This window comes from Dromaius novaehollandiae, chromosome 4 (genome assembly GCF_036370855.1).
Source record: "Dromaius novaehollandiae isolate bDroNov1 chromosome 4, bDroNov1.hap1, whole genome shotgun sequence".
Taxonomy (NCBI): domain Eukaryota; kingdom Metazoa; phylum Chordata; class Aves; order Casuariiformes; family Dromaiidae; genus Dromaius; species Dromaius novaehollandiae.
In genome coordinates, this window is record NC_088101.1 from 10889124 (window position 1) to 11028724 (window position 139601).

At 48.7% G+C, this 139601-nt stretch overlaps 3 protein-coding genes and 2 long non-coding RNA genes across 10 annotated transcripts in view; 3 read left to right on the forward strand and 2 right to left on the reverse strand.

Annotated features, from left to right (window-relative positions):
* The first annotated feature begins 955 nt into the window (after positions 1–955).
* LOC135328291 (maestro heat-like repeat-containing protein family member 2B) lies at positions 956–18126 on the forward strand. The gene is made up of 42 exons (XM_064511334.1): positions 956–980; positions 2250–2389; positions 2595–2717; positions 3178–3343; positions 3723–3821; positions 4285–4436; positions 4650–4793; positions 5342–5434; positions 5711–5780; positions 5873–5986; positions 6446–6516; positions 6794–6913; positions 7513–7620; positions 7810–7969; positions 8120–8160; positions 8450–8591; positions 9189–9241; positions 9515–9622; positions 9781–9900; positions 10104–10226; positions 10408–10560; positions 10805–10831; positions 11184–11306; positions 11492–11571; positions 11670–11805; positions 11933–12028; positions 12308–12412; positions 12646–12769; positions 12928–13037; positions 13324–13476; positions 13990–14144; positions 14285–14447; positions 14705–14898; positions 15274–15411; positions 15606–15717; positions 16085–16231; positions 16536–16718; positions 16984–17139; positions 17285–17407; positions 17549–17651; positions 17788–17853; positions 18003–18126. The coding sequence occupies exons 1-42, from the start codon at positions 956–958 to the stop codon at positions 18101–18103; spliced, it is 4920 nt and encodes a 1639-aa protein (XP_064367404.1). The 3' UTR covers positions 18104–18126.
* A 5262-nt stretch (positions 18127–23388) lies between these two features.
* Positions 23389–24553, reverse strand: LOC135328128 (uncharacterized). The gene is made up of 3 exons (XR_010388863.1): positions 24321–24553; positions 24000–24176; positions 23389–23888 (listed from the first exon to the last, which is right to left on the reverse strand). It is a non-coding gene; the product is annotated as an uncharacterized LOC135328128 (long non-coding RNA).
* Positions 24554–34296: 9743 nt separating this feature from the next.
* G3BP2 (G3BP stress granule assembly factor 2) lies at positions 34297–64612 on the reverse strand. 2 transcript variants are annotated; one of them, XM_064510400.1, is made up of 12 exons: positions 64397–64611; positions 53813–53931; positions 51519–51600; positions 50273–50446; positions 49281–49371; positions 48194–48296; positions 46568–46748; positions 45478–45576; positions 40582–40684; positions 38298–38426; positions 38005–38123; positions 34297–37207 (listed from the first exon to the last, which is right to left on the reverse strand). In XM_064510400.1, the coding sequence occupies exons 2-12, from the start codon at positions 53905–53907 to the stop codon at positions 36935–36937; spliced, it is 1449 nt and encodes a 482-aa protein (XP_064366470.1). In that variant the 5' UTR covers positions 53908–53931; positions 64397–64611; the 3' UTR covers positions 34297–36934. The 2 variants fall into 2 exon arrangements, with proteins under 2 accessions (XP_064366470.1, XP_064366471.1); XM_064510401.1 differs by lacking the exon at positions 45478–45576 and having other exon boundaries at positions 64397–64612.
* Positions 64613–70139: 5527 nt separating this feature from the next.
* USO1 (USO1 vesicle transport factor) lies at positions 70140–109290 on the forward strand. Of its 4 annotated transcripts, none has more exons than XM_064510396.1 (25): positions 70140–70358; positions 70944–71030; positions 71151–71215; positions 77816–77895; positions 83884–83984; positions 86067–86169; positions 86334–86389; positions 87001–87121; positions 88918–89096; positions 89892–90032; positions 91094–91182; positions 92169–92323; positions 92580–92791; positions 93921–93941; positions 97549–97659; positions 98392–98510; positions 98927–99108; positions 100105–100226; positions 100698–100836; positions 102158–102321; positions 102900–102989; positions 103852–103938; positions 105536–105634; positions 106317–106532; positions 108347–109290. In XM_064510396.1, exons 1-25 carry the CDS (start codon positions 70293–70295, stop codon positions 108422–108424), a joined length of 2883 nt encoding a protein of 960 aa, XP_064366466.1. In that variant the 5' UTR covers positions 70140–70292; the 3' UTR covers positions 108425–109290. The 4 variants fall into 4 exon arrangements, with proteins under 4 accessions (XP_064366466.1, XP_064366467.1, XP_064366468.1 ...); XM_064510397.1 differs by having other exon boundaries at positions 92586–92791; XM_064510398.1 differs by lacking the exon at positions 93921–93941.
* Positions 109291–133343: 24053 nt separating this feature from the next.
* Positions 133344–139601, forward strand: part of LOC112988289 (uncharacterized) — a 7105-nt gene continuing 847 nt past the window's right edge. Inside the window, exons 1-2 of one of the 2 annotated variants that reach the window (XR_003260494.2) lie at positions 133344–133532; positions 133914–134053. This is a non-coding gene — a long non-coding RNA (uncharacterized LOC112988289). Of the gene's footprint in view, positions 133533–133689; positions 133763–133913; positions 134054–139601 lie in introns of those variants that run through there. The other variant, XR_003260493.2, reaches the window with a different exon arrangement.

Consider the following 139601-nt stretch of genomic DNA (forward strand, 5'->3'; position numbering starts at 1 on the left):
CAGTGGAGCTACACTTTGCAGTCAGTGTGGGGTAAGAGCTTAGGCCTGGATCCAGTCAGGCCACGCCAGCAGGGAGTTTACAGTCAACCAAGTAAGTTGACTGTTGGCGTGGGGGCCTATGTGCCCAGACCCCAAGTCCTCCTGATCTGCAGGGTCTGTCTTCTGCTGAAATTTTCTCCTGCCCAATAAAGGGGAGCTTAGGTTTTCCTGTACAATATGAGCTGATAGGAGCTTTCCTTTAGGATGTGCACTGCCTCTCTCCTTCCCCTGAGCCCTGTTCTTATGGCATGTTGGAGGCTGTCACAGGCCTGAGGCCTCCAATTCTGGGTCCAGCCTTGTGCTCCTTGGAGAGGGAGTGCAAACCTTGGTGGAGGGAGCAGAGGGAAGGACACAGACAGGCGTGTACCCAGGTGACAAGCCTGCAGCAGGCTCCTTTTTGGAGAAAGGCAGGCAAAGAGGCGGAGGAGAGAAAAGGGCGAAGCAGCCCCTGGAGAGCAGTCGCCCCTGGCTGTGGGGCTGGGAGGGGCTGCTGAGGCCAGGTCGGTGCCCAGCCCCCTTGGAGGAAACCCAGGGGGTGGCAGTGATGGAGGGAGATGGGGCAGGGTTGGGGGCCTGGTGGGGTCCTTTGCCTGCTGCCCTCTCTGGCCCCCTGCCCTGAGTGGGCGTGGCCCTGGGGCAGGGCCCTTATTGGCTGGCAGCCCTTTGTGATGGGCAGGGGTGTGTGCTGGGGCAAGCCTTGATTGGCCAGCAGCCCTTTGTGATGGGCGGGGGCGTGTCCCCAAGCAGGCCCCCATTGGTCTGGGCCCTCTGTGATGTAGGCGGGCGTGTCCGGGGCAGGCCCTCATTGGCCGCAGCGCTCTGGGGCGGTGAGGGTGGCGCGCAGGAGCGGGTCCCCGCGGTCCCGCTCTGTCCTCAGGCAGGGCTGGCGCAGCAGCGCTGTCCCTGGCCCGGCGCCATGCGGAGACTCCGGGCGCTCCGAGGTGAGGGGCTGGGCCGGGGCTGGGCCGGGGCTGCAGGAGATCCCCAGCGCGAACCCCTGGTGCTCGGCACCGCTGAGCAGGGCTGGCCGTTTCTGACGCTGCGAGAGCTGCCCTGACCCTGCAACTGCACCAGCTCCCCGGGAGAAAGCCGCCTCCTCGCTCCCATGCAGCTCCCTCCAGGCTCTGGTTTCACGGGCTTTCCACCCAAGGAGCTAATGGGCCCTGGCTGCGAGGCAGATCTCTGCGGATGGAGATCCCACAGCCTCCCTGGGTGCCTCTTCCGGGGTTTGACCCCCTTCACAGAGTCACAGACTGCTGGAGGTTGGAAGGGACCTCTGCAGATCACCTAGTCCAACCCCCTGCTCAAGCAGCGTCACCTGCAGCACCTGGCCCAGGATGGTGTCCAGACAGCTTTTGAGTATCTCCAAGGATGGAGACCCAAAACCTCTCTGGGCAGCCTGTTCCGGTGCTCGGTTACCCTCGCAGTAAAGAAGTTTTTTCCTTGTGTTCAGACGGAGCTTCCTGCGTTTCAGTTGGTGCCCGTTGCCTCTCGTCCTGTCCCCGGGCGCCACTGAGAAGAGTCTGGCCCCGTCTTCTTTGCACCCTCCCTTCGGATACTGATACACATGGATAAGATTCCCCGCTCAGTCTTCTCTTCTCCAGGCTGGACAGGCCCAGCTCTCTCAGCCTTTTCTCGTAGGAGAGATGCTCCGGTCCCTTCCTCACCTTAGTAGCCCTGTGCTGGGCTCTCTCCAGTAGCTCCATGTCTCTCTTGTCCTGGGGAGCCCGGAACTGGACCCAGTCCTCCAGTGGCCTCACCAGGGCTGAGCAGGGGGAGGATGCCCTCCCTCGACCTCCGGGCAATGCTCTTCCTAGTGCAGCAAGGCACTGCTCTCCCTTCCCCTTCTCCAGGCCGCCCCAAGCCAGCTCTCTGAGCCTTCCCTCGCCTATCATGTGCTCCAGTCCCCAGCCATCCTGATGACTCTCTTCTGGACTCACTCCACTATATCACAGCATTGTAGCGTGTCTGTCTTTTACTGAGGAGCCTGGGCTGGACCAGCGTCCGGGGTGGTCTCGCTAGTGCTGCACAGAGGGGAGGAGTCCCTGCCTTTGCCCTGCTGGCTGCCCGCCTGCTGATACAGCCCTGGCTGCGGTGTTAGTGCTGGGGGAAAGGATTTCTCTGCAGGCTGAGGAGACGTTTGCCCCGAAACAGCGCAGGCAGCTGAGGCCAGCAGAGCTGGTGCTAATCCTCTGGGTCTCTCCTTGCAGGTCTCTTTGCTTGTGGAGGCTGCTGGTCCCGGCCTCCCGTTCGGGAGGATGGAGGCAGGGCGGCAGAGTCCGTCCCTGCAGCCGTCCCCACCTTTGCTGGGCGAGTGGCTTCTCTGTCAAACCGCCTGCAAGAGGAGGAGGTGAGGCGGGGGCGTCGCGCTGTGCCGGGCCTGGGTTTGCGGGTGCCCGGCAGGGCCCCTGGTTTCCCGAGGGCGCCGCCGCCCTCCTGCCACCCGCGCGTGCTGCAAACGCTGCCGCTGGCGGGGCCCGTGTCCCCGGCTCTGGGGCTCCCTGGCACTGAGGAAAGGCAAGGGCAAGCTCTTCCCTTCTGGGCCGTGTCCCCAGGGCGACAGAGCGGAGGTCTACCGAGAGCTGGAGAGAGTCCTGCAGGGCGACGACGGCCGCGTGCAGAGCGCTGTCCTGGCCAGAGTGATCGCAGCGGCCTCGAGGGACATGAGAGCGGCGCAGGTGAGCTGCTCCTCTCTGAAGGCAGCCAGAGGCGCCTGGCTAGAGCCCGGTTTGGTAAAACGTAGGAGGGCTCTGAGGACCCGTGTCTAGCACTAAGCCCCGTCAGAGGCTCCCAGACCCCTGTGACAGCTCCTTCCCTGCGGATGCGGCTCCGCGATAGAACAGGCCGTATCCAGCCCCGCTGCAGAGGGAGCGCAGAGCAGAGCAGCTGCCTGTGCCGGCGGCGCCTGCGCCCAGGGCTGGTGGCGGAGCTGGGACGTGCAGGGCCGCGATTTCTGCACCAGCAAGTGTTTCCTGGAGGCAAAGGCCTTGGGGACTCGTCGCTGCAGTGGATTTGGGGGGCGATGCCCGGGGCTGAGCGGGGAGGTGGCCGAGGCGGGAACCGAGAGCTGGAGGCAGGCGGTCGCTGCCGGCGCCTTGGGCCTTTCTCCCGCTGAGGGAGGTTCGTGGCTCTCGCCAGGGCGTGACGGAGGAGGTGCGGACGGCCGCCAGCGACGTCCTGGTGGCTCTGGCCCGCTGCCACTTCGACAGCGTCATGTGCGAGCTGCAGTGCCGCCTGAGGGCCCTGGGAGAGATCTCCGAGGACCTCGTGTTCGTCACCTTGGGCAAGCTGGCCAGCAGCTACGGTAGGGCCCCTCGGCCTCTGGCTCGGGGCTGTGGTCTGCAGTACCCGGGAGAAGGGATCCTCCCCGATCTCCCCAAAATGCTCCGTGCTGAACTGGAGGCTGCAAGGTTTCGGTGCCCCTCGCTGGCTGCTGGGGCCGGCTCTGCCCCCGCCGCCCTCCCAGGCCCCCGAAGGGCTGCCCCGCTCCCCACTCAGGGCAGGCACCAGCACCCCATCGAGTCCCGGCAAGCCGTCCCCACGCCGGGACCTGCCCCAGCCCCTGCGGCAGCTCTGGCACCCCCCTGGGCCCCCGCCGCGCTCCCCTGGGGCTCCCCCGTGCACTGCCCCGGCTCCCCGTGACGGCGGCCGCTCTCTGCGCCTCTGCCCGGCCCTCTCCGCAGCCCTGCGGTGCGTCCCCTTCGTGGGCATGACGCTCTTCGCCCTGCGCACGATGCTGAGCCAGGTGGGGAGCAGCCGGACCCTGCGCGCCGTCTGCAGCGGTGAGTGTCGGCCCCGCGGGCAGGGGCAGGGGCAGGGGCAGGGCCGGGGCAGCCTCGGCGCCTCTGCTGCGGCGCTTTGCTCCCGGTGCGACCTGCCGGGCTCCGAGCTCTGCCCCGGCTCCCTCCCGCCTGCTGCATGCAGGGCGGGCTGGTTTTGGGGGGTTTCGGGGGAGAGGGCGAGTGCTTGGGACGGCTGGGGCAGGGACGCAGGGGGAAGCGCAGGAGGGGAGCACGGCTGGGAGGAGGAGGAGGAGGAGGCGTGATGGGGAGGAGGAGAGCAACAGCGCAGCGTTTCCATCGGGGCACCTCCGAGCACCGCGCGGCTTGTGCCTGGGGCCGGAGCCGGTCTCGGATGGAGCCGCGGCGAGCGGGGGGCTGCGGCCGAGGGCAGGCTGGGGCGGCAGAGCAAGGCCTCGTCCCCGCCACGGGCTCTCCCTGACCCTTGCGCCCTCTCTCGCCGCAGTCCTGGAGCAGTGGTCGAAGGCCGTGAACAGCTACCTGGGCGCCTGGGAGCAGTGCAGCTTCCCGCGCGTGGGGCAGGCCCAGCTCTGCAGCAGCGTTTCCCCGCTCTTCGGCCACGCGGTGGGGAGCTGGCTGGGCTGCGAGGAGGAGGAGGTGAGAGCGGCTGCCGCGCCGGCCCCGCGACGCCGGGGGCCTTTGGGCAGGGCCGGATCCGGGGGGGCCGGGGTGGGGACGTGTCCTCTCCTCTGGAGCAAGGCCTTCTCCTCCAGGGGAGCAGGGCGCTGCCTCTCCGTGGGGAGGGCAGACCGTGTCGGGGGGGAAGGACCTGGGGCCCCGCTGAAGAGCGTCTCGCTGCCCTCCCTGCAGGCCAAGCAGGCCGTCCTGGGGGCGATGGCTGCCATGATGGGCCTCCTCGTGCGCGAGGAAGAGCACCGCGAGCGCGTGTGGGAGCAGCTCCCCTGGCTCCTGGGCCAGTACCAGCAGGTCCAGGACTCTTTCCGGGTGACCAAGGTGAGGCGTTGTGTGGGGCACGGTGAGGCTGTGGGGTCTGTGCGTGTGCCGCGAGGTGCTGGGGGGTCTGTGGGGTGCCTGGAGGGGCCGGGACCCCTTGAGAAGAAAGGGGGGGAGCAGGGGAGGCTTGAGGCCTGCTGGGCTTCTCGGGCAGCGCCAGAGCAGCGCAGGTGGGGCCGGGAGGGAGCTGAGCGTCCCCGGGGCCGACCTCCTCGGGAAGGGAGGCCTCGACCCCCGTCCCTGGGGCGTCGTGCGCGCGAGGGGCTCTGCTCTAATGCCTGGGCACTGTCCAGCCCCGTCTGGCGGGGAGGGGAGGTGTGAGGGGTGCGAAGTGTGGGGAAGCGTCGTCAGAGGGGCTGTGTGCAGAGGAGCGGCCCTCTAAGGCTGCTGCTGGGAGGGAAGGACACACGAGAAGCCCCGTGCAGGAGGGTCTGGGGGTTTTTTTTCCGGGGGGCTGGAATTTCATCACAGAAACGCCGGGTTTCCTTTCTTAAGACGTTGCTTTAGGTGACAGCCCCGCTCTTCTTCCCACCCCCGTTCCCTTGCAGGCTCTGAGTTATTTCCTGGAGATTTTGGGGGAAGTGCAGGTCCCCATCCCCCAGGACGAGGTTGAGGCCATCGGCACCGCTGTGCACCGCCAGGTAAGGGCAGCCCGACCCCGTACCGCTTGCGCTGGGTGCCGCAGACCTGACCCACGGGGACAGGAAGGTCCTGCTGGGCGGCCGGGCAGAGCGTCCTTGCAGCGGGACCTACCTTAAGGCCAGGTCTGTGCAGATATTTGGGAGTCACCTCCCATTGCGGTGTCCAGAGGCTGTTGTAGCCAAAGCCCCCGGGGAGGCCAGAGCGGAGGGAGCAGTTTCTTTCCAGCCCCCTCGGAGCTGGTGCTCTTCTCTCTAAAGCGCCCCTTGTTCCCACAGCTCAGTGATGGGAGCAAGCAGCACAGCGGGGAGCACCGGTCGGAGCTGTCCTCCTGCGTCCTGCTGCTGGGTGAGGGGAGGAGGCTCCGCGGGACACCGCTGTGCCCTCGCTGCTCTCTCCCAACCCTCTGGCTAACGCAGAGCACGACTCTTCCCTCGCAGCCCGAGTTTGCCCTGAGGACACGGTGGCCTTTCTGCGCTCGCAGCTGGGGAGTCGGAGCGAGGCCGCGCGCGTGGTGTCCTTGGATCTGCTCGGAGCCCTGGTGCGCCCCACAGGTCAGTGCCACGGGGCGCAGCGAGGCCGGCCAGGGGTTTGGGCTGCCGGGCTGGGGGCAGACACGGCTGCCAGTGATGCACAAACGCCCGAGACGAGCTGCAAAGCGCATGTTCCCCAGCTGAGCTGCCACGCGGCTGCAGGGACAGGGATGTGATGGGGCGGCTGTAAACGGCGACGCACCGGTGACAGCACTCGACGCTCGGTGACGGGGCAGGGACATGAGCTACTTGTGCCCATCGCATTTCTGCAGCGCTCTGTGGTGTTAAAACAGTCGGCCCCGTCACCCGGTTGTGTCTGTAAACGGAGTCGCTGGGGGACTCTGCTGCTTCCTCGGCCGTCACCGTCTTGTCCCGGGTTTTCGGTGCCGCTCGTGTGTGAGCGAGCTGGGAGCTTTGGCAGCTCCCTGCTGACCCGAGGGCTCTGCCTGAGCGCCCGCCTCTCCCCGTCTTTCCCAGCAGCAGAGAGAGGCCAGAGCCTGCCCCTGCTCGTGCAGGCGGTGCGCTGCGCGCTGGGAGACCCCAGCAGGAAGGTGAGCTGGTTGGCGCGGGGCGGCACCGCGGTGGGCGGCAGAGAAAGCTTTTGCTGGGGGCAGAGCCTGGCCAGCCCCCGGCAGGGCTGCTGCTGGGGGTCGAGCCTAGGGGAGCGTTTCCCCGTGGAAATGCTCCTGCGTGGCCGTGGCTGTGGGAGCAGAGGGGCCTCCCGCACCCCCACGGTCTCCGCGCGGGGCTCAGGGGCTGGGTGGGTGCGAAGGCGTCTGCCCCCGGGCTTTTGAGCAGAGGGGGTAACTGCAACGTGCTCCGTGGCAGGTGGCGAGGGCAGCGCTGCGCTTCACCAAGGAGCTGCTGGGCTGCAGCGTCCAGAGCTGCTCGGCCTGGGACCTGGTGGCCCACGTCTTCGCCACGTTCAGCCAGGCCTCCGGCAGACTGGTGAGGGCAGAGCGCGGCGCTTCGGCTTTGCTGTGTGCCCGGGGTGTCCGGGGAGCCCCTGCGGGCGCCCTGGCAATGGGGAGCCCCCCCAGCAGGGCTGCAGTCCCCGGTGCAGAGGGCCGAGCGGCATCCCCACCGCCGTTCCCGGGGGGATCTCGGAGGCGGCCGGGGGGTGCTTTGGCCTCCCACCAGCACGTAACAAACCCGACTGCGGCGCTGCCTGGGCCGTGACTCCGCTGGGCCGTGCGTGCTGCCGTTTCAGCGCTGTCACCGAGCGCAGCCCCGCCGCAGGGCAACCTCCTTGCACCGGCTCGGTGCCGCTGCGGCATCGCTTGGGCCCCGGAGGAGCTCGTAATCCCGACACCCCGACTGACGACGCTGGCGACCGCCCCGAGGAGCAGCGGGTCTCCCTGGTCGCAGCCTGTTTAGTGCTTCCTTCCCCTGGGATCTGGCCCCTCCCGTGGGACTTTCTGCTCTCTCCTGCCTCCGGAGATGGGGGCTCCCGGGGGAGCATCCCGGCAGCGCTGGGTGGTTCAGGCTTCACCTGCCGTCTCGGGGACAGGGGCTGATGCTGGTGCTGTCCCAACCGTGTCTTGCAGGCGCAGGGAAAGCTGTCTGAGGCAGAAGCGCAGGAAGCAGCAGATCTTCAAGCCCTGTGCTTGGACATCCTGCGCTCCCTGGACGTCTCCGTCCGGGGGATGACCAAAGTAAGTCGTCCCGCGCCCTGCTGCTGCCTCCCTGCCCCGCTCTCCCCAAAGTGCTCCCCGAGCAGCCCCTCAGGCGCACAAGGCGAGTGGAAATGCAGAGCGTCGTTTCCATCTCGGAGCTGAAACGAGCTGGAGCTGGCACGGAGGTGGGAACCGCGACGTGCTGAGTGGCCTCGTCCTTCCCTGCAGCTCCTGTGGCCGCGGCTGCTGCAGTACGTGGTGCCAGCCCAGTACACCGGCACGCTGGTGCCGCTCTGCCGGTGCCTGCGAGAGCTGGCCGAGAGCCGGGGGAGAGCAGGGGGCGAGGACGGAGAGGAGGAGCCCAACGTCGCGGCCTCCCGGCAGCGAGGTAGGAAGCCGAAACTCTCGCCGTGAGCCGTGTCGGGCTGTGCCGGGGCCGGGGCACCAGCCCGTGGGCCGCGTGGGGGCTGCCCAGCCCGGGCAGGGGCAGGGTACGGCGGGTCGCGCCGCTCTCACCGGCCTCTCTGTCTCCTCACAGCCAAGCTGCCGAGGCCGCAGGCCCTGCTGGCTCGCCTGCTGGTGAGTAGGGGCCCCGGGGAAAGCGCTTCGGGGCCTGGAGGCGGCGGGAGAGGTCGGGGCAGAGCCGCGTCGCAGGCCGGGGCCGGCAGCCCACGGGGAGGAAGCGGCGTGCGGGAGCGAGTCGGAGCCTCCCCGGCCCCGCGGGACCCTGCTGCTGCGCGGGGGAGAAGCCGGCGGCGCCGGGGAGAAGCTCCCGGCTGGGCCGGGGCCGGGCGACCGCCCTCCGTGCGGGGAGAAGCTGCGGCTCCTCCGGCCGCCCCGAGCCCGGGTCTCGCCTGCCCTCTCCCAGGTGGTGGCGGCGGCTCCTCACGCCGGCGGCGGCTGCGGCGTCGCTGCCCTGCGGCTGCTGCGGGCCCTGTCCGCAGAGATCCACGGCGCCCTGGGGATGGTGTGGGCCGTGAAGATCCCCTTCCTGCTGCAGTGCCTGGAAGGTAACGTGCCGTCGGGGAGGAGGAGGCTGGAGAGGCCGAAGGGGAGGCAGGAGAAGGCGGCGTCCAGGCGTGAGGGAGGGGAATTGGCCCTGGGTTTCTCAGCGCCGGCTCTGCAGCCGTTGCCCTTCCAGGGAGCAGCGCTGACGCCCAGGAGCAGTTCATCTGGGGGACGGGGCCTTTCTTGCCCGTCACTGCCACGAGCAGGTGTGGCAGCACCCCGGCGTCCTCGCTGCGTGGGTGTTTGGGAGGGCCGGACTCGGCGCAGCTGGGGGTGGGTGAAACGTGTCCTGGTGCAAATGTGTGTGCATGGTCCGAGCCCTCATGCGAGGGCCTGGTTTGCTCTGGAGCTGCAGTCGAGCCATGGGGACTGGGACCGGCGGGCGTGTGGCTGAGCTGAGTCCGTGCCCCTGTCCCCCGTCCCCAGGGTCCGTCAGGTGTCCTGGGCTCGGCCAAGAGTTCGGCATCAGGGCTTGAGCCTTCCTCGCGGCTTGGGCCCCTTCTGGCGTGGGAGCCGGAGGGTGTTTGAGTGCCAAGGAGCCCCCGGGCTCTTCTCTGGCGCTAAGTAACACGGAGGGTTTTCCTGCTCCGGCTTTGTAGGGCAAAGCGAGAGCTGCCTGGACTCTGCCGAGTGGGAGCAGCTTCTGCTCAAGGTACAGCGCTGCCGCGAGGGCAGCAACTACCGGTGGGGAAGGGGGAAGGTGTGGGTGGAAAGGTAACCAGGAGCAGGGGATCCCTGAGCAGGGAAATGCCGGTTTTGTTCAGAAAACAGGAAACACAGGAAAGACCCCCTGCAAAGGCCCTGGGGGTTTTGTTTTGCAAACAGCTGTGGATCCCAGAGGGTCGTGTCGTGTTGTGCCGTGTCCCGTCGTCGCACGTCGTGACCCGCTCTGCGGGGGCTTCGCTTCAACTTGTGTTTCCCCTAGTTCCTGAGGACGTCGCTGGAGACGATCGAGAGCCAGGCCTGGACCGTGGGCCTGAGCTTGGAGCTGAGCCAGCAGACGGGCAGCTACCCCCGGCCGTCCCGGGAGCAGGTGGGTCCCTGCCGAGGCCTCGTTTCTGCGGGAGCCGAGCGGAACGGCCGGGCGCCGCGGCCAGCTCAGCCGGGCCTGGTGCGGGCTGGTGCGTCGCGGCCGGCTCTGTGCCGCCAGACCGTGCGTGACCACGTCTGGGGTGGCCGCTTGTCTTTCAGGCCTTCCTGTATAAAGCTGTCGGGGTGTCCCTGGCAGCGTGTCGGCACGTCCCCTACGTCCGCCGGGAAATGAAGAAGTATCTGTTAAGGATGAATTACTTGGAGGTGTCTGAGAGAGAGGTGAGTTTCCTCTTCTCCCCCTGCTTTCCCCGGAGCCCCTCGGTATTCCCAGGGGAGCGGCGATCTCTCCGAGCAGAGCGCTCCAGGCTCTCCTCCTTTCCTTGCCGCTGCTGTTCCCGTCGGAGGATATCGCGAGTGTCGCTCGGAGCTTGCCGTGGTGAGTGTCGGCCAGAGGCCGCCTCACCCTTTCCCTTGTGTTGCAGGCGATGATTTCGGTTGTGGCCGGCTCTGCCGAGAGCCACTTCCACCTTGCCTTGGAGGTGCTGCAGGAGTTTGGGGCGTCCATGGAGGAAAGACCAGTGTCCGGGGCTTTCAAACGCCTGAAGGTAAAGGATGCCGGGCGTCCTGGCTCCTTTGTCCTCTGCTTTGTTTCCACTTGCAAACCAGCGGCAGCCCAGGGGTGGCTGCTGCGTGGAAAGCGGGGCGGCTCCTTCGCCGGGAGGCAGCGGGAGCCGGGGCCCGACGGAGGCGCCGGGCTGACGTCTCGCGGCTTCTCCCGCGGCGCAGGAATACCACCAGGGGAAGAGAGCGGGGAGGCACGCGGCCCTCGTGCTGGCCTACGGCCGGATCGCGCTCCGCGCCCCGCCGGAGCAGCTCCTGGCCCGCGTGGAGAGCGACGTCGTGGGGCGCATCCTGCGGCACTACCGCGCCAGCTGCCAGGTGGGTGCGCGGGCGCAGGGCGGCCACGCAGACGTGGGTCTTCCCCGAAGCTCCCGCGAGCGCCGACTGCCCCCAGCGCCCCGGGGGCGGTTGTGCCCTGCCCGTGCTGGCGGAGGGGGACGCGGCAGCCCTGGTTCGTCCCTGCTGCCCCGCGGGGTCTGTGCGCTCCGGGGCCGCTGCTGCGTGTCCCGCGTCTGTGCGCCTTGGTTCTCTGCCTCTCACCCCACCGCCTTTCCCCTTCCAGGTGCTGGGCTTCTCCTTCTCCACCAAGGTAAGTCCTGCCCCCCGGGGCCTTGCTCGCGGCCCTTCCCGCACCCCTTTCCCCTCGCAGGCGTGCCGGACTCGCCCTCCCGCTCCCCGGGCCGGGGGCCGGGGGTCTCCTTGCGGTGGGTAGCCGGGAAAGCTCGTGCCTCCGCGGGGGGAGCTTCTTCCCGGGAGGGGAGAGGAGGTTTCCTTCCTGCGACCCGCGTGCCGAGCCGAGGTGCCCGAGGCGCTGGGCAGACGCAGTGGCCCTTGCGCGCCGTGCTCTGGGGCTGGGCTGCCCGCCGTGCTCCTCGCTGAGCCCTCGGCGCTCTGAGGAGTTCCTCACCGGCGCCGCCGTGTTTCCCTGTGCCGGGACGCAGGACGTGCAGCTCAAGCTGGCGCTGATCCGGAGCGTCGCCGAGGTCAGCCGGGCCGTGCGGGTGGCGGGGGGCTCCCGCGGCGTGGAGCTCTGCCGCAAACGGGAGCTGCTGGACACCTTGCTGGTGAGTGCCGGGGCCGGGCCGGTGCCGCGGGGAGGTCGGGGCCGAGCCCCGAGGCCGGTCGCCCCGAGGCGCGATGCTCCGCCTTGGCCGCGCGCGACCTCTGGAGCGCCCGGAGCCTGGTGCCGGCGGGAGGGCTCTCGGCGGCCGCCCGCTGCCCACTGTGCGCGTGTCTCCGTGACCTGCAGGGCTTCGTGCAGGGGGAGCCCCGGGATCGCCTGGCGTCCCCCGTGCGCCGGGAGGCGTTTGTGGCCGTGGGGCACTTGAGGTAGGGTCTGTGCGCCGGGGCTGCGGGGGGTGTCGTCTGAGCCGCCGCTCTGGGGAGCGGGAGTGAGACGCGTGTGTGTTTCCCTCTTTCTCTGCCAGCAAACTGAAGCCATCGCTGAGCCGGGAGGAAAACCGCGACCTCCTGGATCAGTGTGTGCAGAGCGTGATGCCCCTGCCTGCCCTGGAGCCGGCGGAAGAGGAGGGGGCGACGGCGGCGGACGCCGGGCACGTGCAGGTACCTGCCGGCCCTTCTCTGCCGGCCTCTCCGGGGATCCCCCGCAGCACGCGCCGCGCTCTGCCCCTGCGGCCGAGCTGGGCGTCTCCGAGCGCGGCCCAACGCCCGTCCTTCTCCCCGCGCTCAGGGTCTGCACGCGCGGACCATGGGGGCTCTCGGCGAGCTGCTGACGGCCCTGCTGGAGGAAGACCTCAGCTCGGACTGGCTCGCGGAGATGCTGCACGTGAGTGTCCGTGGGGGGACGGGGAAGGCGTCACCAGTGCCGGCTGCGTGGGGAGAGCTGGGCTGTGGAGGCGGCGGGGTCAGCGCGAGGTGGCCGTGGGGCAGGTCTGCGCCGGTGCCCTCCGTGAGGGGCTGCTGGGGACGCAAGGGGCCGCGCCACCGGCTGCCGAGGCGGCAGCTCCTGGGCGGGACTCTGGGCGGGAGGGAGGCGTCTGGGGTGGCGGTGGGCAGGCCGGGACGGCCGGGGGGACCGGTGTGAGCCGGGTGTGCTCTTCCGCAGGTGCTGGAGTACTGGCTCACCTCGGCCAAGGAGTGGGAGCGGGAGAGGGCCCTGCAGGCCTGCGCCCAGCTGCTGGGCGCTTTCGAGGAGCGATTCGAGCTCACGGTGAGAAGGGACCCCCCACCCCCGCACGCCGTGTCCCCCCTCCCCGCTGGCTGCGGCCCCGGCAGGGAGCTCTGCCCCACGCCGGGCGCTGGGTTTTGGGTCTCCCGGGCTGTGGGGCTGCACCGCTGCCTGCCCCGATGCCCTGCCACGGCTCGGGCGCCAGCACAGCCGGGAGAGGGAGATCGGCCGCCAGGGCTGCCCGCGACCTCCTCATCGTCCTTGTGTTTCCCCAGGGAGAAACCTCTTTCGGGCCCTTTGGCTCCATGGTGGGACTGCTGGCGCCTTTCACCTGCGACTCGCTGGCCACGTCCTGCCAGCGGGCAGGGGCCTGCCTCGGCCACCTCCTCCGCATACAAGGTGAGGGCAGCCCCCTCCCGGCCTCGGCCAGCCCCCCGCTGCCCCCCGCGCCCCACGACTGCGCGGGGCCGGGCTCCGTTCTTCCTTCCTCTCGGCCCCTGGGCCAGAGGTGGGTCTCCGTCGCCATCGCCGCCCTTCTCTCCTGGTGCTCCCTGCAGGCAGGACGCTGGAGACGGGGGCCGAGGAGGACGAGGTGCAGCCCTTGTGCCAGCGGCTGAGCGCCCCAGACGCCGAGGCTCTGCGCCAGGCTTCCTCCAGACTCAGAAAGGTGCCTGGCCCCACGGCGCGGGGGGAGCCGGTGCCCGGGCTCCCGCGCGGCTCCCTGCTTCGCTGCCGGGGCCCCGCTGCGTTTTGGGAGAGCCAAGGGAGCAGCAAGCGGCTGTCGAGCGGCACAGAGCACGGCAGGCCCTGCCTGCACAGCTGCCCCGTAAAGCCCTGGCACCCTGCGGGCCCAGCGAACTGCCCCGCCGGCCGCGCGCTCGAGTCTCCTCTCCTTTCCGAAGGGCCGGAGCAGACCTGCGACGTGGCCTCTCCCGTTTCTGATGTCTCCCCAGATCGTCTGCAAACACATCCCGCCAGCGCAGGCCACGGACTTCCTCTCTGCCGCCCTGGACGGGATGCTGTCGGCCCAGTCCGCGTGTGCTCAGGCAGCGGGCAAGTGGCTGCTCACCTTCCTGGAGACGTGCGGGGGGCAGCTGCTCACGGAGGTGAGAGACGCCTTTTCCCGGGGGCTCGGGCCTTCCCGCCTCCGCCGCTGCCGGGCACCTCGTGCAGGTGCCGGGGGCCAAAGAGCCGCCCCTGGTGCGCAGCGCCGAGGGCTCTGTCGAATCCGAGTGCCGGCAGCCTCATCCCGGGGTTGTTCTTCGTCCGGTGGCACTGACCCTGCTGGGCCAAACCCTGGTGGCTCCCACGACGGAGGCAGTTAGAGCTGAGGCACCCAAAGTGCCCAGTTGCTCCCCGGTTCTCGGGCGCGATGCTCAGCCCTCCCGGCCCGAGGAGCCCGGGGTGGCTGCTCGGCGTCGCCCTCGGTGGGCAGCAGAGATGTGTCCCCGTGGCGGTCCGGCGTCCCCCCGCCGCTGCGCAGAGCCTTGGGGCTTTAGGGCTGGGTCCCGAGAACTGGTCGGGGAGCAGGAATTGCTCGTGGGCCGAGTGGCGGTGCCTGGGCCGTGCGGGAGGAGCAAGAGAGGATGGAGACGACGGCTCTTGTGGTCTGCGATCAGGTGCCAGAAATCCTGAGCATCATCTACGTCCGGATGCCGACCATGCAGCAGGACACCCTCCGGCACTTCCTCCTGGAGGCCGTGTCCCTGCTCGCCCTCTACCACCCCGGGGCCGTCATCGACAGCCTGCTGCAGAAGCAGCTGCCCATGGACAGGTACGTGCACTGCCCCGGCCCCACGGACGGGCAGGAGCCGCCACCAGCCCCGTGGAGGCCAGGAGAGCGTTTGGCGCTGCCGAGGGCGTCGCAGGTGCCAGAGCCCGGGGGCTCACGGGGGAACTTCTGCTCCCTTGCAGTGACACCGAGGAGCTGTGGAGGGTCCTGGGGGGGAAGTTCTTTGTGGACCACGTCCTGCGGGTTCTGATGGAAAAACTGAAGAACTCGGGAAGCGACCAGCCCAGGACCAGCTCTGCCAAGCCCGAGGCAGAGGAGGAGGAGGCTGCGCTGGAGCCTCTCAAGGTACGTGCACCGGCTTCGTACCTGACTGCCCAAATCACCCTTCAGCCTGAGGGAGCTCCGCGCACGCCGCGAACACCCCTGAGCCCCCTGGGCCGGTGCCGTGCCGGGCCCTGGGCAGCGCTGGCAGCCGAGAGCGTTTGCTGCTGCCGGGCTGCAGGGGAGTAAACTGCAGGCAGTGAAGGTCCCCGAGGCGGGCAGGGCACAGGTGGGAAAAGGCCTCGTTTTCACAGGCGGCTTTGGGTTGCGTTTCTCTGCAGATGACCCGGGCCATCTCTGTGGTGGTGTCAGCGCTGCAGAGCCCGGAGGCTGTGCAGCGCCTGCTCCCGGAGCTGCTGCCGGTGCTGCTGAAGCAGATCAGCGCCACAGTGGGCAAGGAGATGCCGTCTTCCGCACTCATCACCCGGGGAAAGCTGTTCCTGAAGGGCCACGCGAGCGACGACAATCCTTGCAGGTAGGAGCCGGGGGACAGAGACGCAGGGGCCGGGCTTGGGTCCCCGTAACCTTGATTCCCAGGGAGGAAGGTGCCCCAGGGAGACTTGTTTTTTCCCCTGGGCTCTATTTATTTTGGTTTGGGTTTGTCTGTTTGGTTGTAGTTCTTGTTTTATGAGCGTTGGCGTGCTGGTTGGTTTGGTCTCTGTTGGCGTGTTTGTGAGCCGACGGTCCCTGGGGTCCCTAGGCCGGGTGTCTTCGAGCTTGTCGGGCTTCAGGGTTGTGAGAGGTCATTCCAGGGGTGTTTCGCAGCACGAGCGAGCGAAGGCCTCGCGGGCGGCAGCGTTTCCTTCGCCTGTCGCCGTGACTGAGGCCTCGCTGCTCTCTCCTCGCCCAGGCTTTCCCTGGAGACCCTGGAGGCGGTGCTGCGCACGTGCCTCGACGGGAAGTGGCTGCGGCTGCTGCGGCAGCAGGGCGCCTGGGCTGCCCTGGAAGACCCCCGGGCTCACCACGACGGCGTCTGCCTGCTGACCGGGTGAGAGCCCGAGGAGGCGCCTCGCTGCTCCGGGGTGGCCGCGACCCGGGAGGGGCTGGCGGGACCCTTCCCCCGGGCCCGGGCGTCTCGGAGGGGCCGAGCGGAGCCCGCGTGGGAGCGGGGGGATTGCGGGGGCCCGAGGCCGGGTGCCGCCCTGCGTGACCGCGCGTCGCCTGCCTGTGCTCTGCGTGCAGGGTGCTGCTCCGCGCCGGGACCGTCTCGCTGCCCCTGGTGCTGGTGCTGACCCGGTGGCTGGACGCCCCCTCGGCCAACCTGCGGGTCACGGCCGCGGCTTTCTGTGCGGAGGTGAGGGAGAGGCGGGAGAGGGAGGTTTAGGAGGGCTTTTCTCAGGGTGCCAGCAAGAAGGTGCCGGCAGAAGGTGTCCCGTTCCCGGTGGGAGCAGACCCCCCCTCGTAGCAGCTCTCTCAGGAGCTGCCCTTCCCCGGCCCCTGCCCGCCCCCACCCACCCACGAGCCCCCCGGGCACAGGGCAGCGCTGCCCTCAGCCTGGCCGAAGCCGCAGCCTGGGCCGGGCCCCAAGGGAAGCTGCCGGGCGCCGGGGCGGTCGGCCGGGGCTGGCGGGGCTTCCTCGTGCGGAGCCCGGGGCGGCTGCTGCTCCCGGGCCTGGTCCGCATCCGTCTGCGGGTGCCGACGGCCGGGTTGCTGTGCTGCAGCTGATGAAGGAGCCGGCGCTGCAGGAGTGGAGGTGCCTCCAGCCCATCGCGAGGGCCTTGCTGGAGAAGCTGCGGGACTCGAGCAGCACCGTGCGGCAGATGGCAGCGCGCGGCCTGGGCAACCTGGTCAGCGGGGCGCCGGAGAAGGTGAGAGGGGCTTTGCTCCGCGCGAAACGCAGCCCTGCGCGACCGGAGAGATGCCGGCGGGGAGCTGCGGGGGATGAGAGAGAGCGGGCAGCGCAGCAGAGGCAGCTGCGAGTCTCTGCCCCGAGGGCGCTCTGTTCTGGGGCACCGGCCGGGCTGCGGAGGGGACGGAGGTGCCGACGGGCCCCTCGGGCTGCGATGTGCTCGGGGGCTGCTTCTGAGAGCTTCAGCCCCTGGAGGCGACGGGGAAGAGGGGCGGTGGGAGGCAGGGCTAGCGGGAGGCTCACGTGTGCGTCACGCTCGGCAGCTGCGAAAGCACAAGGGAGCGGTGCTGGAGGCGCTGCGGAGGGGCCTGGAGGACGCGGCCGCGGCGGAGGTGGTGGCAGAGAGCCTGCTGGCGCTGGCGAAGGTGGTGACGGAGCTGAAGGGGAAGGCTGTGGGCTCCGCCTTCAGGGACATCGCCAGGGCCACCAAGGGGTTCTTCGATGCTGTGAGTGAGCGGCGGTGCCTGGCGCCTGCGCGAAGGGTCCCTCGCGGGCGCGTCCGAGGGGGCGGCGGGGGCAGGGGCCGCTGCGGATCGGGAGGGTTCGGGGAAGACGCTTCTCCCTGGGGCGGGCGGAGGAGCTGCTGTCTGTGCCCCCCGTGGGGGTCCTTTCTCCAGGCGTCGTGCTCGACCGGCAGCGCCCGGGTGTTGCAGAAACAGCCGTACGCGGCGTCCCAGTCGCCCGCCTGAGGGCCGGGGTTTCTGGTTGCAGGAGCAGGCGTCGCTGCGCTCGGCGGCCTTCACCCTGTACGGGGTGCTGGCCGCCTCTGCCACGAGCAGGTGGAGGTCTTTCTTCACGGAGGAGCTGGGCAGCACGTGGGCCACCCTCGTCCTGCACCTCCGGGACCCCGACCCGGGCGCCTCCATGGTAAGAGCCCCGGGGGAAGGGAAACGCGAAGCCGGGCGGCAGCTGCAGGGTCTCTGCAGAGCCTCCCCGAACGCGTCCCCGCGCGGTGGCCCCTGCGCCGCCCAGGGTAGCGACTCCAGCGCCCCGGCTCACCTCTCTTTGGCAGGCGTGCCAGGGCGCCCTGCGGCTGTGCGCCCCGTTTCTGGGGCTGCGGAGGGTGCGGCAGGGCCTCGCCGTCAACACCCGGCTGAGCGCGGCCGAGCTGCTGGGCGACGTCTGCAGCCAGCTGGTGAGGAGCCGCGCGCCCGGGCGCGATGGGGCCGCGGGGCCCTCGCCGGCCCCGGGAGAGGGAGGGAGGGAGCGGGCGACGCGCCGAGGGCGGCGGGGTCGTCTTGCGGCCGAGAAGGACGGCGCGTCCCGCGTCCCCCAGGCCCAGGAGAGCCCCGAGCACCAGGAGATGCTGTACGTCGCCGCCCGGCGCCGCTTCCTGGGGAGCTGCGGGGAGCTGCAGGCTGCGGCCCTCGACGTCGCCGGTGAGTCGGGGCGGGCGCTCTCTGCGGCCGCTGCCCCCGCGCCGCCGCTGTCCCCGTCTGCCCGGGCCGGGGGTCCCGGGGGCGCTCTGATGTCGGTGCGTCGCCCTGACGTCGGTGTGTCGCTCTGCGCGCGCAGGGGTCCTCGTGGAGCACGCGGGCCTCGAGTGGCTGACGCGGGAGGAAGCGATGCCGCTCTCAGCAAGTAGGTGACGGGGCCCTGGCGCCCCGGGCCCGGGGGTTGGGGGGGGGTTGGGCCCCGGCATGGCGGCGGCCGCGGGGCAGCACGGCCCTGCCGGGGAGGCCGGGCCGGTGCCGGGTGCGGCCCTGACGCCGGTGCCGGTGCCGTTGCAGCTCTGCGGGTGCTGCGGAGCGACGGGGACCCGCGGGTGCAGCAGGCGGCCGCTCGGCTCCTCCGGGACACCGGCCTCGAGCAGCCCCCGCGGCGGCGCTGAAATAAACCTCGCCGGGAACCTGCCGCAGCAGCGGGGCGTTTCTGCGCCGGGGCCCGGGAGCCGCTTCGCCCCCCGCCGCCCCCGTTGGCCGCCGGGTCCCCGGGGCTCCGGCCGGGGCCGCTGTCCCGGGGCTGAAGGGGGCGGGGCCGGGGCCGGGGGCGGGGCCAGAGCCGCGGCTGGGGCGGGGCTGAAGGGCGGGGCGGGGCCAGACCGGGGGCGGAGCAGAACCGCGAAGTGGGCGGTGCCAGTGCTGGGGGCGGGGCAGAACCGCGAGATGGGTGGAGCCACGAGAGGGGCGGGGCCAGAGCAGTGGGTGGGGGAGATCCGGGGCGGGACGGAGCTGTGGGCGGGGCCAGGGGCGGGGCGGAGCCGGGCGGCCCCTTCCCGGCGCATGCGCGGCCGCTCCGGCCCCCAGGGCCGCGGGAGGGCGGGCAGCAGCGCTCGGTGTCCGGGGCCCCCGGGCCGCCCCCTCCCCGGCGCGGGGCTCCCGCTCGCCCCAGGTAAGCGGTGCGGGCCCGGCCGGGGCCGTGGGCGGGGCGGGGGGCTCTGCCCGGGCCCCGCGGTGGGGGGGGGGAGCAGCCGCGCTCGGCCGGGTTCGGGCTGCGGGGCCGGTGGGGGCCGGCGCGGGGCAGTGAAGCCCGAGGGGCCGGAGCCCAGCGCCCGCCCGGCCCGGGCTGCCCAGCGCCGCGGGGCTGGGCCCTGCCTGCGGGGAGCGGAGGGTCCCCCCGGCCCGGGTGCCCGGCACGGCCCGACCCGCGCGGGGCCGGGGGGCTCATCTCCCCCCCCCCCCCCCAACCCCCGCTGGGGCCGGGAGGGGAGGGCTGGTGCCTGGGGGCTGCGAAAGGGGCTCGGGGCGCTGCTGCGGGGCTGGAAACGGGGGTGGTGCAGGGCTGGGAGCTGGGGGGGGCGAAGGGGGGTTTGGGGGGCTCAGCCTCCACTTCAGAGCCCCCAAAGGAGCCCCCGGGGCCTGTCTGGGAGCACCAGAACCGCAGCGCTGGGGGGTGGAGGCTGAGTCCTGCGTGTCTGGTGCTCCCAGACAGGCCCCGGGGGCTCCTTTGGGGGCTCCGAAATGGAGGCTGGTCCTGCGGGTCTGGGGCTCAACCCAGGCTGCTGGGGCTGGTCTCAGCTCAGAAAGGGGGGGCTTAGTCCTGGGCTTTGGTGCTGGAGAACAGGTTCAGGGGGCTGTTTTGGGGCTGGAGAAGCAGGATGGGGGTCAGGTGTGGGGCTTGGAAAGGGAAGCCAAGTCCTGTGGTTTTGGGGCTCAAGGATGGGTCCAGGGGGCTGCTGTTGGGGCTCAGAGTCCATTTCTGAGCCCCTAAACAGCCCCCAGACCTGTGGTTGAGCTGCAAGAAGGCAGGGTTTAGCTTCCCTTTCTCAGTCCTGTGTTTCTGGGCCTCAGAAAGCAGGTGCTGGGGGCTTGGAGACAGAGGCCCTGGTCTGGGGGTTTTGAGCTCAAAAATGAAGACTAAGTCCTGTGTTTTTGGGGCTTGAAAACTGGTCGGGTGGGCTGTTTCGGGTCTCAAAACTAGAGGCTAAGTCCTGCGTTTTTGGAACTTGAAAGCAGAGACTCAGCCATCTGTTTTCAGCCCCAGAACCAGAGGCCAAGGGGGCCTGTTTGTGGGGGTGGGAGGGTGAGAGGGGTGGGAGGGTGGTTGGGCTGGGTGGTGGGAGGGGGGTGGGCAGGGCCTGCGGACCCTCACCGGAGGTGGGGGTCCACGCGCGGGTGCCCCGGCAGCAGGGAGGCTGGCATGCACCAGGCCGAACCTCGCGTCTGAGATAGTCTCTGGAGCGAAAGCGCTTTTTGGGGAGGAAACACGAGCAGACACCGTCTTCCAGTTCCCCTGTTTATTCCCCTTTTGTACAAGACTTGGACTCTTTATTCAGTGTGTGCATGGAGTATGTACACTGTTAATAAACTAACTGAGACACCGTCTTCCCAGTCCAGCCTTTATTCAGTGTTCACCCCGCCCTTTCACCACCAGCCAAGCAGTCAGCTTGTGGGAACTGCATCCATACTGACCCGGGAGTCAATGTCCATGCAGTATCCCCGAGCCAAACGCTCAGTTAGTTCACGCAGTGCACAGTGAGCTGACATATATGACCCCGTTAGTCAGCATTCACCCCACACGTTCAGTACTCAGTAACCGCATCCCTTACAATCCCCGGAGCCATGTTCCGTAACCCATCAGTGGCCATGGAGTCCACACCTGTAAGTCACTGGTCACCCCTGAGGGCAGGTCCCTGAGCTCCTGTCTCAGCCTTCCCTGAATCCCCCCCCCCCCGGGGTAATTAGTCCCCAGGGACCCCGCAGCCCTCAGCCGCAGCCGCAGCGCTGCACACCGGGGCAGCTGCCCTCCGCCTCCGGGCTGGGGCAGCGGCTGGTTTAGGGCCCTGCCCAAGGTCAGTCCATCAGCCGGTACCCGCGGCGTCGGGAGGAACCGGTTACCGGCAGTGCGGGTGCCGCCTGCGCAGGCTCGTCGCTCACCACCGCGTCCCTGTCCCGGGGGGGCCCGGGGACACCCTCCGCCCGGGGACAGCGGCTGGTTCCCGGCCGCGTCGCTCCCGCGGGGCCCCGCGCCCGAGCGGCCCCGGCCCGCGGCGCCAGGCAGCACCCGGTGGCTCCGGCCCCAGCGGCACCGGCGGCTCTGGCTCCGTGCGGCTCGGTCCGTCCCGGCGGCTCCGGCTCCGGCGGGAGGGAGGGAAGAGGCGCCCGGGGAGCCCTCGCAGCCCCCCGCGCCGCCCGGGGCCCCTCCAGCCCCGGCCAGGCCCGTCCGGCAGCGCCGGGGCCCGACCCAGCCCCCCGGGCAGCCCCGGCCCGGCCCGGGGGCAGCGCGGAGACCCCTCTGCCGCGGGCAGCGCCCAGGCCCGGCCCCGCCGCCGCCGCCTCGCCCGCTCCTCCGGGCCCCGCCGCGGGCCGGGCTGGGCTCCGGCTCCCTCTGCCCCGCGGACAGACCCGGGCCGCCCCGGTTCTCCCGGCGCCCCCGGCAGAGCAGGTGCCCCGGTCTCCCCCCCTCAATGGAACCCCGCTCCCCGCCGGTACCGGTACCTGCTGCTGCTCCCGCTGCCGCCGCTGCCCGGCCCGGCGCCTCCGGTTCCCGGCTCCAGTTCCGCTTCCGCCCCGCCCGGTTCCGCCCCTCAGCGCCGCTCGCCCGGCGGCCGCGGGCGGGGTCACCCCGGCGCGGGGCCCCCGGTGCGACAGGTCCCCGCGGGGGGCGTTTGTCGCCCAGAAGCGGCTCCGGCGCCGCACAGAAACGGCGCCCGCGGCCCCGAGGTGCCGCGCCGGGAAGGGCCGGGCCGGGCGCAGGGGCGCGACCGGCCCCGCTGCGCTCGGGACAGAGCCGCCGCGGAGCCCCGGGCCGCCGCCCATGTGCGGCAGACACGGAGCGACCCGCCCGGGACGCGCCCGCGCCCGCGCCCCCCCCAGACGCTCCCAGCCGGCTCCGGGCGCGGCCAGCGCCGCTCCCCGGGCGCCCCCGGGGACGCCACGGCTGCTGCGGGCGGCGCGGAGCCGCTGCGCCGCCGGGCGGGGCGGGATCGCGGGCGCGGTCGCGGGGGGGGGCGGGCAGCGCCGGGGCCGGGCACGGGCAGCCGGGAGCCGCCGGTCGCCCCGCGCTGCTGGGAGGGCGCCGAGCGCGGGAAGGCGCCGCCGAGGACGGCGCGACCGTGACACGCGGGGCGGCGGGGGCGGGGCCGGAAGCGGGGCGGGGCCGGAAGCGGGGCGTGACCGGAAGTGGGGCGGGGGGGGCGGGGTTCCGGGGCGGGGCCGGCGCCAGGGCGCGTGCGCGGGCCGCCGCGGGCGGGAGCTCAGTGCGGTGTGTGGCGGCTGCGGGGCGGCGCCTCCCGCTTTTGCTCCGTGGCTCGGCGGCGGCCCGGGCGCTGGGGGCCGGGAGGGCGGCGGCAGGTGAGGAGCGGGGGGGGCTCGGCCGCGGGGCTGGACCGGGCCGGGCGGGGGGCGCCGGAGCCGGGCCGGGGAGCGGAGGCCGGAGGACTGGAGCCCGGCGCCCCCCCCACCGGCCCCGGCCCGGTCCCTCCCCGCAGCGCTGTCCCGGCCCAGGTCCCCAGCGCGGCCCGGCCCCGCTGCCGCCGCCCCGGGCCCCGCGCACGGGCCGCTGCCGGGGCTGAACGCGCGGGCTCGTCCCGGCGTCGGGGCTCGGTGGCGGCGGGGCCGAGCGCGGCGCCGCGGGAGGGGGCGAGGTCCGGTGCTCGCGGCGGCCGAGGGGCCCCGCGCCGCGGGGAGCCCGGGAGCAGGAGGCCGCGGGCCGCGTCTGCGAGCGCCGGAGCGGGGCTGGAGCCCGGCCGCGGGGCGGGGGGGTGGGGCGGGCGGGTGGCGCTGGGGCAGCAACGGGCTCCGGGGGGGGGGGGGGGGGTTGGGGTGCAGGCGGTTCCCGGGGCGCCACCCGGGTCCTGGGGCCTCGAGCGGCGGCGGAGCCGGGTGCTGGGAGCGGAGACCAGGTCGGGTGTTTTGGGGTCCAGAAACGGAGACTCGGGTCGTGCGTTTCTGGGCCTGGGAAGCACAGGCGAGGTCGGCTGCCCCGGGGCTCCCAGCAGCGGCCAGGTGCTGCGATCGGGGGCCGCAGAGGGCAGGTTGGTCCCGTGGTCAAGCACAGGAACAGGTGGATGAGCCCTGGGTTTGGGGCTGAGAAGCCAGGCCAAGTCCTGGGTGTGGGGGCCCCCAGTGGAGGCTCACGGGGCTGAAAGCAGCAGCCAAGTGCTGCGTTTTGGGGCCACAAAGACCAGGTTAGTCCCTGTTTTCAAGCACAAGCACAAGTGGATGAGCCCTGGCTTTCGGGGACCAAAAGCAAGGCCAAGTCCTGCATTTGGGGGCCACGGGTGGAGGCTCATGGGGCTGAAAGCAGCAGCTAAGTGCTGCGTTTTGGGGGCACAAAGGGCATCTTAGTCCCTGTTTTCAAGCACAAGCCCAGGCCCATGAGCCCTGGGTTTGGGGTCAGAAAGCTGGGCCAAGTCCTGCGTTTGGGGGCACAAGTGGAGGCTCACGGGGCTGTTCCTGTGGCTGAAAACAGAGACTAAGTGCTGCGTTTTGGGGACTCGGAAACAGAGGAGAGTTCGGCTGTTTCCAGCCCCCAAACAGAAGCTGAGGGGGCCCTTGTGGGGTGGGGGGAGGCAGGGGTGGGGGCAGGGCGCGTGGACCCTCACCGGAGGTGGGGGTCCGTCCGCGAGCGCCCCGGCAGCAGGGAGGCTGGCATGCACCAGGCCGAACCTCGCGTCTGAGATAGTCTCTGGAGCGAAAGGCACTTTTTGGGGAGGAAACACGAGCAGACACCGTCTTCCAGTTCCCCTGTTTATTCCCCATTTGTACAAGACTTGGAATATTTATTCAGTATGAATAGTACGTATGTATACTGTAAATAATATTGCATACATATTGAGTTTATTATACTTGTATAATATTATATATAATGTGCACTATTAAACCATGATATTAATATGCAAGCTGTGACAGTGATTGATTTACGACCTTGTCAGTCACCACCACTGCTGTCATGAGGCCGAGCCCTAAGGAGCCGGAGCTGAGCTGCGAGGAGCCCCCGCTGTGCTCCCAGCAGGCTCCCAAGGAGGCCCAGAGCCAGGCGGGCGCAGGCAGGTCGTCCCCAGCCAGGAGCGGGGCCCCGCGCAGGGCGGGAGGGAGGCGAGCGGAGGCATCGTCCTGCTGCGAGCAGGGAGCCGGGCGGCTCCTGTCCGGGAGGAAACAAACCTCGTGGTGCTCCCGGCTTCGCTGCGGAGCGCAGAAAGGAGGCGCGAGGCCGTCGCGCGGTGTCGGCAGCCCCTGGCCAGGACACAGAGACAGGCAGCGAGGCTGGAGCTGTTACTCACCAGGGACACAACCCCCCAGGCTCCTCAGGGAGAAGGCACCGGGGGAAAACGTCCCCCGGCTCACCAGGAAGCGCCTCCGAGGTGCCCGCGGGGGTGAGAGGGGCCGGGACGCAGCCCCTGCTGCCGGACACGCTGTCCCAGGCTCTGCGCGCAGGCGGCAGCGTCCCAGAGCCGGCGCTGGGGCGACGTGGGGGCGTTGGCACTGGCCGTCCCAGGCAGCCCTGCTGGGGCTCCTCTGTCCCTGGAAATGTCAAAAGAAAATAAAAAGAGAACAAAATTAAACAAAAAAAAAACCAAAGAAATGAAGGGTGTTTCAGGAGAGGCCCAGCACCACCACAAGCCACCGCAGGCCCCACAACGGGGCCATTCCCCAGCGCAGCCTCACCCGGGCGCAGGTCGGGGCACCGCTGGAGCTGGAGCTGAGCTGTTGGGAGCCAGCGCTGCAAGGAGCCCGCGCGGTGCTCCCAGCAGGGTTTCCCGGAGCCAGGCGGGCGCAGGCAGGTCGTCCCCAGCCAGGAGTGGGGCCACGCGCGGGGCAGGAGGGAGGCGAGTGGAGTGCTGGGGTGAAGCTGCGGCATTTGCACTGGCCGTCCCAGACAGCACTGCTGGGGCTCCTCTGTCCCTGGAAAAGCAAAACAAAAAAGGGGAAAGGAAAAACAGCAAAAAAAAGGGGAAAGGAGAAACAGCAAAAAAAGGGAAAGTAGAAACAACAAAAAAAAGGGAAAGGAGAAACAGCAAAAAAAAGGGGAAAGGAGAAACAACAAAAAAAAGGGAAAGGAGAAACAGCAAAAAAAAGGGGAAAGGAGAAACAGCAAAAAAAAGGGGAAAGGAGAAACAGCAAAAAAAAAGGGGAAAGGAGAAACAACCAAAAAAAGGGAAAGGAGAAACAACCAAAAAAAGGGAAAGGAGAAACAACAAAAAAAAAGGGGAAAGGAGAAACAACAAAAAAGGGAAGGCAAAAAGGAAGGAAAAAGAACAAAAAAAGGGAAGGAAAAAGAACAAAAAAGGGAAAGGAAAAAGAAAAAAAGGGAAAGGAAAAAGAAAAAAAGGGAAAGGAAAAAGAACAAAAAAAGGGAAAGGAGAAACAACAAAAAAAAGGGAAAGGAGAAACAACAAAAAAAAAGGGGAAAGGAGAAACAACAAAAAAAAGGGAAAGGAAAACAATAAAAAAGGAAAGGAAAAACAACAAAAAAGGGAAAGGAAAAAGAACAAAAAAGGGAAAGGAAAAAGAACAAAAAAAGGGAAAGGAGAAACAACAAAAAAGGAAAGGAAAAACAAAAAAGGAAAGGAGAAACAACAAAAAAAAGGGGAAAGGAGAAACAACAACAAAAGGGGAAAGGAGAAACAGCAAAAAAAGGGAAAGGAGAAACAGCAAAAAAAGGGAAAGGAGAAACAGCAAAAAAAAGGGGAAAGGAGAAACAGCAAAAAAAAAGGGGAAAGGAGAAACAGCAAAAAAAAGGGGAAAGGAGAAACAGCAAAAAAAGGAGAAAGGAGAAACAACCAAAAAAAGGGAAAGGAGAAACAACAAAAAAAGGGAAAGGAGAAACAACAAAAAAAAAGGGGAAAGGAGAAACAACAAAAAAAGGGAAAGGAAAAACAACAAAAAAGGGAAGGAAAAACAACAAAAAAGGGAAAGAAAAACAACAAAAAAGGGAAGGAAAAAAGGAAGGAAAAAGAACAAAAAAAAGGAAGGAAAAAGAACAAAAAAGGGAAAGGAAAAAGAAAAAAAGGGAAAGGAAAAAGAAAATAGGGAAAGGAAAAAGAACAAAAAAAGGGAAAGGAAAAAGAACAAAAAAAGGGAAAGGAGAAACAACAAAAAAAAGGGAAAGAAACAACAAAAAAAAGGGAAAGGAGAAACAACAAAAAAAAGGGAAAGGAAAACAACAAAAAAGGAAAGGAAAAACAACAAAAAAGGAAAGGAAAAAAAAAGGGAAGGAAAAAGAACAAAATAGGGAAAGGAAAAAGAACAAAAAAAGGGAAAGGAGAAACAACAAAAAAAAGGGAAGGAGAAACAACAAAAAAAAGGGGAAAGGAGAAACAACAAAAAAAAGGGAAATGAAAACAATAAAAAAGGAAAGGAAAAACAACAAAAAAGGGAAGGAAAAAGAACAAAAAAGGGAAAGGAAAAAGAACAAAAAAAGGGAAAGGAGAAAGAACAAAAAAAAGGAAAGGAGAAACAACAAAAAAGGAAAGGAAAAACAAAAAAGGAAAGGAAAAACAACAAAAAAAAGGGGAAAGGAGAAACAACAACAAAAGGGGAAAGGAGAAACAACAAAAAAAAGGGAAAGGAGAAACAGCAAAAAAAAGGGGAAAGGAGAAACAGCAAAAAGAAGGGGAAAGGAGAAACAGCAAAAATAAGGGAAAGGAGAAACAGCAAAAAAAAGGGGGAAAGGAGAAACAGCAAAAAAAGGAGAAAGGAGAAACAACCAAAAAAAGGGAAAGGAGAAACAACAAAAAAAGGGAAAGGAGAAACAACAAAAAAAAAGGGGAAAGGAGAAACAACAAAAAAAAAAGGGAAAGGAGAAACAACCAAAAAAAGGGAAAGGAGAAACAACCAAAAAAGGAAAGGAAAAAGAACAAAAAAGGGAAGGAAAAAGAATAAAAAAAGGGAAAGGAAAAAGATCAAAAAGGAAATGAGAAAGAACAAAAAAAGGTAAGGAGAAAGAACAAAAGAAGGAAAGGAAAAAGAACAAAAAAAAGGGAAAGGAAAAAGAACAAAAAAAAGGGAAAGGAGAAACAACAAAAAAAAGGGAAAGGAGAAACAACAAAAAAGGAAAGGAAAAAGAACAAAAAAAGGGAAGGAAAAAGAACAAAAAAAAGGGAAAGGAGAAAAAACAAAAAAAAGGGAAAGGAGAAACAACAAAAGGGAAGGAGAAACAACAAAAAAAAGGGAAAGGAGAAACAACAAAAAAAAGGGAAAGGAGAAACAACAAAAAAAAGGGAATGGAGAAACAACAAAAAAAAGGGAAAGGAAAACAACAAAAAAGGAAAGGAAAAACAACAAAAAAGGAAAGGAAAAACAACAAAAAAGGGAAGGAAAAAGAACAAAAAAGGGAAAGGAGAAAGAACAAAAAAGGGAAAGGAGAAACAACAAAAAAGGAAAGGAGAAAGAACAAAAAAAGGAAAGGAAAAAGAACAAAAAAAGGAAAGGAAAAAGAACAAAAAAAGGAAAGGAAAAAGAACAAAAAAAAGGAAAGGAAAAAGAACAAAAAAAGGAAAGGAAAAAGAACAAAAAAAGGAAAGGAAAAAGAACAAAAAAAGGGAAAGGAGAAACAACAAAAAAAGGGAAAGGAGAAACAACAAAAAAGGAAAGGAAAAACAACAAAAAAAGGAAAGGAAAAAGAACAAAAAAAGGAAAGGAGAAACAACAAAAAAAGGGGAAAGGAGAAACAACAAAAAAAGGGGAAAGGAGAAACAACAAAAAAGGAAAGGAAAAAGAACAAAAAAAGGGAAGGAAAGAGAAAATAGGGAAAGGAAAAAGAACACAAAAAGGGAAAGGAGAAACAACAAAAAAAAGGGGAAAGGAGAAACAACAAAAAAAGGGGAAAGGAGAAACAACAAAAAAAAGGGGAAAGGAGAAACACCAAAAAAAGGGGAAAGGAGAAACACCAAAAAAAGGCGAAAGGAGAAACACCAAAAAAAGGCGAAAGGAGAAACACCAAAAAAAGGAAAGGAAAAAAGAACAAAAAAAGGGAAAGGAGAAACAACAAAAAAAGGAAGGAAAAACAACAAAAAAGGGAAGGAAAAACAACAAAAAAGGAAAGGAAAAACAACAAAGGAAAGGAGAAACAACAAAAAAAGGGAAAGGAAAAAGAACAAAAAAAGGGAAAGGAAAAAGAAGAAAAAAGGGAAAGGAGAAACAACAAAAAAAGGGGAAAGGAGAAACAACAAAAAAAGGGGAAAGGAGAAACAACAAAAAAGGAAAGGAAAAAGAACAAAAAAAGGGAAGGAAAAAGAAGAAAAAGGGAAAGGAAAAAAAAACAAAAAAAGGGAAAGGAGAAACAACAAAAAAGGGAAAGGAGAAACAACAAAAAAGGAAAGGAAAAACAACAAAAAAGGAAAGGAAAAACAACAAAGGAAAGGAGAAACAACAAAAAAAGGGAAAGGAAAAAGAACAAAAAAAGGGAAAGGAAAAAGAAGAAAAAAGGGAAAGGAGAAACAACAAAAAAAAGGGAAAGGAGAAACAACAAAAAAAAGGGAAAGGAGAAACAACAAAAAAAAGGGAAAGGAGAAACAAAAAAAAAGGGAAAGGAGAAACAACAAAAAAAAGGGAAATGAGACACAACAAAAAAAAGGGAAAGGAGACACAACAAAAAAGGAAAGGAAAAACAACAAAAAAGGAAAGGAAAAACAACAAAAAAAGGGAAAGGAAAAAGAAGAAAAAAGGGAAAGGAAAAAGAAGAAAAAAAGGGAAAGGAGAAACAACAAAAAAAGGGGAAAGGAGAAACAACAAAAAAAAAGGGAAAGGAGAAACAACAAAAAAAAGGGAAAGGAAAACAACAAAAAAGGAAAGGAAAGGAAAAAGAACAAAAAAAGGGAAAGGAAAAAGATCAAAAAGGAAAGGAGAAAGAACAAAAAAAGGTAAGGAGAAAGAACAAAAGAAGGAAAGGAAAAAGAACAAAAAAAAGGGAAAGGAGAAACAACAAAAAAAAGGGAAAGGAGAAACAACAAAAAAAAGGGAAAGGAGAAACAACAAAAAAGGAAAGGAAAAAGAACAAAAAAGGGAAGGAAAAAGAACAAAAAAAAGGGAAAGGAGAAACAACAAAAAAAAGGGAAAGGAGAAACAACAAAAGGGAAGGAGAAACAACAAAAAAAAGGGAAAGGAGAAACAACAAAAAAAAAGGGAAAGGAGAAACAACCAAAAAAAGGGAAAGGAGAAACAACCAAAAAAAGGGAAAGGAGAAACAACCAAAAAAAGGGAAAGGAAAAACAACCAAAAAAAGGGAAGGAAAAAAAGGAAGGAAAAAGAACAAAAAAAAGGGAAAGGAAAAAGAAAAAAGGGAAAGGAAAAAGAAAAAAGGGAAAGGAAAAAGAAAATAGGGAAAGGAAAAAGAACAAAAAAGGGAAAGGAAAAAGAACAAAAAAAGGGAAAGGAAAAAGAAGAAAAAGGGAAAGGAGAAAAAACAAAAAAAAGGGAAAGGAGAAACAACAACAAAAGGGGAAAGGAGAAACAACCAAAAAAAGGGGAAAGGAGAAACAACCAAAAAAAGGAAGTGCAGGGCGTTTCAGGAGAGGCCCAGCACCACCACGAGCCCCCCCAGGCACCGGCTCGGCCGTGCCCACCCCGCCGGGCGCCCCGCGGCCCCCCACGCTCAGCGCTGGGGCTGCGGCACAGACACCGCGGCCCTGCCGCAGCCTCCCCGGGCAGAGCTGCCCCGCGGGGCTCGGCCTGAGCCCGGCAGCAGCCTCGGGGAAGGCAGACGCTGCCCCGGGCGGGCGGGCGGGCGCCCCGGCCGCGTTTGGCACCGCCGAGCCCAGCGGGACCCGCGCGCCGACCCCCCTCAGACCACCCCATGCACGCGACAGCGGCCAGGAGCCACGAGGCAAAAGGGGTTTTTCCCGGCCAGCAGCCGGGCACGGGCACTCGCCGGACACCGCCTCCCTCCCGCGCCGGCGTCCCCCCATCGGGGCTGCGCTCCTCGCCGCGGCTCGGGCTGAGCCTTCCCTGCTCGGCTGCTCCCGCGTGGCATCACCTGCGCTGGCAAAGGCCCTCACGAGGGACCGGCCACAGCGAGCAGGACCCGGCTCTTGCCCGAGCAGCAGCTCCCGGCCCCGGCGCCCGGCCCGCACGTGCGGAGAGCGGGCAGGAGGAGTGTCCAATTTAGGGCCATGGTACCTGCGGCAGGGACTCTTCTCTGCGCCTCTCCACAGCGGACGAACCGGCATCCACTTGTCGTCTGACCCGTCGTTCCTGGACTGCCTGGGTTAGTGTCTGCTGCTCGTTTTGGCTGCGGTCTGTTGGGAGAAAAAGTTATTCGGGGTGGGAAAACTAGAAGCAACGAAAGCAACCACTCTGTCCTTGACAAGCTGCTCCGCTACTGTTTTCTCTCTCTTTCTTTCGTCCTCTGGCTGTGGAAGGCAGCCCCTTCCCTTTGGAGCGCGGCTCTGGCTCGTGGCTGACACCCATCCTCACCTCAGTCTCCGGGATTTGGGGCTGCTGCTGGAAAAGATTTTGTCCTTTGGCGGATGCTGCGAGTACGCGCTTGCAGCGTACCTTGTATTTCCTTGCAGGAGCATAAAACTGAAGAGGAAGACCACCCATCACATCATCTCAGCAGCTCCACTTTCTCTGCCACAGCATGAAGAGGAACACGCGTATTTTATTTTCCCCCTCCAAATGACAGCACAGCTTTAAGCCGTGTTCCTCCATGTTTGCCAAAGCGTTTCCAAGTCTTAGGCGTCTGGTTTTCCAAAGAGCAGGTGAAAAGCTTAGCTCCCAGTGAAAGGCATGAAGTCTGAAAAAGAGGTCATCTCCGAAACCTTTTACCTAACACATCTTTAAAGAAGCTATTTCTCTCCATGTCTGGCAGCACCCGTTGCCAGTCGAGACAAGAAAAGAGCACTTGTGGGAAGGGGATGCGCTGGTTCTGCTCAGCGGAGCATCCGGAGAGGAGGACAGAGTCTCTCAGGAAGAGCCTGAAGCCTTGCCGTAAGGACACGGGACACATCAAATGGTGCACAACATACAGACAGAGCCATGAATCCACCAGGTCTTCACTTTCTGACTTCTTCTGATCTAATGAAAATACTAAAAAAATGCAGGATTTGCTAGGTACTGTAAGTTCCCATAATACTAATTATTATTATAATTTTATTTTATATGTTATTCTTAATTGTAATAATAACTTCTGTGGCTCTCTGATACCCGTATATATCCCCGGGCAGAGCTGCCCCGGGGGCTCGGCCCGAGCCCGGCAGCAGCCTGGGGAAGGCGGATGCTGCCCCGGCTGCGGTTGGTGCCCGTGAGCCCAGCGGGACCCCCGGGACGCGCCGACGCTCCCCCTCCACCGCCAGAGACCTTCCCTCGGCCCCCGCGTGGCCTCCCTCCCGCCCCCGCAGCTCCCCGGGCCACCCCAGCTCCCCCGGGGGGGCTGCGAGCCAGGGCCCTGCCCGCAGAGGGTCAGGCCCCCCGTTTCCCCACCACCACCCAACTGCAGCCCTCCCCCCCCACCCCTTCCCCCAGCCCTCTCGTCGTGCCCAGCGCCCGGCAGACCTGGTCACATCTCTTGCAGCTGCTGTGAAACCCTCCGCTGCTGCCCCGAGTGCTCAGAGCCCGGCTCAGAAAACACGGCTTCCCCCGTCCCCGCCGCACCGCTGCTCCCACCGCGCATCGCTTCACCTCTTTGCGCGGAGGCGGACGGCAAGGGAGAGGCAGGCAAAGGCCAGATCAGGCGCTCGGTCCTTCCAGGGCAAACACGGCCCCCGCTCTCACCCCGTCTTGGTGCACACGCAGAACCGCACGCTTCAGCCCTGTCCAGCCTTACCTTTGCCCCCGCCGCTCCGCACGAGCCCCCATCCGCGTTGGAGCTGTGCAGGGAGGCCGGTGCAGTCTCCTCTTCTCTCTTTACTCATGGACTTCGTGGAGGGGAGCAGAGCCCGGGAGGAGACTGGGCCTTGATCCGCCGCACCGCGAGCTACTCCGCAGCCCGGAGCTCGGGCCCGTTCGGCCCCTGGGCGCTTGCGCAGTTCCGACGCTCTCTGTGTGCCCCGACGGTGAGATGGTTCGGCACCGCGGCCCGGAGCGCCTGCACAGTCTGCGTTCACCGCTGCTCCCCCAGGCCCGCCCTCATTTTCGTTTCACCACCACGAGCAGGACGGCGACTTCGTGGCCCTGAGCGGCATCGCCGTAGCTGCTCGATGCTGCGACTTGCTTCCACGCGCAGAGCTGATCCTCTTCCGTCACTGCTGTTTTACTCGTCACCAACGCCCAGAGCAGCTGATCTGTCCCTGCAAGGGCACTGCAGGCTTCCAGCACCCTTCTGCTGGTGACATTTTTCTCCTTCACCTCAAGAAGCTCCTCCAAATGTGGCTGTGGCGATGCCTAGCGATACTGCGTGATTTCGCCTTCTCGTCGCAGATTCCTCTGAGCTCTCCGTTCTCCATCTCTGCCTCAGCCGTGCGCCTCTCCGTGCAACCAAGCACCGGTGAACTCGGTGGAGAGCATCCTCTGACGCAGCCGGTGAAGACACCCGCGCGCCTCCGACCCGGGTGGAAACGTGTGCTGCAGCAGCACAGTCCCGCGTGCCCGAGCGAGAGGGGCACGGGTCCCGGGCGCCGGGCCCACCGGTTTGTACCCACGTCGGGTTTTCAGCTGCGTGCTTTACCCCTTCTGGAGCCGCCTGAGGATGTCCAGGTCACTGAGATGTTTGCAGGCAAAACTGTGCCTTCAGACGGGCGGCAAACAAGAGCATCGTGTCAGCACCTGCAAAAGCCGTCCTCGACTTTCATCTATGCACACGCGCTGTGTTTTATGCTGCTCCCACCTGTCAGAGGACACGAAAAGCACCGGAGGGCTGGTACCAGAAGCACCACCGCTGAGACCTTTCACTTCGGTTTAAGACCAAGCGATGCAGGTACGCCCGAGTCTGGAGCTGCTTTTCTTCCCTCTGCAGGAAGCCGAGCTTTAACCATGGACAAGTGGAGCTTTCCCAGGGTTTATCAGGTGACCCAGTGTCCTTTTCTATCATTTAAAACAAATCCACCTTTCCTTTTCGGACGGCCCTCGGCTGCCTGCGGGTTCCTCCCGAGACGCGTACCCACAACCCTGCTCGGGGATGCTTTTCCTTAAATTACTTTGTGGGCTTTTTTCTCCGTGAAAAGCACACACGCTATCACCGGCGGTTGTGCATCTGATATTTTTACCCTGTTCCATTTCAGCCTTACAAAGAGGAAAACCTGTACAGGCCGATCCTCACTCACCACCGCTCACAAAGTTTTAACATCGCTCTGAACCAGCGCAGCTCAGGCAATGACACAACGTGCTCTCTTGAGATTTTAAGCATCCAAGACTTAACGTTACAAGTAGAACTTGGTCCTGGCAGATCTTGTTTGTTTTTACCAGTCTCCAGATACCGTTTTCTTTGCCTTCTCTCCTCTTCCCCGGCCCCAGATAACCGCGCAGCCTGAATTGGCAGGCCTCCACGTACCTACCTTATAAAGCCCCGCAGAGGGCTGAGCGCTTCAGGAGGGCCTCGCGGGGCCTGTGTTTCGGTGCTGTCCTCTGGCGCTAACCCACCTCGGAGCAGCTGAGGCCGTTCCTCCGCGGAGGGGTTTCCGGGGACTCCAGCTCCGGGCTCTGACGCGGGATCTGCTCGTCAGCTCCAGTACTGCGGCTCGCGCAACTGTGCATCTTTCTACGAGCTTCCAAATTAATTCTGGTTCTCCCGGTTAGCAGAAAATGTTACAGCCAAAACACGCCCTTGGCACAGGACTTCAAGATACAGCAGCCAGCGATTGCCAGACGCTTCTGCAGGAATGATGCAGCTCTACGTGGACTCCATGTTTCAGACACAGTTCATCCCCAAAAGCTTTGTAAGAATCATCCTTTTACCACCGTTTTGGGCCAGCGGTGGCACTGGCACAGCCAGCAAAGGCAGGAAGGGGACAACCAGGGGTTGTGTTGCAGCATGAGAATCTGTTCCTCAGCATCATAAGTGACACCACAGCCAAGAGCAAGGGACTCCAGGTTTAAGGCACTGCTTACTTGCACCATTGACACACGCGTTTGTACATATGTTTTTTCATGTTATTACTTAACTCTTTAGCTACCACAGTTCCCGCAGCGGACTGAACTGGCTTCAGAGACTCAGTTCAAGCTTCTCCCATTCTCATCCCAGCATCCCAAAGCCGGACTCCGCAGCCCGCAGGTCTGCCAGCCGTGCTGGGTGCCCAGGAGCCCGCGTCCTCCCTGAGCCGCGCGCCCTGAGGCGAGAAGAGCCATCGATCAAGGGGGTCGACTCGCAACGGGGGCACCGTTTTGCCGGCCACGTCCAACACGGACGAACCGCGTTATCTTTTCCTGCGTTTCCGCTCTGGAGCGGGAGCAAGCCAGACCGGGACAAGCGCCAGCAGCCCTCACCAACCACCGCGAGACCAGACCGAACTGGCGGGGCTTTCTGGCCTCCCCGCTGGTTGCGTCTTTCCAAGCGAGCATCCCAGACGAGGGATTACACGACCACGGCGAACCAGAGCTTAGCGACTCTGCTGCAGTCACTTCAGCTCAAGCGTGTGACGCTGTGCTAGTACGGTTTCCCGTAGTCTGACGAGCCAGAAAAAGCTCTCTTTTAAATCCATTTTCTGTATCGTAAGGGGTGAAATAGCGCTCTGCACCAACCTACGTTCAAGAGAATTAGGGACATTGATAAATGCTGCAGACATCAGTAGTTTATTGGTATGTTTAGTCAAAACACATTCAGAATGGAAACTTAAAAGTAAAAATACTTTCCACCTGCAACAATTAAACTAGAATCTACTAGCATATAATGCTTGACACGTTACAGCAATAAAGATGGTAATCCACTGTCTTTTATACCCACTAAAGCCAAGATGGTCAGCCAAGTCTGTTGAAATAGAACCGTCATGATAAAATACTCCCACCGTCCACAAATCAGCAACTAACAGTAATGGTCAGTGAATCCCTTCCTTTGCCCTAAGAGGTACATTTACTATAAGAGGGTCAAGAACATGTAAGAGTCCACAGTACAGCAGGTGAACTATCACCATGTAAACTTCTCTGGATGACGTCCCAAGGTTTTCTCATGCCATTTGAACAAGAAGCAAGCCAGAAAGCAGAATGGCTCAGTAGCTCTTCTAATACTCCATTTTTGTTGCTGAGATTATTCCCAGTGCCATTTGCCATACCAATTAAATAGGCGGCAGCAAAACACCGTAGCACTAAAAAAAAGAAAAACAAGCTACACAAAACACACCGGTGGCAAACTGCTAACTGAAGACAGCAATTTGACCGAAGGCTTCAAACCTAAGTTCTGTTGTGTGGTGAGCAGTTCAAGTAATACAGATCTCCAAGTAACAGCTGAAAATGCAAGAGTCGAACCAAAAAACTAAAGTATGAAAATGGAAACTACAAGAAATGTGTCCCAGAAAAAAAGTGTATGACAATAGTGCAAGACTTACCATCAAAGACAGAAGACCTCGAGTTTGGGAGAAAACAGATGCTATTTCACTTTGCCTAACACATCAGAAACAAGTATGTGCAAAATCTTCCAGCTCACGAGAAAAGAGCAAATGATTGCATAATCCAGAGGCAGATTGCTATTATGCCCTCTCTGCTTTTGCTTGAAATCGCTATTCTTTTTGAGGTCTTCCATGCTTAGAAGCAGCTTTAAGTGGTCACACTTTCACACAGACTCGCACCCCCCCCCCCACCTCTTTTACTCCTGCCGCTCCAGAGCCGGGCGCTCGCTGCGCTCCCCGACATCGAGCCGAGCTGGACTGTCTGCTGCAGCTGCAGTTCACGGGAATGTGCTCCAGAACGTCATCCAGAAACAGACCTCTCCACTTGCAAAACCCACAAGTAACACCGAAGAAGAGGATGTCTCTTTCTATCCTTAAGTCCAGAGCCACAAAGGTGTCAACTCCAGCTGAGAACTATGTGCAAAACGAGTAAGAGTTTAAAAAAAAGCGCCAACTGGAAAATGCAAATACTTAGAGCTGCTCTTTTGTTCTCTGAAAATTGCAGTATCCTCATTTGATAAGCTCACCCTCGCAAAGGATGCTCAGTTCTACTGATTACAAGCTGGCAAAAACCGTTCACAATTCTTGACTGACTTCTGAAACGTCCAAGAGAGATTTCAACTCCATTACCTTTAACTTTGACAGAGATTAAAGAGAAGAGACAACCTGGAGACTACTTGGATGCCTTCTTCCTCCCTTCCCCCCCTCTGCAAAAAAACAGACGAACTTGTTAATTGAAGAGCAAGGTGAATGATAATTTTAGCAATGTTTACTGATTTAAAGATACTGCAATTTTTTTTTAATACAATTTTTCAATGATTTCTTTTAAATGCTTTGCAGCAGATTGGCTTTGCAGCACAGTAATTCATACACTATACTGTACAAAATCACCAGCAAGACTGGAATGATGTGTTCGTAGAAGGCACCATCATGCTTATTACATTACCAGAGAACTCCAATACAGTCAAGACAATTTTCACTGTACAATGCTTATTGAAGGGGAAAGGGGAAGGAGGAGTGTGTTGAGCAGCCATCCCTGTACTGAAGAGGGGCAGATAGAAAAATCTGACGTGAGCTATCAAACTCTGTTTAGTATTCAGGAGCAGGACTTTGAAACTCTGGGTGGTTTAGTTTACAACTAAATGGATTCCTTCTGGAATATACTTGTAGTCTTATTAAGGTTTGCGTGTGTACATGTGTTGGTCACAGCAAGCAGATCAGATGCCCGCATCATTTCACAAGCTATTCTGTCTGAGTAAGAGGATGAAGGGTTTTTTCCTCCGATGCCTCCTGCAGATGTCAATATAAATGAGTTCAGAGTACCCATTAGTGCATTTTGATGAGTGCGTAAACACAAGTTTGTTTGGAGCCGAGTGTTCTAAAAAGGAAAGAAAAGGCAAGCTTCTCCAATTGCACAAATTGCACTATTTGTGTTTCCAACAGTAATAGGCAGAAACCGCAACACTTGCACAAAATGTGCAGCAGAGGGTTTTTGACTGAAAGGACCTCAATTCTATTGGGCATGTCCTTTAGTTCACTTTTGTTGCAGATAGTTTAATGGTCATTTTTTTTTTCCTCAGTCCTCAATTCTCCAAGTCTACATTTATAAATTAACAGTGTGACTCCTGTTGTGAAACTGGGGAAAGAACGTCCACCTCAATTTAAACTGGAAACCAAAGGATGCTTTCACATCAAAGAAATGATCAGAAGGGCTGTGTCACATTCCAAAGCCAAAAAAAATTAACAAGAATGCAAACACGATGGACAATGTACCACTGCCAAGACTGTCTGCCCGCAGTGGAGATTTCAGCGACGCTGTCCCGTGAAACGGCCTTCCATTTGCCCGGTTCCTCGTCCAGAGCCAAGTTTCTGTGCCATGCCACCTCGCGGAGGGGGTCCTCTTCCATCACGGTCTCGCATCATGCCACCACCCACTATTCCACGGGGACCCCCGGGGCCTCTATCATTGCGCCGAATATCCCTACGGTCATCGCCTCCACCTCGGGTCTCTCTTTCACGAGCAGCTCTTGTTTTTTTCTCTTCTACGTTCAAGCGCACCTCACCCCGGAACATAATAGGCTTATAGGGAAAAGTTTTCAAGGCACATGTTAGTCATCGTTTCAAAGAGTCCATTTACACAAGGCATATGAAAACATTGCATTCACTACATGCCTCTGCCTACCTTTACTTATACGCGAAGGAGAAACACGAACTGTTAACAGTTCCCTGAGACACACAACTTCAGCCCTAGATTTCTACAGAAAATGGAACAGAGTTCTCTTTTTTTCAATTCATCTGGCAGGCAAGGATTAAAAATGTCTTTCTTAAATAAGGGCAAGGATTGCTTTTAGCCTTTTCACGTCAAGGCTAGAATCCCTGCCTGCTGGAAAAATAATTCAAGAATTGCTCCATTAGGCCTAACTCCCATATACTACAAATGAAAATTGTTCTTTCCCCCCCTCCGGTTCCTCGGGTCATAGCTGCCAATAACCATGCTCCTTTTCTGAACCCCAGGACACACAATTTAGTCATCTATGTGATGCCCTTCAAAAGCTTAGGTACCGAGTTTCCAGCTTACAAGGATCTGTAACAGGAAGGGTTCAGCTCCGCACGACGTGTGCGTGCAGAAGTACAAAACCTGGAGTCAGTATGTCACTGTTTGAGGAACCTTGGCACAGCTGATGTAAGCCACAAAACCCTCCTGACAGACCAAGTGTGCCAAAACCATGTTTTTCTTAGATCTGCTGTTTATGGCAAGAGAGCAGGAGAAGAATGAATGCCAGAAACAACAGCGACAGGAACTAGGATAGCCCGTGCTGTTTGGCTTTAAGGGCGTTCTCTCCATCCTTTGATAGCTACTCAATGCTCATACTTACTTTTGCAACTAAAATTCTCTGGACTGGCTCAGAGTCATCAAATACCACAAAACCGAAGTTAGGCAGTTTTCCTCCCACTCCTTTAGTATTTATGCGAAGTTCTACCACATTTCCAAAGCCTGGAAAGCACAAGCAAGGAGCCAAGTTATTAAAACCTACAGTGAGAGTTCCCCGACTTCTCCATTTCTTCCCAGAAAGCACCTGTCATGTTACAACATGCAAAGCTCCCCCATGTAGTCCTACAGAAAATGCTTCCGTTCTTCTTAGTCTCTGCAGCTGAAATTAATACTTACTCATGAAGAACTCCTTCAGTTCACTCTCATCGATATCGTGTGGCAAGTTCCCAACAAAGAGCTGATGGCTGTCTGGATAGCGAATTATTCGACGATTATCCGACTCGTTCTGCTCCATGTCCCCTCTCCCTGCCGTCAACAGAAAAAAGAAGGTAGAGCCATTGAGATTAGAACTTGTGTGTAGACTTGGACAAACACATCTATGAACAGCATCGAGCACGTTCGCTCGAAGCCTTCTGGGCTCTCAGGTCTTGAGCTTCTGTTTACCGTGGCCAACAGGGGAGGGAGGATACCATCTTCCTCTCTGGGTAGCTCTGGCAATTTTGCCACCTTTGAGCACCTCTCCATTACTAATTCTCTGTAATAGTAACACGAAGTATATGTTTTCTTTTCATCTAGTTTTCCTGGCTAGGTTAAATCAATCCCTGTTAGCTAATACATCTGGCATACTGGGTAAGCTTGTGTGAGAGGATCCTATTGTATCTTCTGATAATTAAACCAGTAAGTTTATACAACAAATAAAAACAAAACACTATTAAAAATTCCATTTAAAATGCCAGAAGACTTTTTCAAGGGGTAAAGGGGAAAATCCCACTACAGTCCCTGCTAAATCATACAGAAATGGAGCTTGCTACCTATTATAATGCTCTTTTCAAAAAATCTGGATTTAAGTCACCTCTCAGTTAACTCGTTAATACAACAACAATATCCTTATTTTGCACCCCTATTAAGCACAATTTTTGACAGTCGCTTCTTCTGGCTTTCATCTTCCACCATTTTGTCCCAAATAGAAGTGAAGTCCTTGATGTTCTCTCCAGCTCAGTGGAAACAGAACTATTGGTAAATTGGTCTAATTTTACCACATGTTGTCTAACAGCGTTTCTGCTCCTCACCCTACGTGCAATAAATATGCTTAGCGGCAGGCAGTATAAAATCCTGTAACTCACTAGCAAATCATTACCTACCTTGTAATGTGATCACAGCACACTGTTACCCCTTCTGTGTTTTAAGTATTGTAGTGTAGGTACGTACCCCTTTCTCCCCTCTCCTTCCCCCATGAGTCAATTTACAAAAAGCTTGCTAGGTTGTTTCAAAAGTTTCATTAAGCAGATCCAATGGCTCACAGACTTCCTTTGAAAGTAAGACCGTAGGGCAGAAGCTCCACCATTTGCTGAACTGACATTTTAGCTATTTCCCTCCTGTCCCTGCTGCCTCCTGGTTTCTTCAAAAGGAGAATTAAAAGAGTCGGGCTCTGCTACAGTTTTTCCTGTTTGGCTTATGATACGGTTTTGTTGTATCCACGTCCAAGAGTGGTGGAAATGCATTTTTGCAACTTTACTTAGCCTCAAGCGAGGAAATGCTTCCACTGATCAAAAGCAAAAGCAAAAAGCACTTAAAAACCAGGTCTGGGTCAGAAAGCTTGGGGGACGCTTACTGAGACCTCTTGTTAGAGCCAATTTTAATTAACCGGAGTTGGTAGAGAGGCTTACAGTTGCTGTGGTGTAACCACATCTGCGGGCAGTGCTTTGAGAGCCCTTGCCAAGTTTACACTAGCACTTCGGGATACTCACAAATACCGTCCTCTCCCTTACAACTCCAGACTTCTTTCCCCAGCAGATGATGAACTCGTCAGCAACTCTGGATTCGGGGCCTTTGACTAGATAGCTTTTTTCCAACACTGCACAGAGGTGCACCCAGTGACCAGGCTGGACTAACGAATACAACTCTGAAGACTTTCACCTCTCAACACCACTTCTGGCAACTGCAAAGTAACATGCAGCTTTTCTAGTGAGACTATCCCATGGATTTGGATACTCTGTACGAACAACATAAATAAAATTATTAACTGACTGAGGCAGAGCTGACACGGTAGAAAGGTTTTCGGCCAAAACAAAGAGCACTACAGGCCATAAGGACAGGCATGTAAGAGCTCTCATTCCCAGGATTCAGCAAAAGTTAGGGCTCATTCAAAAACACCAACAGATTTGAAAACTAGCTTTTCCAAACTGCATCAAGCCACCTGAAGGGTATTCAGCCATACAAGCAAGTGGCCTGACTATTAATAAACGATTCAAAAGAACAGAAGCTTAGAGATAACCCAAAACTTTTGCAACAACTCATCTCAGTGTGGACTACAAATCGTATTTCCCCATTTCCAGTTGAAGACAGTAGGGACAGACAGTTCATAATCAGCCAAGTACAGCCACAGTTACAGGCCAGACCATTTGAGGAGACCCATCTCACTAACTAGCCCCAAGCAGGGACACAAACCGATCCACGTTACCTGGTCTAGGTCCTCGGGGTGGAAAACCTGGTCTTTCCCTTGGACGCTGTTCACGTACGCGAGGAGGCTGAGACTGAGCTTCAGGTTTAGTTTCAACTCTTGGCTGAAAGAGGAGGAAAACACCCATTATTAAACACCATGTATTAAAGAAAAGCCCCAGTTAAAAACTAAAAAAAACCCAAAAATCATACAAGACAGGTAAGTGGCATGCACAAGACAAACTCGGGAAGATATGCATCCATGTCAATGTGTTTGTGTTTAGAAATATATTTTTTTCACCTCTATCAATTCCTCTGTACCAATCCAGGACTGCAGTGTTCAATTTTGTCTACTAAAAGGTGTAAAGCGAACATCTCTGAATCAGAACTTTTCCCCAAATGCATAGCTAAAGTGAACTTTCTGTGTTTGACCAGGCATTGAGACCCCCAACGCCCCATAATTCAAGAATCCCTTGAATCCCTTGACCTGGCTAAACCCCGCCATAGATCAAATAAAGCTTCCTCATGCCAAGCTCAAAGTTGAAGGATTAGCAGGGAGTCCAAGACAAACATGAAGAGATGGAGAAATCACATTTTCCATTCGAGCCTCTGAAGGATTCTTTTTCTAGAGTGCTGGAGAAGTGTAAGGCAGCTACTGAAAAGCAAGAGGAAAACCAAACAAAAGCCTTCAGAAGCGCATTTCTGATACAAAAAAGCCACCTGAAACAACAATTTCTACAGACTACCTGCTGAGATTCCTCCTCAACTTTCGTTATGTCAAGGTCACGATGTACAGAGGACAACCTGGAAATTCTCAGGAACAAGAACATCTAATGCAAACTTTTGCAAGCAAAAAATGCTTTTAAAGGTATTTTGAAGAAGAGACAGAACTTTCAAAACTATTTCCAAGCAGCCTGTTGGTTACTGAAGCAATTTCCAATCTTTCTGGAAATCCATTTTTTTGTACAACAGTCCAGCAGCTGCTGCTGTACTTGGTTCTTATCTTGGAAAGCCAAAATAATCCATAGAAGCTACAAGATGAACACTAGTTTCCGAGGAAGATTACACAAGGACTACAGTTATAAGCTCAGTCTATCAGACTGCCGCCGAAAAGCAGTTCGTGTTAAACAGCTCCCTTATTTTCCTTTGAGGACTCAAGGCAACTGACAGTTGCAACTGGAGAACCCCTGACAGGGAAAAAAGACATGAAACACCCAGGTGTTATGCACCAAATAAGTGTCTTAGTCCTCCTATCGCTTGTGCTCTATTCGGCTAGGCATTACCTTGTCTTTCAAACATTTCTAGAATCAGTATTTCAGCTCCAAGAATCAGCTGGAAAAATCATCATACCTCCTTCTGGCTCATAAGATCACCACCATCTTTTACTCTCACATCTTTACTGCATTAAAAATTACACCTCTGAAGAAAAACTCAAGACGCTTCCATCCTCCATTGCTTAGACTCTTACTGCTGTCAGGATTAAATACTCTTCCCCTGCCCCAACCAGAGCAAAAATCTGCTAAGTCACCGATGTCTCTCTTCTAGATCTTGTTATAACAGAAAACCGCTTTGCAGTCCACTGAACTTCTCACCTCCCACGTAAATACTTTCTCTGTACCTAACCAAAAAGCAGCTCATCTCATTAGTTGCTTTCTAACCAGTACCACCCCCTTTCACAGGGAAAAACTGCCTCAGTGCTCTCTGGCGCTGCTCGAATATGTGAGCACTTCTGCAAATCTCTGCTCTGCCAAAATACTGTAACCATTAGCAGCAGCACAAGGTTCCTGTAAAGAGCTGCCAGCTACAGTCCAAGCAGCAGCTAATTGCAACTTTTATTTCTCAGAGAGCACACAGAGGGGACTGGAAGTCACAGAAAAAGGATTTCCACAAAGACTAAAGGAGCGCTCAGCCCGGGAACAAGTTATGCCGCAAATCTCAACCTACCGGAGCCTTGAGAACAACTCCGGAAAAGATGACAGCGTCTCCGCTCGCTCCTAGAGCTCCACAGGAGAAGGATATGGGCCTCTTTCTGCCACTGCAATGCTACTGGTCGTGACAGCAAAAGCAGTCAGCCACAAGCCTTTCCTCAGCTTGGAACAGAATACCCTCCTCAGACAGAGGAGGACGGGCAGAAAGGGCGAGACACGAGGCGGCTCCAAAGGCTGGTACAATTCTGTTCCGGAAATCTTCAAGGTTTAAAAGCCTCTCCAGAGTGAGATGCTTGCCACACTGATGACACGTGCATGCAAAGAACCAACTAGCCAAGCAACCAACCCCACAAAACAAAGGAAAATGAAAAAAGCACATCCCCTCACCTGGATTCCAGCAGTCAGGTTAGACGCACAGCTCAGATCGCTGCCGCACTGTCTCGGAGGCAAACAGGGACCACGTAAGCACTCTCCGAAAGGCACTCGTCAGTCACTGCCACAAAGGCATCACAGACTGACACGAGCTACCGAGCCAAAAACACTAACCATCCTAAACCGAGAGAGGACGGAGCAGCTTTCAGAGCCTTCTCTTCAGCTAAACCTTGGTCCATAAAACTTAAGTCGGCCTTAAAATACCTTGGACTTCCAGCACAGTTATGTTTAATGCACAGATGCCTCCACAGAAAAAATTTAAAGTCTATTTAAAGTCTAAAGAGATTTTAGGGGGTGAGGTGAATGAAGCCTGTATAAACACCAACCTCATCTTGAACTCACCATTTCCGAGCCCAAAGGAAAGGGTCAAGGACTCAGTACCCTGCCTGCCTCCCCACCACCACCTCCAGGACAGCTACGGTATTGATGCCAGCAGAAGGTCAGGATGGCTTTCCGTTTACAGTAAAGAGCAAGACATGCAGCTAATGAGTGCAGAACGAGTAAAGGCACTCTCGCAACAGGCAAGGGCATCTCTCCCTCTTGCAGCAGGTCATTTTTTTTAAGTTCGTGGTAAAAGTCCAAGCGCCTGGTCTGCACCAGATCTCTGAGACTACTCACAAACACCAGCTGTCCTGAGGTTAAAAACTAAGTCTCTTCTTTGCTGTAAAGAGAAGGTCCAACTTATCACTGCAGGTTGTGATTAGTCAGTGACAATTTCTAATCACCCACAAAGAGAAAAAGAGCAAGGGTTACCTCAGCCAGGAATGCCGACCTGTTTAACTCCACAGCTGTCAACAGATAGGACCTGAATGGGTTTATATCTGAAACACCACACATGAAGCCATCCGAGACGTTCCGAGTTATACCACGGAGGTTTCATTTAAAACTTGATAAAAGACGGGGAAAAAAAACTGGAGCAATAGAAGGAGAGGGCTGAGACAAACAGTTTGTTGACTGTTTTGTAACATCACTGATGCTGGTTTGAGCAGCATCCCCTCCCCTCCCACCGGTGCAATCTACTATCCTTGTTTACATGTACCAGCCATTAATGAAGGCAAGAGCACGGGAACAAACTGCTGCTGCTTTGTAACCCCTTGCAGAAATAGTTTGGGTGCCTTTTCCACTAGCTTTCTGCACACCATGTCTGAAAAGCGTGCAAGAAAAGGAACTGAGAACAGACTATCCCGTCTCCAAAAGAGTTGAGAGAGTTAAAATCCTGCCTGTTCCACTCTTGTTCAAAAACTTCCGTGCAAAATTACTTGAACACGAAGTCACAGCAAACGTAACCTAAAGGCGGAAACCACAACGAGCTGCAGAGGCAACATAAAGAAGGTTCAACTGGACACCTACAGCCTATAGTCGGTTCTCTGGTCTAGAGCATTTTAAATGATTCTTCAGTCATATTACAAAAATCTATTCTCTCTATTGCAACTAAAACAGCACCGAACAACCTATTCTGGTTTTGTATAAGGAAAATCTATTCTGCCCTAAAAAAGAAGCACCGTTTTGACTGCTGAAATACCACCTGAATGCTCAAAGCCCCTTTGAAGACAATGAAAACAGACAGGCTTCCCAACTCGTTACGCAGCCATCATCTGATTTTCATGACAACCTTGTCGGACCAGAATCAATACCATACAAGGCAGATTTTTTTTTTTCAAAACATGCTTTTGGCTGAAGAGCAATCCTAGACCGGTTCCTCTCTGTCACTAAAAAATGGAGAAGAAACCACTGCAAAAACAACAGCTGCAATAACACAGCTGCTCTACTAAAAGTTGCAGTCTTTGTAAAAGGCTGGACGTGAGCTGCGCGATATACGCGCCTGTGGAATACAGCATCAGTAAAACAGATTAAAGTGCATGATTTTTTTATTTTGAGGGCTCTTTGTTTACATGGAGGCAGCTGAATTGAGAGTCTCAGGTCATCTCACACCAAGTTTTTTGGCATGTGCAGGACATGAGCTACCACCCGGTCAAACTTTCCTTCCTCCTTTCCCTCCTCCCGCAATCAGCTCAGGAATGGGAAGACAGCATCGTCCTGACAAGGAAATGTGAATCCTTCCATTCCTCACACAGTCATAAGTTGGTACAGGGTTCTGAACAAATGGATTACGGAGTCCAAAATATTTCTGTAGAGATAAGGCTTACAAGGCAAACTTGCACCTCTGAAAAATGGTGCAATCCCTTTTGGTGCTGGGGCACTTCTGCCAGCGAAATACCCCTTTTGCAAACGCATTAGGAAACTACTGTTTTGGGGGTTTTCTTGTGCTTTTTGTTGTTTTTTCTTTTTAAGCCAAACCATATCCCAAAAAGACAGGCCAAAAAAACCTTCAGTAGTGATTTCCTGATTGCACATTAACAGCTTTTAACTTTACCACCACCCAAAGTTACACCTGTTAAGTGTACGTGCCTTCAGCTGTGACAAGAAGGTGAGTGCATTAACATTTAAGACACAATTAATTTGTGAAATTTCAGCCATACAATTTGATCTGTTAATTTAAAAACTGAAGCAGTTTGCAGAAGTAATGAGACAACCCAAGGTGTTCACAGAGGGGTTACCTGTGAGACGGGTGCTTTAACATGGGGTGGAATTCCAGAGGAAGAAACAGTACCACTAGGAGGCAGGTTTTTACTGGTCACTGAAGCCCAAGAGAAAGCCTGCAGGAAATGCAACAAACCTAGGCTACTAATCATGGCAAACCACTGACATTCCTACAGGGAAACTCGTCTGCTGAAAATACACTTTTGGTTCACATCTAGCTGTTAAATCATTGTTGTGCTAGCATTACATCGACGATACAGAAGGATTTGCAGTTCTAACCATCTGCGGACTCCGACAGTATAGATCGAGTAGGTACCGTACTCACTACCACTATTTGAGTTTGCTCAGTTCCCTCAGCATCCCGAGATCACTGCTTTCCGTGATGTAACCAAACCTAGGACTGAAAACCCTGTGCTATTAAGTGTCTTCTGCAGAAAGAAAGGAAGCGGATGCCAGAAGTTAGAACTTAAAATGGAAAAGAGAAAAAGGATTGGCAAAATAGGGGAGACTGACACTGGAGCTGGAAAATGACCTCTCCAGTTTTCATTGACTCCTCCCATCTTTTTCAAACTACCTAGATGTAACCATATCAGATGACTCATGGTGTGTGCATCGTGTTTTGTAAGATGTGGCATCCTGCCTCTAAGGGAGACAGTCAAAGCCCTCATACTCATTTTAAAGCTATACTGCCAGTAACTTTGCAAGTGTCAATGCATTATTAAGTTTTTTTTTCCTTCTCTCAAGAAAGAACAGTGGTTCTTATTATCTGAGGTTTTTGTTGGTGGTGGTTTGGGGTGTTTTTTTTTTTAAACACATCTTAACTCCACATTTATAAAGGTTTACACATGCATAAAACCACACAAACACACTTTACAAGCAGAGCATTATATTTACGATAGGTGACTTGAGTAACATTTTAAAATAACATTATTTCCTTTTTGGCTAAAAAATTCACATTTTTGTAAGTTAAAAATTAAATTTTAACTGTTCATACAGCATGAGACTGAAAACAGATACCAGCTTGGCCACTCAAAAAGGCTAAGTTCAAAAGCAAATCTTTTGGTTTACCATTTTCACTGAGAAGCACAGATACGACTTTTAACTAACCTTTGGTGGTTCTTGTGGTAGTGAAACAGGTTCTACAGGAGGTGGAGATGGAGACTTTTCTTCTAGCTCTTCAAGGGTCTTCTCTTCTACTTCAGCTTTCAGCTCCTCAGTTTTTGTTTCAGATTCCAGTTCCGGCTCAGGTTCGTGAGATGGTTCTTCTAGTGGCTCCTCTATTCCATTACTACGATAATCAGAAGCATTTTATGCAGTTAATCAATTGCTTAGTATTTTCTGACTTTTTTAACAGCTATACTGTAGTAAAGATTGGTATTAAAATGATTATTCTGTGTCAAATTGCTACCATATGTTATCTATACATATGATCTTGTGAGAATTTAAGCTGTACTGCTCTGGTTGCACACAAAATCAAACTGTATTTCTGCTAAAATGAAGAAAAGTTTTGCAATTCCCTGCAGAGAATCTGAATACAACGCCGGGCACGTAAACCCTTCAAGGAACAGACGCTAAACTCAAGAAGCGCTGTTCCTACAAGACAAGGAGCACAGACCAACAGAAGATTAAGCTACACACATAAATTAGGCTGGTTTTGGAAGCATACCAGCCACTTACTTACCGAACTGCCATACAAGTACATTACCAAAGGAATTGCAAGTTTTGTTTATTGAAAGTTACGTGCAACTCATTTTCCATTCTGACTATATTCCATGCAAGGGGTCTGAAGTTCTTTACTTCTCTCTTTCAGCCACCCAAAAAGTTTATCAAATTCCAAATACTTATGTCTACGCAACTCCTGTCACAGGTGAGAGTACATGCCTAAGTGACTAACTGCTGAACCTCACATTTGCATGTTCCTTCTGAATAGCCTAATATCCCACGAATGAGACCTGACTGAACTCTCAGGCATCAAAACCTTCCTGCATGACCTTGAGCAAGTTCTGCCAGTATTCCAGCAGACTTCCCTCTTCCTTTAGAGACCTCAACAAAATCATTATTTGAACAGCATTTAGCATTCCCACTGATGCACTTAACAGACATCATGACTGATTTTGTAAATGTTTTTTTGACTGAGGAAACAAGACAGTAAGCTCTGGCCCTTAAAAGGCATTCCCATGTTTCAAAAAGTGTAATTTCTTATAAAATATATTTTTCTTATAAAAAGGTAAAGAAACTTTTTTTCTTTCATGTAGATTTGATTTTAAGACACCCAAGGCACAAACCTATTCTTTCAATGCAGCTGTAGAACAGCTTCTCCAAAATTAGTCCTTTCTTTCAGTTTCAGGTGCTACCCAAATTTAAGGAGTAGCATATCATTAACCACCCCTTTGTTAAACCATCTGTTCAATATGACTTGCATCACACCAACTCATTATTATAATTTTTTTTATAGTAGAGACTACAATAAGCGTATACATAAACGCATTTGCTACCTTCTCACTTCACACTTGAAGCCAGAAGTGAAAATAATCAACACACGTAAGAACATCCTCTACGTCCTCTCTTCATTCCAGAATCATTGCTTAGAATAATACAAGGCAACATAACATAAATCCACAGCAAATTTAGCAGAGTTTCCTAAACCCATTAAATCACATCCAGAATCCAAAAGCCAAAACGATTCCGGTTTTCTTAAAAAAGCAACTTCATTTAATAAAATCCGTTTCTTACGTTACAGGGTGATTTTCATAGTAAGCACCGCTTGCATTTTCTTGCACAGGTTCAGGTGACGGCTGCCTTTCCTCCTGCTCCTCTTCCACCTCTTCTTCAGACTCTGACACAAAAGAAAAAGTTCCTTGAACATCTCTGCAAGCGTACACAAGCCCCACTTAAAATGGAAGTATATTCAACCAGCAGCAATTTAAGGAGAGCTTCATCAGTAAGCGCTACAGTAAGAGAGGCAAGACCATTCTGCTCTTTCAGGAGGCTTTGTTTCTTACCATTTTTATAAAAGGAGGAAAAGGAGGAAATGGAGCTGCTTTGCTCTTGGAAAGCTCTGAGGAAGGTTTGGGGGTCTTTTTAAGCATCAGATGCTTTCCATATGTTGGCAGTAGGAAAGGAAGTTTAAATACCTAGCTCATAAATCACAGTACCTAAAACTAAGAAGGTTAACCTCAAATACAAGAAGGATGATTGCTCGAGATGCTTTGTTCCATGGAAGTAAGACGATGGAAATTCCAGCAGTAACCCAGTGAACATATGTACACACATTCTATCTGTACTCTTCTTTGATTTGCTTTGGCTCAATGAACAGGAAAAAAAAAAGCTTGAGAACACACTCAAGTTCGGCCTGTGAATAGAAATTAATCGCTGAAGGTGGTGATGATACGAAAGCAAACTACATCTTATAGTCAAAAAAGCCAGTTAGATTTTATTCAAATCCCTTCACCTACAAATGCAACTGACAAGAGAAATCAACTCTACCTAACAAAACTCAGTTGCAGAAAAAGTGCAATTGCTCACTTCATTGCCCTTCTCTACCCAGCCTCACTCAGCCTGCGCAAGTTCAGTCTTTCAGGGGACAAGGCGCTACAAGAAGAGCTTGGTTTTACAGAGAGTGTTTTGGACTAGCAGACAGTCACAACAACACAACCTAGGCTCTCCCTCTCTCCCTGCTTCTAAATTACCAGGCTCCACAATAACACAGCACAGTCTCTATCTTTCCATGTCCTCTAGACACTTGCAAAAACTCTAAGCCTATGGTAGAGGAGCAGGTACAAGACAAGCTCTGTTATGTCAGAAGTACAGTTCTTCTCACCTTCATCAAGTTCTCCTTCTGAATCTCCAAATACTTCATCTTCGTATCTGAAGATATCGTTATGGACATAGAACTTGTTTGGAACAGATCCCTGTAGAAGAGGGACATAAACATTTTTTGCATGTATGATATATTAGCAGTTAACGACACGGACAGATTAGAGCTATAAGCTTTGGGGAAAACACATTTTGGAATAGGACTATTTCATTAAAATCCCTTTTCAAGTGGTATCTCTTCTCTGAGCAAATAATTAAACAACAACTTCAACCCATTGGAAAGATGAAAAGTTTCAAGCAGAATAATACAGTTCTTGCTAACGCATGGTAATCATAGATCCTAACTAAACATTAAGTTTATCAGTTTCATCAAGTCACCTGTGAAATGTTCTCTATTAAAAAAAAAAAACTTACCAAAAAAACACACTGAACATTCACAGGGTGGCTGTACGCTCATACTATTGCATAACAAAACAAAGAAGAAATTCAACAAAGCTCTGAAGCACTAATAATCAATGATGCAACAGTTTTTGATGAAATGGGGGAAAAGATGTAGAAAGAATAAAAGAAACCCTTTAGCATAACAGGGCTTCACTCTTGCTAACAACTGAATTTGAGCAGTGATTTGCACTGCATCAACCAATACTCATATTTATCAGCAGACTTGAAGAAAGGATAGAACTACATTAGAGTGTTCATCTACAGGACTGGCTGTTATTTGTCTTCGTTGGTGGAAATAGCAGCTCCCAAACACAAGTTCCTATTTGCCTTGGATTACCACGCCAGAACCTCAAGTCTAACAAAATATAACAGCTCGAAACAGGTCCAATACACTCATTCTTCTGCATTCACGTACTGTGACACTTTTAATCATAGTCTTTTGGCCAAGCTCTAAAAGCCAGGTAGTATCTTTTAGCCCTCTAAGACAGATCATAGCTACAGGCCAGGCTTTCATCATCACTACTTGAAGTCAAACACAGTCTTAGATCTACTTACTTCTGGAGCAAGTACAAAAGTCTGCATGAACTTCCTCATCGGCTGCCCGTTGTTTGACAGCTCTCCCATAACCTGCACAACCACCCCGTCACTCAAAGTAGCGTGAGCATCCACATGACGAATCTTGGTGTGACATTCACTGAACTGTAATGACATCACTTTTTTGTGTATCTCCTAGAAATAAAGAGTTACATGTTAGCTACACCAAGTTTTGTACAGAGCTTTACACCTTTTAAATGCCTAAGCCTGAGCCTGAACTAATGCAAAAAAGCACCCTGCTCAAGCTCAGAAGGTAAACACAGGAATGAAACCTTGTCTTTCACCTAGAACAGCCCATCTGGGCTTAAATAATTCTGCCCTTTTCAAGTACTTTTAAGAGGAGCTAAATACATCACAACTTGCTATCCAATTTTCCAGCTGCATTACTATATATGAGCCATTTTAAGACTTCCACTTTTAAGGGGCCTTTTGAAGAGAGAGAGGATTCATCTCTGCTTATTAAAAAAATAAAAAATAAAAAAATTAAAAAAAAAAGACCCAACCAGCCAACCAAACGAAAAAAACCCCTCTCCCCAGCCACGAAGTACCAAATCTCACAGCCGTAGGCTACACCTACACTGTCACGGTTTTCCTAGCCATAAAACAGGTTCTGCTGGTGACAGGAGAAGCAGCCAAACTTGGCTGTGGCTCAAAACAATTGCCCAAAAGAAGCTACGACAGGAAGATAAGCTCGCAGGTGGCAGATGTTGTTCCAAAAAGCAGCTACAATCAAAAAGAAGCACTTATGCTTTCTGGGGTAATGCCACTTCTTCAAAAGTTATTTTCAGAGATAAATTCTCTTAAAAGAAGTCCACCCACAGAAGAATTTGGTAACATGCAGAATCCATCGCAAGTCTCAAAGATCATAGTTCCTTTGCCAAAGAATCACTTGTAACTGAAATTAGATACATCAAGAGGCCAGTCTAACAAATGTTTTGCTGCCTGTCCTAGAATTATCTTCCACACTCCAGGTGCACAGCTAACGTGAGCACCAAATATAACCCACAATAACAGCAGCAGCAATCAACTAAAAAATTCAAGCTAATAAGTAATTAAATTTGTATTGGCCTCTGAACAGCAATCAGGATCACAATCCATTATTTACGAGATAAGAAAATCAACAGAAGTATTTGATTAAAAAAATGACTGACAAATACAAGAAGTTCTGAACATTAGTGAAGGCTATACCACCAATTTTGATACGCACAGCTTGACCATACACTGCTTCTTGCGGTTTCCCACTGGCATCCAGTCCTCCATGGACATAAGAAGAGTTCCTGCCATAAAATCTGCAAAAGTAAAGAGATGTAAAGTTTATAGCTGTGAAAAAAAATAAAGCAAAACCACAACCAACAAGTGTTTCAGCCCGAAATTGTCGAGCCTTTAAAACCAAAATCTTTTTATGGCAGTAAACATGTTGCTGTTCATCAGATTAACAGCAAGATGGACTATAAGATGCCCTGTCAGAAGACCATCAGTCATACACAATGTGGGTCCAAAAAGACAAACACACATCTTCCACATCTGACTCTCAGTAGGAAGGAATAGCCAACTACGTAACAAGAAAAAAAAAGGGGGGTGGGGGGAACTAAAGATGTTTCCCACATCTAGCTCAAGAATCAGTTATGATCTCAACAGCTTGTTCAAACAAACCAGATCAAAACAGCCACTAGGTCAGTTCTGTATGGAAGTACTTAAGATGCTACTGTTAGTGACAGTTCTGCACCATTTAAAGTGAATGCAGTTGACTAACGTTAGGCAGCCCTATAATTTCATGTGGTTATGTTGTCCTTAAGAATTTTGAGAGTTCAGAGTTCAAGGGAGAGCGAGAGAGCAATCTAAAACCTTCAGGAAATAAGCTGCCCAAAGTCTTTCCTCAAGTACAGAATATCACCTGCGCCAACAGAGCTTGCCTGACAATTGTCAACCCAGATTCCTCCAACCTGAGGCAGGGCCATCCTGGGAGGCAGTTAACCAGTCAGCAACAGCACTCCCCCCCACCCTGAAAAACACACTTAAAAAATAATAATAATAAAAAAAAACCTTAATACTTTTTGCCAAGAATCCATACTGAAAACTCACTTCCCTCAATAAGGAATACTCTATGGACATTTCCCATTTCCACTCAACATACCAGGCATACAGCATAATTTGGTAAAATGCATTTCAGAGTTGTTCCAATGAAGCTCAAATTTTAGACGGTTGTGGGTAGCATCTAGTATCTCTTTTAAATTTATCTTCAACATGCTAAATGCCTTCACAGTTATCATTTTTCTCACACGTGTGCTTCTGTGAACGACATGCCACCCCAACCTGGAAAAATCAGTCCACATGTACGAGGAACACTAGTTCTTCAATGCTCCCAGAGCATGTGTTAATATTGATGAAATGGGGAGGTAATATTGCAACTCTAAGGGAAGCAGGGTGTAAAGGAAACCTGGAATAGCTAGCTGTCCTTCATTCACTCAAGCAGTCAGGTAGGAAAAATATACTAATTGCCTTTTAAACCAACCCCCCCCCCCCCCAAAATCTTGCCAAGGCTACAATCGCTGTCACTACAGGTAAATGCTCTTACGAGCAAAATCAAAGACTACTTGCAACACCAAGCTGGAGGCATGGGTAATCTACCCCAACATTCAGTCTGACTGCAATCAAAACAATCGGTTGTTTAACCAAAACTGATACCATCCATTTTCCCTTGCCTCAACGCTATGGATGAAAAGAGGCATTACTCAAAAGCTCAATTTTCAAGTAAGCTGTTTGAGACCTCTAACTTGTTATCAATCAAGCAGTCCAATTTTTCACCATTAGCCTTATGCCAAGGCCTGAGACAGAGCAACCCACATAAGTAATTGCTTTTTTGAACACTGGCAAAGCTATATTCATCTTCATTTATTGTAAGTTTGTGCTGCTCTGAGTCCAAATGTGGAAATGCAAAATCTTAAGTGATAAGCTATAGCCAATCAAAACCAGAAAAGAAAAGCAACACTTTCGGAATACAACTTAAATCATAGTTACAGATGAGTGAGACCACTTTATTTTCCACCTACCTCATCCAATTCTTGACATTTATGCTGAAATCTCCAACTGTGATCTGGATAAAACATTTCAGAGGCAATGCAAAATATGGTATCCTGAAATAGTTAGCATGCTTGCCTTAGGTACTACATGCAAGTGATTCCTCCGCAACTGTATTTTGTTTTAAAATCTATTTTGAAAAATATTCCTGTAATATGTCAATGTTACTATTTTATCAGCTGAAAAGTATCTCACTTTTCCACAGAAGAAATAACTTGATAACATGCAATACATCCCAAGGATATGATCAGACTTAATTCTAGAACTTAAAGAGTTTTCAGTAAGTTGAAATAGCCTTCAAGAGCACAAAAGTTAGTCAGAACATTCTTCTGCCACACTCGAGAATTAAAGTTTATCTAATTTCTGATGAACAGGACACACTTTCTTTCAAGAACATAAGTTACTATTGTACGGAAGCGTTACCTGTGCAAGAAGTCAGGAGCTTTATTTAGCAGAGTGTAGTACTGCCTCACAAACTCCCGCCCTACAAGCAGGGGACTTGGCTTCTCCATCACCATTTCTTTGGTACACAGTGTCAAATGCTGTAATTAAAAATATATACATTAGTTCAAAGACAAATCTATATATTCAAACTTCCTCATAAAGGGAAGAACATAACGATTTTACAATTTAAAGAATTATGGAAACAGGAGTTGTACGCTCACAGAACTACTCCATCAATGCATGCAAACCCTCCCTCCCACTCTGAGTAACTAATTCTTGCTAAGATTCTTACAGAACAGGTGCTTTCTTTCCAAAGAACACCCTTAAAAACGTCTAGAACAATTTATTTAACCTTTAGCTCTAAATTGATGAACAATTAAAATCCAAGTTAAATAGTATTGCAAAACAAACAGGAATACACTTTATTAAGTAGAAAGCCAGTAACATTCCTTTATCTCAAAGCAGATCTGCTTCAAAAGGCTACTGTGACATCTAAATACACAGAAGGCAGCACTGACATTCTGAAATTACTGTATGGGCTGGATTTGCGTTCCCTGAAGACTGGAAAGGGAAGCCATTACACCTTGGAGATCATCAAAGCCTTAGGCATTACTTGCCAGGCCAACTGCCATTCACATTTGTCACAGAATAACTTAGGTTGGACTGGAACTCTGCAAGTCATTTGGTTCAATCCCTTGCTCAAAGCATGACCAGTTTATATCAAGCTGCTCATAGGCTCATCTAAAGAAGCTCTCAGTAAGTATATTTGCTTATATCTGAACAGAACTTCTCTTTTTGCAAATGGTGTCTGTTGGCTCTCAACCTAACACTGTGCACCTTGGAGTAGTTTGGCTCCATATCCCCCCACGAGAAAGGCAGCAGTGACATCCCCCCTTGGTCTTCTGTTCTTCAGGCTGAACAAACCCCGTCCTAAGTCTCCTTGTATACATCATGTGCTTCAGTCCCCAATAACCCTGCTGATAGTACACCACACTTGTTCCAGCACATCAGTATCTTTTTTGCACTGAGTAGCTAAAATGGGGGGCAATAATACAGGTTTGGGTCTCACAGGAGCCAAATGGAAGGGAAGAATCACTTCTGCTGGCTACAATCTTGCCTACACAGCCCAGGATGCAGTTGCCGTTCTCATCACCTCAAGGGCACACTGCTGATTCAAGTTCAACTTTTCCACCAGGGCCCCAAAGTCCACTTTTGCAAAGCTGCTTCTTACCTGGTCCATTGCCAGGCTTTACTGTCTCATGGAGTTATTCCATGCAGATGCAGGACTTGGCAATTTGCCTTTATTGAACTTCATGATCTTCCTGTCAGCCCATTTTTCCAGCCTATCCCTCTGAGTATGGACCATTCCCCCTATCTGATATTATACAGAAACTTCCCGAGAGTGCACTCTGTCCCATCATCCAGGACATCAGAAAGGTGTTAAACAGCATCAATCCTAGTATTGCCCCTTGAGGAATTCTGCTAGCAACCAGTTGCCAGTTGGAATTTATACCATTGATGATATGCTGATCACAAGCTTCTGATGCTGGCTGTCCAGGCGGTTTTCCACTCACCTCATAGCCAGTCTACTCAATTTGACTACAAGGAGAGTATGGAAAACTATTTCCAAGGTCTTACTAAAATCAGTGAAAACCACATCTATTGCTCTGTCCTCACCTGCTGAGCCATTCATCTCATTACAGAAGGCAATCCAGTTCAGCAAACAGAAACTGCCCTCAGTAAATCCATGCTGGCTGTTCCCAAACACTTTCTTGTCCTTCACAGACCTGATCATTCACAGAATCACAGAATGGTTGAGGTTGGAAGGGACCTCTGCAGATCATCTAGTCCAACGCCCCTGCTCAAGCAAGGTCACCTAGAGCACCTGGCCCAGGATGGTGTCCAGACAGCTTTTGAATATCTCCAAGGAAGGAGACTCCACAACCTCTCTGGGCAACCTGTTCCAGGGCTCAGTCACCCTCCCACTAAAGAAGTTTTTCCTCATGCTCGGACAGACCTTCTTGTGTTTCAGTTGGTGCCCGTTGCCTCTCGTCCTGTCGCCAGGTGCCACTGAGAAGAGGCCGGCCCCATCTTTACAGCTGCCCTTCAGATGCTTATACACATTGATAAGATTCCCCGCTCAGTCTTCTCTTCTCCAGGCTGGGCAGGCCCAGCTCTCTCAGCCTTTTCTCGTAGGAGAGATGCTCCAGTCCCTTCCTCACCTTAGTAGCCCTGTGCTGGGCTCTCTCCAGTAGCTCCATGTCTCTCTTGTACTGGGGAGCCCAGAACTGGACCCAGTCCTCCAGATGCAGCCTCATCAGGGCTGCGTGGGGGGGGAAGATCACCTCCCTCGACCTGCTGGCAATGTTGTTCCTAATGCAGCCCCGGATACCATGGGCCTTCTTGGCCACAAGGGCACGTTGCTGGCTCACGGTCAACTTGTCCACCAGGACCACCAGAGCCTTCTCTGCAGAGCTGCATTCTAGCAGGTCAGCCCCCAGCCTGTCCTGGTGCATGGGGTTATTCCTCCCTATCACTTCCCGAAGAATTTGCTTTTTAAACCCTCTCAGGGTCCAAAGCGAGGCTAGACAACCTGTGCTTTCCAAGATCTGCCTCCTTTACCTTTCTGAAGATGGATGTGACGTTTGCCTTTTTACTGTCACCAGGAATCTCCCCTGTTCACCAGGACCAGCTAAAGATGACGGGAAGCAGCCTTGCAATGGCACTGGTGATGTGGAGATGCCCAGGATCCTTGGATACTTTTCATTTAATCCCATGGATTTCTGTATGACAGATTTGCTCAACTGGTCTCTAATTCAGTATTTTCCTAACTGGGAATAACACCTTGCTTCCTGAGACTCTGTTACCAGGCTCAAGGACACGAGAGGCCTGAGGGCAGATCCCAACAGTAGAAACCAAGGCAAATAAAGCATTTACTACCCCAGCTTTTTTCCCTATGTTCTTTGTCACTAGGTTCCCTGTCCCACTGACACGCGATCCTTTTCTTTCCTTTGCTGCCAATGTAGGAATAGAAACCGGTTTTGTTGCCCTTGACATTCCTCCTTAGTTGCAACTGCAGCTGAGCTTTGGCTTTCCCAATATCATCCACGAACACTCACATCACATCTCTGTGTCCCTCCTAAGTAGCCCGTCCTCTCTTCTAACTGCTGTGTACTTCCTTTTTCTATTCGAGCTCAGTCAGGAATTCCCTGTTCAGCCATAACGGCCTTCTGCAACACTTGTTTGACTTTCTGCATCTCTGAACTGCTGTTTGGCTTTGAAAATGTTGTCTTCGAAGATCAACCAGCTTTTTTGGGCCACTCTGCCTTCTAGGACTGTATCCATAGGACCCAGCCAAAAAGATCTGTGAACAAGTCAAAATCTGCTCTCCTCAAGTCCAGGGCTGTAATTCTGTTATTCCTCTTACTTGCTTCTCTCTGAACCTTAACCTACACTATCTCATAGTTGCTGCTGCCAAGGCTGACACTGTCGATCACTCCCTCCTGACCAGTTCTTCCTTACTTCTCTGCTCACACCTCCCCTACTTGGCTTGTAGATCTCCTGGAAATCATCTCCAGAATTCTGGAAATCTTTTTGATGTTTTCCCAGACCCGCTAGGTTGCCTTTTCAGCCAATGTCAGGGTGGTTGACGTCACCCGTGAATACCAGGGTCTGCGATCATGAGATTGCCTCCAGTTGTCTACAGAAAGCTTTTTCTGCTTTCTCTGTTTCGAAAAATAAACCTGGAGGCAAGACAGCAGGCAAAGCAGATCAAGTCAAAAACAGATATTTCAGACTTGCAGATAACCCTAAAATACGCTTTGTTTTCTTATCAAAATAACCTTGACCCAGCAATCCGAGCTAAAGGGCAATACCAAGGACGGCTCCCAATTACAGACAGCCAGGAGGAAGAGCACATAAAGCGAAATTTAGAGATTAACCTCAGCTCAGCAGAAGCCTGTAATCAAAATAAAAGGTACAAAGAAACAGCATCACCAACATGTCAGATCCTGCATCCAGAAGAAACTCCGAAGACAAAAGTCAAGTGCTTAGCTCAGGTAATTTACCCTTAATGGACTGTTAAAATAGTCTCAACCCAGCAATCCAAGCCACAGGCCAATATCAAGGGCTGTTCCCCATTACAGGTTATCAAAACTTTGATTATAACCCTCCAAGACTCTCTGAAATACAGTATTAGCTGAGAGTCCTGGGAACCCCGGTTGGAAGTCATTTTGATGATGAGACCTAAAAAACAACTGTCAAGAATACTGTGAGATATCAAGGGCTTGTGCCCTGTGCATGATCAAAGCAGGAACTTTCAAATAAATAAATAAACAAACAAACAAATAAAGCGATTTGGGGAGCTTCCTAACATGACTTACACTACAGCAAAGGCATGCGTATGAGAATTTCACTCAGACAGCAACCTTGAAAGAACAAGGACCTCGATTTCTATAGATTATTCATTTTTGGCCCTCCCCCTCACAGCAGGTGATGAACACAAAATTGATGATACAGTAATCGCTATAAGCACTTGTGCAAATACTCAAGGACAGAGCTTCATAACAAAAGACGGTCTTTACAGAACTTCTTAAAAAGCAGCTCATAGCCAGCACACGTCCTTATGAATACAGCATTAAGCAAAGTACATATGTTAACAAATTGCTGGCATACCACAAAGAACACTGAAAATGCCTTCGGATACAAAACATACTAATCAGTGACAAGTCATTACACTACATCAGATCTGTATCACATTAGATCTTTTCTTCACTGGAAGCTGTGTTATTTCAACTGAGGCCTCTGAAACCTTTCAGAAAATCTGAGAAAGGCAAGTATGGGATAATCCCGCACAGCAAATTTCTTCCCTGATGACTTTAAACAAAAGTTGGTTTACATGCTAAAACGGATGAGTATAGTCCCACCTCTGCCCACACTTCAAGGGACAGCGCTACTGATTTATATCACAGAATCATAGTATTTTACAGGATGCCTCAGTACAGCTCTTCAGCTGTCTCAGTATTATTTCCTGCCTCATCATCTCTTCAGAGATCCGTATAAAAGCAGCAGAGGCTTAATGATCTGTTCAGGTCTCCAAGTCATCACAAGATAATAAAATAAAAATGCAGGTACTCCTTTCTATCAACATGGGTGCTGTGAAATCAGGTTTTAAAAAGATTTTAAAAATTCCATGTGTCCCAATTAGTATAGCACCTCCTTAGAGCCAAAGACCCAAGTCCTGGCAAGCCTGAGGGTTTTGGAAGTGAACACAGAACTGACATTAAAGCTAAACTCCACAGCATCTCATCAACAGTTTAAATAGGCCAAACTTAAGAAGAATCTTATCTCCATGATTTGCCAGACAGTAAAGCCAGCCCCATAGCTATACATACTCCTTTAAAGATACCTTCCAGGTTTTCATAGCTGCATACTGAAGAATCAAGGAATGACAGCTAAGAAAGAAGAACCTGAGCACTCTTCTCACTTGAATAAAATGAACTACATTATCAGATAAGCCCGAGCCATTGGAAAAGTGTCTTAATGAGACCTTATCGCTCAAGGCACTAGAGCACACTGAAGCACTGAATTTGGGGTGGCAAACACTAGAAAGTAAGAAAATTTATCTGCTGGTTTCTTTACAGTGCAACTGCTGTGTTAAAGAACATCCTCCTCCCCGATCACATACACTAATAAAAGCCCAAAGTCATACAGACGAAGCAACACGAACACTCGTGCAATTGTTCCTTGTTGCACAGGTAACTGCCTCCATCAAGCCGACAAAACGACTAATCTGTACAACTCCACCCTATTCCTGCTTCCAACTCACGTGCTTCCTGGAAGGCATACTGCATTTGTACCGCATTCCCAAGGAAAACTGGCAGCCACTCAACATATTTCATACTAGACTAGCAAACTTGAAGACCCAAAGAAACATGGAAACCCTGTCTTCTCCAGACATGGTTCACCTAAGGGACAAATATGTGGCCACCCCAGGGACTGGACTCTGAAACATGCACCAGTGTGATACTTTCTGCAACTTCAATTCACATTACTCAAATTTGTAACAATTTAACAATAACCGAAGCCTACAGGCAGGACTGGATAAGCCTCTACCTTTAACTCTAACCTTTACCTCAAACAACCAAATCCATATCTTGAAAAAACTGGAGTTATTTCCCTGCTCACTCCTTTCAAGAAAACCAAAACACAGGAAAAGTTACTGCAGAAAGGAGACTCCTGTTTTTTTGCAGGCAAAGATAAGCAAATGAACAAAAACAGAAAGCATATTTTCTTCCAAGGCGCAAAACCAAGTGCAACAGCAGGGTTGTACTGAAATAATAGTAACAGTAAATTAACTTAGTGACAACATCAAAACTATACTCTGCTTGATTCCTACAGACTTTTGTTCAGCTCTGCAAACAACACCTTTCAATGGCTTGGAATAACAAATGCCAGCCATAACAAATAAAGGACCCAGTCAGCCCTTGCAAGTAAACGAAACTTTTAAGAGCTAAAAGGACCAGACCTAGCTGATGTTAGGACGATTGCGCTGGAGCATAGCAACAAAAATTTCTCAAGTCCGCGCTGAATTGTGTGAACCTGTTCAGCCTGTACTCATCTTTATAAGTAAAATTTTCATTTATTAAACTGTGTTTGTCACTTCTTCAAAGAAGCAAGCCACTAACATCCATTCTCCATGGAAACAGGAAGGCAGGGGAACCTTGTTTGATAAGTACTGAAGGCCACTAAATGCTAAGTGTCGACTAGTCAAAATGCTCACTGGCATGTATCTTGCTTGATAAGCAGCTCTAATGTTAGAGTAACCTGCTTTCCAAAACATATCTAGGCTTTCTTATTATTTCTCTGAATCTGTAGAAACAAAAGCGTGACCAGTCATCTGTGACAAGGCTTTTAAGAGCAAGTTATCCGAAATGGCAATGGAGCGACGTGTTCAAATTTAGGTATCCAGGTACTCAACGCTGGCACAACCAATTAGTTCAAATCTACTTCCATAGCATTTCAAGACAGATCTAAACTGCCTGAACGTCCCACTATTTCTAGTTCAAAAAACAGCTTTAAAATAGCCAACTGTATTCTGAAAGGGGCTCAAGAAAGCGTAATCTGAACTGAAAGTTAATCTCTATCAAGTCATGGAACACAACAAACTTTAAAGGCCTGGGAGGCGGATGCAGACTTTAGAATTTATTAGGAAACTACTATGCAGATAAAATATTTTGTTTTACTGACATGCAAGTTCCATCTTCTGAGTTCAAAGACTACAACAATTCTTCCATGACTAAAGCCACAGCGGCATTAAGGTCTCATTTCTCATAGGACTGCCACAGTGTGGTCATTCTCAAATCCACAAGTTTGCAACTTGCATCTCAGTCCATCACCAGATTTGAAAATATCACTCTAACCGAAAATAAAATTTGGCAAAGCACTCCTGAAGATCAGAAGGATGCTCCTCATACAGTAAGCACACAAAGCAAAGCATTGAAGGGACATTGTGTTGATTCTCATACCACAGGAGCCTAGGGAAAAAAAGAGAGGAAGGAGAGAACAGCTTTTTCAAACTTTGACGGATTTCTCCTAAATGCAGATTATCAAAGGTAATCCTGGGGTTTGCAGAAGGTCAAGAATCAACAATGCTTTTGAATGCATTTCCCACTGACTCTAGAGAGGAAAATAATGGCTTCAAGGGTGCGCTTGCTGCTGTGATCCATACCTGTGACTGAGATCACAGTACTGCAACACATTCTGTGAACAGCCACACATCAAATAAAGCTAAAAAGCTAAGCTGCAACTGACAGTCCAACTGGCACAACCTGGGGCATCTGTAACTAATACAGTCAAAGGCCAAAGCCTATTGCAAAGGCTGGTTTATATTCCACAGTAATGTCAAATGAGCATTGACTAAAATGAGGGGGAAAAAAAGAAAAAAAAGAAGGAAAAGAAAAATCAATTGCAAGTCCCAACCAACCCAACCAACTGAAACTATCTCCTCTTTCATGCTATGCAAGGTAAGTGCTCAAATCATCCTCCATCAGCAGTAAATGCTAGCAAACCAGTACAATCTAAGAGAATCCCTTTACTTTAGGAACTACTTTACCTAATCCAGTAAAATCTGAATTGGCTGAGCCCCAGGGCACAACATACAGTTCTTTCAAATCGAGCTCTTGTATTTTTTGTTGTTTTTGAGAGAAGCTGAAAGGCACCATATATTGTAGGCGCATGACTACTACAGGGGACCATCTTCTGGGCAGTTAAGCTGCATCATCTAAAACAGCTATCACCCACCTGAATGACAATGGCAACTGTCCTCAATGGCACCACATTCTACGGAAGCTATTGCATCTCTCTCCCTGGTTGTTACCAGCCAAAGCCAGGTTCAGTGTCTTTCTTCTGATATTTCATCAGATAGACATGTATTAGTCTGATATATTAAGTCTTTTCACATGCTCCTTAAGTTGGAATGAAATTCTTCATTTGTCTGTTACTCTCAAAAAAAATAACATTCAGTGTCACAATTGCTACAATAAAAGTGAAGAAGTTCAAAACCACGTGTTAAGGTACTGTGTTTCTTCAGCCTATTTTCAGCACTGTAAGACACTCTTTCAGTGTGACAGTAGATGTATAATACGTAATCTCAACTCCATACAGACAAACATTCTACCTATAACGACACCAGTGGATCAGCAGATTGAAAGGTCATCTCCTTCTGTTTTCTCTCTCCAGTAAGATAGCTATCATAGAAGACATTTTAATATACTTACGAAAAATTTCGTATGATACAGATCGTAATTCCCTACACGAGCCCACATCTACCAATCAGAACATTACAAGAACACTTCAAACAGGAAACAAGGATTGCGCCTCTTAAACCCAAGCTAACAGATTCTGGAACAAGTTCAGGAGAAGGATGTTTCCTAAAGAATGAGAAAGCTTTCCTGAGGCAGATATGGCCCTGCAGGCATACTTACATTCACAATGAACAGAGAATGCCTTGCTAATCACAGATTTACTCCAGAAGCAAAAGCGATACCGGTTTGTCAGTAACAACACCTTCTTGGCTAAGAATGGAAGTTGACAAACCCTTTAACTACTCACCAAGCTATGGTAACGCAACTGTGCTGCTTCCAGCAACTTGGATATCCAGAGCAGCGCTTGCCTGATACTACTTCATTTTAAGTCTGCTACACACCACTGAGTAGGATAGCGCGGCCTATACTGCAGAGTAACCATTTCTGGTAAGCTGGTCGCTGACCTTACTCTGCAAGCGCTCCCTAATTAAAACTGACGATAAAAGAAACAAACAATAAAAAAAAAGAGATACTTCAGGCAGCAGTGAGTAATTTATTAAGCTTAAGAAGTAGTCTACTTGCACAAACACTGAGCTAAGGACAAAATAATTTGTTCTGTTTCTCGAGATAAGAAAACTAGCTTTAGTATCTTTACACTTCCTGTTGTAATAAAGCAGAACACTTTTACATGGAACTTGAAATGCCTAGTATATATAGGCTATACTGAGGGCTCAAGGAATGCCAAACTCACAGGGAAAGCTACAATCAATCTCATCTTCTTTCATCCCATAGAGCGTTCTTTCTTTCATGCAGCAGTGCTTGGCACAGAGCTCAAGATCCTGAGCGTTACTCAACTAACCAGGGAAGTTAAAACACTTGTGCTAGAAGATGTTCCTATATACCCACTCTGGGACTGCAATGACCTTTACTTTACCCGTCCAAGATTAAGGGGAGCAAAGGCCAGAGAACATCATGCTCAATTCAGATGTGAAATAAGAGAAGCTCACAAAAGGGCTGCTCAGGCTACCTAGATCTGCAGAATAAAAGATGCTTGCAGCTCCAGCCATGTTGAGTGATAAAAGAGAAGCTCGGGCTGTGACTGGAGCAAGAGTGGGCAGAGAATTCCAAGGTCCACAGAGTTAGCAAGACCCGGAAAAGGTTTCGAGAGCCAGAAATACCATCCCAGACCCAAATCCTAAAAGGAAATGGGCAGCCCAGTGAGCTGAGGATAGAAAACTAAGCTTGCTCCTGCAGTAGAGATAAGGCTGAGGAAGCAGCATCCTGCACATGCCAAAGTCCAGATACCTCTCGGGGCTCAGGGAAGGCAGCGTATGAATCAAACTACGTGGAAAGGACGAAAGGGAGCAACGCTGCAGCAAGCACGAAGCCACGCAGGGCTCGGGGCGTCACGCCTGGGAGCGGCGGGCGAGGGGGCGCTTTTCCCCCTGCCTGCCGCCAGCGCCCGGGGCGAGGCGGAAGGGGGGGCGGCGGGAGGCGCCGCGCCGCCAAGGTGACGGCGAACAAAAGCCGCCCCCCGCGCCCGCGGCTGGCTCCGCCGCCCCCGCGCCGCACCGGGCGACGCCGCCGCCCGGGAGCCGCCGCCGGCCGGGCCCGGGGCCGCGCCGCGGCAGGGCGGGGCGGGGAGGGCCCCGCCGGGCGAAGCCGGGCCCCGCGGCGCCGCTCCTCGCGCGCGCCGCGACCGTTAAACGGCCGCCCTCCCAACGGCCGCGGGGCCTACCTCCCTTCGCCCGTCGCTCACCTAGGGAAAAAGTCTCGGGGCGTGGGGCGGGGGCGCGTCCCCCCCGGGACCTGATCGGTGTCCGGCGCGGCGAGCGTGTCCCCTGGCGGGTCCCGCAGCGGGGGGGAGGACGGGGCGACCGGGGCGCGGCGGCGGCGGCGGCAGCGATGTCACGGCCGGGCGGGGGAGGGGCGGCTGGGGCTCCCGTGCGCGCGTGCCTGTGCGTGCGTGCGTGCGCGCGTGCGCAGAGGGAGGGAGCAAGCGGGGGGGGGAGGCGAGCGAGAGCGCATGCGCGGCCGCTGCGCCAGCCGTATTGTCTTACCCCTGCGTTCACGAGCTGGAGCCCCCTTCTGGCTCTTTCCGCCAATCCCTGGCGTCCTTCCGCGGTGACGTCAGTGGGGGCGCCGGCTTCCCGCCGAGCCCGCGCGGCGGAACGCAGGTGGGCGGCGCGTGCCGGCCGTTAACGGACAGACGGGCGCCGGTGTGTGTGGCGCGCAGCTGCCGGCGGGAGCAACCGCCCTGCGCCTTCTTGGGCCGCAGGTGGGGCGGCGGGGCGAGCGATGGCTCCCCTCCGCCGGTGGCGGCGCTTGGTGCCCCTGTGCCCGAGTACCGCTGAGGAGGTGCCTTTTCCTCAGTTCTCGCGGCTTTGCCGACCCAAGAACTGCAGTTCTTTGTGCTCTTTGGCTCTTTTTTTCTGTTTGGCGGTAATATAACAAAGGTCTGTTTCTCTAGCAGGTACCTACTGCACTGTGGAGTGTGATGGAGTCGAGGCGGGGGTCTCTTCGGTGTCGGCACAGCTAAGCAGTGCACCGGTTTGTTGGCAGTCAGGGTCACTGTGTTCACACCAATGTTCTCACTATTTGCCCCCCCCCCCCCCCCGGCTTTTCTGGTTGGTTTCAGTTAAATGCTGCCATGTTTTGCATTTGGCAGAGCTCTCCAGCATCCTAATAAAAGGATGTAATTAAAGTTGGTCTCAAAGTGGCTCCCATGCTAAGCTTTCCCCCATTCATGGTTTGCTTAGTTAAGAATGCTTTGCTAAAATTAAGGAAGCATTTTTCAGTATGTGCATTTGAGGCATGCCAAAAAACAAAATAGCTAATGATTTTGAGGTTCTGATATAAAGTAAGGAGTTCAGTAGGCCAGCAGCAAACACAGTTACCACTGTAGTGCCTCCTTCCCAAGATAAGAAAAGCTGGACTCAAGGGTGTGTGTGCCAGGGTGCAACAAACATCTACTTCAGGAGCAAATCACCTGTCTTTCCCTGAAGCTCTATGCCCAAGGATGGAAAACTGCAATCAAGATGTCAGTGTTTTAGAAAGACATCCTGGTTTTTTGGCTCCTCTTGCCCAGCTTCAGCATTTCCGATGAGTTCTCTTTTCTGAGTGCCACTGGCCTCAAGAAGTAAATACCTTGAATCATCCTCACTGGCAAGGGCAGGAGGTGAAATTTTCTCAAGAAGTGTTATAGTCAGCACCTGTAAATTGTGTTCAACAGCCCACCTGGGAAATGGCATGGACTCTATGGAGGCCTATGTAAAGGTTGAAACAAAGAGGCATTCTAGGAAAAGAAGCCCAGCAAACCCCAGCATCTTTGCCAGGTGCAGTATTTCCTAGAATGAACTGCTGTTGTTGTAAGGTCTTATTTGCTATAATATATCATGTATATTATCTGAAATAACTAGTATTTTTTTCTTCCTTCCACTTTCATTTTTGGCCTCTTGTTTGCTTCAGGCTTTCAGCTGACCTTTGCTTTCTTAACCCTGGTGGTATCCAAGGCTTTTTTTCTTTAGAAATGCACACTTTTTTTTTTTGTTCTTTCCTCCTCCTCTTTTCCTGGTATTGGGCAATTTAGTATGAGAGAGCATCCTAGAAATTCACAAATTAGGACAGAGGCAAATGATGCAAAACCTGCCTTACGGCCCTGCTTTTAATCACAGCTGATAAAAGTTATGTTCATCTTCTTGATTCCACTTTTGGATGTAGGCAAAAAGTAAAGGCCTGCTTCTAGCCAGATTTTGCAAGGCTGAATTACAGCTAGGAAGTAGGCAAGCAGTGCTTGTAATGGCAAAGGACTTGCAGATCAGCCCCTCTCACTCCAGCGCAACCTGCAGCACAGCACTAGGTGGGAAGAGCAGAGCTAGGCCAGCATCAAAGTCTTGTTAACGCGGACCAGCCTGTTCCTGCTTTGGCCGAGGAAACTGCTGACACGGCCCTGTTTGCTGTAAAACATGCTGTTTGCTGTAAAACATGCTGCTTGGCTCTTGTTACCAGGTGAGCAGACCTCAGCAAATGATATTCCTGCTGCCCAGCAAGCTAAAAATCCTCCCCATGCCAGATGGTAGCTCTATAGGGAAAGCCAAGCTGTCTAACACTGCTTTATTTCATGTACCAGTGTAAAAGAAAATGTATGGCCAGCTTTGAGGTTTCAATATAAGCCTAGCGTCACAGCAAAGCACTCTGGAAGCTGTAGTTTCAGAGAAAGCTGGGACTTGCTAGTCCCTCAGGGAAGCTCATGCTGGGGAGAAGGCAATTGGCTAACAGAGGTGTCTTTCTCCAAGAGGGAGAGTGCAGTGCGGGTGAAAGATGAATTGCAAGTGTGTATTTGTCTAGTTGTGCTGAAAGGAGAAGCAAGTGTTCTGTGTCTTTTCTTTATTAGGTTGAGAGGTTTGCCCCATCCAAAAGCCTATGTAGCTTCTCGGGGACTGGAGGTGATTACAGCTTGCTTCTCTGTTATTACAAGAAATGCAGTTATAAATGAATAAAATTGCTTCACTGAAGCCTATTTTGGTATGAGTTTTGTGATATCGAGTCTTTTTGACAAATGTGTTGGTTTTGGTGTCTTTCTTTAGATGGGGGAGGAAGCCATATTTTAGAATATCAAAAAGCTTTATTTCGACTTGAAAAAAAATTAAGAAATATTCTGGTATCGTCTTTTCCTTTTATGTAGTAATGAGTAGAAACACTTAAAGAATAAGTCATTTCATTTGACTCGCAATGTTTAGTTTTGATTATGCATTTTAGTGTAAGTGTGTTTTGATTCTTCAGCTGATGGAGGGGGAAAAAGAACCCAAAAGCTCTCATAGTAAAATGTTGTGTAGTCCACTTCAATGTATTCAGAATTACAGCAGATATGTGGAAAACTGGTTTGCTTGTTTTGTAATGTTTTAGTATGGCTGACCTTATGCGTAACTACTTGTATCACTGAGGATCCCATCTTGGTATAATAGAAGCCAGCTGTCATAAGCATGGGACACAAGAGCAGGAGGAAATGGTCCCTAACGTGGGGACTTTATAGTCACAGACAGCTGAGTCTGAAATGTTGACAGTAGAAATAAGTTTAGAGTTTGGGATGGCAAGAGAAGACTGTACAGGCTTCCCTCTGGAAAAGAAGGGATTTTGTTCCCTGAAATGAAATGAAAAACTGTGCCATGAATTCAGTGAGTGGAAAATGAGGAAACAGTTGTATGTACTACCTTTGTTCATGGGAAAGGGCCTCTTAAAATACAGTAGAAACAACCCTTGCCTATTTACCTAGATTACCATGTTAATTGAACAGTAAGTACTTTAAAGCCTCGGTATTGAGCTAATAATTTCAGGGACTGGTAGCAGTTGTATCACACAATTACATTAGAGCTCAAAGGGACCTAACTGAGTCCTAGTCTGGAAATGTTTAGGCCACACATCTAAATAGCAAGTTGCTTTTATTCCAAGGCAATTTCAAAACAGAACCTTGAAATCAAATGTTGTAATGACAATTTTTAATCCCAAGTAAAATTGGCTGTTCCTTTCTATGTTTCTTTGCTACTGTTATAAAATTTGCAGATAAAATGCCTTGCAGATTATTGGGGGAACCTGATTTACTTGAGCACTGCTGCTTGGATATTGTTCCTCAGTATGGAATACAAAAATGGCTGTAAGAGCATCATCAAATGAAGCAAACTTCAGCACCTTAGAGATGTAACTACCTATTGCTCTTCTCTTAGACTGAACTGTCACTGGTATCTGGATAAGCTTCTGTCTCTGGCTGTGTTGATTTGCCTTCCTATAATAATAATGTAGTTTCCTGATTCGCGGTCTGACTTTTTTTTTTCCTGATTCGCGGTCTGACTTTTTTTTTTTTTTTCCTGATTTGCGGTCTGACTTTTTTTTTTTTTTTCCTGATTCGCGGTCTGACTTTTTTTTTTTTTTCCTGATTCGCGGTCTGACTTTTTTTTTTTTTTTCCTGATTCGCGGTCTGACTTTTTTTTTTTTCCCTGATTCGCGGTCTGTTCTTTTTTTTTCTGATTAAAAAAAAATACTTCTAAATTCCTAGCCTGAAGGTTAATTTCAGAATTGTTCAGGGTACATGCTTGAGGAGAAGAGCAGTCTATTACAGGGGTGCATGAGGTTTGGTTTTGAGGTAAGATAACTCCCCTGGCTGACCACAGATCTGTTGCTGGTTCTGAGCAAATGCATTGCAAAACATGCTAGGAAATGACATGGTATATAGAGCTGTTTAGTACTTTATGCTGTTTTTTGCTATTGAAAATGCAGGCAGAAATGTGCATAGGTGCAAACAATTATGGAGAAAAGCACAGCTCTTTCGAGGGCTTTTGTTTCAATTTACAATTAATGGAGAAGGAGTTGATTTGAGAAGGCACAACCTGGTATAATCCCAAAGTGAAGATTTACTTCCTCCTCATGCTTTCCCCTATTTAAAAAGCTTAAGGAGGCTGCTGATTACAGGAAGGAGGGATTTTTTTTTGGTTCTGCTAATGCCATGTGGAAGTGATGCAGCAGTAGAGGCAGCATTCTTCCAGTCGGGATGGAGCAGTTGGTGTATATGGCCGCTGCTGTGGATTTCAAAGAAATGGTAAATCAGTGAAAGCAGACAGATGGTAGAAACAGGAATATCTTGTCTTCTGCATTTGTTGCTGACCTGGTGCAGCCTCTGACATTATTTTCTAAGCCTGTGTTGCTGAAGGACTGATGGAAAAGTCATTAGTGCCAAAAGGAGTTGGAGGATTTGGGGTAAGGCCTGAAAACACCTCTTGGTTTGTCAACTGAGTTGAGCACTTGTGCAAGTCATGGGTCATGTGATGAAGTGGAATGGGCCTCTAGCCGACCCGGGAGTGTTAAACAGGGGCTGTTGCATTAAGTGCCTACAGAAGTTACTGTAGGGAGTTAGCAGTGGTGGAACCAGTAAATGATGGAACAAATGCACAGAGAGCGTTGTTCATCTTGAAGCACTCAAAACTCTGTTAGGGAGTAAAACCGCTACAGCTGACGCTTTATCTGGCAGTCAGTTTAATAGCTCCACGATAGCTTTTTGGCACATGCAACTCCTGATGACTTAGCAGAAGAGCTGGGCTCGTGTGTTTCCAAGTGATGATTTTAGAAAAAAAGTAGCTGGCACTGCTGCTTGGAGAATGGCTGGGTACGCTTCAGAGCAGCCGGTTTTCTTTAGGTTGCCGTCCAGCCAGGTCTCCGGGCGCGTACTGGTATGAAGCGTGTGAGCAGTGCAGGGAGCCGGGCGGCTGCGCTCCCTCCGCGCGGGCAGGCAGGCGAGGCTGCCTGGGTGCCGGGGCTGCAAGGTGGCGTGGGGGAGAGGGGCGTCGCACGCCATCCCCGGAGGAGGAGAGAGGAAATCGAGGGGGCCGAAGCGCCGCTGCCCGCACGTCCCCGCACCTCCGAGGCGGCGGGCCCTGCCCGTGAGCGCAGCGGCAGCGGTTCCGCGGCGCGGGGGCGTGTCCCGCGGGCGCCCCGCCCCTCGCGCCCCGCCGGCGGCCACGTCGGCGCCACGTCGCCGCGCAAGCGCGGTGGCCGCTTCCGTCGCGGGGGCGGCGGCGGGTCAGGGGCCGGGAGCGGCGGCGGCGGCGGGGCCGCGGGTGCGGGGCGAGCGGCGCCGGGCCGGGCCGTACCGGCCGCGCAGCGCCGCCATGAACTTCCTGCGGGGGGTCATGGGCGGCCCCAGCGCCGGGCCGCAGCCCTCGGGCGCCGAGACGGTGAGTCGGCGGGGGCGAGGCGCTGGCGGGCGGCTGCGGCCCGGCGGCCGTTGGGGGCCGTTGGGGCGGGGTGGAGGGGCGGCTGCCCGTGAGGCGGCTGGAAATGGCGAGCGCTGCGGGGCGCGGCCGGGCAGGCCCCCGCGGCCCTCTGGGGTAGGCCGGGCGGCGGCGGCGTCTCTCGGGGTCGCCGCCTTTGGGGAGGCGGGGACCCCCGCGGGCCGAGCCGGACGGCTCTTTGCGGGAGGGTTGCGCGCGTGGCCTCCTGTCGCTGTGTGGGAACTGCGAAGCGAGGAGCTGCTTTGGCCGGTGCGGCTGGTTGAGACAACTCTTTGCCGAAATTCCCGTCAGACTGGTCGTAGAAGTTTCTTTTCGTCTTTCAGAAGTCTTTGGGAAACCGGGCTTGTCTAGATTGCTGTACCGGTATCTTCTGTGGGCAGTGCCGTTCTGCTGAGACAAATGAATTTGGCTGGGGGAGTTAGCAGCTGTCCGATGCCGCTTCTGAAATTAGGCTGTGTTTTCCGGAGCTCTGTTACAACATTATATCCCACCGCCTCCTTAACACAAATGAGTCTTGTATGTTTCCAGATCCAGAAGCTGTGTGATCGAGTAGCTTCTTCTACGTTATTGGATGACCGGAGGGATGCCGTACGTGCTCTTAAATCGTTATCCAAGGTAAGTACCTAAATTCCTACAGATCCTTAAAGCTATATAATACTTTTGTAACGTAGTGCTTAAAAAGCTTCATTTGACATTTGGATTGGAGCATTAACTGTTAATTCTTTTTCCAAATAGAAATATCGATTGGAAGTAGGCATACAGGCCATGGAACATCTTATCCACGTTCTGCAGACAGACCGGTAAGCACCTTGCTAGCTTCTGACAGTGAGCTCCAGGTGGTGACTTCTTACTGCGCGCGCCCACTGAACTTGACCAAGATGATCTTCTCTCTGAGTTCTGTAACTTATGTAATGAGAATGTGAACTTGATTTCTAATTAGTGACTCTTCTGTTGTGTCAACCTTTTATGACGATAAAGCTTAATCAGCCCATTTCCAGAGGTGGAAGGAGCAAAAATGATGGAAACTAGGAAGGGGAGAGGGACAGGAAAAGTAGCCCTAATGTAAGGATGGTACCGAGGTGCACCTTAGTGCTTGTAAGTGGTCTGTTTCTGCTACATGTGGAACAGCTGAAACTTAAATCCAAAGTTACTAAGCTAACTCAAAAAGGTATTTGAAACACCCACATCCATGTGTTATGAGGACAATAAGTGAACTTGACACAATTAAATGAATCAAGTCAGCAAATTTGAATTTTCTGAGATGTATGTCATGAAGTGAATTGGTAGAATAGTTGTCATGAGGAATAATGCAAGCATTTTTATCGAAGGCTTGTAGTAAATACAGCTATACTCTCTTGATGTAGAAAGGCCTGTTGTCAAGACAGACTACACAAATGTAAATATATTATGTGGATTAGAAGGCAATAGTTATACAATATAGGAGTTAAACAGCTTTGCTGTCCGTATCCTTCTGGAATTGATTGCATTGCTGTACTTGATAGCTTTCAAGTTGCAACATGTGGTACTATTTGCAGAACTGGGATGAAAGCTTCACATGCTACTTATTGCTGACGCTTAGGTAGGCAAGTGTATCTTACAGTCTGGACTCGAATGTAAACCTGTGGTAAAAGCAGGGGCAGGGGTAATAAAGGCATATACAGAATACTTGCATGTGAATGCAAGTGGAGCAGGAGGGCTTGTTATAATGTTTAGTTGAACAAAAATTAGGAATACAGCAGTTGAGTATCCAGAATGAAGCCTCATGAGTCTAAGGGCAACATGTTGCTCCACATGCTTATGCAGGACAAAAAAACTCTTCAGTGACTAACTGAAGGCCCTTGCTGCCCTTGCTTCCTGGCCAATTACACCAGCTGGGAAGACGGTATGAGGCTGCTTTCTGAAAGAGTCCATTTTATTTTCATTTTACTCACTGTTAAAGCTGAATCTGTGGGCTGCGTAAAACTCGTATGATGAAAACAATCAAAAGGATGTTACAGAAGTAAGTGTTAGTCCCTCACGTGAAGGGGAAGCCCTTCATGAAATTAGGTCAAGGAGCCTGCTTTCATCCACTTATGTGTTGCTGAGGCCAGATCTGAGCTTTGAGAAGAGAGGTGGGGCTCTACTGATCTCATTTTCTTTAAGATGCTAAACTGAGCCCTTCATGTTATGATCTTAAGGGTTTTTATGGGCTCTTTGGGCTCCAGTTGCCCTGTCAGAGTTTCTGTGTGCTGGAGCTCTGCTTGGATGTGTTGTGTGTCTCAGACTGCAGCTCAACAAGCATTAAATACACCTTTGTGCTCTCTAGGTTTGGAGGGATTTTAGACTTAAAGGCTTCCAAAAAACATTGATAGCTTAATTTCCCATTGCATGTTTTATAGTGGACCAGCATATCAGCTGGCCTATATACTGCGAGCTCTGGTTAACTTGTGAGAGGTGTAGCTGTAGGCCCTGTTTCTGATCAAGTTCAGGTATGTGTTGGATGTGATGTGATTATTTGTCAGGCAGCTGTGTGGGCTATTTGGTATCAATGATTGTGGAACTAAGGCTTTAGATATTTTTCCTGTTGTGGTAAGATAAATCAATGCCAGCTCATATGAAAAGTGAGCTGATGAATGAGTCTGTCCCTGATGCCTGATGAACTGGCATATTGAGCTGTGGGAATGGTGGTCTGACCTAGGATAGTGCTGTTGTGGTGTCATCAGCATCTGAGTTTGTTCCTCTAGGTGTAATCTTTGATGGACTTTTCCATTGTCCACTCAAGGTGTCCTGAGGCTTTGTGCAGAAGTGCAAAATGCTTACCTCCTCCTATGTTCTTTTTTGCCTTGCAAGTGTTATTTTTAAGGAAACATAAACCAATTCCAGAAAAAAATGAAATCAATAAAATTGACTCATGTTGTCCTTTTACATGCCGCTGTATATATCAGAGTGACTTGGAAGAGCTGGTCCTGTATCTTGACTGCTGCTTTGAAGTCTGAGATTACAGTAAGTCTAATTTGGTTAGAAAAAATGAAAGGACCATAAAAATAGTATGTTGAGCTCAGAAGAATGAACTCTTTTTCTTGTAAGTTAGCTTTAAGAGTACTGCTTTTACAGTGATTGTTAGATTGGCCTGAAGATGGGGGACTGAGCTCTGGAGGTAAGGCTTTTTTTTGCCATGAAGCAGTTGATGGTCGTAATCTCACGGAGGTGGTGGATGGTTGGGGATGTTATGCTCCTGTCTGCCTGTTGTCCTGACCATATGCCTGTAGTTCTAGTGTTTTCTCTGCACCAGAATGTGATCATAACTCATGGGATTCCCCTCTAGGTCCCAGCTGAGTAGAAACAGGGCTTGACTGGGCTGTATCAGGTGAGGCAAGAGCAAATTGTTAGGGATGAGGCAAAAACAGGCATGGGTCACTGAATTAAGAGAGCCTGTGTGTGTGTGTAATGGAAGGCTGATCTACAAAGCACTGTAATAATGAGGGTGAGACTAGTGACAAGTGCAAACGTGTTTTGCTATTATGTATTTACAAAAAAATTAAGTAGGCCAAGATGTACAAGCGTTATGTCTCGGGTGACATTTTTTCCTGCTGGAATACGTAAGAGCAGTATGAAAAATTGAAACAACTTTGCTGGTAAGAGATGGTTACTTCCCAATACAAGCTCATTGTGAAATTGCTATTTAATCTAAAAGTCAGTTGGCTCAGACCTTCTCAACCAAGCTTAATAGCAGGGTTTTCTTTTCTGTGAATTATGTTACTTGTTATTCATGTAGCCCTTGAGCTTTAAAAAGAAAAGGGTAATGGAGCCTTTTTTCATTTCCAGTGTATCTCCTGATTTTGCTGGATCAACTGTTGCTTTCTTGGAAAGCTGATGTGATAAGGAGTACTGCATGAGCTCTGTAGTACTTTTTCTTTACTCCCATTTGCAGCCTGCTTTCTGTGATAATTACTTAGTTTCCTTGCAGTGAATTGTGGTTTTTTTTAGGTCTGTGTAAGTCACACTGGTACTTTCGTAATTCGGAAGTTGACAGTGCAAAGTGAGAGGCATTTACAGTTTCATCTTCAAACCTTGGTAGGAAAAGGGCCTGGTTTACATGATGGCTATGCTGAAATGGTCAGGGCTTCTTGTGTCTGGTTCTTATTTCTCTCCTCAGATCTTCCACAGTTGCTGCTGGCAGCTTCCATTTCTTACAGCTGCTTTTATCCTAGAGCAGAAATATGCCACTTGTCTTTTAAATACATGTGTTGTTCCACTTGTTATATGGTTTCCTTGTAGATTGCCTTAAACTCAGTCCCCTGCCTGTGTGAGATATGAGCACTTCATGTTCTTGTATAGAAAACTGATTTCTCGCAGTAGTTTTTCAGCTATGCGTATCAGCCATCCTGGAGCCTGATGACATTCCTGAGGCAGCCTGTAAATGTTGCAGATGCAAACTCTCATACAACCAGTGTTCTTTCACCATGTGTTCATTCTGTAGTATGAAGTAGGAACAGTAATCTACTGGAGAAACATTTCTTCCCTTGACTTCCTGTCTAGATATTGCCACATCCCACCAGGGATTTTAAAAATAATTTGGCATTGACTGTAAAACAGGCCAGTACCACTTAACTGTTGATATGGCAGAAGGTACCAGAATGAAAAGTGAATGTGATGTTTCTTAACATCTTGGGTTTTACTTGCTTTAATATAAGGTATTTTTCAAAAATTCAGTGTGACAGTGCTAATCATTTGAAACTTGTTAATAAAGAATTGGTGTAAAGGTAGGGTAAGAGAAATCAAATATATATTCTTTTCATAACTGCTAAGTTAATGCGCAAATCTCAGTTATTTATGTGCTGTCCTTTCCAGATGTTCAGAGTTGTGATATGCTTTTCACTAAAACTTTTGTGAGAGGTAAGATGCCTTCATCCTTATCTCCTTGGATCACTCTTTCATGACTTGAGATTTTGGGGAGAACCAAGAACATCTAGGCACACTTTCATGCTGACTTGCATGAGGAAACTTGCACTCAGTTTCCTCATGCTCTACTTGGCAGCCAAGACAAATCTTACCCCTATTCTAACAGTGAGCTGCCTTAATTTTTGAAAAGGAGGTAAAAACTTTTTGAGGCTCCTGGGCTGGGCTTGATGATACATGGATGCTTTCCCTTCCTATGATTTTGCTCTGCTATCATTTGTGAACTCGTGCAGTGCTGCCCTGACATTTTGGTGGAGTGCCACATAAAAACACAAGTAGCAGAGGGAGAGTGCCTCAGACAGCTTATGCTGGATTATTGCATTGCAGAAAGGCTGCATCTTTTGTGGATGCCTGAGAGATTACAAATCTAATTCTTGACTGATGACTTAAATTACGGAGCAAAAGCTGCACAGCTTCACTCCAAACAGAATAATTGATCAAGTAATCTTGTATGTAATTAACAGCAGATGGAAGCAAGCCAGTGAACAGCAGAAGTAGCTGTGGTGCTGCCGTGGCGCTGCCGTCCTCATCCTGTGATGTGTTCCTCTCCCTCCAAGAAAAGAAGGCCTGCTTTTTATATGTCTATATGAAATGTAGCTTATTTTTTAGCTGCTGTGATTTTCCTAGTAGAGGGAAGGGAAGGAAAGGAAAAGCTGTGCTGCAGTTTTGTTTGTTTTTAAGTCTGCAGGACTCATTTCTGTGTATTTTTCAGGTGTGTAGTTGTTGCAGTTACATGAAAATGTAGGATTTGTAGTATTGTCTTGTCCAAGGACTAAAATTACAGTAAAGGTAAAATGGAAAACATGCCACCTGGAAATTTGAGCATACCTGCTGCATGAGACCCTTTAAATAGCCTAAGGGCTTCCTTTACTTGCTTTGACTAACGGTTGGCCAGAGGAGGATTTTTTTTTTGTTGTTTCCATTACAGCCCAAATCAAAAGCAGGTGGTACAAGCTGTGAGACACATGCTGAGGATAAACTGATATGTGTGTGTCCTGAGAGGGCAACAGCAGGGCAAGTGTTGAGTTTAAAACACCAAGTGAAAGAAGAAAGTGAACTGAGATTTGACATTTCTAGCCTTGTTTAGCTTTGATTTAGTGTGCAGGTCTTAGAAAGGGAGGTCATGTGTCACTTTGAGAGCTCCCTAAAGCCCTTGCTGTAGTGATACAAGAAAAATAGGTAGGGATTCCTCCATTCTGCTCAGTGGATCACCTTGAGGGCAGTTCAGGTTTTCCTGGTTGCCACAACTGCTATAGGTGGGTCTGTCTTTAATTAGTGGTCTAGTAGAGATAGCTGGCCTCAGTTAGGGCTTGGCTTTGAAGTCTGCATGTTAGGCAAGTTGTCTTTAGACCTTTGCTGTGAACTAGCCCAGTAGGTCCTTAAAATGCAGGTTATCTTTTGTGTGAAGCCTTGCATTGTATGCCGTGGAGATGAGTGAAAGCAGAAATAGTTGCACAGAAATTTGAATGAGAGGCCCTGTTTCAGCAGTGTGCTCTTTTGATGTTTGGCTAGGACGTGACAAGCGCGGGTTTGGTTTGTCCGTTTGCACTGTGGAGGTGCCTTCCTCTGTGTGCGTGTTCGACCAGCTGTGCTTCCACAGTCATCTGGTTTATGAGGAAACCAGCAAGTGGCAAAAATGATTACAATTTTTTCCACCCCAAAAAGAGGAACTCTTCTATTGCTGCTTTGTTGTAGCTTAGGATTTACAGATTGTTCATACTTTGTAGGGTAGGAGAAACTAATGTAGAAGAAACATGTGTCCTCTGTCAAACGGAGGACTGGCTTATTAAGAAAAGTCTTGGCATAAGCAGGTGACCATGTTTTGGGGTTAGATGGGCTGCCCAGTAGCTTCTAGGTGAGGTTAGCAGTTGGAAAGCTCTTAATAGCTGGGTGTAGTCAGAGTCAGTGGCATTTAGACTGGCCTGTTCAGGAGAAGCCACAGCTGTGGTTGTTGCAATCCAGTGGAGCACCAGAATGGGGTGTGTGCTTCTGGCTGATGAGGTAGCCGGTGGGGTCTTCCCTGTGACTGGTGGGGTCTTTCCTGTGACTGTGCCAAGGTGCTGCAGCTTGTTTACAGTTTCCCTGGGTGATGTTCTGGGAATGGGGCTGAATCCCTCCCAGAGATCTCTCATATACCTGAGGAGCAGGTTGCAAGGGGTGACTCAGGAAATGCAAGACATGGCTGCAGTGAAACTTCCTGTGGTTTTTGTTGTGTGACCAAACTTTCTGGATGTTGCCACCTGAGGGAATGCACCTGGGAGAAATACTTTGACTTCATTTAGAGACCAGACAACTCATTGTTGGTAAAAACATGGTATTCCAAAATATGTCAACATCAGTCCTTCCTACTTTCTGTAATGCTGCAAAGGGAGCTGCCTGTGTGGAAAAGCGGTATTATAAAGCATAAACTGTAAGAGAAGTTGGAACTAAATAAGTCATTAAAGTGGTTCTTCTGTTCGCAGTTCAGATTCTGAAATAATTGGCTATGCTTTGGACACTCTCTACAATGTAATATCGAATGACCTTGAAGAGGAGGAACAAGGTAAGCTCTTGGTAATAACAGTTTTGTTAACTCTGGGGGTGCTTTCCTTGATGGCTTTGTTCAAATTTTAAACTAATAGTGTGTAACTTACTAATATATGTGCCTTATGATTGTTCAGCTGTTATGACAGTGCAAGAAACGGCTTCGTGTAGTTTGTGTTAAAGTAATACTGGGTCATCTTGGTCATTCATTTTCAGAAGTATGTTTTGTGAACAGCAGCCAGCTGGAATGGCATAGCTTCTTGTTTGTAAACGAAGAATCAAGTCTTTTTGCTATTTGAGAAGGACAGTTCTGGCCTATGACAGAGTGACTGAATACAAGACTGACTCTTGTTTGCTAGCCCTGCAATAGCTTTTCAGAAAATAATGCTCTTCCTTTCCTTCCCTGGATAATCAAAGGTGGAAACAGACATTTATACATCTATGTTTTAAAAATTATTTGAAGAGGCTTGTTACTCTGATACCTTAAGGGCAGCACAGAGACTAATTAGACCAAAGCTGTTAGCCAAGGCTTTCTGAAGTAGACATTGGATGATGAGAAAGGAGCCATGTCTCCCCCCTTTCCCCCCAAGCCTGGAGTTTGTTTTTGATGGCCTTTTTCAAACAGCCACTATAACTGGTCTCAAAGGCCAATGGCACAATGCTAAAGCTGTTAACAAGAACTTCTTATTTCACAGAAAGATCAACACTGTAAAGAAAACGGCAGTAGTAACCCGGATTAGGCTTGTGCAAAGAGAATGTTCTTAAAATTGAATACCTGTATCAGAGCTGTGAGTGCTCAGACTGAGGAGGAGCCAGCTGCTTCTGATGAGTAAAATAGCTGTTGATGATGATCATTTCAGGCTCCTGGAGGGTGAGTGGTGGGGAGGGCAGGACAGCCGGAGCTGCCTTGTTCTTAGCCTTGTGGGCTTGTGGAGAGAATAGGGATGGGATCTACCTGAGGGCCACGCAAGCAGCAGTTTGGGAGGAAGCTTAGAGATCAGAGACCTAAGTCTAGGGCATGCTGAGGCTCTGCACACTTGCTCCCGGGACTAGGAAACATAGAGACCAGGTATTTGTTACAGGCAACTGGCAAGGAGGTAGCCCTCCTAGAGGAGTGATTAGCTGTTAAACTGAAGCAAGCTGTGCAGTAAAGCAGACTGCAGGATTCAGTTGACTTTTTTGGCATCTTTCTTGTGCCTTGTTGCAGGTGTTATTTGAAAACCACTTCTCTTTTTATTTACAAATCAAGTCTTGGCCTGATCAGTGTTTAAACTAGAAATCTAAGCTAAAGGGCCAGAGGCATGCTTTTTAAGATTTTTAAGAGGAAAACCTCAAAGGCAAACAAAAAGGCTTGTAGCACATGCGTTCTGCTTTTAGATCAATCAACCTGAAAATCTATTACACTAGTCTGTCAAAATTAGATTGGAGGTCTTGGGCTAAGCATGAATACGGCGTGAGCAGACTACATTTTGGATAGGGAGACAGTCTGACAACAGTGTTCTCAATCTCTGGCATGCTCGTTATCTGCGAATTCGTAGCATCTTGCCTCTGGCGTGGACCTCAAGGCTTTTCCTAGTCCTTGACAGCCTTTGTGTCTTGTTCCTAGTTTGCATTGTATGTATTGGGAGTGTAAATGCTCTTGTGAAAGGGCAGAGTTTTCTCGCTTTTGCCTTCCAAACTGTGAGGTGATACTCCCTGTTGAGCTGCAGTCTCTTGCCTGAAATATTTATTCCCAAATCCTTCTTCAAAGGATGCTTAAACAAGTGATAGACTTCCTGAAGGGAAAGTAGGTGAGGGTTGTCCAGTATGTATCCATTTCTGCCAGTATGTTGGCATCACATCATGCCATATGTGCTTTCCCTGTTCCTTTGAGAATTGGTTGTCTCTCGCCATACGTTGCTGCAAGAAAGACTTGCAGGCTGAAGTCCCTCCTATGCTATGTTATTAGTTAAGTCTCTCTTAGATTCATGCTTTATTGCTTTGCTTATTTGCCCTCCTTTTTGCTGTTTATACACTTGCATGACATTGAAATAGCTTTCGAATAAGATGGGAGTTTTACAGTACTGGTGTTCACAAATAAACAGGACTGGTGAATGCAGGCTCTTGGTAGTGGCAGTGATTCAGGACTTCACAAGCATGTTATTAGCAGTTTCTTGAGAAGAGCAAAGAATTGACTGACTTGAGCTGTGTATGTGTTATCACCAATGTTGTAAAAATAAGATGTTGTTCTGCTCAATCGCTTCTATGAGAAGTACCTCAAGTAGTAATTTTTGCCCCAGAAAGCTACGATGCCTGCTTAGGAAATCTGAGCTTATGCTACTATTGATTGTGCTGTTTGGAAAGCTTGTGAACATTTCTCTTCTTTCTCTTTTTCTTTTATCTGCTTTGACAGATGATTCTGAAGGTAAAAGAACCTTTACTTATATAAATAAGGCACTTGATTTTGGTCTTAGTTGCTGTTCACACCCATAACCCTCTCTGCTGTTTACAAGGACACTGTAAAGACTTATAGTGAAGGTTAGGGAAGCTTCTTGCAATCTGCTCTGAAATATAAATTTGCTTTAGAGCTAAAATATCTTCCCAATTTCATTTGGGTTCAGTTAGGCTGTTTTCCTGCAACTTGGGCATGTTGAATGTCAGTAGATCTCTTGATATACAAGAATTTATCATTATTACCATCTCATGTCATGAAAGCGTACAGCCTTGGTGCTGGTAGGATTCCGATGGGCCAAGGGGGGGTGCACAGGGTTTCTCTTTTCAGGAAGAAGCCTTCAGGAGGTTGACACAAACAAATGCGTGCACAGAACTTAAATGTTCTTCACAGTGTCTCTTATAAGCAATGCATGTTAAGAGTGTTCACTTACACCATAAGTTTGCCACTGATGCTTTGCATATCTAACTTCTTAAACTGTTTTTATCAAAATACATATAAAATCTTGACTTAAAGATTAAATACTAGTTTGCAATGTTGGTGAATCATCGAGAGCTGATTTTAAATAGAAGTCTTTCATTTCGGCAATGTGAATATGTGGAAGTTAAGAGAGACTTCAGACAGAAGTCAGGTAGTAAGATCTGTGGTGTACCGGTATGTGAAGTAGAAGATGCACTTTCACTTTGCTGCTTTGCATTTTTGTTTCGTCTTGCTCCTCTTTATTTTTCTTTTTTCACTTTAGTAGAAGCAGAAATGCTGATAGGAAAAACGAAGAGTTAAAAAGATGTGACAACTTTAATTAGGCTCTTTTGTAGAAGAATCCAAAACATCCTGAACTAGAATCAAGCTCTTATGAAATAAGCAAAAGCCCTGGCAAGCTCCTAAGAGGCTGCGAAAGTTTGATTCACTTGGTTTTTTTTTTTGTCTTGGCACCTATAATTTGTGTAAGAGCCAAGATTGGGATCAACAGTAATCCAAAGTTGAAACACTACTTGTAAGTTGAGCTTGAATAAAGGACAAGATGTGCAGTCAGTTTGTGGCAAATTCCAAGTGAAATATTTTAACCTGGACCTTCATTTAAAAAAAGAAGTGCTTTTGGTATGCAGCAAGCTGCAGTGTGTACAGTCAGCATATGATTCCCAGCTGAGTTGCCTCTTATTTTACAGTAACAAGTTCATTTACCTTCAACAACCGAACCTCTGTGGAGTTGGCTTGCTTGTGTTTTTTTCTTTTCTATCTGTGTAAACTGGGACAAAAGACCTCGTAAGCCCCTTCAGCTTGAGAGTTCTGCATCAGTTGTACTTGGATTCTGCTAGGGACTTTACATTCCTTATGAGAACTATTTTCGTGCAGTATGTCCTCCGTTTTGTCACTTTTTCTTCATATTTTATAGTTCCTCTTGCTGTAAGTTTGCAGCAGACCTGCTTCTCTCTCTCTCTTGAAAGCTACCTACCAAAATGTCCACTTCGTGGGAAACATATAACTGCACTACGTAAGAGGAATGATAAGCTAGTGTCTGATGACTTGAAGACCAAATGAAAACCTCTTTATTGGCAGTCCTTTTAAAAAAAAAAAAGAAAAGAAAAGAAAAAAAAAGTTGTTTTAAGTTGGTGGCTGGCAGTGAATCAGCACAGCAAACAGTGGGACTTGAAAACTGGACTGGTAGAATTGAAATTGTTTTCTCGGCACCAGTGGAAGAAAATTTTTATGGTAGCGTCCTTTTATTTGTTGGTTCTGCCATACCCCTAAGAAGGTACAAAGTTTCAAGATTACTGGCGGTCTTTGACCCTATTTTTAGCTGCTCAGTTATCAAGGGTTTGTTAGTGACTCTCTGATAAGGCTGTGAATTCTGCAGTTAAAGACAAAAATCCTCTTGTGCTTTCAGTGACTCAAATCAGACCTTTGGATTTAGCTCAGAAGTTCTTTGGTTTTACCAAGTGTTCTTTTTTGCTGCAAGCTGTTCTTGTGCCTGTGGCTTTGTCAGCTAGCATGGGATGGTGTTGAAGTGCCGAATGCACATCTGGGTCATCTGTAGGGTCCTCTGATTTAGAAGAGGATGGCTGTCTTTGCAGCTCTTAGCCGAAGCCTTGCTCTGACTTTCTAACGTCCTTTGACAGGAGTAAACATAGAGTAGAGCCTGGGCACGTGATGGCTTGCTCGGTGGGACGGGTTGTTTGGGAGTGTGGGGAGAGGAAGCTTTGTAGGGAGAAGGGTGCGTAGCTGTAGCTGGATATGTGAGTGGATGTGTCCTGTGTCCCCCTTTCCTGGTGGTTAATTTGCGTGCATTTAGCCCTTTGATTTTCTCTGGTGCTGTGAAAAACCTTGTGGAAACATAACCAAGCATGGCACCAACCTGTTTTTAAACTCGAGGAGATGCTGATTCCATGTAAGTGGTCATTGGTGTCATGTAGGACTGAATTCCTGCTGCTACTGAGCAGGATTAGGTTTGAACCACTGATAATCAGTTGAAAAGCTAAAGTCTCAAACCGTAGTGAAGTTAAACAAAATGAGTTCTCTTTCTGTCAAAAATGAAAAGACAATGCAAACCCCTCTTTGATTTGCTGTCTGTTAGCAGCAGTTTTTCAGTGGACAATTCCTTGATTATCTCAACCAGTAGTACCTAAATATGATTGTTTTCCTGAAATATCTTTGTTAAAACTTTCACTCAGCCTAGAAAAATGACAGTGGTGCCTGGACACAGTTTGTGTCTGTTCTGTTGTCTTGTGGGATACCTTTGCATTTGTCTGTCTGTGCAACAGTGACACATGAAAAAATTGTTTAAAACCAAATTGATGCGTTACCTAAATTCCATACAATTAAAGAACAGATAACGGAATGAACACTTAATCTTATTTGTGAAATTAATTCAGATTGTGATACTGAGAGGTTTTGATGCTAATTGTTTCAACACTACTCTAGTTGATATTTAGGTCTCTTTACTATTCCTAAATGAAAATAAGTAAAGGAGGTGCTTGAACCATTTAGCTTAGGTTGTTTTCATGCCAAGTGGATTGGTGGGGAATGAAGTGTACTTTGGCTTTGCAGGGAGTAGTGAATGGTCCTTATGATGAACTTCTCTGCAAGTTCAGTGCAGCTGTGTGCAAACATTGAATCACTGAGGCTTTCTGCTCCTCATTTGAAAGTGAGGGTTCTCCTTTTCCCTGTCAGCTCTTTGGTCACTTCAGAGCATGCTTGGTGTAGTATCTGTAACAGGCAATTGGAGTGGTGAGAGCTGTGAATATGAACATATGAGTAATAGAAATAGTATTTTTCTAGCTTTGATAACTGAATCAGGTTTCTGTTTGGTAGATTCGTGGTTCTGTTTTTAAAATAATTTAGCTATTTGGCTGGAAATATTATCTTTATAATAACATAGGTTTTCCCTATCTGTTGTTTTGGTGTGCAGCTTGTGGCAGTGTTTGATTTGAAAAAAAGTTAAACTTACTAACATGATAACAGTGATTCTCTAAACCTTCTTTTTGTCCTCTATGGCCCTATTTTCGTGAGAATATAACCCACAACTAACTGAATTTCTTCTAATGGTATGTTGTAATGTATTGTTTTTGATTGTTACAGAAGAAAATCTAGCAAAACAAGTTGACGACTTGGGAAGTCAGTTCACAGAGATTTTCATTAAACAGCAAGAGAACGTCACCCTCTTGCTAACCCTCGTGGAGGTGAGTAACTGCATTGCATTTGGAGTACTGAAGGACATGTAGTGTTGCACGGTGAGCTTATCCTAATGGATGAAGCTATGCTTTTGCCCTTCTGGTGAAGCCTATGTCAAATGTCAAGTATTCCCAGCTTCTTTAGTGTATGTGGGGTTGGAGGTCATAGTGAAGAAGGCAACCTGCATGAAGGCCATTAGTGCTACTTTTCAAGCAGGATAACATGAAAGGGGTTTTAGGTATGTGATTAGATATAGTAAAAAGTACTGTTCCACAAAGGGCAGCTCTTGTCACTCATGCTGGGATAATTTACCAGATGATCATTAAATGCAACTGAGATGCTAATGTCTGTTGAGGTACAGCTCAAGTAGGAAGGGTGACTGCTTTCTGCAAGGCTGTTTGTAATGATATCCTGATACTTCTAACTCATCTTCCAGTGTTTTTTTCCCTCACGGACTGCCTATTTACTCTTAATTGTTTGTATTTTGTACCCAAACTGAGAATATTGTTGTACTTTTAAGGAAAAAGAGCAACGTGAATCTGTGTTTTCATTTTTTCCATCGTCTGTCTTCAGTAAAAGGAAGCTCTTCAATCCTTTCATTTTTTGTCTATAACTTGTCAGGTTTTCAGTTGTATTAAATAATTGTCAGTATATCTGACAATCCTCCCATGCTGAATTGCATCCGCAGTATATGGAGAAACAATTCAGTACAATTTTGATGACTACAATTAGTGTAAGTGCTAAATGAGATCCTAATGGTCTTCAGAATGAACTAGTCATTTGCAGCAGCTGAACCAAGAACATGAATGAATGAATTCTGTTTGTGGCTGACTGTCCTATACAAGCACATTCTGAGTAAGAAATTTTGGCTTAAAAGGTATTTCCAAGATGCATAAATGCAGTGGGCACAGTAGGAGCATCCAGGATATAGCTGACTCATGTATAAGTTAGACTAGGGTCTTACTCAGCAACTCGGTTCTGTTTTTAATGATCCAAACCTAATGATTCAAATGTAAAATTTTTTTACTTAAAAACAGTGAGGACCTGTCCTAAAGACAGGTGAAGCCTATTAGATGGACCTGTGTGGCTGTTGAAACTGGCTGAGTGTGCAGTTTCGCGCACAACTGCTGTGTGATGGAATTGCACAGCATGACTGGAGATCTGAAAGCATGCAGTATGTTTTCTAAGTCATCTATTCTTTTTCTGTCCAGAGGTTATAATTTAGCATTCTACTTGCTTGCAATAGCATGCAATTCAGGGTTTGCACTGTGCAAAAGAGTCAATTTTGGGAAAAGCTTTATAAACTCTATGCTTGAACAAACAGTCAGGAAATTGTTTAGCTGGTGCCTCTCTGTTACAGCAGTTGGTGCTAAGACTTTTTTTGGCCACTGCCCTGAGATGGGGTACTGGGTAAGAGCTGGAACACACTCAAAACTTTCCCTTGTGACTAGGAAGAGACAATTAAAATAAGACTGAATTTGTCTAAATAACTGTATTGGTGGCTTCAAGATGATGCTTTAAAAGTAACTGGATTAGAAGTACAGAAGGCTCTGAGGTGACTGAGACTTGGGTCTAGTCACCAGCTGAGTTGAAGCTGACCTGTGGAGCCTACAGTTTTCTTGTGGTTGATGAAAGCCTGTCCATGGATGTGAGCTGTTGGTTCTCATCAGCAAAATAAAACCCAGCTTTAACTGAGAAGTTGCTGTTACTGGTTGGGACTGGGAAGAAGGTAAAAAAGGGCTGGCTTTTTTTTTCTTGGATTTCTGGGTAGTCACGGTTGATCCCTGGAGGGTAGGGCTTTACTGGTTTTTAGGAAGAAGAGATAGCTAGGAAAGCTGTCCCTGTGGGAAGGCAGGAAAGCAAGCTGCTGGAGATTCATGTTACTGCTGATAAAATAGAAAGAACCCTGGAACAGGATAGTGTTTTGACTTGCTGTCTATATGCTGTAATAGGATGAGTGAGGAAAATAAATTGTACTGCAGGCATTAAGATCCCTTACCCGTTTGGTCTCTATTCTTAACTTATATCTAGAGGAGAAAGTTGAATACTGAGGAGTCGGTTACTTAATGTACTCCTCTCCATCTTTGCAGGAATTTGATTTCCATGTTCGCTGGCCTGGAGTGAAACTACTTACATCTCTTTTAAAGCAGCAAGGACCTCAGGTGCAACAGATCATTCTTGTCAGCCCTATGGGTAAGTGGTTCAGCTTATTGCTGATGAAGTCCAAATGGGAAGCTCAACAAAAAAACATTGCAGAAGGCTAAAGGAGTCTTTAGCAAGGTGTTTTAATGACTTCTGGTGTAGAAAAACTCTGCTTCTGTGCTGATTTTTTTTTTTTAATTACATGTTTCTTGCAGGTGTTTCGAGACTCATGGATTTACTAGCAGACTCTAGGGAAGTTATACGAAATGATGTAAGTACAGAATAAAGGCTATTTACCCTCTTCGTAATTAGCAACTGTCAGTTAAGTTGCTGAGTGCTTGTGCAGGGTTGGGATGAAGTTAAGTGAATGCATGTGAAGAAAGCATCATGGTTGCTAATTGGAAGTATTTCAGCCTTCACTCGAGTTTGAAACTGTTGTTGGGCATCTCTTCACAATCAGGAGAATTACAGCAAGCTGTTATTTTGTATTTGATGTAAGCATTGACGGTTGTCTAGATTACTGTCACTTGATCTTTGTCTGCCTGCTGTCAGTTCCACTTCTGTTCTTCCTCTTTACCCCAAAAATCTCAGTTTTCTGGTACAGCACTTCATCTCTTCTATTATAAGATTTTCTTTTTGTATAGTTATTTAGTGTCTTTCTTGGTAGTACTGTGCTTGCCCTCTGAAGTACACTGAGGCATGTGTATTCTGTGGTATCCATGGTGGGTTTTGTTGCCTGTGCAAAACAGCGGAGCACAGAGTTATGCCCTGTGATTCTGGCCAGCATTGCTTATGTAGCATTCTTCTGAGAGTTGTGATTTATCAAAACTAATGTTCTTGTAGTAAAACTAAGTTTAATTGCCTCTCCCCCCACCCATCCAGGGAGTCTTGTTGTTACAGCAGTTGACAAAAAGTAATGCAGCCATTCAGAAGATTGTTGCCTTTGAAAATGCCTTCGAGAGACTCCTGGATATTATAACAGAAGAAGGAAACAGTGATGGAGGTACAGAAAAGTATTTCAATGCTGCTGTAGTTGTGGGTCGCAGTACGCTAAAGCTAGAACTGCTGAAATGTTTGCTTTAATCCAAGTGTAGTCAGAGGTTTTCAGTCTTGTGTTTCTGCAGGAACTATTAAGTGACAAGGTTTGCAAGTGATGATAGTATGTGAATGGAATGAGGTGAATGGCTCAAAGGATTCAAAAACATAGCCTGATCATAAAACATGAGCAAAAGCAGACTGAGCAAGTAGGCAGTGTTTCTTTGTTTTCTGAAATCTAGTCTTGAGATACTTCGTTAGAACACCAGTTAATTTCCTGGAGCATGTGTGCATGGGTTGGTATGTTCCTGACCGGCTCATGTCTGCGAAGATAGATATTTGAATGGCAGTGTCAGGTCTGCATGTGCCGCATTTGTCACTTACCAAGCAGAGCATCTGCATTCCTCCTGCAGGATCCTCAGATGATTTGAGTGGCTGGGTGAAACAGCTCACTGTATTGTATAGCTTCAGCTTCATTACTAACTTCATTTTTCTGCTGAGCTCCTTGCCAAATCATTTACCTGTTCCAAAAAAAAAAAAAAAAAGGATAGAAGAATGAGCAGAAATGCTGCAGCTCTCAAGTGCTTTTTGCTAGTTTTTTTTCTTTTCTGACACCTTGGTTCTCTCCCAGCTGAGTTATTCCAGGTATCTTGTCATGGAAGGATCAAGCAAATCTTACTTTCAAAGAGGCTATTTTAGGCAGGTAATAATTTTAGGGGAGAAGGAAGGGCACTTGGTATGTCAGTTCTTAAGTGTTAAGAGTTATTTGCTTTCCACCCTTCTCCATTTCCGTTTCTCTTGTCTGTGGCCCAGCTGAGGACTGGATTACCAGCTGTGGCTCTCTGCAGCAAGAGTCAGAAGGGAATGCGACAGCTGCTGTGTCTTTGTTCTCCCACTCCCAAGTTAGGCATTGCCTGTGCCTAACTTTTCCTAAGCCCAAGGAATGAATCTCCGTTCTTTCTATCAAAAGTCCAGGTTTGAAAGCATCCCAGCAGTATTGGGAGCGGGCTGCCTTTTTATTCGTGTTGTCTTCTGGACAGTGCTGTCTGAGGATTTTTTTTTCTTCTCAGAGTACATAGTTCTTAAGCATATATAGTTCTTTTGCATTATAGATAATGCGAGGGTTTAAAAAAAAACAAAACAAAACAAAACCCTGTTGAAACTCCAAAGAGTTCACTGTTTGAATTGGCTTGTTGTGCAGGCTGTTTCTAAGAATTGCTTCTATTTTAATAACAGCCAGAAAAGAAACAGTAGCTTTGAAATGAGCTGACGTTTTAGCCAGTGATTAAAGATGGTGAATGTGTAATCCACTATGAATTGCTGCACTTAAATCCTGATGTTGTTGAAGAACTTCATTTTAATTCTTAAAATACAAAGAGCTGGTAGTGTAACCTGACTCTGAAGTTGGTATCCTTCAAGCCACAAAGTGTTTATGAGGCTTGCTTTGAAGTGCTTCCCATTGCTACCCAGCTAATGTACCATACAAACAGTGTGCTCTTTGCAAATACTGTTTTTGTTCTAAAATTGTGGATGAACCTTAATTACAGCTTTTTTCTAAGAAACATGCTGGATAAGCATGAATATATTTCATTTTCAGTGACCTGTGGTTGTATTTTTTCATGCATGTGCTTCACAGCTTTCAGTCAAAATTTAATGTTTTTAAGTGTGAGAAACTCAAATTGTTTTCGGTTCTGTTTATGCAGTGTAGTAATTTCTCCATGTATTGTCTTCGGTTAATCCTTCCTTTACTTTCTGTCTTCCAAGGAATCGTAGTGGAAGACTGTCTTCTCCTACTACAAAATTTATTGAAGAATAATAATTCCAATCAGAATTTCTTTAAAGAAGGTTCATACATTCAGCGTATGAAGCCTTGGTTTGAAGTTGGTGATGACAATTGTGGTTGGTCTGCACAGAAAGTAACCAATCTTCACCTAATGCTGCAGGTAAAACACTTTTTATCTAACCCGTAGTGCCAATGTCAGCCTTTTTTCCACTCTTGCGATGAAGAAAATGTGCTTTGTAACAGTTAACTGGGAATCGGTGTGTTCTCTTTAGCTCGGTGTTACCCTACCAATGTTCATGAGACACCCTACTTGAAGCTCAAACACTGTTTCAGAATTGTGAACTTGTGATGGGTGGCATATCAAATAACTTTATTTGGTGTAACTTTATATGTAACAACGATATGGGTTAAATATTTGGGTAGGGATGCTTTTTATAAAGAACCCTTGTGTACGACTTCCAGCATGGTTATGATGCTTTAACAGAGTTCCCATAGGTGTCTTTGCTGTGGATGGCTTGTCACCTTCCCTCTGCCCACCCCTTCAAAAAATGAAATAAGATTGTTTTCCTGCTCTATGGTACTTGCTATCTGTGAGTGGAAGCTGAAGATTCATGATGAAGGTAGTCTCTCATTTTCTGAGGTGTAGCTCTGATAAATTGTGAGCCAAGTAATAAACTAGATCAGAGCCTGATTTCTCATCACGTAGTTCCAACATTTGCAATGGGTTGCGATGTTTGCAGGTTCTGGAGGGGATCTCAGGTGTGAAGTTGGATTGAACTTAAAATTAAATGGACACGATACTGATGGGATGAGAATGCTATTCCTTCATCTCTTAAGTTCGTTTTTAATAGCAGTTGTATTTTGTGGCTAAATTGCAAATAGGTAAACTTATGCTGTTCTGCAGGTTCATGAGTTTTCAAGCTTTCTTTGTGCACAAATACTTCTTTTTCTCTAGCTTGTGCGGGTTCTCGTCTCTCCCACGAATCCTCCTGGTGCGACGAGCAGCTGTCAGAAGGCGATGTTTCACTGTGGTTTGTTACAGCAGCTCTGCACAATCCTTATGGCAACTGGAGTTCCAGCTGACATCCTGACAGAAGTAAGAGGGAGCAAGTACAAGTAGGGATGGGGGCAACTAAGTGGGGCAGTAACAAGAGTCTTCAGGGGTTGCCGGTTGCTGCAGGGATGAACTGAAATTATAACATTTGCCAAGAATGTATTTCAGATGCCAGACATGTCGGCTGATTCCTGTGCAGGGCATACATATTGATGATAATACTTTGCATTATATTCTGAACAACTGTAATATTCATTTTGAAACAATCAGGAAGTAGTTGGATTTGCTTGTTTTTTATGTTGGACTTAAATATATCCCAGAAAAGCCTAATTGATTCACTTTTTTTTTTTTGAGACACACTGTCAAAGTTGTTTGATATTGCAGAGTTCCAGTGATGAGAGACTTCCTGGTTCTGAAAAACCCTATTACCAGTTTAGAATGAGGTGTTTTTTCACTTGATAAAACGATGTGCTTGGACTGAATGACTATCTAGAGCTAGAAAAATTACTAGGCTCTGAGTAAACCAACCATGCTTGTTCTCTGCCCCATGGCAGCCTAGAGGCGAAAGAAACTTAATGAACAGCTTTGCATTTACAGCAGGCCCAGAGCTGGTATACAGTCAGTTGTCCAGTTGGCCTCTGGCGCCTTGTCTGACAGTGAAGCAACTGGCTGTAGACAGGCTATTCTTTGAAGATGGAAGAGCTGATAGGTCTGCCTGATACAGTCTGGCAACTTTTCTAGAAGTTACCACTATGGTTGTCCTTCTGTCTTGAAGCACACACAAAGTGGTTTGTGTTACTGCTTGGAGAATGGAGTACAGATTGGTCCTTTTGGAGGTGGCCTCCATTTCAGTGGTGTTTTATCTTAAGATGTTTTTTAGAGATACCTTTCAACTTTTTCTTGAACTTTTCCTTTGGCAAGCTTCATATTAAGCCTGTTAGTTGTTCATTTGCCTTCTGAAATCAGTTTCTTATCTAAATCTCTATTCTGGAACTTGATAATGTTTTTGTCAATACCAAGCGTATTCAGGCTGAATAACTGAGTGTTGTATGAATTAGATTATTGCTCACATTTAACTGTTTTTTTTCCTGCCATTTCTGTAGACCATTAATACTGTATCAGAGGTCATTCGAGGATGCCAGATAAATCAAGACTACTTTGCCTCTGTAAATGCACCTTCTAATCCACCAAGGTAGAGGAAGAAAAGTGTTTAACTTTGTTAGGTAATGATGTATTGGTATGGGCAATCGCAGTCTAATCCGAAGGATTGTTTAACTTTCAAGTTTGGAGTTTGAGTACATAGAAATAGCTTTGAGTTCATATTGGGGATATTGGGTGTAATGTTAAGGTGTCAGGTGTGTTTCCACAGAGACAAGGTCTAGAACTGCTCTCATTTAATGTTAGGTGGTATCTGCAAAGTGAATGAGTAGTAGTTAGAAATAGCCACGTTAGGAAGAGCTGCTGCTGTCAGAGGACAATCTACAAAAGAATGTAGAGGCTAGGAAAATAGCCAGGAAATTTATGTTTACTCATATTGGGGAATGGCAAGGTGATAGGTATTTATTTCAGAATTTGAATGTGACTAGGGTAGAAGAAGAGTATTCTGTGTCCTAAGTCACTAATGGTGTTATGAGGAATCCTCTGCAGTACTACTGGAACAAGCAGGGAGAAGCAATGGGGACTCCCTGTGAAATGACAATACAGCTGATGAACACTGGCTCATTGCAGTCATATATATCTGCTGGGTTTTTTTAAGTGGAAAACTTCCATTCTAAAATTAAAAGTTTTACTCAGTTTAAATGTTTAAAATGGCAATAGATGGAGAAGGCAAAAATGTTTTCTCCTTACTTGGAGCAAGCAACCCAAATTGTATTGGGGGGCAGGGGGGAAGGGATGTTAAATACAAATTTTAACTATGTGCATTACCATAAAAAATGATCCAAGTGTGGGATTTAGATACTTAATGTCTTGATTTGTGGATGCCCTGCGGAGGTGTGAATTTACATTGAATTATGGTTTTCGTGTTTGCTGTGTGATCAGGTCCCAGTGGTGTGTACCTTTTGCAGGTGATGCAGGTGTCATTGCATCAGGTTCTGTCACTCTCCCTGCACCTGTTGACCAGATAACTGCAGTTTTGCAACTTTGTGCTAATGCTTTTTCTCTTTCCTTTCCAAACAGACCTGCAATTGTAGTACTTCTGATGTCCATGGTAAATGAAAGGCAGCCTTTTGTGCTGCGTTGTGCTGTTCTCTATTGTTTCCAGTGCTTTTTATACAAAAACCAAAAAGGACAAGGAGAAATTGTTTCAACGCTTTTGCCATCCACTATTGACGGTACGCAGGAAGAACCTCTTTCTAGCAAGTTGTGAACTAGCCCGTGTTTTCTAATGTATCATCTGAAGTCATCTGCAAAATTTTTTATCTGCAGCTGGGTGTAAAATCCAAGCAAGATTTGGCTTATCGTTTCTTTAAACTTGAGACACGTGGCCCTCTGTTTTTCTGGGTTTCAACTGTATGTTTATGTCTTATATATTTTGCAGTTTCTGTAGCTTGTTTTAGTCTAACTCGTACATCTTGGCCATTCTGGTAGCTACAGGTAATTCTGTCTCAGCTGGTCAGCTGCTCTGTGGGGGCCTCTTCTCAACGGACTCTCTCTCAAACTGGTGTGCCGCTGTGGCCCTGGCCCACGCGTTACAAGAAAATGCGACTCTGAAAGAACAGCTCCTAAGAGTTCAGCTAGCGACGAGCATCGGCAACCCGCCGGTGTCTCTGCTGCAGCAGTGCACCAACATTCTCTCGCAGGTACGGCACTGACTGTCCTGTATCTTTGATCAACTCCGGGTTTGCAAGAAAAATGTGCTTCGCAGAAAGGTGTCTCATAAGAAGACGTTAGCATTAGTTTAGTGAGAAGGAGAATTCTCCCTCCTGCTGAAATTTTTTTAAGCCTTTCTTGAAAACATTTGGCACTTGGAGGGAGGAGGCAGCACAGCAGGAACTCTTATGGCCATCAGTGATCGCAGCTTAATGTTGCTGTCTTTCTGAAGTCAGGGTCTTAAAACTGAAAGATACTCTCTTACTCTGCCCACCTTCCCTTATTCTCATATGCATGAGATGGAAATGGACACTAATTGAAAATTTCACTTCAGTCTGAAAATAGTTTTTGTTATGGCAAGAGAACTTCACTGTGCACAACAGAAATGAAGGGAAGGTTTGGTCAATTTGGGCAGTACAGAAAGCTTTTGCGGGGCCAGTCTTAAAACCTGTATGGGTCACTGCTTTTTTGCCTTGTAAGGAGGAAACTTTTACTACTATCAGGCAGAGGATCCTAAAGCACCTAGTACTCAACCTTGGTTTAAAAGACATGGCAAATTGGTAGGACCCCCCACTCATGTAGTCCTGCAGGAAGTGCCTGATTATTATTTAATGCGTAAGTGCTAACAGAAAAATCTTGAAAATACCAGGCGCTCATGTACTGATTGTTCGTTTGGTTGTTCAAAGTTGAAAGCTTTTTTGAGGTTGTTCAGCATTGTAACACCTGGCTTTGCAAATGACAAGTGATCATACTTTACGTCATAGACGACACTTCCTTGTGACATTCACTTTTATTTGTAACATGTACTTTCCCCCAAATGATTGTAATAAGGACATAGTTAATTCTGACAGTGATTAGACATTGCTGCAATTAATAATGGCAGAATGCTATAATTTGTATTTTATTTGATGGGACTTTGTCCATCCACTCCCCTGAAAATAGACAGTCTTCTCCGTGTCCTTTTCCCCATATTTTTGGTCTGTTAAGGTGAATTTGAGTCAATGAAACTGCCTGTGGCTTTGTAGTCTTAGGTGATACAAGGGGCTCAGACTTGGGGGATGTTTCTGAAATGTGCTGTTCAACTTAAAAGTTCTCAAGTAATGCATGTGTAACTTGCAGGGTGATAAGATCGACAGACGGGTATGTATTTCTTGGCACAGCTTTGGCATTTTCTTGCCACAAGCAGGCCCTTTCTTCCTGTCTTGGGTTTTGCTTGGGGGGATTCTTTAACTGCTTTTTGATGTGTTTCCACTTACAGCTTTGTGTTGCAGTTGGGTTGGGGTATTTTCCTAGCATAACAAACTCTTTCTGTGTCTCCAGGGGATTCTCTGGGGTGCTCCAGGAAACTGTGGGATAAAGATCTTGGGTAGCATGGGTGCTTTCTTTCCAGTGGGGCATATACATCCACCAGCTGTTTACCTAACTGGATGCACTTTCTTGTCAGAAAAAATAAGACTGCTAGAAATGCTGTTTTCTCAGACTGGCCTGTAGCAATCGGCTGATACAACCTGAAGTGGGAACCTGCTGCTTATTTCCTGACTGCTAAAAGAAAAACTCTTTTAACCTGCATTCCAGCCACTTCATATGGTCTGCTTACCAGCAAAAGCTCTTGGGAGCTTTAGCTGTCGAGATGTTGGTTGTAAACGGCAGGGATCTGTTCGCTAGCCCATGAGCCCTGAAGTGACATTTGACTTTCAGGCCACATTACTTAAAGTGCTGCTGAGCTAGGCATCATCTGCAGCAAAACAGTTCTTAATATGGTGCTGTGGCATTGTCTGCTTTATTTGCCATATTTATCACAGCTGTGTTGAGCCGTGGGACTGGACTGTTTCCAGCCCCAGATTGTAGAACAGCCATGGAGAACTGTAATCTATTACAGCAGGAGTTATAACAGCAGGTCTGGAATGGAGCTGTGAATTAGTTTTTTAGAGAGGGTATTTTGGGCTTTCTGGAAATGACTGGGCTGAGTGTGTTAACCTGACCTTCGTATAGCATGCAAAGCTTCGGAAAGTGTGTGTGGTGTGTAACTGCTTTCAGAGGATAATTTGTGCTGTAAATGCCAAGTCACGCAAGCAAATGTAGCTTTGTATTTCTGAAAAGATTTTTAATAAGAGCATGCTGATGAACGTGTTACTTGGGAAGACTGCCGTATGCAAATGTGCTGTGGCTCAAGACTGCCAGTTCAAGTGGTTATTCCTAGTGAGTAGGAACAGGCTCTCTAATAGTGCGGGGACGATAAGCGCCAGTCTTTGAAATGTAAGAGAAAAGAGGTTTTTGCTTTGCTTAAAGCAAGCATCTCCCTCTTTGCTCAGTTAGAGGAGAACTGACTTGATCTTTTCAAAAATAGCAGAATATTGGTATGACTGAGACCTTTGCACAGGCCCTTTGGTAATGCATGTCATAGCCATTTTCTCAATAATTATTTAGGCTGAATTTTTACACTTAGTTGAACTCATTCTTGTCACTCCAAGTAACTTCTCTCTGTCCTAGCAAGGTGGAAGTAGTATTGCATAGACAGTTACTGTGAAATTAAATGTAGACTTCTCAGTGATTAAACCAGTGTAGTGGAAATCTATGGCATATGTAGAAACAGACCTGCTCTCAGGTTTGTTAGACGTAAGAGTGAGCACAGGGAAGGGCATAGCTGCTCTCCTCGGGAAGGAGAACTGGGGAAAAGGGATTCCTGGCAGTTCAGAGCCAGTCTGAGGTGAGGCGCACCGAATGCAAAAACAGACAAATGCACAGCTCTCTGGATCATGGTGTATGCAGGTGGGGGTACACAGGAAAGGTTTCTGCAGCAGGTGAAGTTGGTGCTGTTGTCAGTGTCATGAGGCTGTTAATGCACCTACTTTGCGAGTGATTTCTGAAAAACTGGTGCTCTTTCAGCTCCCTCGTGCTAAAGTGGCGTGCAGACTAGATGGCCTCCAGAGGTCCCTTCCAACCTAGATTACCCCATGGGTCTGTGAGATTGCAGTGAGGAAATAAACCGCCTGTGTACAGGCTCAGTACAGCAAGGAGGGTATGTGTGGTCGGAAAGTTCTTTAGCTAAGCTGACTGACGCTTGAGACAGTGCTGTTGCAGTCTGTTATACCAGTGTGGTGTGGCAGTACTGAACTTGAAAGACCTATGGCTTATGTTGCCTCGTATTTTAATTCCTGCTTCACGTGAAGATTGGAGTTTGGACACAGTTCTTTGTCTTACCTAGTTGGTAATAGTAGCAAGAGAACTCTTTGGGCATCCTATCATGCCTTTGTGGTAGACCCTGTATGGTGCTAGTGAATAGCTGTTTAACCAATGTCTTTTGTGTCATTACCAGACCACCTTGGAAATAAGTGTCTTTATGTAAGGAGAGATCAGAAAGTGTTGTAGTGCATGCAGGTTATGAATTAAATAAGGACACGGGGGTGAGGGCAATACGCAGCTCATTGAAGGTGGGAAAGCTAAGTGGGCCAGTTCTCAAGATGGGAGAAGGAAAGGTGAGAACAGAGTTCAGTGCAATTCAGGCAGCTTGGAGTGAGATCTAGGTCATTGGAAACCAGTTATGGCACGCAGCTAGAAGGCTAGCAGAGAGGAATATCATCTGTCCATTAACGCAACATCACAACAGGGTCACAGCAAAGCTGCGGACTAACCTATAGCAGAGAAAACAGCAATAGCTCGTAATGGTGCGTAGTACTTACCGTGGAAACAAAAAGGCAGTTTTGCATGCAGGGAGCTTTTTGCTTGGTTGTCTTCTCTGAGGACTGACTGTGAAAATGCATATGCCTGTCTTAATGCTACTGCGCTGGTAGTATCTGCAGCAAACACAAGGGAGACAAAATTGTGGGAAAAAAGTTCAATTCCGTAGTTCCTGAGTAGTTAGCTATTGCCATACCAATTATGCTGTCTGCTTAGTGTTAGGACCTCTAACTTATTTTTTACCCCAGTTGTTTCTTCAGATTGACATTAGACACTTGATTTCTTCAAGATATGGCAGGTTTCCTTGAGATGTGTTTTAGGTGCTGAAGTTTTGATCCATGAATTTCCACCAAAAAACCACGCTTAAAACTGCAGGTTTCTCTTTTGTAATAGAACCTATCTAATGGCTCTGCACATAAAGCTGTTGGGTGTGTTGTGTGTGAGCAAGAACCTAAAGTCACTATTCAGATGAAAACTAATTTTTCCTGGTTAAGAAAGATTCAATTACTGCAGTTAGTGTGTCTTATGTTGCTCCTCCTGGCTTATTTCCTTTGTCTAAAGAAAAAGTTACTTCAGTGTTATGTTTCTCTATTTCAGATATATTAGGAACACATAGAAATTTGTAGGCAGAAGTAAATGGAGGGAATTTAGTGATGTGCCCCTTTTTATAGGGAATCTCAGCCTGATTTAATTTACACTGACTTGTTCCTTCTTTACAGGGGTTGTGTATTTATGTTCCCTCATGTTACCCTAGTATTAATTACAAATGCAGAACTAATTTGTTATGATTTTATATAGGTGCTAATGTGCCTTGAGTCATATTTCACATCTATGTTGCTTGTTGACTTGCTCTGGAAACAGTTAAAACATGTGAATGACTTAATGTTTTTCATCAAAGCACTAAAGATGTGTTCAGTTATAACTAACAAATGGGTATTATGGAAGACGACTTGTTTTTTTTGTTTTTTAAGCTGAGTTGAGAATGGGCAAGTTGTGGATCAGTACAGTTTTTCAGATATTTTAGCCCTCCATTGTGGAAAGATAATGATGGAGTTGTTGTTCTTTCCAGGGCAGCAAAGTACAGACGAGGGTTGGATTGCTGATGTTGCTTTGTACCTGGCTAAGCAACTGCTCAATTGCTGTCACGCACTTCCTTCACAACCCAGCCAATATTCCTTTCGTATCCTTGACCTGCTTGCAGAGTAGAACCACTTGTCTAGTAATTACTTGGATTATTCATGCTAAATTTAAATGTTCACGTAGATCAGTTTGCAGGCATGCTGCGTGACATAAAGGAAAATGCATCGGGCTGAGAAATCCAGCCAGCCCCTTTTGTTGGCTGTGCCTTGAGACTGTGTATGCTGCCTGTCTGTAAGATACGTGTGTAACTTCAAGCGCAGCAGAAAGTTGTCATTTGGCGTAGGGATTCTGCTAGTTAAGTGGGTGCAAGGGTTCACTGCAGCAAGCCTGTTGATATTTTAGTATGACTTACACTTATCACTTCCAAGATATGTAAGCCTATTTCCTGATTTTATTGAAGCTTATTGTTATGCTTACTCTTCATAAGATGATCCATCTAAAGTACACTGTGCAAAACTGTCACCTTATCTAAATTAAATATCACCATAGGATAAAACTGAGCTGTTCTGGAACAACATTTTTTTAAACGTTAAGGTGACCATTACTGAGGAAGAACTTCGTGGGGACTATTGATTACTCAAGTTCCTTAAAACAGGAGCTGGTCTAGCAAGGTTTTCATCGTGTAGTTTCCTTGCTTCCTAATCCAGCTTGGTTTTACATGTGCAAATACTTTTTTAACAAGGAACTTAGAGGTAGCATATTTGTAAGGGACAAGTATGTTCTCTGCATTGTGCTTATGAAATATCTCAAATATCCTTAACGAGAGGTCTAGCTCACAGGGCAGATAGCTGAAAACCTTGGAGAAGAGGAACAACTGGTCCAAGGCCTGTGCGCGCTTTTGCTGGGCATTTCCATCTACTACAATGACAATTCCCTTGAAAATTATAGGAAGTAAGTATGATGCAGAAAAAAAGATGGCTGTAGGGAAAGACAGTGTGAAAGGTAGATGGTGGTTTAAGGGGCTTGTAACTGCTGCAGTGCAGTCTAGAATGTTTGGTTCAACTGTTTTCTATGCATGTGCCTCGAGATAGCAAGTATGTTCCTTATGGGAGACAAAGTAATTGACCCACCTTTAGCTAGGCAGAGCAGATGATTGTTTTGCATAGGTCCTTCTAACCTGTTTGTTCCTAGCCTGAGAACAGATGACAGCAGCACACTGCAAAAATTTGGATTTCAGATATTAAGCATCTAATACAGATAAGAGTTGAGACAGTTAATAAAGCTGTAACTGAAAGAAATCTTGAAGGTAGGGTGGGTTTATTTCTTCTTGGCTATTGCGTTGTGGTTAACTGTCTCTTTCTTTTTAGAGAGAAACTGAAACAGCTGATTGAGAAGAGGATTGGCAGGGAAAATTTCATTGAGAAGCTTGGCTTCATTAGCAAACATGAACTCTATTCCAGAGCTGCTCAGAAACCACAGCCTAGCTTTTCTAGCCCAGACCACATGATGTTTGATCATGAATTTACTAAGCTTGTAAAGGAATTGGAAGGTGATGTGCGTTATGCTCGTTTCTGTAGTTATTGTGATGAACTGATGACTGACCTAGTAAATGTGCTGAATTCAGTTCTATTAAAAGCAGTAAGATTATATTGAAATGGAGTATTCTGAAAAGCATGTTACAGTAACTGCTACAGCCAATAATATACCCAAGCTTGCGGTTCAGGTATTCAGCTAAAATACTCCCAGTACAAGTCCATGGTCATGGCTTGTAATAATCGGATAATTTTAAAATGTTAAGTGAAATGTTTCTTAATACATGCTGTGAATTATCAAACTGTGGATAAGAAGCTTGTTTATTTGTGTTCCTGTAGTGAGTTAAATATTAGGCCTTTAAAAAGCATAGAAGATGGTCATAGAAGCTTGATTAATGAAAGTGCACAAAGAACCTGGGTCTTTGTTGCTAACTGATTCGTTAAGAAAAATGGAGAATACTGAATTTCCTTGTTAGAAGAGAGAAGGAATTTCTCCTTTTTTAAAAAAACCTGTTACATCAATCCTTCATGAAACAGGCAGGATATATGAGCATCCTTAACACTTACTGTTTTTCTGTTTGTTAATGTTGGTCAACTTAAATCAGTCTAGAGAAGAAAAAAATAAGCAGTAACAATAAAGATGACTTTGCCAAGTCAGGTTTCATCTGCCTATCACCCTTGTCCTAAATTTTCTCCTTGTCTGCGCAACCGCTTGGGAAAGTGGTGGTAGTGTAGCCTTATTGCAAGTAAATGTGTGTTTGCTGACAGAAAGGATTCAAACATCCATTTGCTCTTCTGAAACTGTTTAAAGAAGTGTGCAAACCTTGGTATAGGGTTATGGAAAATTGCCCTTTCCTGTTTTCTTCAACCTGTTTGTGACCACTGCCTTTTTCACTTTGAAGTGCAGGTTGTGTTTCTTGTACTGTGAACATAGTTAAACTAGGCGAGGCTGTGAGACTGAGGACAGAAGAAAACATGCCAGCTGGGTTTTAGATGACAAACTCTTTTGACAGGTGTCATAAGTAAAGCTATTTACAAGTCCAGTGAAGAAGATAAAAAGGAGGAGGAGGTCAAGAAGACATTGGAACAGCATGACAATATCGTGACTCACTACAAAAAAGTCATTAGAGAGCAGGTAAGAGGGAGTTGCACCCTGAGTGTCCCTTTGAAAGTTGTTTGAACTGACTTCTGGAGACACCACAGTTTCACACCAGCTGTTCCAAACCAAACAGCAGAGAATCTAGAAATGCAGAAGCATTTCTGAAAACAGACTAAGAATTTCTGGCTTAACGTAAATATCGGCATTTAGAATGCTATTAGTGCTTAATTCTTTCCCTGGAATACGACATCTCTTCTCTGTGCTAGTGTTTCTTTTCAAACTAGTAACTGGAGAACTTGCAGCTCTTCTCAAAAAGAGGTAATTCTTACTTCTGTGCTCTCACCTTTCAAAAGGTGACAGACTAAGTGCATCTGAAGGAGGAGATGACACTGACAGCATCATTAACCAGTGATACGTTTCGGTGAAATAAAGTTTACTCTGTTTTTAGTTTCCTTGCGGTATTGTACTCAATGTGTTCTGTCGTATTTCCTTTTCTTTCTTTTACAGGACCAGGAGCTTGAAGAATTAAAACAACAAGTTAACACTTTAAAATCTCAAAATGAACAGCTGCAAGCTACAGTTACACAACAAGTGTCACAGATCCAACAGCATAAGGACCAGTATAATCTCCTTAAAGTACAGTTAGGTATGCTTCAGAAAGAACAATAAATAATCATCTCACTAATGTTCAAGAACTTGGGTAATTCATGGCAAGCTACAGAATGGCTTCAGCAAACAATCTTCTGTCATTTCAGGCATGTTGTTGATGTTCTGCAGCATATGCAAACTTCCATACAGATAAAATGCTGTGCTTTTTGTGGGTTTTTAGTTTGCTTTCTGTTTTTAAGTTGAATTTGAGCACTGCCAACAACCAGGTTTCCTGGGCATCAGATTTGCTTTGTTATCTAAAAATACTAGTTCTTGCTTGAAATGCCTTCAAACTACAAAATAATTCACAGTGAGAACTGAGAGGATAACTTGGAAGTCTGAATGTGTTGTAATTTCTTATTGATTTTGCGCTCAAGTATTTGGCCTCCTGAAATAGTTCAGTTTTCTGACATGTCTTTCGCATTCGAGTGTGTTGTTGATGCTAGGGCCTATCTGCTGTGTAGGCCTACACACTGGGAAAACAAGTACCCAAAGATGGCTGTAGACGCCATAGTTCACATAAATGCACACATTGAAGTACTGGGGTTTATAATGGCTTTTGGCCTGATCCCACTATCACTTATTTTGTTGCCCACAATAAAAAGGAGGCCCTTCACCGCAACCTTGGTGTGGGTATGCCTGGTGAGGGATAGGAGTTGAAGCTGCTGTGGAAACTGTTGGCTATCGGGGAACTGCTGGTAGAGGCTTTCCAGTATGTTTTTTGTTGTATTAGTCCAAAATAGTCAAGCCTGTTGAAGCTTAAAACATAAACAGATGGGCCATGTTGTGGGCTAAAGTTTGGGTCTGAATGAAAGCATGAGTTGGAAGAATTATGGTACCGCAGATACGCGAAATAAGACATGTTAGTATTAGCAAAGAGATAGCTAACTGAATGCTTAAATGCAGACAGTATATGCAAGTGACTCCAAGGTGAAGATGCCTGATAAGCTCTATATGCCACAGACCTGTGTAGAAGTAATTCTGCATTTAGGCTCTGTTATCATTAAAAGTATATAAACAGACAATTGCTTTTTCCTCCATAGAATGAGTTTCTTGTGAACTTAATTTGAATTAACTGAATGGTTCTTGGAGCACGTAGATGCAGCTACAAATACACAGTTTAAAGACTGGCAAATTAGAGCTGTCTGATATACTTTTTCTAGTCAATTTTTCAACATTGCAGTTTCCCCCTTTAATTAGAATGGCTTGTATTGCCCTGTGGGGGAGAAGAAGCAATGAATCCTTTCCTTTGTGTGTTTTGAGGCTAACCTTAAAATGATGTCAGCATTGTTAACTTTGTTATAAACTTTGTCCCATAGGAAAGGACACTCAGCATCATAATTCACATGGTGAAACATTTCAGATGAATGGCATTCAGGTGGAAGAAGTAAGCAAACTGAAAGAGGAATTGGAAGAATGGAGAAACAAGCATGAACTGCTGCAAGGACAGCTGAGGGAGAAAGATTCTGTGATTGAAAAGTTGGTAAGAGCTAACTCTCTCAGCAGAACTTGGAGTGACTTCTAGTTTCTGTTGTTTACCTTTGGCCATAAAGTCTTCGTTATGGTGACAGTCATTTCATAAATGATTGCGTGCTGATCATAGGAAAAATTTGGAGATGCCACTAGCAGAGCCTTTTCTGCCTGACAGTATGCCCTAGAGTAATTTTGCAACTGCTCTGTTATACTGTGGGATTGGCATGGGGGGGAAAAAAAGGCCATCTATCTCCTAGGAGCATAGTGGGGTAATGCCTGAGATGTCTTAGGGTGGCCTGTGTTTGGTGGCCTGCTTGTCAAAATGCAGGGTGACACGTGCTCCTTCTTTGGTACTTGTCTTCTATGTGTGAATTGGTGAAAAAGATTTCTGCGTCCACCTCAGAGGCCACCCAGCTGCTCTCTTATCAGTGAGCCTCGTGACATGGGCTTCTTGCCCCTTTTGCACCTTCTCTGCTGGGAACTCTATCCATGCAAGCACACAGCTTGTTAACATCAGTAACTGTTCTGACAGTGTGACTATATGGAGTCGGTTTAGTTTTGTGGTTAACTTTCCTGTTGCTTTTACAGAAGTCTTCACAGCTGGAGATGGGAACAACAGAGCAGTCTTCACAGACCAGCAAATCTGGTGGCTTGGAGCTCAATAATGAGCTACAGAAGGTGAACTTGTACTACTTCGGAAGTTTTTGTACTGTCATCCTTTGGGCCAAAATGTGATGAACAGTGATAGCTCAGGATAGGAAGGGAGTTGTGTCAAGTTTTAGGGAGCAGGATGGATCCCTGAGCGTGTTGCTATTTTAACCTAATAACCTTCGTTTATGTGGTGATGGTATTAATCCTCTGCATCAAGATTGTGCGTTTTATGTGGTGATGGTATTAATCCTCTGCATCAAGATTGTGCATCCAAAAATTGATCTGTTACCAAGCAGAATTGGGCCAGCAGAAAAAGCTTCAACTGAAGCTCCAAACTTGGCAGATTTACCTGCTTATCAGTTACAAAACCTCTACTTAAATCTTGATAAGAAAGCTTCCAAGTATTAGATGTACAGCTCAAAAAAGAGATGCTTAAACACCTGTAGGTTCAGTTAGCCAAGACAGCTGTTGCCTAAAAAATGGCCAGTAGTGTTTCTCTGATTTGAAAGCTAATTATTAGTGGGCTGATAGGCCTTAATGGGTTTCTGCACCATAAAATGATACGCAGAGAGGATATTCATGGGAGTGCTAGTGTTGTAACACAACCTTTATAGATAATATTGAGTCTCATAGAGTTATCTTGGGTGTTCTATGGAAAAAGTTGGGGGAGGGGAGGGGATGATGAATGTTGCTGAGGAGTCTTATCTTCCAGAGAAGTGGCTGCCGTGTTGTCATGAGACATGTACCCGAGTTACCTGTCACGTAGCCAGTGTGAAGCAGTATAGAGTGCAGATGGTAGAATTTAAACTAAGAAGAACTTCATGTGAAAAATCTACCTTGCTACTTTTTCAAAATAACTTAGTCTATGACTCTTCTTTGTTTCCCAAAGGAATTAGAAACACTGAGGAGTCAGATACAACTGCAGTCTACAGAGATCTCTAAGCTTCAGACTGAGAATCAGAAGCTACAACTAATGGTATGTGAGAGACTTCTTTACCTTCACTTTGGGGACTGAAACTTAAGCTGTCTTTCCAGCTTGTGCTGTCTGTAGTTGTTTGTCCTAAAACAAGCTTGATTTAACAATACATATCAGTAAATGATTCCAACAGTGTTACAAATGACGTAACTTAATTCCTAGATGTGCCTTCATGAAGACTGAGGGAACTTTCAATAAAGTTAGTGCCTTTATAAGACCATTGATACTTGGCATTTTTAAATAGAGGAATGGCCCTTTTTTGGTGTTTTAAGCTTACACCGTTATGAAAGCCAAAATAACGCTGCCACCTTTGCTGTCTTGTCTGAGAGAAAACTTGTGATATAAATTAGAGGGGTTGTTATTCTTTGAAGTAATTGAGATACTAATTTGAAAGTTTACCTACAAATGCATGGCAAACAGGGTAGCTGAATCCATCTGTGCTGATACTGAAATACTTCAGAGTTTTTAGTTGCATGTTGAAAGGATTCGCTGATGAAGTGTTATGAAATAGCTACATAAATGTGATAGTGTCCTCAGAGGTAGCTAATGGCATTTAATAACTGTTGAGCTGGAGTACTTAACAATGAATTGCATGAACATGTCACTGACGTGTTTCCATAGCAAAGCTAACACGGTTTAAGCTGCAGGAGCACAGACCACACGAACAAGTGAAAGGATAACGTTGTACAATGTTGAGTGCTTAAGCAAAACAAGGATACTCCTGTATGCCCTGCTCTGCAGTAGTCAAGACTGGTGGTAGCTTGTGGTAGCTGCCTTCACTTAAACTATTGCTTCCAGCTGGTTTGGTCCGACTTGCACACTGAGGTCTAATCTGAGCATCGCAAGACATAGGACTTGAATCGGGAAAAATAACAAGTGTTCAATTTAACGTACAGATCATCTGAGCAAGGAAGGTTTTGAACACTTCCAGCATCAAAAGTCTCAGCTGCTCTGGAATAAGATCCCGCTTCACATGTGTTGGCCATGTGTGCTGGTGATGCACAGGCGAGTGGTCCATGCTGCCACTAGCTGTCAGCCGACTGTTGCCATCCTACAGATGGCTTGCTTTTCCTAGAGCTTTGACTTAAGGATGCTGCAGCTGGAGAAGCAATTGTCCTGTATTCATGTGATGATGATAATTTTAGTTAAGACAGCTGCCACGCTGTGGTAAAGTTAACCTTCTGTAGGCTGAGAACAAACTATTGCTACTTTTAGAAGGGCTGCATGCAAGGATTCAAGTTTTTTGCCTGATAACAATCTTTGGCACTTCTTAGGAAGTATCTGAGTGAAGCTTAGTGGTCTGTTAGACAAGGAGTCTGCCCACAATAAACTGTCAGACTCTAATTTCTATGAAATAAGGGTCATGTTTTGTGTTCTCCTTCTTGTGTACGTGTACATGCATGCACCTGTGTGTTGAGACCCCAGGAAGCATAGGCCTGTCTTCTGTGCCTTACAACACAGGATGTCTACAGCACCTTGGCTATGCTGTAAGGAGAAAACATGCTTTTAACATCTACAACTCCTTGTATAGTGTCTTGGCTTGCTGCCTCTGCATGTGAGGCATTCAGTGCACTTTAACTCCATTTCTGTCGCACAGAATTCTGCTGCAGATCCTGTATTAGGAGACAGTGGAACAACAGCAACAAAGAACCCTGAAGCGGAGGGACGACTTTTGCAAGAAGTGAAAGAACTGAAGGTTGGTAGTGGACGAACACCAAACCTCAAGTTTCTTGATACCCAGCCTTCAGTTGTGACTTGCACAGTAGGAAAGGCTTTTGGTGGAAGGGGCGGTTTGTGCTCTTAGTGCCTCATGTGCTTTAGGTTACATAAGGGAAACTGCATGTCCATCCGTCCTTCATTTCGCGCATGAGAAATTTAGGTCCTTAAAGAGCTGGTAAGGAGAATCAAGAGAATAGCTTTTCTAAGGCAGTTAGGCTTGTCAGTAACCTTATGTCAGCTGGGAGCTTTTCAGCCAAATTTGGAGGAGTGGTGGGGGCCTCAAAAGGTAGCTGGGTTTCAGTGCTATTTAAAAAATGCAGATGGATAGTGGTACCTGGACTAGACCTTACTCTGAAGAAGCTTTAGAGTGGATTTGATTGGAAAGTGTTCAGTTTAGCCTGACACTAGTCAGTCAGCATAGATGTAATGAACACATGCAGATCAGAACTGGCCATGGTACTTGGCACGTTTCTCCTGGCTAGCAATAGGGGGATGCGAGAAGAGTGGAGTTCGGGTAGGGAAGGGTGGGAGTGAGGCTACGGAGCACTAGTAGGGGTGGAGGTGTTATGATTAGTGTATGGAACATGCTCATAGGAAATGAGGCTTCAGCTGTTCGTCTGCTCATGGTGTAACTTGGTGTGGGTTTTTCCTGTTGCCAGAGTGAAGTCAAAGCTCTCTCTGAGGAAAAAGCATCACTAAAACAGCACTTGGATTCATCCAACAGTACTGTCGCCATCTTGCAAGATCAGAAAAGCAAACTTCAGCAAGAAGTTGCAGAATCAAAAAAAGAACAGGATGATCTTCTGGTGCTTTTGGCTGACCAGGATCAGAAACTGTCTGCACTAAAGAACAAATTGAAGGAGCTTGGTGAACCGGTAAGCAAAACGAGGGGTCGAGTAAGTTCTCAGGTCGGAGACAGTCTGGGTATGGCAATACTATATCTATCAAGTCTGGTGAGGCATCTTTCTGAGAAAAATGGGCTGTTGAAGCTACCGGTATTGCTTTCTGCCCTTAGAGTGGCAGCCAGAAAGAAAAGACAATGACTGCCTCTTGGGAAAGCTGTTCAGCTCAGGAGTGCTCTGAGGTATCTGCCGAACCGTTGTGATGAAATGACTTGTCGTGTATATATCTGGAATGATACCTGACTATGTGCCTGGTGGTGCTGCAGCTTATCCTGATTGCTGACTAGGAAGGAGATGACTGCGTTGTAAGAATTGTAAGGGATTGCTCCATGGAAAATACAAGTGATAAGTAGAAAGCTTTAGTCTGCTCGATAAGCAGTGCTGTCAAACCACTATACGTGGTTGTGTTTTAACATGTGGAACTTGCCTGCTTAGGATGCACTGGTTCACCTGTTTCCCCCTATAATGTACAGTACCTTGGGCAAGCTTGAGCTGAGACCCCCCTCTCCTACTGCCTTATGAGGTACTTTGTGTCCAGGACCCTGAGCTTCAGGACTTCCTTCTCCTTGCCCTGTGCCTGGGTTCGTTACCCTTTGGACACACGCAGTGCCCGTCTCTTCTCTGTTCTCATCAAATGTGTTTCTTTAGATCAGAAATTCCTGAAGTGCAGCCTTTGGGCTAAATGCATTGCACAAAGACTTGGTATGTGAGCTGCTGAGGGGCGTGTAAATATTCACTATATAATGACAATGAACACACCGTACTGGGAGTGAATTTTTATGCATAATCTTAGCTGGATGCCCCCTCCCTCCCTCCCTCGCACACCCTAACTGGCTTTGTATGAAATTTAGGGGCTCAGGGATAGTGAGAAATGCCAGTAGGTTTTGACATGTTTCTGAGCTGGATAGGATGGCAGCCTGAAATGTGTACAGTTGATAGACTTAAAATGTTGGCTTTCAGCAGTGAAGTGGCCTTGGCGAGTGGATAGATTTTGTTGTAACAGGCATTAGCACTAGCTAATTTGGGGCACTTTATTAGTGCAGTTTCTGAGAGCCTCAGCTTCTGGGAAATGTGACTCACATCTGGACTTAACTAAGGTGTGCATTAACTAGCCTTTGTACTGCTGCTGTTGTGGCTGACTGCCAGACTTCTGCACAGTTTTCCTACTGGAAGGCAATCATGTCTGTCAGTAGAATTCTATATCTTTTGCAAGAAGGTTTGCTTTTTGGTAGTGACCAGTTATTTGGTTTAGCTGCAGCTCTATGAATGAAGCTTTAAAGTGTGCGCTGGAGAGGAAATAATATTATTGGTAGCAAGTGTAGATTCTGCAATGTAGCAAGGGAATTTCAGAGCTCGTAGACCTCTAGGTGACTTTGAGGGGGAAGTACCCCTGGAGACATTAAGCAGCTTCATTCGTGGTAGCGCAAAGCACAGGACAGACAGGTTTCCTTCCTCAGCCGATTCACTGAAGTATGTTCGTGTCTGTGTGTGCAGCTGTGTGAGAAACTGAACAAGGAAGTGACTTGTTCAAAAGTGCAGGACAGAACTGATGACTGAACAGAAGCAGCTGTTGCCAGTAGTCAGCCATCCTTAGCGGAGAACTTAAAAGCTGTGTGACATTGTAAGATGATTTTACATATTATTTAATAAAGTAATATTCAATGCAGTGTGACAAATTTCATTTAGCTTTAAGCTTATTTTCATTACGTTAGCATTTGTCCTGTCTTGAAAAGGTTGGATCAGAATAAGGGATGTTATTTCTCACAGCAGGTCTTTCTTAATTTCAGGTTGAAGATGAAGATGATATTGAATCCGGTGATCAAGGGGATGATGATGAGGATGGGGAAGAAGAGGAGCAAGACTAATGTGTTTTTGTGTGTTACCATGAAAACTAGATTGCCTTGTGTTACGGAAAAAACTAAAACAAAAACTGTTATTGGTATACAAAGCAAATGATCTGCTTAAGAAGCAGAGGGGAAACTGGTAACTGTGGGACTAGTTATAAGTTGCTCAAGTGTTTGAAAACCCTTCATACTAGGAAAAGCAAACAAAAATCACTGTTTAAGTTCTACATGAGCATCCTAAATTGTACTTGTTTAGAACTTGCTTTAGACACTGTTTAAAGCATGGGTATGACAATGCTTCTGCCTCAGTTCATTGTCATTGACAGGAGTTCTGTGCGTTTGTCTACCGTTTTAACTTTTCGGAGCTCTTAACATGATTAAATACAAAAGTATTTGGTTTAACATCTGTCAAATGGAATCATTGCCTCTGCCTTCAGAATGGAGCTTCGCTGTAGTTCGTGGCTTCCTTTAAAGAGCAGGGGCGAGGTTGAAGGGTTGGGGTGGCTGCGGAGTGCCCTGGCCACCCTGCCGGCCTCGCGGACCCCTTCTCTAGAAGCGAATGAACCTGCACGGCGTAGAGTGCCTTGACACCTGACACGGCTGCATTTGGGACCTCCCAGAGGGAACCCAAGGGAGACTGCAACACTATGCTAATAACGTGGAAGAGGTTTCACCGAAATCTGCACAAGAGAGGTAGCATTTTTAAGAAGAATATCTTTGGAAAACAAAGATAAAAATACTCATTCTAAGGATATAATGTGCTACCAAGTCAGCGTAAAAAAATATATATATAATTCTGACTACTTCAGTAAGGAGATGAAAACTACTATGATTTATATAACTTATTGGCTCTTGATGAGTAAATAAAAGATGAAATTTTAAGAGAAGACTGAATACAGTAAATGCATCAATTTCATTTTTTGGTACTAAAAATAGGTATATCCACTTAGTACTCATCCTCTTGTCCTGCTTTAATAAAATATATTTTAAATACACATGTAAAATTGTCTGAAATCCCATCTAGCTGGCTAGATCCAAGTAGTAAAATACAGTGACCTGGGGTCTTAAGAAATGAGCAAATACTTATAATAGTTCAGTCTTTGTATTTTTTTTCTAACACCATAGACTTAAGCAGCTGCTTAACTTCAGAGCCTCCCCCCTGCAACAGCTTCTTAATCAAATGATAAGCTGTAAGCAAGCAACTTGAGGTTTCTATCCTCAGCTGTTGCCTGTCCAACTTGATTCTTTTTCTAAGCTGTGCAAAAATCTAAAAACTGAGGGAAGAGGCTGTTTTGGACAGCTTGGGTTAGTACTTCTACTCATGTGACAGCAGTTGCAGATATAGAGGCATCTTAGTGACTGTATTTTGATTCCCAGGCACTGCTTTCTCTATACTTAAAAAAAAGAAAAAAGAAAGAAAAAAAGAAAGGGGGGGGGCAGGAGACAGAAAAACTGCAAACAGGAAAAAGCCAGAGTGGAAGGTCTGAGTGGTTTTTGCTGCTTGCTCAGTGATGTGAACAATTTCTAAAAGAAAGGACAGTTTGGCTACTTGAAAAAACTGGTAAGAAGAAACCCATTGCAGAAATAAAGCCAGACCAGCTATTACTGAATTACAAAACACATCTGTCTTGCAGGTATGGCTCTCCTTTTTCCATTAAATGCATGAAAGCTTAGAGTATCTTAGATAAAGCTACTAAATTTATCCAGCTAGAAATGTGAGGGTGCCTGTTATGGTCCCAGCCCTAGTTGTTACCTTATAAGGAGTACATGTGTAAAAGCTGTGAGCAAAGGAAGCATTAGAAAGTAGGAAGCTGATGCAGCTGCTCCCAGAATTGGCTGGGTTTGTTTAGTAGCAGTGTCCTTGGGGTTGATTTTTTCAAAGCTTGTCCCCAGTACTGTCCTTGATCCCTGTGGTGCCTGGAGTTCAGAGCTGTGGTTGCAGAGATGGTTGCAATGGGCTGTTCCTTCTGGGAAAGGCTCGGTGCTGCTGCGAAGTTTCCAGTATTTCAAAGCATGGCAAGAATGTGCTGTTCTCTTGAGGAGAACAAGATGCAAGTGTTGGACTGCTCTGGACTGAGCTGCGGCGTGAGCTTTCCTCAGGTAAATTGTGACTTAAATGGGAAAATCATTGCTCTTGGGGTTTTTCAGAAAAGACAGGCAATAGATGGACTACTTTGTGCACTGTTCAGTGTGGACTTCAGGATCTACTTTCTGTGGCAGCTGCCTCAGTAGAAGGTGGCTTAATAGTGGCTTTGACAACAGACAGGTCTTGCTGCATTTTTTTGCTTTTTCTTGCTAAGGGAAAAAATAAAGGGCATTTACTCTGCCAAGAGTTTTATTTAGAGGTCTTATAAAGCTGGTTTGGGTGATACCTGGCTTTTAATGTTAGTATGGAGAGTAATGATGAGCACTGTAGCTTCTGTCTGTTGATATGTAACTTCTGCCTAAGCTTTCTGTGTTTGGACTTAGTACAAAGTAGCATACCTACCACCCTCACACAGAGATAGAGTAGTCACAGAATGGAAGTATCAAAAATAGCTGAAGAATTTAGGTACCCCATGGTGTGCATGGATATAGGCTGAAATCTCTTACCCCCTGAAAATTCTGGGTGTCCCTGCAGGATTCTCCTTCAGTCACAATGCTATGAGACTCTCTAATGTTTAAAGAAGAAATCATCTTTGAGTCATAATGTTGTCTTTGTAAGCTGGGAAAGAAAAAATGGGATTTAGATCTGGACTTGACGGTATGGGCTTCATATGTGATAACCTAGATAGTTCTAGTTGTCAGCTCCTCTAATATTGATGTGAGGTTAAACTCTTGCCTAAACTGAATTTTGCCATCACAGAGTTTTCTGTAACTTTCAGCACTCAAAATACTCCTGGGTGTTGGAAGAAACGTGTGCCAAAGCACCGGTGTTACAGGCAAGGGGAGATGGCTGGATCAGTTCCTCACTGCTTTGGAGTTATTGGGGTTATAGAAAATGTCCCCTCGAGTCTTCTTTCATGAGAAGGGCGAAGGCAAGGCTTGGAGTTCAGCTCAGTCCGGTTGGCCTCCCTGGAAAACAGCCCTTCGGATGCACGGAGAGCATTGTCCGTAGTGCCTGTGGTGCCTGTCTCGTGTACTGCGGCATGGACTCGTTGCCAAGTGCTGTTTCTCCTGACCAGACCTGAGGCCTATTAAGTTTTGTAAAACTTCCCTCAAGCTTCCCACTGGCCTTTCTTCCATTGTGGCTGGAACGTACAATTAAATGTGGTGGTCGTCTGAGCTGGGGATGAGGTTTTCCTGACAGTTGGAGTCTCTTATATAAATGGCATTGATGAGAATTGTAGTGGGATTTTTGCTCCAACCTGGAAGCTAATTTAGGGGTTCCTGGAGGTTATATGCCTTAGGCGTAGAACTGTACCCTTTATAATCAGAGCCCTGAATTAGGGCCATAACTGATTATGGATGGCACTTTCAAATCATCTTCCTAACACATCCAAAATGGAGCTCCCATTTCTTCTGCTGATAATAGTGATTGAGTCATTCACTGCATGTTTTTGCCCTCTGAAATCCAGCATGCCCTTCCTTTCTACTGTTGTATTAAACGCAGGGTTTTGTTTTGTTCTGCTTATAAACCTTGGTGGAGGTGACAGCTTCAATACCTGGGTGTCAACATTGCAGTTTGCTGCTGTTAGCAGTACCACCCCTCGGGAGTTGGTGACAGCCTGTGCTACCCTACTTGGAGGCAGACCTACTTACTGGTATCTACTTGCGCGTTTTCCCGCGCTGCCAACTGTCCCATGCAGCAGTGCTTTTCTTCGGGAGGGTCACTGCTGGCTCCTTCAGTAAAAAGCAAAGATGTCTATGGAGGAGTGGCGTCAAGAAGCCTGGTGGCTTCAACACACGGTGAACCTGGGAAGCTGATGGGGCCTGCAGAGCCAGACTAACCCTTCAGGGAACAGCAGTACAATCACCTCCCTCTCTGGGGGCTGGGCCCTGCAGGCTTTTGGTCCATTCTGTACACTTTTTATGTTGTCCTGCATGTTTTTATTTTGCTGTCTTCTGGGTGCCTTTCTGCAACATCTGTAAAAATGCTGTGGGCAGAAGTAAGCAGATGCTTACATAAGCTATCTTTAGTATGTAAGAATACCCTAGAAGGCAAGTGCACCTCTCTAAAGTGGAGGGAAGGGGAGGGAGGAACAGAAGATAGGTGGAAAATAAATGGACCTTGTCCTTAAACTGATGAGGCAGAATCACCTGAAAAATAATCGTAAAGGGATTCAGGATGAGAAAGCACAAAGCATACGATTGATGGTCTGGCCTAACACTGACCAAAGACTGTTAATCTGGCAAACTTACTTGGACATCAGTGCCTCTCTCAAATAGTGGTATGCCACAATTTTTTTTTTTTTTTTTTTTTTTTTTTTTTTTTTGCCATTCTCTGCAGTGTTGTACTTGGGAGATTTTTTCTTACTTCTGGATGCAACTCTAAAATGTCTGAAATTGCAAAAATGAAGGAAGAGATAACTAGGCAGGGTAGGAAGTGCAGGAGACAGACAAACTGGTTACAAACAGGTTTTAAATAGGCTTGTTCAAAGCTTTCTTCCCAATTAAAAAACCTGTTTTTGTTGATGGTTTTATTGCACCATCCTAGCGGTACATCTTCCTGCTGGTAGCAGACGTGTCTAGATTATAACTGTATGATCGTTAAATGGGTGGCCTTTGCCTGGGAGGTATTCACTTGACTGTGCACTCTTGACTATGTCATGAAAATGGGATTTATTTTTGTTTCCTTTGAATATTTTCTTGTCCCGTCATGATTCGGACATTGTGAACACAGTATTTTTCCTCACCCTGAGCTGGTTTTGGATCCTTTTCACCTAGTCCCTTTTTAAAGTCAGCAATTGATATTGAGATGGTAAATAGATCATAAATGTCTAGCTTATTGCACGTACTGAGATCAGTACAGATAAACAGGCTAAGAAGCTCTGACCTGCAAAGAGTACAAGGAATGAAGAACAGAAAGCAAGTAATTCTGATTATTGTATTCAAATAGTAAAGCACCATGACCTGCCTTGAGTGCATGTTCAGAACCGGCAGCTATGGTGCCCTCCTAAACCTTTCGGTGCCTTTCTTTCAGTGTAAGGGATTTGAGAAAGGGCCCAGTACTGCCTGGTCTGAACATGGCAAGTCTTTGCACCTTCTAAGACAGGTGCTGCAGCATCTTCTAGATCAATTATATGCAAGGTATGGACTTCAGGAAAGCCAAAGCAACTCCATGCCATTCCGGCTGAGCTAGCTCAAGGCTCCCCTGGAGCAGCATGTCATAAGACTACCTGCTCAAAGCCTTTTTGCAGAAACTGTGCCCTGAGTTTGTCCTTTTCAAAGCTTTCCCTTCTGCAGCATGGCTGCTTTTTAACAGCAGTGAAACAAACGGCAGCAGTTTGCGGTGGTTCTGGTGAAGGCAAACAGCTGAAGGGTCAAATATTTTTGAGTTCCTGTTGGCTAATAGCAGCCTGTTTCTGTATGTGCTGCAGCAGAGTACTAGTGAACAACATCTCTGCTCAAAGCCTGTGTCCCTGTGCATTTTATGCTCTATCCCAAAGCTCTCTATATAGGCATTCCCCAGGTTGTGTTCCCATACTTACTCTGGCCTTGTCACTTCCTACCTTCTTTATTGTCTTTCTGCATCTCCTTCTCCTAAAAACCCTCACACCCCTCTCTCCCTTGCTGCTGCCTGTGTTTGCAGATAGAAAGGCCCCTCTGGTTTCAGCTACCTGGTGTATTTATCCCCTAGTGACAACGGGCGCTCTCACCTTCTTCAGTCAAACATCAAGTTCATCACAGGTGCTGTAGTACCACAGCAATGACATCAGAGTGCAACTGCCCCCTTATAAGGGGGGGTTGTGATCTATTTGTGAACTCAAGACTGCTTCCCAATCTCAAGCCATTGTCTGTGATGTCTGGCGATAGACTGCATTTTCTGGAGCACATGGATTGCTTCACAAATTGTGAGTCCGGACTGCAGCTTCAGCCTGCAGCCTTACCTCTGTTACGCAGCCTCTGCCTGCTCCCAGTCTTCTGCAAACTGAAAAATGACCCAATCCTGTCCATTTGGGTGGAGTCTTTCCTGGAAAATAAAATCACAACAAAGGGTTCATTAATGCACAGAAGCTAGTGGAAGTGATCATTTTTTGTAAATGCTTTCCTAGAAATTCCCCCTTTCTCAAAACTAGGGCAATAAGGGAAAAATTGAAACGGGAGAAAGGGGAGGCCAAGAAATCAAATCCCCAGGTGCTGGGGTGCACAGGTACAGGGGCTGTGGGTGTCCATGAAACATGGTGGCTTACTCGAGCCCTTCTGCTGACAGTTACTGCAATCAATCTGTGTTTGGAGGTAGGAGTGGGACTTAAAGCTGGCAAAGTTGATGTACCGCAGGGTTGGGTCGGGGGCCTGGCTATTAGCTGCCCTGTCATTCCCTCTTCTCTCAATGTTTTTGTACTTGAGTGCCCTTCCCAGGCCATCCTGCTCACTTAACCGTGCCATCTCGTGAGCAGTTCAGGTCTGGCCTTGTCCCGCGAGTGCTTCCTCTCCTCTGCCCACAAGAAACACTGGAACAAAACTGGCCCCTTTTCTCCTGCTCTTCCTGAGGGCCCAAACATTAGCTGAAGAGCAGCATCCCAACTTGAAAGAAACTAGCTGACCAGCTTACCCTAGCATCATGCCTTCACGCTCACGCAGGAGGCAGTGCAAGAGCAGCTACCCTCGAAAGGCTGAAATCCCTGTGGCGAGCCAAGTCACGCAGGCGTGAGGGCCGGCAACCTGCACTTTCTGGCACGGCAGGAAATGCTGGGCAGGTGCAGCACTGAAGTACCAACCCATCCTCCTAAACTTAGCCTAAAACACGTTAGTTTTCTCCATTCCAGAAAAGGCAGCAGAAGGGGGTGTTACGGTCATTTCCAAGAGAAATGTGCTATGTGCTCTACTACCTAAATAGCACTGCATTACATTAGTGTAAGTACAAAGCGTGCTGCACTTACAACTCCCCCGGGGAAGGAATGGGCTCTCCGTTAGACTATGAGGGCAAGATCTTTCTTTGCAGTTTCTCAAGTGTGGCACATACATTTCCAATGCTTTTTTCCATTAATGTCTTGTAGTTCATACTTTGATGGGCTGTATTCTTACTTTAAAAAAAAGGGGCTGGTTGCTTTTTGATTGTAAAAGAAGATTGGCTATGCTGTAGCCGGGAATGTGATAACGAAAATGGAGTGATTTCCAATTTGCCCATGCTTCTACTTAAGCTGTTAGGATACTCTATCAGATCAGATGAAATATCACTGACTTATTTATGCCAAATGCATCACACTCTTATCTTGCTACAACACACTTGGGTTACGGTGATTGGATAAAGCAGTACAGAGGGACAAACTTAGCATGACTGCATTTTTGTCAAGAAACAAGATAGAGGAACTTATGTTAAGGCTTCAAATTAACTCATTATGGCAATCAATTATTCCCTTCCCTGCTCTCTGTGTAACAAGGGAGTAAGCAAAAATTCTCTGTATTTCACAGGGCAATTTGTGCAAGTAGCAACTCATGCCTTTTGTAGCACAGCTCTGGTGTGAAAAGAGGAGGGAAAAAAACCCATTTTTGATCTATTTGCTATTCCTCCCTACTGCTATTTGGGAAATGAGATTGGAAGATGGGATTAGAGTCCTAATACTTGTTTCTCGCTGTTACACCCTTTGGCATGTTTCTACATTCTTCCTCCTGCCTACGTGTAACCGCAACGTGCACGTGGGTGTATGTGCGGTCTGCACGAGGCAGCCTCGTCACAGACCCTTCGCAGAAACGAGTGCTGGGAGGTGCCATCTACGGCCGAGTCCTCACCAGGCGCGATGCTCCGACCAACGTCAGTGCAATACGTACGCCTGTAAGCACCTTGCTGAACAGCCTGAAACTGCACAAGCTTTTGGGAGAGGCTGGTCACTGCTCAGGCCGCATTTAAGTCTTCTCTGCTTTGCTCCTGGGAACTAGGCTGGCACCCTGCGATCTAAACCGCCTGCTCAAGCTCGCAGGAGCTGGTAACACCAGGCACGGGCTAGCAGCGTTGCCCATCGTGAAGATGGTTTGAAGGGGGCGACAGGTAGGTAAGACTGCAGTGACTGGGGATTTTTTTTTCAGGGCATCTCCTGCCTTTCTTGAACCTTGGCCCCTCACTGTGGGCTGGTGTGGTGAATCGCTGTCACCAGAGAGGTAGTTGCAGCACTTAACAGACTGCTTTGTGCTAAGTTTCTAGCCATATTATGAAGGCACTAGGTTTGCTGTGCATATTTGACTCCTTTACTCCACAAACCAAGCAGAGAACATGCCATTTATTTGAAGGAACATTTCAGAAAAGAGAAATTGGTCTGATAGTCCCTGTGATCACCCCCTACCACTTATATCAGAAAACAATAACCTTATGACACTGCTCTTGATAAAGGACATCTTAGCGGGAGGAAACGGTGATGCAGCATATTCAGATCCTGTGGCTAAAGGTGAAGGTCAGGCCAAGGCTGAAAATGCCATTGGTGCATAGTGTCGGGCCTTGAAGCTGAAAATGTCACTGCTGGGGAGAGAGGGGACAGTCAGTGGTCAGTAGCAGTTGCTCGCAGGCAGCATGTGTTTTGCTAGAAGCAGTATAATAAATCAAAGGGCAGACAGCTTGCTTGATTGGCAGAGATACTAATGCTGGTGAAGAGGAGTCGTTGCTCCGCAGGCTAGCACATACACAAGTGAGAAGATCCTTGAGACAGCAAGTGCTCTGGGGTTAGTGTAACAGAGGGGCCTCACGCAGACCCCTGTGAGATCGAGCGACAGACAAGCCCTGACTCACAGCACTGAGAAAAATGAAGCAGCCCCAAACACGGGTGAGACCTGAGGCGCGGGACAGCTGAGACTCCCCCCAGCCATGTCAGCAGACCCAGCTATCCCAGCCAGATCAGTATCTCCTGACTGACCCAGGGTCTTCTGGCTACGTGACAGACCGGGTGAGGGAACCGCTTCCCACCTCGCGGGGCTGACGGGGCGAGGGCGAGGCCTGGGAATGGCGAGCATGGGTCGCAACATCAAGTCCGTGCTATGGAAATGAAGCATTTTCCGTTCTCTTGCTGCATTTTCATGTAGGCAACAGAAGAACGGTCTAACTTTTCCACCAGTCTCTGGTCAGAAAAAGTCTCTGGTTTCTTCGTGTCAAGAAAATCACCAGGAGCTGCACGGCATGGGGAGGCGCCTGGCGCTGCAGTCGCTTTTCTCAACTAAGACAGGCCCCATGGGAGGACAGCGCCCCACAGTCAGAGATGGGGAAGTCTAACATCTAGGTTTCATCGCCAACACGAGGTTCCCAGGGTTTCCCCGGTGCCTGCTGAGATGCCAGGGCAAAGGCCCGGTGGAGCCAGGGCTCTTGGCAAGGCAGGAGTTTCGAACTGCCCTGTCCCAAACCAAGGACCATGTGGCGAGCCTGAAGAAGCCCAGCTCCGCTCCCACCGAGGGACACAGGCTGGCTCCTCAGCTTCTGGCCACTTGCTGCCGTGAAGCTTCTTGGGACACAGAGGTGCCAAAGGTGGAGCTGGTGTTTACGCGGTTCTTAACCATGCAGCCCCCAGACCTCCCAGAGAGCAGCAGCCAGCCTCCAAAAGCACTGCTTATTTGCTGCTTCGGCTCTGAACCACCTGCTCCTCTCCCTCGTTGCAGACAGGGTGTAGATGTGGGGATGAGAGTCAGGCCTGATATTAAGCCCACTCCCTTGTTATCTTTGGGCTTTTGACAATCGTTCCTCAAGAGGGGTGCAGAAAAAAAAGCATTGTGTCAAGGTCCACAGCTCTTCATTATACATTGTGTACAAGCCTCTTTGGTTTGGTCTGTGTAAAATACGCTGCAGCTGCTATCAAAGAGAAAATAATGGAGGGAGCCATCACATTAAATTTCAGATGCCTGCACTAGAGATACTGCTGTCAGAGACAGCTGTCTGAGGCACCCTTCATACTCAGCACGGAGAAGCTGGCACTTTCACAGCACGGATTTACCTGGCCTGTGTTAGGTCTCTACTCCACTCCTCAGCGGAGGGAAGGGCCACATTGCCGCATGCTCACATTTCTGACCCGAAAGGGTGTATCATGTGGGCTTTCACCAGTAAATCCAGCACAGATTTGGACACACAGCTGGGTAGACAGCTTAGCTCCCTATGAGTTATGATCCAAACGAAGGGGATCCACCGGTAATTAGGGGAGCCCTGAGACATGCGATGGTTTAAGCTGTCAGCACGAGCCTTCCTGAACCTCATTCAGGGACAGATTCTTGCTGCTGAATGCTCACATTGAGATTCAGTCTAAACTGAGACCAAAGCACAGTCAAACCTTGGCTTCATGTCATCCTCCGTGCCAGGAGCAAGCTGGGTAATCACAGCAGAGTCACAAGCCGTGACTCTGTTTGCCCTCCTGCTGGATCCCAGGCTCTCCTCTGTGTGCTTTTAGCCCCCCGAAAACGGTGATATAAAGTACAGTGAGTTTGCTGCAGGCTGCGTTCCCCTCTCGGCAGCTCGGGGTGGGGGTATGGGGGGTAAGGGGGGGGGGGGGTCCGTCTGGGAGGTAACAGGAAAGCTGCAGAGGGAAGCAGTTAGATCTTGTTTGCCCCAGGCACATCTCTGCAGCCACCTGGGCCTCCACAGTGATCCTGCTTCCCCTCGGATTTTGCGTGTGTCTGCATGGGGGGGGGGGGGCTGCAGCTGGGCACCACTCTCCAGCGCTTCCAGCACTGCAGACTAACCAGCGTTACTGGATAACGCTGGCCAGAAGTGCCAGGGCTTGTACTGGTGATCCCTGAGCTTCAGTCTCTGCCATCCGAACTGAGCTGAAGACTTCTGCCGCCTGGCAGAGCAAGAAGGCTGACGTGCGCTGAGCTCCAGCTTGGCCACCAGAGGTCACGGTGCCCACACGCACGGTCTGAAAGCTGCTATAAAGCCGTCCTGAAGTACATGCTGAGAACTCCAAGTTGCAGCTACAATGGTTAAAGAAACGTAGGCATTTCCAAACTAGCTAGACGGTTGCTTTTGGTTTTGAATAGCGTTTTAGGGCAAACACAGCAAAAAAAAATTATTACTCTGCTACCTAAGTCTAGCAATTCTCAACCCAAAATCATTTTAGTACCTGCCACAGTTTGAGGGTGTAAGGTTATCCGAAACAGGGGCTCCTAACGCAACTTGGGTTTGGAGCTGCGCTGCAGAGAGACCATTGCTCTACGGAGGCAGCGCAACCAAGAGCGCTGTCCTGCACTCGCCTCGAAGACGCAAGGGCCACGCTTCCCAGCGCCGGGCTGGGCTCTGCGGGAAATGCCGTGCCCACTCCGGATACAGCGTGAACGCACCACCACAGGAGAGCACGGCTGCCTGCGGCTCTGCTGAGCCCGAGAGCTACGGGTGGCTGGTTCACCACTTCAGGTACCTACCTACCTGCCCTGCGCTACCACAGATATTCAGGCTTGCTCAGGACCATGCTGACTTTATGCAGTTCAGACTAACTGCTGGCACTGTCCTGCCCTGTCACCGCAAGAGAAGGCAATTTTATCTTCCAGCAGTCGAGCTTATGGAGAGATGTATTGCCAGTTAAAACCCATCTGATGCACGTTATTGCAAGACAGTTGTGTAGATGATGCAGTAGAGTTGGCCTTGATAGATTGGTGGGAGTTGTTGGGGGGGGGGAGTAACCTGCTGTCTCTTCTAATATGGCACTTACAGAGGGGAAAATAAGACAGGCTGCCAGGTCTCAGGTAACCCAACTCTTTCCCTGGAGCTGTGGGCTTTGTTCAGGGAGAGAGTGACAAACTCTTTTTACTCTCTGCTTGCTGGCTGCTGTCTCACTGCGTTGGGGCTTAGTTGTGACGGTCTCCAGAAGTACCTGAGAGAGCAGTTTTATCTTCTGTAGCAGGTGTAGTGTTCCTCTTGGATGTCAGCTGTGGAGCAGACCAGACAGGGCCCTGTTCATTGCACTGCTTTTCTTCTGGTGCACGAGCTATTCACAGCACTGGACATGTGGACAGCATTTGCACTGGGTACTAGGTCGCAGATGCTTTCCTTCCTGGGTAGCCGTGACTGGCCACAAATTGCGCAGTGTGATTTTATACCCGGGGGGGCAGATAAGGAGACTGTTGCTGCATGGAGATCTAATCTTGGACATCTCTGGGCTTCACAGGACGCAGATGACAGAGAATGCCTCGCTCCATGTTTGCAGCAAAAATTGAAGTGAGGCAGTCTCTCAGCCTGAACAGAGCCGGGTTGGCAGCTCCTCTCACATCTTGTTGGCTTTCAACCTCGATGAGCACTTGGCCATGACTAGAGCAACTGGACCACTTGCGGGCCAGTGAGTGCTGCCTTTGATCCATCACAGTCACTGGTCAGGGCTCCAGGAAAACAGCAGAGTGGGTGTTCCCTGCGTTCAGTATTAGGGCACGCTCTTCTCACGGTGTGACCGTGCCTTGTCTGCCGCAGGTCAGGGTGTTAGCACGAAGAACAGAAGATATCGTCTCTCCCACAGATATTCAAGGTTGGCCCTGCACTGCAATATGACAACACTGTGGGCAGACGGGACTCAGGCCTGGCCCTGTCCTGCCCATCCCATCCCATCTCCAGACTTTTCCCCCTCTGACCTGTCCTTGCACAGTGTTAGCCTGTAGGGGTATATGTGCAAAGCAGCAGAACTGCCTGGGTTTGTGCAGGAAAGGCTTAAGCAGCAAATAGGACTCTTCAGCTGAGTTTGCTGTTGGATGTGCCAAGCAGCTATGAGATGATCAACCCCCTTGTCCCTACTCCGTAGGCAAAATAAAGAGAACCTTTTCTAACCGGAAATATCAGCATGCTTGAGGACATGCGCAGCGTGAGTGGTAGGTAAAAGTGTTCAAGCAATCTTTTTAAAGAATTCTAAGTTGTTTTAAAGCACAGAATAGAAGAAAAATCTGGATATAAAACAATTCTTCATGGAATTAAACTCTTCCAGCTTTTTCAGTACTAATTGTGTCAAGGTTTCTCTTCCCTCACACAATAGGAACCAGAATGTGCTGCCTGAAAGGTTTAAATGTAGAAACCCTGTTGTTTGTTGGGAGGGGTTTTTGAGTTTCTTTTCAGGAGAGTTGTTTTGCCAAACACCTTTTGGTTGGAAAAACAGTTTCCAGGTGGCTATAGAAGACAGCCTATGTTAGGATGCCCGGTGTATGTGCAAAGGGCTTCTCTGGCCTGTCAAGGCCACAGGCGTGTACTAGAATATGGGCAGCTGCCAAGGGACTGATTCAAGGGAGCTGCTTGTCATAGCAGCCAGTCAATTTTGGCCCAGAGCAAAAAGCAAAGACAGCAGTGATTGAACCTCGAGATGACAGCAGCAAGAAAACTCTCACCATGCAACTCGGTTCTCTTCTTCTCCCCTCTGCGTAGCTGCTCCAGCATGCATACAGCGAACGCTCCCAAGTGCTGGCCCTGGTGGCTCATCCAGCAGGGGAGGGGACAGAGTACTCTTTGTTGGAATACTTGTACGGTAACTGATCCTTTCTCAGTAGGAAATCGCGGGGCTGTGTCAGCAAGCCCAAATGTACAGGCACATGCCAAAGGTAGAGCAGAAACATGCCAAGTTCACTCATCACTCCAGGAAATCCGTTTGGATAAGAACATACTTTCTTTGTTTTTTTAAAAAAATCTCCCAGACACCTACACTCAACTGTCTGTCATAATCTGTCTGGAACTGATTTTTATCTTGCACCCTGTGCACTTCAATGGGAAGGAAGGGGGTGACGGTTGGGCAACTGATAAAAGGTTTCCGCTCTGAGCAACCTCAACTACAGATAGTCGATTACTCACACCTCTCCCTGGCAGGGCCCAGTCAACCTGCTTTTCACAGGTATTTCTAAGTGCATGTGCAGCTGCATGCCATAGGATTGGCCGCTGTGCCAAAGCTAATGGGGCTTGAACTGGTGTCCGAAGGGACCACCGCCGTGGTGATGAGGTCCCACTTGCCCAGCTTGTTCTGCCTGCGCCAGCTGGCCAAGAGATGTGACTGTGCCTCTGCACATGTGGCTTTGCTTCAAGTCTCTGTGCAGCCTTGAGGACTCTGCAGTAATACTCCCCAAATGATGGATGCTACTGAGTAGCCCTGCCAGTAGTGCCAGGTTTCTCTGGCTATGGCTCAGCAGTGGCCTTGAAGGGATTTCCAGACCACAAGAAATGTCACGACTCGCACTTCCTCATAAAGTGCTTTGCAAGTTCACAGAAGCAACTGGTCTTACGGCAAATGACACCCAACAACTAAGTAAAGATGCCCCTTATCCAAAGCTATCTTGTAGGAGATATGTTCTTCTGGGCTGGTTGCATCATCTGCACAAATCATTTACCTGGCCATCTAGAAAGGAGTGCTCTTCCTATGCACACAGAGAGTAAGGAAGTGTCTGAGCTGGACCCAGTGCTGTGAGTGAAGTGCTCTGACGTGAGTACTGTGGGACCCACGACCATTTCCTGGTGAAGTTTCATATACTCTTGAGTCACGTCTGCACTTTGCTCTAGAAACCTCCTCCTTTGACCTCGACATACAGCACGAAAGGCAGAATGAGAAATTCTTCCCATTCCTGCTTTTAGCCTTAAAGTTTAACTTTTATAATGGGGCTGGCTACACAGTATTTTTCCTCATCCTTCAACTCCTGCTTGAATGTTCCCGGTGATGCCCCCAGCTCCTTATCAGAGGTTTGTGTTGACTTCTGATTGAGTAGATAATACGAATGTTATTCTTTCTTCCCTGTTGCTTCAGGGAGATGCAATAGGACATTAGTCAAAACAATTGCTTCCAGGTACCTGCTGGTTGGGGAGTGACCTAGCTACAAATATCTGTTACTTGCAAATTTGCTGCCGTGTCTCTCTGAAGCATCTCCCAAGTGAAGTTGCAGGGGAACAGGCCTGATGAGACAGCAAGTCTTTGCATCTTTAAGAGGGTGACAGGTCTGACAGCAGCTACAAGTCAATGTGAGACCAGGAACTGCAGAGAGGATCACTGCTTTCTGCTGAAGCCACTCCTCACATCCAGCTCTCTGCTAGCAGGGGAAAGCAGTGCCCCTGTCTTTGGAGGATGGTGGCAGAGATGCCCAGCCAGGCTCCTAAGTGCCCGTTCTACAGGCTTTCAGCCTCAATGTGCATGAGCTGGGTAGCGCTCTGAGAGCATGCCCCGAGTGGCCACTTGCACGTGGTGCTCACGAGCTGTGGTGCTGCCTGGAAGGAGCCTGCTCTGAGGGACGAGTGCTCTTGCAATGCAAAGCCCACGCTCAGGTTCCCTCTGCATCTCCCGCTACTGTTTTCCAGTCTGATTTCCAGGCATGTTGTGCCTGTGTGTTGCATCAGTCCAGGGCCCAAAGAAACATGCTGATTCCTGAGTTCCTCAGGGGAGAAACAGGAGGGAAATCCTCCTTTCAAACAGCCTCACTCTTTCAAAAGTCTCAAACTGTGCCTGTGCCACATGCATGCTTTCCAAAGCATCCTTCCAGTTCCCTTGGATGTATGCAAGCACAGGGCAAAACAGGTTCAAACCTTTGTCTCTCCCTTCGTTTCCAAAGGACGAGAGAGCAAGAGAGAGAGGTTGCTGGGGTGGTGGAAAGGCCACCGTAAGGGGGAGAGAAATGGGGACCATCTTGCAGCTGTGGCCTGAGGACAATGTCACTTGTGTGGACTGTGCATGGCCAGTTGCTGCCCAGTCTCTCTAATAGCTCAGCTAGACCAGCAGAGGACAGGGGAGGTCCTGCCCACTGGTTGGTTTCTGGCGCAAAGCAGAAGTCAAATGCGGGAGGAAGAAGCTGGCCCTCTGTAAGCTGTATTCCTGTACCACCTCGGAAGAGAGTCAACACACAGAAACAATGGGCAGCAGTCAGTGCGTGACTCTGCCTGGCTCGAGACCAAGTGGGCAAAGACAAGCCCTGTCTGCTTAGTAAATGGCGAGCAATCTCCAGCGAGATCTTGGCAGCAGAAGGTGTTCTGGAAAATCACAGCTTCCGCTGCACCGTCTGCTTCGTGCGGAGCTGGGTTTCGCTCCATCACCGTTGGGGTGGGGGAGCGGTGTGGGGTGCACAAGCAGACAGCCACCCAGGCACTCAGGAATCCAGGGCTGCTCCGACAGATCCCAGCCCTCCCACTGGCTTTTCATGAGCTGAGCACACGCAGCCACCGGCAGCCATCCTTCACACGCCACACAGACCTCAGCACTAAAAGTTAGTCTTTGACTCAACTGCGTTCCAACCACCCTAGCTCTAAAAGATGGAGGTTTCTTCCACCTTTTAAGCAATTCCAGCCACTACAGAATAAAGACCTACAGGTAATATGCCTTCACATTAGCATACCGAACACCCTGTATTCCTAGGAGAATATAGAACAGGAGTACAAGAAACATCCTGCCTTCCTAGTTCATGGCTCTCCTTTCCCTCAAAGCACGAAGACTCCTGGGAACTGCAGACCTGACAGCTCTAAGGACCATGATGGCATACACGGGAACTGCGGCTCCAATGTGCCTCTGATCTGTGGAGATCTTTGGTTTTGCATTGAGTAGTTCTGCTGTATCCGGGCTTTGCTCTGCTGTGGTGAAGGCTGTTTACACTGAAATGCCAGAACTTTGGAGTTATGCTTGGGATGAGTGGGGAAACTTGAATCAGGGCGTATTTTCACAAGCCTGCCTTCATAGTTTCCTCAAAAGTTTGCAGGTCTCCTCCCCCAAATACATATATGTAGAGAAAGAGGTTGTATTCAGAACATGTAACCCAATCTTATTCAAGATGGACTGTCTACTTGGGATTTAGCTGTAGAAAGAGAAGACTAAGCTAAGCCACTGATGTCAAACACCATAAGCAAATGAGACAGCTCTGTGGGCTCCTGGCTGTTTGTTGAATCCCACGTCTGGCTTCAGGGACTAAGCGACTGCCTTCTTTGCAGATGCTGGAAAAGCTGGAGATGAGCTGTTCACACCGCCCATGCTATCGAACAGCTGAGTCTCCTGCCTGCACAGTCATCTATTTGTGTTGTTGCTAAGGGGCAGGGTGAGGTGGGGAGCTGGGGGCCCGGTGGGCGTGCTGAGGGGCAATGGTGGTGACGGAGAAAGGAAGAGTTTTCCAAAGACTCTCCTGAAACTCCCAGCGGCCCTGTCTGGCCTCTCCCCCACTAACGATTCCCTCAAGTCTCAGTGTCCCCCTGCTCATCTCGCCTTCACGGTTCTGTTTATCCTGCTGGAAAGCCCCAGGTCAGCCAAAGTGAGCCTGCCCTGGATTTAGCAAAAGCACATCAGACGCGGGGGCTTTGACTTATGTATCTATGGTGCTGCTAATTAATGTTTTCCAATTCCTCTCCATGCTATTATAAAATTATTACAAAAGGGCCTCATAGCAGCATTTTAACATTATTATTACATGGAGTTTTCAGTGACGATCAGGAAAGGGTGGTGCTTAAAAAGCACCGCAGCTGAATTTATACCAATTGCATACTTATGATACATGACTGAAAGGTGTCCTGGAGATCAATTTATGGCATGTGACTGAAACACTGCACCTCAGAGGTGGATCCTGGAGTGAGCGTGGATTCAGAGATCCATGACTGCACCTTTAATCTGCCTAGGACTCTAATTAAAATTTATTGTTGTGGCTGCAGGTCAAATGAAATATCTCCGACTGCTTGAATGGTACTACCGTGCCTTAGCCTTAGCTGGCATCGGGGGGACTCACCTCCCCTTTATTTCAGACACACTGCTCTGATGAGGGGCTGCTCTTCCGTATCCATCTGGAAAAAGCGATGCTGAGGCTGCACTCCGCAGGGTTTGGGGTTAACTGCACCAGGGTCATCCCAGGAGACCAGCACATTCGGCCACGATCAAAACCCACAGCTTCTGATGGGAAGTTCCCATTGACTTGAGAAGCCGGTGGTTCAATATTTATCAAAACCACACTGATCTTTCCTGTGGTTTAAAACTGTGTCAAGAGCTGGAGGAATTAATATTATTTTAAACTGGTGGACTGTTTATTCAGTCAAAGAAATACACTTTCAGGAAACAAGGATTTTAGCTTGGATTTGGCAAAAAAAGATGTTTGGCTGAGTCAAGTATTAGAGGGAATGATATTTTTCAGTTCAGTTTCATTTTGTTTTGAATTTCATTTCTTTTTAAGGAAACCCATATCAATTTTTGTCTTTTGAAATGTGTTCAGGGTGAAAATAGCCAGGATTAGAGGCTGAAAAAAGGAAAAGTTTTGGTCACCACCAAGCAAAGTTTTTTGTGAGTCTTCCTTTCACTTTGTTGAGAAGATGTTTTCAGACTGATGTGAAAGACAAAGATTTTCTTTGATTTTTTTTTGCTTCACCCTTAATCAAAATGCTCTTTTTAACCTAGCTTTTTAACACATCAGCAAAGGAGTCATGCGTCTTTGAGGACTCTGAGGCAGCAACCGCGGAATAAAAATAGCACTTCTTCCAAACGGATGCTGTTTTCCCAGCTCCACCAGACTCCAAGGTGCAAATGCTGCATGACTGAAAATGGGCCAAGATGAAGTGCCTGTCCTGGTCAGCGAGGCAGATGGTCACGTGTGAAGGCTGGTGACTTTCTGTGGCACGTTTGCTCCAAAAGAAGGCTCCTAGCAATAATCATAGCTTGCCCAAGACTGCAGAGCAGCTTCCGCCAGCATAAAGCAACTTTCAGAATAGTCCAGCAAAGGGAAGGATTTCGTTTTCCAGTCTTTGAATTTTAATTATTTTCCTACACATTGATCCACATACATATTTTACAGTGTCCAACTGCTTGCATTAAGGCCCTCTTGCATGGGGCTGCCATCACTGGTGAGTTTCCCTGGTAAGAAATATCTATTTTCTTAAAGTGAATGGAGCCACTACAATAAGTTGCACCTCCTGACACTGGAGAGCCAAAGAATTTTTGTGCCAGAAATCGCCAGAATAAGGAAACCAAGAGCAGGGTTGCAAAGAGCTGAAACTGGTTTGATTTTGTTATTGAATGGTTTAAAAGCAGAATTGATCCTTTGGGATATTTTTCATTCTTGCTCTGGAGGATATCACCAATGGAACAGTTTGCAAAATAGATTTGACCTTTCTCACAAATTTCAGCGACATTTTTTCTAAGTTTCAGTTTCCCACAAGAAAAAAAGATATTCTCATCTAAAAATGACAGAAAAGATACTATTTTCAGACCAAAGACTTCAGTTTGAAGGTTTATATTGAAAAGTGGTCTACTACAGAATTTTCAACGGTGGTTGTGGTGAGATGAAGTGTTTAGAACAATAAATGTAGACACTTTCTGCAAAAATGTCTTTCAGTCAAAAATCCCAACTGTCTGTCAAAACTGTTTTAGGAGAAAAAAATCCCCTGAAGTCTAGAGCTGAGAGTGATTCTGCAGTTGATTTTGTTGATCTTATATGATTTGAGGTTGAGGGAAAAGGGGGTTAAGCGGACTCCCTGTGAATTCAGAGTACGTACTGACTACACGTACTCACATATGGTTAGCAAATAGGGAGATTTTGGTTCCTTTTTTGCACTCAGGAAAGGTTTTCCCATTGCATCACTATCCCAGACTAATTGGGGCAAGTTCACGTGTAGATTGGGAAGATTCCACAAGTTGGACTTTCTAGCTAGGAGGGCAGAGGGTGATTTTTGACTCTGAAGAAAGAATGCAAGGCTTTGCATAGCCCACTGGGAAATCGACAAACAGAATGTGGAAATTATGCTCCTGCTTTGCTCCTTTTCTTGTGTGATTCCATATCCATTCGGTTTCCTTTTCTTTATTATCATCGTAGTTTCCAGCAGAACAAAACTGAGCAAACCTTCTGACTCAAAGTAGGCAGCAGAAGAAAGCAAAGAATCCGCTGCCAGGATTAATTCTGCCAATTGCAGAAGGCAGGACTCACTTCCCCAGTTGTAAAATGAAAAATTAGTTAAACATCCAGCAGGTGTTAATGGAAGGCATGAACCACCCTGCAAACCACAAGCCTTGGAAGAGGTACAAACTAAATGCAGACAGGAAATCCCCCACCCAGCCAGGACGTGGAAGCTGCCTTCACCTGAAGGAGAAGTAACTGGGAATGGTTTACTTTAAGTCAATTATTTGCAAACGACTGAATGTGAATGACGCTCGCTGCCTCAGTTCTTACAGTAACACAGCAGAGGAGTGCAATATCAGCCCTTGCTATCTTCCCTGACTAGTTTCCTCTAACTGGTAGGTTCTATGAAGACCTGATCCTAGTTTCCTTGAGTCAACAGCCCTTGATTATCAGCAGGAGCCTCGGCAGGTGTCAAAGGAGCACTTCTGCCAGCCAGTACCTCTCTAGACAGCTGGGTCACAGTCTCAGAGCATTCATATCTTCTTTTTTTTTTTTTTAACAGAAACCACTCACTAGTGAATAATGGCAAAAGAATAACTCAAGACCTCTGGAGACAGAGGTTATGGTAGTGATGAGCAGAGCAAAGAAGAAATCTGTGCCTGTGCTCTGGCTAGTCCTGCTGAGTTGGCTGTATGAGCTGTTTCCTATAAAAGGCAGGAGCTTGGTCCTGCTATCTAATTCTGAGTGTACTGAGGGAACATATTTACACTGCAAAGTGCTCCTTGAACCCAACTGGTCTATGCAAGGCAATCAATAAGGATTTGTAAAGCTTTCCAAATAAACTTCAAGGCAGGAGCACTTCCTGTTGGAAGGCAAGGGCTGGCTATGAGTGGGAGCTCTGAATGCTAATTACTTCCTTCTTGTGGTCAGGGCTTTCCCCACTGGTGGGCTTCTCCTGGACTTGCTTCACAGCAGAATAGCCTACCGATTCACCATAAAGCTCTAGAGACACACCAAGCATTCAAGAGGGAGGCTGCAGCCGCAGACCTTGAAGCAGTGGCTTGAAGAGAGTTACACAACTCATAAGACTAGTGACATGAGTAAACACAGTTTCATAGAGTGGGCCGCTGTTTATCACCTCTCTCCCAGTTAGTATTACTTGTTTTAGAAGCAGGCCGACTCATGTCTGATGAGGCCAGTGTGTGAGGTGCACATCTGGCCGGATATGGGCCTTGGCCCGCAGCACTTACAAGCTAAATGGGCCAAGCAGAAACAAGAGGGAAAGGTCTCTTGGTCTGCCATCCCATTGACTTTCTGTCCCCCAAAAGAGGAGGGCACTGCCAGCTCCTGACTGTTGTCCAGATTTTAGTTCAGTGGCTCAGTAGGTCCTCACTATTTAGATGCTGAGACAAGGAGGGGAGATGCTGAACTTCACACACCCCTTCCTGCAAACAAGATCAAACATGCAAACTGCAGCATCCTATGTGACAGCTGTTCTCTGTGCACACTGGCAGGGTGTGCCAGGAAAACCTTTGATGTGAATCTTGGGCCAAGCTTTGGGGTGATTTGGGGGCCCAACTTGCAGAGAGCACCTGGAAAGGTTTTTTGTTTTTTTGTTTTTTTATTTTTTGCATCACATGCCTTTTATTTTCCCAACTTATCTCAATCCAGTGAATTAAAAATTGAGAATTAAATGTAATGGAATCAGGCCTCTTTAGGTGAGATTCCTTGTGTCAGCTACTTGACCTGACTCGCCTTCCTTCTGGGACCATACTTAAAATGTTCCCTTCTCTCTCAGTGATGCTCATTCCTGGCTCAGGACACCAGTGTGTTTCTCCGTAAAGACACAGTGTGCTAGCCTTAGGCCAGTGCTGGGTACAGGGTGACGTTTCCCTGTTGCTGTCAAAAATCTACCTGTCATTCTCCCTAGAGAATGGGTCCTCACCGGGCTGCGGGAAATGACTGGCGCATGGAGCAGAGGCAGAAAGCTTGGCTCTTCGGTAGCCTGAGAAAACTGCGGTGCTTCTCAAAGCAGAACAGCAATTAACTGAAATGAAATTGGGTGAGGATGCTCAGGGGTTAACTGGCTTGCTTTAGCCATAGCTACAGTATTTCTCACAAGCAAGTGTCAGATTGCAGGGCACGTTGTAGTTTAATTGTGGAGCTGGTATAATTACAGAAATATTTTTCTTTTGGAAACATAATTGACCCTTTGGAACTGACACACCATGAAGGTGAAATTAAAAAAAAATAAACAACACATTGCAAATATTTGGGCAATCTCCTCTTGGTACATAATTGCTTGTTTTGTGACCTAAAAAACAGTACGGTATTCCTTACAGTCCTGCACCAGGGTACAGGTTACTTAAACTATTTATAGATGCCTTGATCCTATCTTTTTTCCGCAGTCGAGGTGGTGAAACTTGGATCAACCAAACGTGACATAATTCTCAATGCTGCCATCTTGAGCCGTGCCTCATGTGACCTGCTAACTCTTAGGAGTTGCTGTGGGCATGCTATATCAGCTCCATCTATTGCAGACTTCGAAGAGGTCCCTCCCTAGCGCAGAGGATGCTTGAGAGATGGAGGACTGCAAGGCATGTTGCCTTGTGTCATCAGCCCTAAATGAGAGTGGGTGGGAGAAGTGTGTCTTGGGAGTATTTTTCCACTTGCTCTCATAGCAGGCAGCTGATAACTGGGCTGTTACAACATGTAAAATCTTTAGTGAGGCTAATCTTTTCAAAGCTAGAGGTCAGATTTGGCTTGGAATACCTTGGCTGTTTGGTGACCTGTCTAAACGCTAATGTAAAGTGAGGTACTACAGCCTTCATTTTCAGGGATGAGAGAGCTAAGACGGTACTTCCTTCCAAAAAGTGCCTGCAGCTGAATAGAAATGGACCTGGATAATACATATTCAACGACTTGTGTTAACAGTCACTTGAGATGTCTGAAAAGCAGGAGGGTTAAAATATATGTGGCCCCTTTGAAAAGAGGCCACAGTGATCTTCCAGCATTTCCTATGGTCAGATAGGAGCAAAACTGCAGAACTGGCAATTTCCCATAGAAAAGGAAGTTTCAAGAACTTGTCCATTTTGTTTTGACAATACAATTGGTTTGTTGACATAATATTAGAATGTTTCATTTCAACAATAGTGAAAATGTTTGTCCATCAAAACGCCATAATAACATACTGCATTTAGTATCTGAGACACACTATTAAACATTACTGTGAGAAGAAAATTTTAGCATAAGCACATGCATGTAAATGATAGTCTTTTGAGGCAGGATGACAGAAGGACAGCAGAAGAGGAAGAAACCTGAAGAGAAGAGGAAGAATACCCCCCACAAGAGACAGCAGTTGGGAAGACTGGCTGAGGGAGGGCGGAGGAGCAGATGCACCCGTTGCGGGTCACTGCTGGCCCACACACACACCGTGGCATGAAAGATGAGCATGATCCTTTATTTAGTCTTGATTCCAGACTGCAGAGCATGTCTCAACTTCCTGCCCTGAAAAAACATCTTGATTTGAGGAAGCATATGTGCATCCCTGTGGGTAAAGATCGCAACAGAGGACGTCAGACTTTTCTTTTCTACTCAGAAGAAGACACGCTAGGACTGACCTCCTGGGAGCAAGGGCTTGACTCTGGAGCATGGCAACTGCTCTGCTGAGAGGAAAGGAAGTGGTGGGACGGGGGAAATGCCCTGCTGCAAGGGTTGTCTCAGGAGGAAGCTGTTGGGGCCTGTGAGAGATCCCTCTTGTCTTTGTACAGCGGGGGGCAGGGAAAGAGGCAGAAGGGGCCCGAGGACATTCTAAGAAAGCGGAAGATCTACAATCAGAAGGGAGAAAAGAGCAGCAAGCAGCGAAGGGGCAACGCTATGTAGAGTCCTTCCCTCAGGACGTCACTCTTTCTGAGATTTTCCGCTACTGCAAGATAGGAATAGGTTTTTATTTCTACTAGCTGTCTGGACGTCAGATGAAATAGATGATCCCAGCAAGCACAGCAGCCTTGGGCTGTGTGGGAGCAAAGTGGGGCTCAGGTTTCCAGCTGCTGGAATGGTGAACGGGGTTGCTGGGTTGATTGATATGCCTGTGGATTTGTTTGAGACGGCTGTCTAAAACTACCCTTAGTCCCCTTGGCCTCTTCACTGGCCCTTACGGACTGTAACCCCAAAACCATTTAGGAAGCATCTACCCCCTAGCCGTGGCTGGAAGGGAAGGAACTGGCGTATAAATCTAGATCACAGATACCCTGGGCTTCCCTGCTCAGGCTCGAGGCTGTCTCAGGGCCTGGACAAGCTGCAGGTTTTCTAGTCCTGTCACTTAGTGGAATGAGTTGGTCAGATATTGAACCAAAGCAAAGGAAACCTGGGAAAGGCCTTTCCTTTTAGAGATCATATCACCGCTGCAATAGTGAGGATAAACCTGCAATTTTGAACATGGGCCTTCTGCATGTGAAATCCTGGCCTTTCAAATTTTGCATTCTTGTTTGGGCTTCTTGTGTACTTTTATTACAAAAACTTAAAATTAAATATGCAGGGGAATTCCCCCACCTCCTGAGAAATTATGTGATATATAAGCAAAAAGGCCTCCAAACAGAGTATCTGAAACAAACTTCACTAAGTGGCCTGTTTCTCCAAAATGACACTTCTTGTAAATATTTTCCCTTCTCATTTCCTGTGTGCTACTTGTTACATTATTTGTTTGAATCAGATCACCATGTGGCAACTGTTAATGTACCTAATCTGACTGTAACTGCTCTACCAGTGAGTGAAACTCAATGGAAAGTAGGGACAAACAAATAGAAAAGGAAAACACTGATATGGCAAAATGCAAACTGATAAAACCAATAAAAAGCGGGCCTTTAGCATGAATGGCAGAGACCTGCTTAAGGAAGATTTTTTTTAAAAGACTAGAGGGCAAAGAGTTTAGGCTAACGTGGCAGAGTCTAAGGCACATCTGTTCATTACTCAGTGCTTCTGATGTCATTCATTTTGTAGGCATGAAAGAGAAAGAGTAGCAAGTTCACATAGGACCAAGGTTATTTCTAACTTCAAATGGGACCAGCTCCTCATTAAAATGCCTCTTCCCTCCCCACAGAAAACAACTAGGGGCAAATCCTCTTTTCCAGCCTATTGCACAAACTCGGCTGCAATGTTTGCACAGCCTCTTTGCGAAACTTGATCATGGTTGGTGCACGGTTAACGACCTTTGCACTGAGAAAGGGAGATATCCAACCTGAGACAGAGAAGAATATTTTGCTATAAGCGTTTTAACATTCAAGTCGTCACTAAAGTAAGGCTCTAAGTGTAAGTGGTCTGTCCACAGGCTTCTTTTTCTCTTCCATGCTGCACCCAGAGACATTTATATCTCATTCTGGTCGCGTCTCTGGAATTTGCACCCCTGTCTTTGTTTCCAGTGGCGCTTAGAGACACGTGGGTCTGTATCTGAACACGGAGCTGGTTGCTCTCTGGTGGCGGTGAAGTACTGGCCATCTCTGTCTGTGCGTAAACCAGCTTCTGTAGGTCAGCAGATTTTCTTTTTCCTGATGCTACTTGTCCTGGGATTAGCACCTATACCTGTTGTGTCCTTTTGGCACATCTGTATCTGTGGGAGCCTGGTGCACAGTGTCTGTTTGACCCTGCGCATATCTTTTGCATCATTTGACTTTTGCAGGGTGTGAACCATGTGGCTGTTGCTTTTTCTTGCAAAGGGACCCAGAAACTTCTCCAGGAATGTCTGTCTGTCCATCTGTCTTTGGAAGGAAGGAATGCAGCAATCTGGAGGGCAGGAGTGATGTTCGTCAACGAATTGAGGTAAAGGAGTCAAAATGACTCCATCAGTTTTCTTTCGTACCATCTCCCACCTGCCAACACAACAGCTAGCTTTGTCACAGGGCTGTAAGCTATGAAGAACAAGCAGCTCTGGTGCCTTTAGAGTTTGATGCAGCCTGAATCCTGCTGGAGGGAACGAACACATGCTGGGAGCCAGTGGCACTGCAGGCATGTCCTGGGAAATACAGAAATGGCAGCTAGAGAGAAAACTGCTGCTTGCGAGAAGAAATCAGTACTGTTTTTCTGTTCTCTTGCTTCTTTCTTAATAACAAGTCAAGGTGAGAAGGAGAGGTGACTGTTTTAAGACAGTGGTGAGGCCTAGTCATTGGGAAATAGCAGGTGCTTGGCAAATCTGGAAGTCAGACATAGGGGCCTCAGAGCAGTTTTGGGAACCTGAGTAAGAATATCTGTGCAGAAGAGTGGCAGCCTTCAAGTGAGAGAACGCAGAGGGCTTGACATGCTCCGGAGGATGCACTCACTGGCTTTACACCTCTTGAATCAGTAGTGGCTCCTATTGCACCCATGACAGGACAGAAGATGAAGACTGAGCTGGAGGGGGGTGAAGGACCCTGACCTGACAGGTTGCGCACAGGACAGGGTCATTCAGAACCTGTCTAAATGGTTACAGCCTTACATATATCCATATATATTTATTTATATGTGCACGTGCATGCATGTGTGTGGACATGATTTCTTGCACAAGCTATACTGATGAGAAGAGAGAAGGCAAAAGCAAGCGGCAGGCTTGGAGGCTATTCTATTGCTGTGTGTCCTAAAACGCCGCAGGCGTGTGCAGCCATGTTCTGTCCGTCCTTCCCCTAGGTACAAGTCTGTGCAGCCTGGGCCGTGCAGCTGGCTTTCTGCAGCAGTGTTTATATCATTGTGACAGGCTCCTGGCTCAAGCTCTCCTAGGCCTGCCCTTGCTGCACCAAACCTGCTCGGGTGCCCTCTTTGGAGCACTCGCCCCAGGGCTAGGGCCAACTGACAGCCCTGTAGACACTGCAGACGTGAACTTGCCCGCCCGCAGTCAATGCTGCTGTGTTTGTGCTGATTTTTCCTAGTGCTGGCTGTTTATAAAGGCTCTGTTGGTACCCCTTTGGCACCATCTCATGACAAAACTCAACAGTGCTGGCTCCTCAATGAAGATGTTTTGCAGCGCGCAACTGTTTTTAATTACAGCTAAACTTCAGCCCCCAAAGTAATGGCTGTGCGGCAGTTCATGGGAAACGGCATGTCCGAAGTCCCTCCTTTCTCCCTCTCCTCCAAGAGGTTAGCAACTTCTTCTGTTGCCATTTTTACTCCCAATACGTGCTATCCTCCCTTCCTCACGAAGCAACGGTTTCTTCCCCGCATCGGCATAGCCTCCGCAGCCTGCAGGCAGCATCAAAGCAAACAACTGCAAGCTGTGGCCTGCACCATAAGAATGCCGTCTGCACGCAGCAAGAGCAGCGAGAGGTGCGCGGGGCTGACCCGGCTGGCAGAGGCAGGCTGTGAGGTAGGGAGCTGCAGAAGATAAAATGCACCTGTTTTATTGAAGGCATGTTTACATGAGAGGATCAGATCCTGTCTTACTCTGCTAAAACCGTAAAGCAAAGTGGCTTTTCTGGAAGAGCTCCCTGAATGGGCATGTCCAAACAGCATCAGGAGAACATCAAAAGATGCCAGGATCATCCGCAGACAAGCACCCAAACAGTCTGATCCCAGGCACGATTTATTATTTCGTCTGCCCATGATGAGCTCTCAGAGGCCTACTTCTCATTTATACCAGAGCCTCTTTCCATGGTGCTAGCTTTATACATACGGTAAAGGGCTGACTGCTGGGAACAGATCACAAAGATTTGGTATCTCAAAGAATAGTTATCTGAAGGAAATCCCACAGCATGAAGTCCTTTAAACTGAGAAAGGAATGAGAACAGAGGCCTGGGTCAATGCTAGAGCAAGCAAGTCCCCACTGCAGTGACCCAGCCACAGTGGGAAGTGTGTTTGCATCAACTGTCTTTCAGTAATTATAGCAACAGATGACTCAAGATCAAAGTGCATTTGTGAATGATGTGGTGAAGAAAATCTGAGCTTTTTTATCTCTGGATCTGTCTTTAGTGCTGACTTCTGTCCGGCTTTAACCTGCCCTGGGAAAACATCTCAGCTTCCACTGCTGCGGCGCTGGTCCGGACAGACCCCTGCGAGACACCTGGCCTTCCCCATGCTTTCTTCCTTGCTCTGTGCACAGTATGGCTGCTGCTGGCTCACACGACAGCCGTGGGGTCAGGAGCTGCTTCTCTTTGGGGCCTGATCCCCAGAGTTTTTCCCAGCACAGGAGGGCACGTTTGCTGTCACAGTGACTCAACAGAGCCAGGTGCTGGGTGCTCTGTGCTGACATGCCGAGGTGCTGTTGGTGGTTGCTACTTCCAGGGTCTGGCCCTCCCTTATCAGCACCCCAGTGGGCAGCTGCTCCTCTGCTGGCCGTAACCCAAGTGCTCCAAAGCCGGTTTCTAATCCAGCTTTTCCCAGCCTTGCCCAGCCATAAGGCTAGACTCCAAACGGGGGTTGACAGGAGGGCTCCTTTGTTCAGGGTGGTGCAGGAGAGCACATGCATATTGCTGTGGCCAGTGGCTGACCAGCAGGTAGGGTGGGTACCTTTTGTCCAGCCCTCTTACCACACACCATGATTGCCCTTCATCTGGGCTGAATCTATTCCATCTTCTTTCCGTCCCGTATTCTCCTACCAGCTTCTATCATGTGTTTATCCTGCATTTTCTAATTAGCTGATTACTTTACCCATAATGCTGCGCTCCAGTCGTTAACCAGACGAGGTGTTCTGTTCATGCCATCAATCTGTAAATGCACCATTGGGATGTTTCCTGTTTGCGCATCCTGCTCTGGACAACACCACGCAGGCCTTGGGGAGACCTTTCTAAATCCTTGAATGTATCGCGACTACCCTGCTCATTAATCCGGTCTCTAGCAGTTTCTCAGCCTTGCTCTCAGTTCCCCACAGCTTTACTTGTAACAAGATACTTTGCTTTTTTCTTGGTCTTTATAACACGGCTTTTGCCTACACCCTTCTGCTGGTAAGTCTCGCACAAGGAACAGGAGAATTCTTGGTGTTAGTTTAAAATGCAACATGGGGATGAAATTGTGCCAGAGGAGAGAGCAGATGAGTGAGAGTGCTAACAAGAACCACAGCTGTCCTCGCCTGTGTCTCCCAAGAGGCCGACCGCCTTTACCAGGGGCTCCGTCTCATGCGTCAGCTGTCTTAGCTGCCCTGCAGGGAACAGGAGGAAATAGCTTCTAGGACCGTGGCTTGAAGGGATTGTGATGATCAGTAGTTCGACTTGCTCTGTCAGCTTGTGCCATGGATAGTCACTTGTCTCACCTCTGATGCTAAAGCATGAGCTGTTGCATGTAGTGGATGGTCAGATCTCCAGCACAGGCTGGAGGAAATAAGGCAGGGATCAGTTTTCTAGAAGAGAAAAACAAAGAAAGGCTGCACACTGGCTCGAGATATCATTCCTGCAAGGGTCTTAGATAAAGGCATTGGAGTCACAAGCAGCAGAGTGCAGAGAGAAAGCCAGGGTGGCTGGAGGATGAATGCTGACTTAGAAAGCATCCCTCAGATGTTCCTGAGAGAGTCTTGATCTCTCTTTGGGATCTTAATTTCTTCCATTTGTTGTTTTAATTCCAAAGCATAGCAAGGTGTATTTATAGCCAGTATCTTTGGTGCAGTTACCCCTTGGCAAGGAGGCCCACATTGGACAGAATTAAGAGTTGCTGCCTGGGACTAGGGAGAGATGCCACCTATGCACAGGATTTCCCAAATCCCATCAATCACCTAGATTTTTCATTGCTTATGCTGAGACAGTCTGTTGCTCCTACATGCTTATTTCTCAATAGAGTAGAGAGGCTTAATTACTGGGTTGCAAATCTCCCTAGGGTCTTATGAAAACTGAACTGGAATAGCAAAGTATCATGATGTACTATGACTCCTTAAACCGTGAAAGGTTGCTAACCACCGATTTGCTGTAATCCAGGGGAAAGTCAGTCCTCAAAACCAGCTGCCCAACATGCATGTGTTTTGGTTGCTAGCATCAGTCTACAGGACGAACAGGCAATTCATTGTCACTTACGGTAGAGCTCTGAATGTTATCATTTGGTCCTCTTAAAAGCTTAATCTTTCTGTCCCTGGGATCACATCTTCCTGATGAGGAACAATTAAGAGTATCCTGCATTATTATTAATGAAACTTGCGCTGCCCTGGAGTTTTAATTGAGTCAAGTGTTTAAACACATGCCTGATTAAAACGTGGGCACTCATTCCTGGCACTGGAGCTACCAATGTACTTCACACAATGCCAAGAAATGTTCAATGTTAAAAACATGTTTAATCATTTAGTAATATCAGTTCCCCACATGTCCAACTCACTTAAAATTCCTCATCAGAAAATGCTGAGCACTTAACTGCTTTCTTGAAACTGAACAGGGCTTTACCTGCATATTTCCTTGCCCTAAATGTCTCACAGACAGAAATTTCTGGATTTTGTCAGTGCAATAACTATCCATAGATTTTTGTTTGCCTCTGAGGCACATTCAGTCAGGGTCTGTAGTGTCTGGAACTGTGTGTCAAAATTTTGAAGAGAGGAGACAAGCCTTGACATTAGTACAGAAAACCTAAAAACCTTAAATATCAGGACACTTGGTAGCAATACATTTTTGCCATGCTGTATACAAATTTGCAGTGGAGATGAAAAGACTAGAACAACTTATGTGGTAGCATCAAGGGGGTATCCAGGGCCACAACTGCTACCTGGCTCAGATTGTATGGACAATAGGGCTGGGGATTTTGCCCATATGCAGACTGCAAAGAGAGGTTTGCTAATGATTTAAAGGAAGGTTTGGCACTAACATTTCTGTTCCCTCATCCATACTTCCAGTTCTGCCTTCCTATTGCAAACTATTGGGTAAAGACGGCTAGGCTTCAGGAAAAGGCTTCAGTCTTTGCTACTTGTGTGCATGACAGCTGATACAGTTGCATCCCGATTCCTGCACGGAGATTCCCAGCCACTCCTGCAGTAGTGGTTGAATTTCCTGGACCACATGCTGGAGCACATGCAAGGTGCACAAAAAGGACCAGAGTTGGCTTGATTTGCTGCTTTGGGCCTTCATCTTGGTGTACCTGATGTTTGTGGGAGGAAGGCCAAGGGGGGCAAAGGTACTGGTTGTTGCCAATAGTTATCAGTGAGCAGCAGCCTGTGTAAGTCACATCAATTGCTCTGCTAAATGTCATGATCCAGGAATGTAGCTAATACTTAGGCAGTTGCCAGCTTGCCAAAGCAACTGCAGGTGTGTATCTTTTTATTTGTTTATATATGTAAATTGAGTCCAAAGTCTCAACCGACTATGTCATGCAATCCAAGGCATGTGACAGTGATTGAGAAATAGTGAAGGGCAGACAAGGGTGACAGGAGGAAAGGATTTCAAAGTGCAGCTGTGAGATAAATCATATTGGAATTGGGTAACCTGGATTTAGGGGAGAG

Coding starts and splice junctions, on each gene's coding strand:
- LOC135328291 (XM_064511334.1), top strand. CDS start 956: ATGCGGAGACTCCGGGCGCTCCGAG. Junction 8,592..9,188: donor CCTGCTGCAGTGCCTGGAAG/GTAACGTGCCGT, acceptor CCGGCTTTGTAG/GGCAAAGCGAGAGCTGCCTG. Junction 11,307..11,491: donor AGCTGCTGGACACCTTGCTG/GTGAGTGCCGGG, acceptor CGTGACCTGCAG/GGCTTCGTGCAGGGGGAGCC.
- G3BP2 (XM_064510400.1), bottom strand. CDS start 53,907: ATGGTGATGGAGAAGCCAAGTCCCCTGCTTGTAGGGCGGGAGTTTGTG. Junction 45,577..46,567: donor TACCACAAGAACCACCAAAG/GTTAGTTAAAAG, acceptor CATTTCCTGCAG/GCTTTCTCTTGGGCTTCAGT. Junction 40,685..45,477: donor TTAAAGCACCCGTCTCACAG/GTAACCCCTCTG, acceptor CTCCTCTTTCAG/CCAAGAGTTGAAACTAAACC.
- USO1 (XM_064510396.1), top strand. CDS start 70,293: ATGAACTTCCTGCGGGGGGTCATGGGCGGCCCCAGCGCCGGGCCGCAG. Junction 93,942..97,548: donor GTGATAAGATCGACAGACGG/GTATGTATTTCT, acceptor TGTTCTTTCCAG/GGCAGCAAAGTACAGACGAG. Junction 98,511..98,926: donor TCCCTTGAAAATTATAGGAA/GTAAGTATGATG, acceptor CTTTCTTTTTAG/AGAGAAACTGAAACAGCTGA.